General features: G+C 51.2%; 38 protein-coding genes and 1 non-coding gene across 39 annotated transcripts in view; 18 read left to right on the top strand and 21 right to left on the bottom strand.

The window, feature by feature from the left end:
• The window catches only part of BDP81DRAFT_330447 (siderophore iron transporter), a gene marked incomplete at both ends in the record, with an annotated part of 2009 nt that extends 693 nt beyond the window's left edge, over positions 1-1316 (bottom strand). The window contains 4 exons of the mRNA XM_060585400.1: positions 1-45; positions 113-761; positions 840-1057; positions 1105-1316. The exon at positions 1-45 is cut by the window's left edge and continues 78 nt beyond it. Of these exons, the coding sequence (XP_060440150.1) occupies positions 1-45; positions 113-761; positions 840-1057; positions 1105-1316 (1124 nt within the window). The remainder of the gene's footprint in view (positions 46-112; positions 762-839; positions 1058-1104) is intronic.
• A 3452-nt stretch (positions 1317-4768) lies between these two features.
• On the bottom strand, positions 4769-5632 carry BDP81DRAFT_501689 (uncharacterized protein; the record flags this gene model as incomplete). The annotated part of the gene is made up of 1 exon (XM_060595539.1): positions 4769-5632. The coding sequence occupies exon 1, from the start codon at positions 5603-5605 to the stop codon at positions 4769-4771; it is 837 nt and encodes a 278-aa protein (XP_060440149.1). The 5' UTR covers positions 5606-5632.
• A 512-nt stretch (positions 5633-6144) lies between these two features.
• BDP81DRAFT_357728 lies at positions 6145-8058 on the bottom strand. Its single transcript, XM_060586341.1, has 3 exons — positions 7706-8058; positions 7557-7655; positions 6145-7491 (listed from the first exon to the last, which is right to left on the bottom strand). Exons 1-3 carry the CDS (start codon positions 7917-7919, stop codon positions 6272-6274), a joined length of 1533 nt encoding a protein of 510 aa, XP_060440148.1. The 5' UTR covers positions 7920-8058; the 3' UTR covers positions 6145-6271.
• A 1665-nt stretch (positions 8059-9723) lies between these two features.
• BDP81DRAFT_501688 (FAD dependent oxidoreductase-domain-containing protein) lies at positions 9724-11360 on the bottom strand (the record flags this gene model as incomplete). The annotated part of the gene is made up of 3 exons (XM_060595538.1): positions 9724-10327; positions 10377-10711; positions 10764-11360. The coding sequence occupies 3 exons, from the start codon at positions 11358-11360 to the stop codon at positions 9724-9726; spliced, it is 1536 nt and encodes a 511-aa protein (XP_060440147.1).
• Positions 11361-18334: 6974 nt separating this feature from the next.
• Positions 18335-19235, top strand: BDP81DRAFT_410068 (uncharacterized protein; the record flags this gene model as incomplete). Its single annotated transcript, XM_060589101.1, has 3 exons — positions 18335-18618; positions 18712-18842; positions 18897-19235. 3 exons carry the CDS (start codon positions 18335-18337, stop codon positions 18965-18967), a joined length of 486 nt encoding a protein of 161 aa, XP_060440146.1. The 3' UTR covers positions 18968-19235.
• Positions 19236-19486: 251 nt separating this feature from the next.
• BDP81DRAFT_330672 (C6 zinc finger protein) lies at positions 19487-21518 on the bottom strand (the record flags this gene model as incomplete). The annotated part of the gene is made up of 2 exons (XM_060585434.1): positions 19487-21296; positions 21424-21518. The coding sequence occupies 2 exons, from the start codon at positions 21516-21518 to the stop codon at positions 19487-19489; spliced, it is 1905 nt and encodes a 634-aa protein (XP_060440145.1).
• Positions 21519-23705: 2187 nt separating this feature from the next.
• BDP81DRAFT_453775 (beta-lactamase) lies at positions 23706-25506 on the top strand (the record flags this gene model as incomplete). The annotated part of the gene is made up of 3 exons (XM_060592863.1): positions 23706-24216; positions 24265-24384; positions 24440-25506. 3 exons carry the CDS (start codon positions 23706-23708, stop codon positions 25504-25506), a joined length of 1698 nt encoding a protein of 565 aa, XP_060440144.1.
• Positions 25507-25926: 420 nt separating this feature from the next.
• On the bottom strand, positions 25927-33440 carry BDP81DRAFT_398678 (FAT domain-containing protein; the record flags this gene model as incomplete). The annotated part of the gene is made up of 4 exons (XM_060588492.1): positions 25927-26385; positions 26449-33152; positions 33224-33291; positions 33376-33440. The coding sequence occupies 4 exons, from the start codon at positions 33438-33440 to the stop codon at positions 25927-25929; spliced, it is 7296 nt and encodes a 2431-aa protein (XP_060440143.1).
• A 958-nt stretch (positions 33441-34398) lies between these two features.
• Positions 34399-35241, top strand: BDP81DRAFT_464724 (Rtf2 RING-finger-domain-containing protein; the record flags this gene model as incomplete). The annotated part of the gene is made up of 1 exon (XM_060594183.1): positions 34399-35241. The coding sequence occupies one exon, from the start codon at positions 34399-34401 to the stop codon at positions 35239-35241; it is 843 nt and encodes a 280-aa protein (XP_060440142.1).
• A 254-nt stretch (positions 35242-35495) lies between these two features.
• BDP81DRAFT_398676 (glucosidase II beta subunit-like protein) lies at positions 35496-37426 on the bottom strand (the record flags this gene model as incomplete). The annotated part of the gene is made up of 3 exons (XM_060588491.1): positions 35496-36145; positions 36203-37147; positions 37330-37426. The coding sequence occupies 3 exons, from the start codon at positions 37424-37426 to the stop codon at positions 35496-35498; spliced, it is 1692 nt and encodes a 563-aa protein (XP_060440141.1).
• Positions 37427-38036: 610 nt separating this feature from the next.
• Positions 38037-39173, top strand: BDP81DRAFT_330616 (uncharacterized protein; the record flags this gene model as incomplete). The annotated part of the gene is made up of 1 exon (XM_060585420.1): positions 38037-39173. The coding sequence occupies one exon, from the start codon at positions 38037-38039 to the stop codon at positions 39171-39173; it is 1137 nt and encodes a 378-aa protein (XP_060440140.1).
• Positions 39174-39641: 468 nt separating this feature from the next.
• Positions 39642-40660, top strand: BDP81DRAFT_330615 (uncharacterized protein; the record flags this gene model as incomplete). Its single annotated transcript, XM_060585419.1, has 4 exons — positions 39642-39710; positions 39771-39983; positions 40035-40511; positions 40562-40660. The coding sequence occupies 4 exons, from the start codon at positions 39642-39644 to the stop codon at positions 40658-40660; spliced, it is 858 nt and encodes a 285-aa protein (XP_060440139.1).
• Positions 40661-40817: 157 nt separating this feature from the next.
• Positions 40818-41784, top strand: BDP81DRAFT_111744 (grpb/dephospho-CoA kinase). Its single transcript, XM_060581487.1, has one exon. The coding sequence runs from the start codon at positions 40949-40951 to the stop codon at positions 41555-41557; it is 609 nt and encodes a 202-aa protein (XP_060440138.1). The 5' UTR covers positions 40818-40948; the 3' UTR covers positions 41558-41784.
• Positions 41785-46362: 4578 nt separating this feature from the next.
• On the top strand, positions 46363-48159 carry BDP81DRAFT_437993 (oxidoreductase). Its single transcript, XM_060591279.1, has one exon. It carries the CDS (start codon positions 46545-46547, stop codon positions 47847-47849), a length of 1305 nt encoding a protein of 434 aa, XP_060440137.1. The 5' UTR covers positions 46363-46544; the 3' UTR covers positions 47850-48159.
• A 372-nt stretch (positions 48160-48531) lies between these two features.
• BDP81DRAFT_t303 lies at positions 48532-48612 on the bottom strand. Its single transcript has one exon. It is a non-coding gene; the product is annotated as a tRNA-Trp (tRNA).
• A 3141-nt stretch (positions 48613-51753) lies between these two features.
• BDP81DRAFT_330474 (uncharacterized protein) lies at positions 51754-52797 on the bottom strand (the record flags this gene model as incomplete). The annotated part of the gene is made up of 3 exons (XM_060585402.1): positions 51754-52288; positions 52353-52566; positions 52623-52797. The coding sequence occupies 3 exons, from the start codon at positions 52795-52797 to the stop codon at positions 51754-51756; spliced, it is 924 nt and encodes a 307-aa protein (XP_060440136.1).
• A 5259-nt stretch (positions 52798-58056) lies between these two features.
• Positions 58057-59747, top strand: BDP81DRAFT_398670 (rhamnogalacturonase; the record flags this gene model as incomplete). Its single annotated transcript, XM_060588490.1, has 2 exons — positions 58057-59655; positions 59718-59747. 2 exons carry the CDS (start codon positions 58057-58059, stop codon positions 59745-59747), a joined length of 1629 nt encoding a protein of 542 aa, XP_060440135.1.
• A 1915-nt stretch (positions 59748-61662) lies between these two features.
• Positions 61663-64666, top strand: BDP81DRAFT_410058 (uncharacterized protein). The gene is made up of 4 exons (XM_060589100.1): positions 61663-62526; positions 62586-63212; positions 63265-63551; positions 63603-64666. Exons 1-4 carry the CDS (start codon positions 61949-61951, stop codon positions 64391-64393), a joined length of 2283 nt encoding a protein of 760 aa, XP_060440134.1. The 5' UTR covers positions 61663-61948; the 3' UTR covers positions 64394-64666.
• Positions 64667-65192: 526 nt separating this feature from the next.
• BDP81DRAFT_111658 (general substrate transporter) lies at positions 65193-67790 on the top strand. The gene is made up of 9 exons (XM_060581486.1): positions 65193-65416; positions 65568-65891; positions 65945-66028; positions 66080-66205; positions 66256-66685; positions 66744-66881; positions 66948-67106; positions 67165-67261; positions 67314-67790. The coding sequence occupies exons 1-9, from the start codon at positions 65328-65330 to the stop codon at positions 67418-67420; spliced, it is 1554 nt and encodes a 517-aa protein (XP_060440133.1). The 5' UTR covers positions 65193-65327; the 3' UTR covers positions 67421-67790.
• Positions 67765-69939, bottom strand: BDP81DRAFT_383125 (the record flags this gene model as incomplete). Its single annotated transcript, XM_060586927.1, has 4 exons — positions 67765-68478; positions 68535-68635; positions 68698-69816; positions 69869-69939. The coding sequence occupies 4 exons, from the start codon at positions 69937-69939 to the stop codon at positions 67961-67963; spliced, it is 1809 nt and encodes a 602-aa protein (XP_060440132.1). The 3' UTR covers positions 67765-67960.
• Positions 69940-72529: 2590 nt separating this feature from the next.
• Positions 72530-73705, top strand: BDP81DRAFT_330424 (L-galactose dehydrogenase; the record flags this gene model as incomplete). The annotated part of the gene is made up of 1 exon (XM_060585398.1): positions 72530-73705. One exon carries the CDS (start codon positions 72530-72532, stop codon positions 73703-73705), a length of 1176 nt encoding a protein of 391 aa, XP_060440131.1.
• A 213-nt stretch (positions 73706-73918) lies between these two features.
• On the bottom strand, positions 73919-77062 carry BDP81DRAFT_111632 (uncharacterized protein). Its single transcript, XM_060581485.1, has 2 exons — positions 76439-77062; positions 73919-76376 (listed from the first exon to the last, which is right to left on the bottom strand). The coding sequence occupies exons 1-2, from the start codon at positions 76835-76837 to the stop codon at positions 74133-74135; spliced, it is 2643 nt and encodes an 880-aa protein (XP_060440130.1). The 5' UTR covers positions 76838-77062; the 3' UTR covers positions 73919-74132.
• A 4085-nt stretch (positions 77063-81147) lies between these two features.
• BDP81DRAFT_330678 (actin-like protein arp-6) lies at positions 81148-82551 on the top strand (the record flags this gene model as incomplete). The annotated part of the gene is made up of 2 exons (XM_060585436.1): positions 81148-81583; positions 81641-82551. The coding sequence occupies 2 exons, from the start codon at positions 81148-81150 to the stop codon at positions 82549-82551; spliced, it is 1347 nt and encodes a 448-aa protein (XP_060440129.1).
• A 348-nt stretch (positions 82552-82899) lies between these two features.
• BDP81DRAFT_464711 (spherulin-1A) lies at positions 82900-83661 on the bottom strand (the record flags this gene model as incomplete). The annotated part of the gene is made up of 2 exons (XM_060594182.1): positions 82900-83132; positions 83184-83661. The coding sequence occupies 2 exons, from the start codon at positions 83659-83661 to the stop codon at positions 82900-82902; spliced, it is 711 nt and encodes a 236-aa protein (XP_060440128.1).
• Positions 83662-86178: 2517 nt separating this feature from the next.
• BDP81DRAFT_453757 (uncharacterized protein) lies at positions 86179-87663 on the bottom strand (the record flags this gene model as incomplete). Its single annotated transcript, XM_060592862.1, has 2 exons — positions 86179-87205; positions 87365-87663. The coding sequence occupies 2 exons, from the start codon at positions 87661-87663 to the stop codon at positions 86179-86181; spliced, it is 1326 nt and encodes a 441-aa protein (XP_060440127.1).
• A 2055-nt stretch (positions 87664-89718) lies between these two features.
• BDP81DRAFT_475072 (uncharacterized protein) lies at positions 89719-90932 on the bottom strand (the record flags this gene model as incomplete). The annotated part of the gene is made up of 2 exons (XM_060594721.1): positions 89719-90704; positions 90834-90932. The coding sequence occupies 2 exons, from the start codon at positions 90930-90932 to the stop codon at positions 90135-90137; spliced, it is 669 nt and encodes a 222-aa protein (XP_060440126.1). The 3' UTR covers positions 89719-90134.
• A 2819-nt stretch (positions 90933-93751) lies between these two features.
• Positions 93752-94884, bottom strand: BDP81DRAFT_111534 (uncharacterized protein). The gene is made up of 3 exons (XM_060581484.1): positions 94491-94884; positions 94004-94430; positions 93752-93953 (listed from the first exon to the last, which is right to left on the bottom strand). Exons 1-3 carry the CDS (start codon positions 94792-94794, stop codon positions 93908-93910), a joined length of 777 nt encoding a protein of 258 aa, XP_060440125.1. The 5' UTR covers positions 94795-94884; the 3' UTR covers positions 93752-93907.
• Positions 94885-95289: 405 nt separating this feature from the next.
• On the bottom strand, positions 95290-96944 carry BDP81DRAFT_453753 (uncharacterized protein; the record flags this gene model as incomplete). Its single annotated transcript, XM_060592861.1, has 6 exons — positions 95290-95715; positions 95996-96031; positions 96193-96444; positions 96498-96565; positions 96643-96765; positions 96821-96944. 6 exons carry the CDS (start codon positions 96942-96944, stop codon positions 95290-95292), a joined length of 1029 nt encoding a protein of 342 aa, XP_060440124.1.
• Positions 96945-99029: 2085 nt separating this feature from the next.
• Positions 99030-100974, bottom strand: BDP81DRAFT_437972 (histidine acid phosphatase). The gene is made up of 4 exons (XM_060591278.1): positions 100720-100974; positions 100525-100658; positions 100315-100463; positions 99030-100257 (listed from the first exon to the last, which is right to left on the bottom strand). The coding sequence occupies exons 1-4, from the start codon at positions 100874-100876 to the stop codon at positions 99153-99155; spliced, it is 1545 nt and encodes a 514-aa protein (XP_060440123.1). The 5' UTR covers positions 100877-100974; the 3' UTR covers positions 99030-99152.
• Positions 100975-101318: 344 nt separating this feature from the next.
• BDP81DRAFT_398658 (uncharacterized protein) lies at positions 101319-102367 on the top strand (the record flags this gene model as incomplete). The annotated part of the gene is made up of 3 exons (XM_060588489.1): positions 101319-101336; positions 101866-102178; positions 102261-102367. The coding sequence occupies 3 exons, from the start codon at positions 101319-101321 to the stop codon at positions 102365-102367; spliced, it is 438 nt and encodes a 145-aa protein (XP_060440122.1).
• A 752-nt stretch (positions 102368-103119) lies between these two features.
• Positions 103120-104337, bottom strand: BDP81DRAFT_484360 (uncharacterized protein; the record flags this gene model as incomplete). Its single annotated transcript, XM_060595105.1, has 3 exons — positions 103120-103990; positions 104033-104128; positions 104290-104337. The coding sequence occupies 3 exons, from the start codon at positions 104335-104337 to the stop codon at positions 103142-103144; spliced, it is 993 nt and encodes a 330-aa protein (XP_060440121.1). The 3' UTR covers positions 103120-103141.
• A 2444-nt stretch (positions 104338-106781) lies between these two features.
• Positions 106782-107847, top strand: BDP81DRAFT_453749 (uncharacterized protein; the record flags this gene model as incomplete). Its single annotated transcript, XM_060592860.1, has 2 exons — positions 106782-107083; positions 107139-107847. The coding sequence occupies 2 exons, from the start codon at positions 106782-106784 to the stop codon at positions 107845-107847; spliced, it is 1011 nt and encodes a 336-aa protein (XP_060440120.1).
• Positions 107848-108536: 689 nt separating this feature from the next.
• Positions 108537-110999, top strand: BDP81DRAFT_330602 (uncharacterized protein; the record flags this gene model as incomplete). The annotated part of the gene is made up of 6 exons (XM_060585415.1): positions 108537-108912; positions 108964-109035; positions 109110-109324; positions 109377-109828; positions 109924-110472; positions 110555-110999. The coding sequence occupies 6 exons, from the start codon at positions 108537-108539 to the stop codon at positions 110997-110999; spliced, it is 2109 nt and encodes a 702-aa protein (XP_060440119.1).
• A 536-nt stretch (positions 111000-111535) lies between these two features.
• On the bottom strand, positions 111536-112363 carry BDP81DRAFT_464703 (uncharacterized protein; the record flags this gene model as incomplete). The annotated part of the gene is made up of 2 exons (XM_060594181.1): positions 111536-111821; positions 111882-112363. 2 exons carry the CDS (start codon positions 112361-112363, stop codon positions 111536-111538), a joined length of 768 nt encoding a protein of 255 aa, XP_060440118.1.
• A 951-nt stretch (positions 112364-113314) lies between these two features.
• Positions 113315-113748, bottom strand: BDP81DRAFT_453746 (uncharacterized protein; the record flags this gene model as incomplete). Its single annotated transcript, XM_060592859.1, has 2 exons — positions 113315-113466; positions 113571-113748. The coding sequence occupies 2 exons, from the start codon at positions 113746-113748 to the stop codon at positions 113315-113317; spliced, it is 330 nt and encodes a 109-aa protein (XP_060440117.1).
• Positions 113749-115819: 2071 nt separating this feature from the next.
• BDP81DRAFT_330590 (OPT oligopeptide transporter protein-domain-containing protein) lies at positions 115820-118030 on the top strand (the record flags this gene model as incomplete). The annotated part of the gene is made up of 4 exons (XM_060585413.1): positions 115820-116548; positions 116602-117274; positions 117332-117787; positions 117840-118030. The coding sequence occupies 4 exons, from the start codon at positions 115820-115822 to the stop codon at positions 118028-118030; spliced, it is 2049 nt and encodes a 682-aa protein (XP_060440116.1).
• Positions 118031-118240: 210 nt separating this feature from the next.
• On the bottom strand, positions 118241-119838 carry BDP81DRAFT_330717 (kynureninase 2; the record flags this gene model as incomplete). The annotated part of the gene is made up of 3 exons (XM_060585440.1): positions 118241-119131; positions 119183-119586; positions 119652-119838. 3 exons carry the CDS (start codon positions 119836-119838, stop codon positions 118241-118243), a joined length of 1482 nt encoding a protein of 493 aa, XP_060440115.1.
• A 316-nt stretch (positions 119839-120154) lies between these two features.
• BDP81DRAFT_437962 (indoleamine 2,3-dioxygenase) lies at positions 120155-121872 on the top strand. Its single transcript, XM_060591277.1, has 2 exons — positions 120155-120690; positions 120747-121872. Exons 1-2 carry the CDS (start codon positions 120364-120366, stop codon positions 121752-121754), a joined length of 1335 nt encoding a protein of 444 aa, XP_060440114.1. The 5' UTR covers positions 120155-120363; the 3' UTR covers positions 121755-121872.
• Positions 121873-122795: 923 nt separating this feature from the next.
• On the top strand, positions 122796-125394 carry BDP81DRAFT_330288 (fungal-specific transcription factor domain-containing protein; the record flags this gene model as incomplete). The annotated part of the gene is made up of 8 exons (XM_060585388.1): positions 122796-122886; positions 123070-123321; positions 123383-123579; positions 123645-123939; positions 124017-124101; positions 124162-124526; positions 124574-124784; positions 124839-125394. The coding sequence occupies 8 exons, from the start codon at positions 122796-122798 to the stop codon at positions 125392-125394; spliced, it is 2052 nt and encodes a 683-aa protein (XP_060440113.1).
• Positions 125395-132810: the final 7416 nt, after the last annotated feature.

Genomic DNA, 132810 nt, shown 5'->3' with positions numbered 1-132810 from the left:
TTGTAGACGACTTGTAGATACGACAAGAACTGAACCTTGTAACAGCTAAACATACCCCAGGTCAGCTTACACAGTGTTTGTGAACCAACGGGTCTATGACTTTTGAACTTACTAAAAGCTGATCCACATGTTTCCTCCTAGCAGACAGGCGACTAGAACAGTTTTGTTCTTGAAGAGCTCAAAGGGTACAAAGGACTTCAGCGCAATGTGCTTCTCGTAAAAGGGGAAAGCGACTAAGAAGATGCCGCCCAGAACGATCATGGCGATGATTCTCGGCTCGCGCCACTGGTGAGCTTGATATCCTGCCATACTAAAAGGAAGCAACAGCAGTGAAAATCCAGCGACGACGAGCAACATGCCTGCAACATCAAGCTCAATAATCCAGTACTTGACAGAGTCCAAAAAGGTTCGATTCTCCCTTTTCTTGACATAAAGTCCTTGCTTGACGGCTCGTCTCATTTGCACAGTGAAAATGATGATCAAGGGTGCGACAACGGCCGGGATGATTATCGTGAACGCGCCGTATCCCCATCTCCAAGTGCTTGTATCGAGAAATGACTGGGCAGCGGCAGGCCCGGCGAAGGTGTTTGAGATGTAAGGCGTTGAGGTAAAACCAAACAGAATCATACGATTCTTGAGAGTGGATGTGTCGGCCATGAAAACATTGAGAACATAGCCAATGCCATTCATACCAGTCCAAAAAAAGGTTTGTGCAGCAGCGTAGGTTTCAACGTTCTGGCAGACAGCCATCAGGATTAACGCTGTATGAATTTGTTAGTTCGACATAAAGCTCGCTGAAGTATCCTGTTCCGCGATGGCTTCGTAGAATCAATACTCACAAACAACGACGAAGGATAGCATGATGCAGAGGCCCGCAGTGCGGCCGATAACATCGAGGATGCGAGCAAGAGGTAACTTGCTAACGCCACCGACGATATTCGAGATGATACCCGTCGCCGCCATTAGCCCGTGCAGGCCAAAATCACTAACCACATAAGCTAGGAGCGAGCTCGAAATCTGCTGCTGGAGGGAGTCGATGAAGAACACAACCCAAATCCTTCACCGTCAGCTTTGAATCAACAATCTATAGTAGAACGTACATACAAGATATAAGCAGCAATAAGCCATGTCTTGGTCCAGGTCTGAGCTAGTGCCTCGATCTTCTCGACACCAGCCAAGCCGCCAGTATTGGGATCGATTTCCTCGCGAAACGGCTTCTCGTCGACGATGTCGGCCTCTTTATCGTTGTGTTCTCGATTGACCTGGGCCTCCGGGACGATTTCCGGAGACACCGTGTCTTCGTTATTGGACTTCATGTTGTCGTCGGATCCAATCGTTAGTCCGGCCTCGGGGTTCATCGAAGGGAATTGAATCCAAGGCTTCGCTCCAAGACAGTGTCTCAACCAAACATGAGGCAACGGGGACCAGGAACCATTCATGCGGCATAGACAACGGAGAGCTAAAGGGTTCTTAAAAGAGCCCCGAGTGTCAGAGTCGCCAAGAGATAGCCTGCTGCCTGCATTAGAGGTGGGATCCACATGGTAGTGCGCCATTTCCTACACGCCGATTCCCTGATGCTGTAGCTTTGAGTAAGTCAACATACCCACTTCCTGGCCCCCCCTGTTTCTGGCACCCACAAAAACGCGAAAATCCACTACAACACCATGCCTGTAACGGTGTGGGCCCCACAAGGGCAAATGTGGCAGCAGACACAACAAACCATTGCGCTAAATGCGCACCCGGGCTTATTCAGCCAAAAGGCACGTAATGAACAGATCCCTCTCTGTTCATTCTGCTGCACTTAAGTACGTGTGCACGGCTCGTAAGGCTTACGGCGTAGCCTAAGCCCACACAGGGCTCCAGCCCGTGACAATAATATTATTCTACTTATAATAATCGTCAAATTCGGCTAATAAATGGCTCTTATAGCCGTCGATAATAAGCATCCAGTCAACGCCCTTAGTTCAGTTCTTAATATATTTATTAATGTATTTAAAATAATTAAGACCCGTATAATTATCCGTCTATCTATTAGTAGTAGGCTTAATAACCTAGTTGCCTAGAAAACATAATTTCGTAGTCTAACTAGTAAAGTAATATACGCCCTTAACAATCACGAATAGAGGGATACACCACCCGCCTAAATTAATATATTTAATAACTATAACTAGCTCATTTATAGTTACCTAACTAGACAGACTTTACTTTACTATATCGATCGGCGCATATTACTATTATTAACGCGGTAATCATGCCCATTATAAAGCTAGTTGTTACGGCCTAAACGATTGGTCCCGTCATGGCGTAGCTATATATGCAGAACAAGGGACAATGATGCGGAGTCATCATTATCGAAGCTTTTGCTTTGTGCCACAGTTGGTTGCCTTGACCTGCTCGTAACAATATTAGAGAAGTATTTTTTCTTCGATCGGATCGAGTTTATATCGTTAGGGTTAAGTTTATTTACATTATGGTCGGTTATTTATTCTACCGGCTAAGGTGCTCTTTAAGATACTATAGGTCTTTAGACCTATATAGCATATAAAATACTTAAATTACCACCTATAGCGCATATTGATTGGATCGCTTTAGTCGCAAGAATAACTTTATTTTCTTAAGTATAAATTGGCATTATAGTTATTGAGATTTTACGCATCAAAGGTTTAAGTGGTTTGGACATAAGTGTATTTAAGAAAAAACGTCCGGCTGACTAATGAACCACGTTATATATTTAACTTAATAATAATATTAATACTTAGCGGCTACTATTTAGGAAGGTAAAAAAAGGCTTTATAGAGCAAGCTTAGTAACTAGACCTTCTAAGGGCTTAAGTTATTAACGCTATAGTGAGGAAGTAAAAGGTTCTTAAAGTTGATCCTAATATAAAGTTCGCTAATATTAAGAATATATAGCGGGCTTAGATCGAAGTAGGTAAAAAAGAGGTTATTATAGTTAAACCCAGCGAGTCTGATTGCCCTAGTGAAGCTGGCAGCTGTATTGTAGTGGGTGAGGTTGAGGATCAATAGTTAATAGTAATGAGGAGGTTGGGCTGTGATCCCATCGTTTTTATAGTGCCAGAAACAGGAGGGGGAGGGGGGGGGGGGGGGGGGGGGGGGGGGCAGGAAGTGGGTATGTTGACTTATGGAAAGTAACGTCGTTCACATTGATCGAAGAACGGCGGGGCGGCTTCCGGGTGCGTTCGGCCAATATGATTCTGAGAGGTTGTCAAAGGGCCACACGCTAGCAACTCGAAGGATCGCGGTGTGGGGTTTAGATTGATAAGATCAAAATTTCCAACGGCTGATGGCCCCGGCTGGGGCCATTGGAGGAATGAGATCCATGGCGAGGGCGACGTTGCTTTGTCAAGGATTATTTGCTGTCAGACTTGTGGTCTCGCTTTCGGTCATGTCGTCTCACCGGCACATTCCCGTTGAAAACGGATGAACCCGACCTGTCAGATGAGGGATCGAAGAACAAGACGCTCTGTGGGACGAGAGCGTGGGCCTTGCAACGGGTGCACTGTATGCTCGTAGGGCCGCTGACGAATGTTTGGTTGAGGGTTTTGTGCGAGTGCGAGTCGCGTAAAATGGTTCGTTTCACAGGGTTCAGTGGACGAAACATATATGTTCATATAGTCATTTTGTAACCTGAAATTCCCTAGGAGGGCGGGCACCTTCAAGTGTAGGATACTTAGTACTCAATCGTGAAAATTGTGCTTCTCCCCAGATTATGTATGCAACTGTATCATCAGATGAAAACAGTGAACGTGCTCCCACAACGTCGCCCCAAAGATGGTTTTGCCAGCCCAAGACCAAAAACCGCAGGCCTCCCGCAGTGGTTATGGCACGTTGTACAGACGAGCACCTGGAGGGGCGGGCGTTGACGGACAACAATTCCGAAAGTACAACCGACTACATCACCGTCTTGGCGGTAACGCTTTTGCATCGAAACTAATCCTAGTTGACTATGTATCCATTCCGTCCCACTCAGCCCACTCCAGATATTACTTGGTATCCTTCTACATCCGATGGCAAGATGGGTTGACAAAGGTACGGAGTACAAGTCCCTGCAGGACGGCTCGAACCGGCAAAAAACACTGCTTCCTCGGACTTTGCGAGCTTTCATTGGGAGCTTAACCAGGCAGCCTGCATGAGCGCACATCTCTATGTACGAATATTTGGTGCCTTCAACTTGCAGAAGCGGGGAACCCGATAGACCGTGTCGCCCTCGGGCCCCAACACTCACACAGAGCATAGTGTAAACCGTTCGGCCTTTTGCGTCAATGAGTACAACGGCCGCTTAGTCCCGCACCACCAGAATTGCTAGACTTCATCTATGAAGATAATTACTCCAGATTCACAACAGGTAAGAGAGTAGTGCCAATGGTATACAGCAATGTTTATTGTAAGCTAAACGCAACGTTCAAAACTCAAAAGAAGCCTTCAGGATTACGCAGCAGCGAAACCAGGGTTGGAAACCTCTCAAATCTCATAGCATCCGCGGTCTGCTTGAAGCACATTCCCTGGGCTCGGAGACGACTCAAACGAGCTTAATGGCAACGGTTAACGCCGCTCCCCAAAAAGAAGTAAATCTAAAAAAAAACCCATAACTATTCATTCAATTAGGTTGTAGGTGAGATGGAAATCATTCGTACTGCTACATGCAATGCCTGGCTGACTTCCTTCCTCGTCAAAATGAACTTATTCTCAGCTCGGACAATCCAGGCACAAAGCAGCTGAAGCCATTGCGCTCAGCCAAGCTCCAAGCTTCAAACCGAGTCTCCTCTTGACACGAAATGTTGATGCCATCGCTCCACCGACTGCCTAACATTCCAAATATATCCCTGTATGTTTGCGAACGCCGTATAGTCGTCTGGGACACTTCCCCAGGCTGCTATGGACCCGGATGATTCGCAAAACGGCTCTGGAGACAATGGAAGCGTTCTGTCACATCCTTCATGAATCTCTCCCGCACAAATTGCCTCGATCTGAAGCGGAGTCTCGTCAGCTATTCTCCGAGCAATTTCTTCAGAAATCGGGTGAGCGAACCTGACAGTATGCACCGAAGGGATGTGCTCTAGAATGTCTCTCATGAACCTCAGAAGAGCAGACTGAAACTGGGCGGAAGTTGGATACTGGCTATGTCTGTTGGGACAGATCGTGATTCTCTCTACTTGATTGGCTGATGCAGCTAGTTCCGACGCCACTATTTGGCCTGGTCCGGTGCCTTTATAGAAGTTCAGATAGAGCTGCTTGATGCCGCTGAGGGAAGAGAGGTCCGACGGCTTGAATTGCGCTTCTGTAAATGTGGAGTTGAGAGAGCCATACATGGATTGGTTCCCAGCCCAACTGTGCTGTCCGAGCCAGAACCTGAAATGGTTTCGACTTTGAAACAGCTCTAGGACCTCGGCTTCTACTTGGGAACAGACTTCGAAAAGAGGTGATGGTGGGTATGCTGCAGCCCATGGTAGACTACCAACTGGCTCGCAAATATCTAGCTCACACCTCAAAGGCACGAGCTCGGATAACTCGTAGATGCGGTCGCGTATCTCTCGTGGTAATTGAAGAAAAGCACTTCGCTTGGAATGTTGCGTATATGCACCCATCTTTGTTGTCGGTGCTTTCGTTCTTTGGGCTTTACTATTGGTTTCAACCTTTTGAGAGTGATTGAAAAAAAAGTATTACTTTTCTTCTTCTTGTATCGATGAGTTGAGGAGCCGATGTAACTTGGGTCAAGTATTCGAATCAAAGCCTGTACTTGGGCCTTAGCTATATGCAATTATATGTCCTGGAGAAATATACTTTCTGATGACTGTCCATGGGAATGGTATCAATTCGACTTGTGGAAGAACAGCACATAGAACCATGCTCTTTCACGGAATAAGCAAGAACAAATGCGTTTGATCCAACTCAGCCACAATGAGCGGATTGGATGCTCCAACTACCTTGTTGATGTACTGATCAACGGAATTTCCAACATCACGTTATCATCGGCGCATGTGAGGTTGCTCCTGAAGAACAAATAAAGGCAGTACAAAACCCTCTTTGTCTATTTTCACGAGGCTCTATCCATTTCGAATGATGGGACAAGTGCCGGTAGGCAACATTTGGTCTCTGTCGTACAAAGGGCATGGTTATTACTCAAGGGCATTTCATGTGATGTATTACTATGTCTATTTGAACAATAGCCGGAGGACTGGTTCAAGATCTAGATCAGTACCTCATGATACATTCCGACTTGAATCGTTGCTCAGGATGGTCCGGCTTTTCCTTCAACTTTTGATTTCGTGAACTGCCTCCGATTGAGCGACTGTCTCTGTATCAGTTTTCTTCGCATCATTGCCGAAGTGTCTGACAACCAGCCAAGCCGGGTATATCGAGAGAAACCACAGTCCAAAGTTGATATAAGGCCCGCCGAATAAGGCGAAGATCGGGATTGCGTTGAGTCCATAACTAAGAGCTTGCCATGCTGACTCCGTTCCTCGTAGGAGTGCTGACAGACGAATGGTCTCATGGGGGCTTTCTGAAATTTGTCCAATGATGAAGAATGCAAAGTTGTAGTTCAGTTGGAAGCCAGCGACCAAGAAGATGAAGACGCCGAAGCCTCTGCCGAATCCCGGGTCACTCCAGTCGAGCGTGGGCTGAGTCCGACGGTACTCGGTGACGTTGATAGTCAGCCATAGCCACCAGGCACCCTGGAGAGTCATAATAACCGCAAAGGCCCAGCGAGCCCTCTTCTTCAGAGCGATCGGGTTCTGATCGAGCCATAACCCGAGGAGGTTACCAGCGATAACTGCAACGATGCCAGAGAGAAGTGATCCTAGGGCACGAGCTCGGACAGAGAACCAAAGAGCGATGTATGTGAAGAAGATGGATTCAGAATACACGCCCTGGCCAATCCACAAGACGAGAAGCAGGAACTTGGGAGTGAGTAACGTCTTCGTTGTAGCCTTGATTTCTTGCCATGGGTTGTCGGCAATGGTCAGCTGGACTGGCTTCCCGTCGGCTCGTTGGACCTTTTCTGGCTTGTTCAAAAGCATTGCAACAAAAGGCCCGCAAGCTTGCAGGGCAATGAAGATGAGGTAAACTTTGTACGATACCTTATCAGCTCCACTGCGATCAGCATTCAGACCAAGGTTGATAACGCCGCCGAGGATTTGCCCAACTCGAGTCCAAGTGAGCCAGTAAGCAATCATCCGCCCTCTGTTATGAGGCTCAGGATAGGCAATGGCAATAGCAGCTTCGGAGCCCCAGAAGATACCAGCAGAGACGCCGCAGAAGGCAGCACCGACGATAACGAGCCACTCGACACCGTAACGGTTATTCAGGTACAGCCCGGCGCTGTAGGGAGCAAAACCGATTGTGCCAATAACCAAGGCACCCTTGATGCCAACATATTTGACAACAGAGCTTGTAAGCCAGCATGAGATGATCATAAGGCAGAAAGTGAGCGCGTTTCCGGTATTAACAAGGTACGGCTCCTGAGCACCGCCTGCAGCATTGTCAGATACTTCATACTCTCTACACGAGGGCCATCCATCCCGAGATGTGACTTACCAGCACCCAAAGAGTTCATCGCACCCCAAAGGCCGGGAGCTGCAAAACTACACATGCCAAGAATCGTGGCATTGTAGAAGGGTGTGCGGTACCATTTTCCTGCTGGACGTCAGTGTATGAAGTTGATGAATTGTGCCGCACCACCTTACCCTCGACTCTTTCTGAATGCTCGAAGGGCTGCGCCGCATCAGATACACTGTCAGCTTTTCTCCGCCATCTTGAGCAGAGCCTGGCCTTTGCAGTGGTGACAATGCTCTGAATATGGCAACTTGGATTGCTGACTCGCTGACAGAAGTATGTTGTCAATAAGAATTGCCGAAACAAGAAGCTCCGTAGTGAAGAGTTTCGAAACTTGCAGAACATTGCCGGGAGGAATTTATGGGAAACATCACTCCCACGTGGCCGGGTGCTGCGCGACGTTGCAGGCAGAGCACGCAATTACGACCCTGATTGGAGGCATCGCTCTCCTCTCCGCGTTTGTCGCATCAAGAGGGTTCCAGACTTTTGGTAGATGGGGGTGACAGCTGAGGTAATTGCCGGTGACCTCCGCTGTCAACTCAAGATAATATGGTAGCAGCGTACGTATGCAGATAAGAAGCGACGAGGGTTGTGCAGATAGCTTCTATGATCTCAACTTGGCACCCATGGCGTGCTAGCAAATTTGGCTGACTCAGCACAATTCGGAACTCTGTTGGTCATAGTTTGGAAGAACAGCCGAGGTGCTTCACCTCACGACGGAGAATATTCCATTTTGAGTGTGGTCTTGAGAGAATTGGTCCTAGGCAAGCAGACATGCTCCCTCATTACGTATCATGTTCTGCCGATCGTGTGGAAAAAAGCAGACCGCATGTGTCCCTCGTCGATATAGTCTATGCCGTGACAAGACCCTGGTAAAGAGCAATGCATTGCACCTGGGAGAACATAGTCTACGTCTACCTGCAATATGAAATAAGAGCTAATGCTTGCCCGGCCACAAGTGATGATAAAAGTACCTTACCTGATAACCTCAACTGAGCAACCGAGCGTCGAGCCAGTAGGTCGGTAAAGTACTTATATCTTCTCTTTGCTTTCCAGCTTCAGGTCAATGCTACCTTTGTGATGTTTGGTGGATATTTGGCTAGTCAATTTCAAACTACTGACAGCGATAAGCTGCCAAGAAATGCTCCCTGGACCTTAGTTGCGTTGTGTAGGTGCATATCTTGCGAAGTTGTAGCAAAGAACTCCGATTTGGTATCATCCAAAATCTGCGCGAGATGTGTGACTGTTGGAATAGGCCTACATTAGGCAGCAGGAGGTTGCTGCCGCGGTCCGTTCCAGCCACGGTGGTCCGTGTGGCTCAGCCACACGAGGGTGGTATACCCCAGACTTCCTGCCGCCGCTGGCACCTGGTTAGACTTCCACAGAAGAACAACAAGAACAAGCAATATCACCACTACAGTCGGTGATCGTTGCTACCCACGATACTCGAGTATTTTCCTTTTCCACCTGTGAATCCAACAGTTTTGCTTGGCTCTGTGGCCGCGCGCTTAGTCGAATGATTTCGAACGCCGGCTCTGGAGCGACTGTTAACAACGACAGTGCAGTGATTCCTAAATGGTTTCCACAGTCGTTATTGGTCACTGAAGAGCGTTTAGCGAAAAGGAATGTGTCAGGCCCATCCCAGTACACTCGTTACAACGATTGTCACACCATGCCTATGAAACAATATGGTCTTACACAAGCATGACTAAGTTTGCCAAGGATATGCCAGTATAAAGGGTCTTCCACTCACTATATAGATAGTCGGGATATTCCCATAGCCACTCGTTCTTCATACTCATCAATACATCCCATTGACCCCCTACCTGATAATCGCTGCCCAACAGAATGTTACCAAGAGGCAGGTGCACCGATGGATGCACCCGCGTATGGCCAAGGTTTTGACTTGGGATTAGGTTACCTTTCACTTCAAATAGGGGTCCTCGGATACAAACCCTAGTGTATACCAATACTCTGTAAAGCCTCTATGAAGTGGATAATGATATTAGATACATTTTTGGGAGCTATAGCAGCCATTTATCTCTGGAACTCTGTCCATTTGACTTGACTATCCCCGGCCTAATCACATTGTCACTGTTGGATTCACAGGTGGAAAAGGAAAATACTCGAGTATCGTGGGTAGCAACGATCACCGACTGTAGTGGTGATATTGCTTGTTCTTGTTGTTCTTCTGTGGAAGTCTAACCAGGTGCCAGCGGCGGCAGGAAGTCTGGGGTATACCACCCTCGTGTGGCTGAGCCACACGGACCACCGTGGCTGGAACGGACCGCGGCAGCAACCTCCTGCTGCCTAATGTAGGCCTATTCCAACAAAAACACATCCCTTCCCCGTCAAACGACGCAGACACCCACTCGCCCCCAACTGAAGCGCTCTTCACGGATCGACCAGTGATAGACTGAGGGATACGACCTACAAATGGTCTAGAGTCGAATGATCCCCCTTCAATGCCGACCCACACGCGCTTCGTGCGACCATTCCAGACCCTTGTGTCCGAGGGCGGTGGAAAATCAGTTCTCTCAGAACCCCAAGTGTCGTACCCAAAGTGGTTTGGGAGAGCCCCGTTGAGATATGAGGCAGACAGGTGAAGGGGAGGACGGCTGTCGTCGTAAGTGTTGGCATTCGCGTCGTCTCCGTCAATATCGGCGCCAAACATGAGTTCTCCGTTCCGGGGCATCTGGACAATGTAATCCAAGCCATTCCGATACAGAGACCAGGCACGTCCTGTGGCTAAACTTACATTTCCAGTATACGATGGCCACTCTCCAGCTTTGGGCAAGCCACTGCCTCCAAGTTGGGCACTCACTCATGTGCAGCCGGCCTCCGCGAATGGCGCCTTGTAAGCCGGGAACAAGGTGTGGTGTCCAAGCGTTGGTCGCATAAACCACGTGCTTGGTCCGAATACTTCCTCTGGAAGTGTGCACCTCAAAGTTGAAGGGATCGGCTGCTTCGGCGGTGGTAGAAATGTTCAAGGCAGCTGTGTCAGTGTCCAGAGTAAAGCCGGGGTAGATACCCAGAAGTGATTTCAGCGCATGGGTGATGAAGCGATACGGCCAAATTGCACCAGCCATCTTCGGAGTTCCGGTAAGAATTCCGACAGTCTCAGGGAGAAGTGATATCTAATCATCTTGTAAGCAATTACCTCAAACTTGGGTGACCGTGTTAACTCACATTGCGAGCTTCTTCACTCTCAAAGATAGCCCATTCATCTCTAACGTCTGGAACCTCCTCTTTTAGGGCCTTGACCTGATCAACAGCTGTCTTCCATCTCTGCTCGTCGAAAAAGGCGTCGATACTATCCACAACACGAGCTTCTGCAGCTAATCTCCCCTCTTCTGGAAGAGAGTTGGCCGCAGAGATGAGGGCGTTCACGTGGGCAGAGCGAAGCCTAATGATCTTGGCTGCTTCCGACTGTGATACTGTCGACTTAGCGCCAGCATACTCGGCGTAAGAAGACGGTCTGATATGACCGCCGTTTCTTCCTGTGGCACCGGAGCAAGCCTGGCGAGCTTCGATCATGGCAACCCTCAGCGGCGTAGTACTGTTGTTCTCCTTCAGAAGATGCCAGGCAATGCTTGTACCTGACATGCCCGAGCCTATAATGACAACATCCACGTCCGTTGGTAGATGCTCGGACTGATGATCTGCAACTCCCTCCAACGGAGGAAGTTGCCAGTAGGATATGGTGGGATTGGCAACGGGCAAGCCAGGATCTTGTCCAAGGGATTTTGAAGCCAAAAATAGAGCAAAAGGTATGATGAGCCTCATCCTGAAATTCCGAGAGAGTCGCTATCAAGTTGAAAAATAATGTGCTAGTTTCCGAGCGAGTGTGACGTTTTGGAAAGGCGATGCCAATCGAGGAAGGAGAATCTTCATACTCTTATAGCAAAGACTCACCCATCTAATATTGCAGCTTCACAGGATGAGTCTTAAATATCTCCAAGGTTCAACCAGATAATGGTGATGTCCCATTGGCGTACTTGTCTTCGATGTTTCTCGTAACGAATACACTATACGAGGCCCTCTCGCTGTTGAGCACACGAATATGTTCGCGCTTACATGAAGTCAAGGAGCAATGCTACCATACGCTCGCTCATTTGGCCTGATCGAGTAACATTATAGGCACAATCTCTTGGCCGATCAGACTTTGGACTACTCCATCATCCATGTACCGCATCAAGTTGCCCGATTGAGCAGCCCCACACCCAATGGAGGTCTTCACGCAACCCGCGGGGAAGGCGGCGCGGTAGTTATAGAAGCACTTGTTGATGAAGAATTTATCGACCATGATGATAATACTGTAACGAAACTTGGTTGCTCTAGCGCCGCGGGTGGTTTCGGGAGCTAGCGTTGACCAGACCGCTAATCGAGTAACTCAAGCCAGCATAATTACCGCAGTCACAGGGACCCAAAGCCTGGTACTATGCATCTGACCTTTCCTTCTGAGAGCAAATCGATGAGATATCTATCTGGCTGAAGTCATGGATTGTTGCAGTAAATTCATGCATATCTTGGTATCTATGATGTTGAGTACTAAGTTACCACGCCTTTTCGCGGAGTCATGTTCCCTCGCGCAATCGCTCACTCAGTTGTCCAACTGGAGGGCAGAGTGCATTATCTTACTGAATAAATCCTGACGCAGATAGAATAAACCGAATGTTTGCGACGTTGGGTCCATGTTTGCGGTATCAAACATGCTAGTGTCAAAGGGACAAAAATTGAGATCGGTACGAAACGCAATGACAGTTTGACAGCATAGCCATTCGACCTCAAGCCGAAAACATTCAGTCTTGCGTCAGAAAACCCTACAAACGATCCCAAATCTTCAACACTTGGCCAAAACTCATCAATTTTGATGACGCTTGCGACAAGTATCAGTATTACCTTCTGTCGGAACGGCAAGGCTGATAAGGAGCAATGGGCAGGTATCGTGGGCTGGCTGGCGCCTGCCCTGGGCGAAGTGGGACAACTGGCTTAGTCACCACGGCCGGTTAAGGTGGGGCAACCACCCAGGCCGTCACCACCTACTTCGACCGACCCCTGCCCACAATGTAAATAGGAAGTAACAACAAGAACAACTACAGCAATTATCACGGACATCGACGTGATTGTTGCCGAAGATACACCATCATGAGGAAATGTATCACGCCTGTGATACCAACACCTTCTGTGGAGGCAATACTACTGTATTGGATCTGATGATGATGATAGGAAAAGCTGAGCGCTGGCTGGGCTGGATATCTGGGCAAGGTGTAGGTGGGGCAGCTCCGAGATGTGAAGGAGCTGCCTCACGTGACCCACCTGCACCTGCCACACCGCCCCTCAGGCCAGCCACAGTGAAAACTATCGTACATGTGAGAAGCAGGCTCAAATACCGACAATCCCAATTAGTCCTCCGCTGTATCCCATGCTCCGCCTATATCCTCCGTCCTGTGCCTGAGCCAAATAATCCTTTATCCCTTGTTTGTTCGGTCGGGTATAAGGATATCTATATGCTCATTTGCAAGCGATTTTCGTAAGGCCAAGCATTTTGACGAAGTTGGCGTGCTTCTCGTGATTTAACGGCTTCGTGAGTCCGTCAGCAGGCATGTCATGTGTTCGGATAAGTTTGAGGTTGAACAAGCCGTTTTTGACTTGATCGATGATCCACTTGTATCGTAGATCGATGTTCCTGGTTCGCGCCTGGTTTAGTGGATTCGTTACGTTGATCAGCGCGTTGCGGGAATCAGTAAATAGGACCGTAGGACGAGGTTGAGTGCAGCCGAGAAGTCTCAGCAGCTTATGAACCCATTGGACCGAAAGTCCCGTTGGAGTAAGGTTAATGAATTCAGCTTCCGTGGAGCTGGTTGTGACGTAAGTCTGTTTCTTCGACTTCCATATCACTGGGCCACCGGCAAGGATAACGACGTATCCTCCAGTGCTCACTCGGGTAAGGCGACAGTCGCCAAAGGCCGCGTCGCTGGCAGCATGGAGTCCGAGGTCATCAATAGGCATAGAAGCGTCAAAGGTGATGCCGAGGTCGACTGTGCCAGTGAGGTATCTCATGAGGTGCTTGATTGCTGCGAAGTGGTGCTCACCAGGGCGGCTGTTGGCTTCGCAGAGTTTGCTAGTTGCGTAAGTTATATCGGGGCGCGTACCGGTCGAGAGGAAATTAATAGAGCCTGTCATTTGCAAGTACAGCTTGCAACGGTCAGTTTCAACTGGTTCATACTCAACTGGCCACTTGGCGACGATATTGTGATCCATTGGTGTGCGGACTGGATGGAGGTCCACGTATCCGAACTTCTGAAGCATCCTGCGACAGAATTCGGCTTGTGATAGGTGGAGGGTCTTGGCTCTCTCATTGCGACAGACTTCGTAACCTAGGAATCTCTGAACGTCTCCCAGTTCTTTCATGCTGACAAATGACTTAAGGAGATCCTTGACTTTGCGAATAGTGTTCCGGTCTGGAGCAGCGATGACGTTGTCATCAACATACATCAAAACAATGCAGTTGTACTCGTCATGGATAAAAAGGCAGACTTCGCCTTCAATAGCTCGAAAACCGAGGTCAGTCATGTGACCTTTGATCTTGTTGAACCACCATACAGGTGCCATGGGGTGGCCGTAAAGGGCACGCTTGAGGAGGCAGACTTTGTCTCCTTGGCGATAGCCATGGGGCTGCTGGACGTACACCTTGGTATCGTCCGGGATAGAGGCGTGAAGAAAAGCTGTGTCGTAATCGAATAACTCTGCGATGTAGGTCTTGGTTGCAACAACAGCAAAGAAAACACGGATAGAGGTTGCATTAGCGACAGCTGCGTACAATTGTTCAGCGGACCAGTCAGATACCGCGTGGTTGCCACAGACAACCCATCGGGCACGATATCTGCCGTCAGACTTGATATCGCATATCCATTGGCCAGGAAGAATCTTTTCTCCGGTTGGAGGGTCAACGAGTTCCCAGGCTTCGGCTTGCTGTAGCGCCTTGATTTGCTTATCAAAAGCAGGTTGCCACTTGTCCCACTCAGGACCCTCTTTGGCCTGCTTGAAAGTGCGAGGTACGGTTGGACCAGCGAGTGCGGCAGCGGCGATGGCAGATAATACTGGAGGCTGGTTGTCTTCCCACACAACTGTGTCAAGGCTGACATAGGCTTGTTGATAACCATCAGACTTGGCATACGTGTTGCCTCGGAGAGAGCAACCGCTGAAACCGCCCCTCTTCTTGACCCAAGTGCCCTGTGAGTTTCTGACATGCTCACGTGTTGAGGCTCTGTTTGGTTGGCTTGGAGGAGGGCGAGATTGACGAGTTCGTCTAGTTGGTTGTGTTGTAGGTTGAAGATCGTGATCTTCTGTGGCAACTACTATAGTTGCTTCATCTATATCCTGTTGGATAGCTTCTTCGATAGCGTTATCGAAAGATGTATCAGTATCGTGCTGTTGAACAGTTATGTTAGCAGACATCTGCTGATCAATAGGGCTGTCTGGTTCAGGGGTTGGAAGAGGGTTTTGGGTAGTTGCCTCTTCGGCAGACTTGTTGTCAGTGGTTTCGTCCTGGCGGTCAGGAGTGCTGGACGACTTCTGTGCTCCTTCATACTCAACAGATGAGGTGCTGGTATCTGGATCAGCAAAAATGGCATCGTGATCAATGGTTGGGTCATTGTCTTCGTCCTGGTGCTTGCCCTGTTCATAGAAACGAACATCGCGGCAGCGGTATACCTTGTGGCTTTGAGGTACGTAGACGTAGAAGAGATGGCCGTGAAGTGAGTCGTATCCAACGAGATATCCCTTGATGGCTCTTGTCTCCATCTTGTTGGCGCGGGCTGGTTGCAATGACCCCTTGCGGTGGAGATAGGCAACGCAGCCGAAAGTGCGGATATGGTGGATATACGGTACGTGATGGGCTTCGTCAAGATTGAGATCTTTCGCGAGCATCTCGTGGGGGCTGAGATGGCCTGGATTGGTTGCTTTGGGCAACAGGTTGGCAATCGTGATGACTGTGGTGACGGCATAGTCCCAGAGATAATCAGGAAGGTTGGCGTCAATCAGCATGGTTCGGGCCGCCTCTGCAAAAGTCCGGCCAGCTCGCTCTGCCTTTCCATTCATGCTTGGGGTGTCAGCAACAGTCAATTTGACTTTAATGCCTCGTTTGGTGTACAGCTCCTGCGAAAGAGCATTGAAAAGCTCGGTGCCGTTGTCTATTTGAAACGCCTTAATCGAAAGGTTGGTCTGGTTTTCGAAGAAGTTGATGAATTCTTCGATACGATCAAGCACTTCGTCAGCACGCTTGCTCTTGAGCAAGTATCGCCACTGGAAGCCTGTACGCGCGTCGATCATGTGAATTAGATAACGTGACTTTGTATAGGACAAGGGTTCGAATTGTACCAAGTCCATGTGAATGAGATGACCGGGCTGGGCCTCTCGAATGGGGGTTTCTCTGCTGATGAGTTGTTGAGATTTGCCTAGGTGGCAAGCCTCGCAGTGAAAGGTGTCAATTTCTTGTTGAGGAAAAGTTATGCCCACACGACGGCAGGCTTCAACGACCCTGCTCTTGCCCGCGTGGCAAAGTCGCTTGTGCATAAGGTCAAATGTGACTTTGTTGTTATTCTTGCTTACCATAGCAAGGTTAAGGGCCGCGTTAATTTTCGGGCCTTCGTAGTTGTTGGTGACGATAACGGCAACATTGTTATGCCAATCGAGTTTGGCGATCGCGACGTTGTTTCCAATGTGGATAGTGTCGTCGCTGACCTTGTAGCCCTGCTGACGGAGTGTGCCTTGACTCAGCAGGTTGACTGGGCAGTCAGGGCAGTACTGTACATCCTCAATTGACCAGTCGACCACCTTGTTGCTGTCATCTGGATCAACGGCAGTGAAGTAAACCGTGCCGTAACCAGCTGGCGATGCGTACTGACCGTTGGCGACTTCCATGGGTGGCAGTATTGCCTCGGTGAAGGAGGTGAACCAACTGAGGTTGTTGAAAGTGGTTCGCGAGCACCCGGAATCCAGGATAATGTCGTCACGGTTAATTCTGCCCGTTGCCATCGAAGTTGAGCACGGCAAGACTGTATGTCCCATTGTGTTCTGGTGGAGAACGTTCGGCGTAGCCTTGACCGCGACTGCCTTACCCTCCCGGCATTCGGAGGTACAAGTATGAGCAGCAGCTTTCTTGAGCAGGTTCTCACGGTACTTATGGTTGGACGGGATGAGGTCGGGATGGGCGACCCAGCAAGAGGTAGTCGCATGTTTCTTGCCGCAGTGTTGGCAGTCAGGACCATTGTAGTTGTTGTTAGGTCGCTGATTGTTGTTTGAGGTGTTACCGGAGGCCTTGTTGTTGCCGTTGCTGTTGTTTCCAACGGCGACGTAGCCCTTCGCGGCATTGAGTGAAGCAGTCCTTTCGGCATTGGCCTTGAATGTGAGATCGCGTGTGAGATCTTCAAGGGTCTTGGTGTTGTCCTCGACGTACTTGTCGTAAAGTGCTGGATATTCTTGTTGGCATCCGTTGAGTAGGATGAACATGGCTTTCTTGTGCCAAGAGGGGACCAGCTCATCGATACGACGAATGAGATACTGGCCGCGCTGGAGATACTTATGGGTATCTGAGAAGTCCTTGCGCTTGAGGTTGCAGAGCTCTCGAACGAGCTCGGCGACGGCATCCTCTGAAATCTTGGGGATGATGGTCTTCAATTTGTTCATGAGAAGGAAGGGGTTGCGGTCAGCCGTCTTGATGTCGTATCCATCAGCGAGGAGACGATCGAGGACTTTGCTGATTGATGCGATGATGATGCCGTACGTTTCAATGCGCTGGCTCTTCCAAGTAGTGAAGGCCACAGCCTGCGCTGGAGTGATAGGATCATCGCGATGGGGTTGAGAGACGTCTTCATCGACGTACTTCTCGTAATCGAGAGTCTCAAGGGTGAGATGCAGTACTGCGTACCATTGGTCCCAATTTTCTTCTCCCTTGAGGTCGGGCACCTCCCAGCGGGCGCGGTTGCCAGCCATGATGACGATGGAGGTGAAAGATTCGTGATAGTGTGTGTATAGGTGTAGACGGCCTGTACGGTCGCGTCTGTTATTGTTTTTTTGAGGAATCTGTACCTCTGCCGTTGCCAGTCGCGACGCCGCGATCTCTGGTCGACAGATTAGTAACTGCTCAATTGAACGGGCTCTACGCAGAGCTGGGCGATCAATTCATATGGGGTAAAAAGAAAAAGAGTCAACGCTGGGCTCTCATAACCTGTGGAGGCAATACTACTGTATTGGATCTGATGATGATGATAGGAAAAGCTGAGCGCTGGCTGGGCTGGATATCTGGGCAAGGTGTAGGTGGGGCAGCTCCGAGATGTGAAGGAGCTGCCTCACGTGACCCACCTGCACCTGCCACACCTTCACATGAAGACTGCTGGTCTCCCTTGGGGGGCAGGTAGGGGTGCGTGAAAGCGGGCAAAGTGTCACTAGAGAACAGGCTCTCTTTCAGAGATGTAGTACTGTAAAGACAAAGTTTGTATCCAAACACCGTAACCAACAAACTCGTCCGATTCCGACATTGTACTTACGATATCCCTTGTATCTTGGTGCAACGGCCTGCCTGTGAAGTCCCCTGGCTTATGTGTCTGAAAAGCTGAAGGGAGCCCGAGTACCTCAATGAGACTTATAAAGAAGTCGATGGTGACTTCTCCCGGATAATCTTTTGGCATTCACTCTTTCAGTCCTAATTCCTCAGTATATACCTACGATCGAGTAAATCCTTCACAAAAACCGCCATCATGAAGTCAGCCATCATCGCCGCCCTCCTTTCCATCTGCCTCTTCGCAACCCACATTGTAGGCTCAGCCCTGGCACCCCGCGCCGCCTTGGACCGAAAATGCCCTCTCGAGTCCGATTGCATGGAAAAGCTCTGTGAAAATTTCAGCTTCATAGAAACCAAAGAAAAGGACCCGTTCTACCTCGTTGCCCAGTGCAAGAACAAGAAAGGCAGATACGTTTACACCAAGCTCGATCTCAAGAAGTGCATCGCCAATTGGGATGGCAACCTGGAATGGGCACCAAGGTATGAGTTTCTCTTGGATGATACCCCGCAACAGCTGTAGTCGGTCATCGTAAGAATAATCAAGACCTAAGCTAACGCGGGATCTTCTCATAGAGGTGGTTTCAGGTGTGGTGCATGCGACGTCTTTCAGGAATCTCCAGACTCATACGTCGGCCTGAGATGCGGGGAGTGCAAGCCACGTATCTTCTGGCTAGAGGGATACAAGTCGCCTTCCATCAATCTCTGCAAGTAAACAATTGCATGGTTTTTGATTATTGTCTTGCTGACTGGCGTTGTAGCTCAGGGGATTTGGGTCAGCCAGGAGGGCGCCCTCAGCTGCTACGACATGAATGGCGAGTGGTATGTGTAACTACAGACTTGACTGGCGAGTTTCTAGATGCGTCGAATCTGGTTGGAGCTCCTGAGACAAGAACAAGCGACACTTCGTAGAACGGAACTTTGCCTAAGGTTCCATGGATGATTAGGGCTTTACATTCTTTGTAATAATTGCGTACGACACCGTCGCAAATTCATATTTGTGTGTTGGCATCTCATCTAAAGAGGATGAGGCGTTGATCTATCATCAAAATCTAATATTAAGTAAGAACTTTCGAACCATGGCTGAGAGTGAATCAGGGGGGAAGCCAACCAGCCCCTTGCTGCTTGTGTATTCCATTTCTTTCAGGGGTCGACACGTGTTCCAATTACCTTCTGACATGCTTGCAAATACTTTCATTATTGCCGCGATTTCATTCAAGGTATATACTCTAAGCTCTTGATCATATGTACGCTATCCTCAACGCGACGCTCGATTCTCGAACCCAAAAATAAATGAACAACTATCTGGACAACCTAAGTAGACTCGTTACAACAAGCTAGAATCCAAGCTTCATCTTGAGATGAACTCTTTGGTAACTTTCCAGTTCGCCGCCCCAGCCTCTTCGGGGTCCATGAATATCGTCACCCAGCTGCCTCGTCTCTGCTCATTGTCGATCAACGCATTCTTGATCCTCGCATGCTCAGGGAGGCCAAAGGGCGGCTCGAGTTGATAGGCGCCAAAATTACCGATGCTACCGGAAGATGGCGTTGATCCCGCGGAAACGGACCCGGGCGTTAAATTGTTGTCCAGCATCAGATCGTTGACGAGAATCCTCGTCCTCTCATACTCCTCATTCTGTTGGGAATTTATGACTTTGGGAAGTCCAGGATATTGGAATCGAGGCACGGGATAGTCGCACTCCATCCCGGATTCCATCTCCGCCGGGAAGAGGCCGGTTGGCACCCCATCAGACTCCTCCCAAGACGCCGTGTCCCACCCAGCTGTGATATCAAACGCCTCCTCACGGTAACGAGCCGCCTCCTCTTCAATGTTTATGCAGCGCTTGCCGATTTCAGCCAACATCTGGGCATCCCACAGGTTCTCCCTCCGATTTGTCACGGTGTCTTGCTTGAGTAGATTTACGGCAGCTCGCCGCAGCATTGGGTGCCGACATTTGATGCTAACATAGTAGAGCGGCGGGATGACCTCAGTATCGAAAACGAATTTGGGCATTGACCTGGCGGCCTCGGAAGGGTCGCGGACCGCCTTGCGTGTGGCTTGAACAAACTCCGTAGAGTTGCTAACAATGGACGCAAAGGCCGTGGTGTGCATATCAAAAGCAATCTCCTTGGGGTCCATGGCCGTACTAATTGCAATCCTGGCTGCATGATAATACACCATGCACAACTTTCGTTTACTCAGGTTGTCGTCGGTACCGGTGGCCGAGACCACGACAAACGCAATGTGCCATCGTGATAGCCGAGCGAGAAAGTCGTCTTGTTCGTGAGCCAAGTCCAGCAGTGTCGGGTCGTTTGGCTGGCAGGAGTATACGGCCCTCTTCGCTTGTGACGTGAATCTCAAGCCGTCATCGATGAGTTCGTATAATGAAACTTCGGCCTCGTCCACGGATGCAAAGTATAGATTTGTGGCCGGGCTCGCTTGGAGGGTGGCGGGTATGGCGGCGGGGAAGCTCCCAAAGAGAAAAGATGCGAGGCCAAGTCGGCTATAGATGGGCACGAAATGCTTCTTAATCATATCCACATCAGCAGAGGGCTCAAGCTGCGAGAGAATGGTGCGGCCTTGGTTGATGTGCACCTGGGATGCGCCCTCGTCGCCAAGCATGAATTCGATGCATATGAACAGCAGGCATGCTAACAGCGGAACGGTGGCCGGTGATGATGCTGTTGGTTTCCATTCCTGAAGACACTTCAGGGCCTTGCCGTATTGTTCCGCTGCAAAAGTGTTGGTGAGTACGCGAGGGCCGTTTACTTCTCCAGTATTGGAATCCGAATTTGAGGGCAGCGCGAGTGTTTCATGGAGACTGCTGATGGCGAGAACGGCATGGCGAATGGCAGGCTCGGCATGACAAAAGTGCGGTACCAATTTCTTCCACAGAGTCGAGGCAACTCCATCGCTAAAGATGGATGGGGCGGAGAAGTTGCGGTAAAAGTCAAAGGCTCGCTGTTCTCTGGAGCCGCCGGCCCAGTCCGCAAAGGCTGAGACTGCCGGGCTCAAGCGCGAGTTGCTGTCGTCGGAGCCGGGGCTGCCATCGTTGCTACTCCCCGACCTGGGAGACGGTAGGTATCCGTCACATTTCCTGCCTGTCTTGGTGCATCGAAGACATGCGGGTTTGGTCTCGTCACATTTGACTTTGCGGATCCTAGATGTTGGGACGACGGGTTAGCAAGAAAGGTGGAGAGAGATGAGATGAAGTGAGATGAAAGCATAGGGCTGGAGATGGGATGGCAGATGTAGTGATGGGATTGATAGGGAGGCTCGGACTCAACTTGCAGGTCACACAACCAGTCCGAACTTTCTTGGTGCCCTTCCGGCCTGAGGGGACCTGCAATGACGGCGGCGGCGTGCTTGCTGGGTCTGTCATTTGCGGGTCGTCTGGCATGTTCATGATGCCGAGCTCCCGTAGGCCCGTCGGGTCAGAGGTAGGGTTGAACAAGTAGATAGCACTGTATGTTTCTGGGCTTCAGGGCTGGCACGGCTGGTGCCAGGTTGTTGGAACGGCGTTGGGACTTTGGTGTTGTTGGTCTGGAGTATTCTGTCTGGATCCGAGATGTCAAGTCCGAGTCCAGCAATCACGACCAAGGTTTCCTTTAGTGTATTGTGGTGAAACTTGCGACCTTTGTATCTCGTACTGCGAGAAGTAGTCTTTGGAATCAATTGACGACGAAGACACCATGCAAGGAGCTAGGTCTACAGCGGATGATGATGAGCGGTATCCGTATCCGTAGAAAATCCACTCTCTGGCGATTCAAGTTGATGGAAGCGAGATTCCCGCCCAAGCCGAGGTGTAACAGGGTAGTAAGTAAAGTAAGGTAGATACGGATCGGAGACGGTACTATGTCGAGCCAAGCTTCCCAATTTGTAGGGACAATCCCGTCGGATTCCCATGAATTCTCGAACGAGAGCTCAGAGAATGTCTCTGCCTAGAGGTATGGTGACGGTCGCGACATGGGGATAGCGGATACAAATCGAGGGCCGGCAAGGTGAGGTGGCTCTCTTGGTAATCTGGGTACGGAATACGAATGTTCTGGCGCTGGTTAAGGTAACGTAGTCTGTATCCGTGGGAACTCCAAGGATAGTTCGGTTAGTCTCCTTTCAAATGTCAGCCCTGTCACTGCCCCAGCTGCATGGCCGCGTCCCATCGTGGTGAGATGCGCATGAGGTGAGATGCGCATGAGGTGAGATGCGCATGAGGTGAGGTTGTCCAAGGTAGGTAAGGTAAGGTGAGGTAAGGTAAGGTATCCGTGAAATGCGCCGACTGCACTGCATTTGGCGGACCAGGGTGAGGAGCGAAATGGAAGGAAGCGGCTCAGCCCAGAATTCCAGACTGCAGCTCCCCGTAGTGTTGCGTTGCGTTGCACCTTCCATGTGAATGCGCCGTAGCTGTGCAGGGGAAGGAGCGCAGCAGGCACGGCAGGGCGCACCTGCTCATTACTGAGTTCTCAGTTCGAATGGGAAGGGGCCAAGGCTCACGGGCCACAACGGTGCATGTTCCACTAAAACGGGGCTAAGTCACGGGGCTGCGCGTCGTTGATTCGTCCCAGATCTCGGACTACGGTCCCGAGCGAACCAATCGCTGAGCTTTGGTGGGGCTCCGAGCCGGCTCCCGCAGGATCCTTTCGGTTCAGCGGTTCGCACCCGTTGATCCCGTTCCCTACGGCCTTGTTTCTCATCGGTTAATACCCATCACAACCAGCTTCAAGGTAGGTATCCGTACAGAGTATTTATGATTCCATACCTTACAGAATACCCATGAACGAACCCAGATGATTTCACGACACGAAGCCCAGGCCCTGTCATTTCATCATCCATCACCGGCAAACATCGGCCAAGCCATCGTCTGACTGGCTCAATGACCCTGTTCCTTGCTGCCTTGACGCCCTCTCCATTCTTCAGCCCAGACGGTAAGGTAGAACCCAGATGAACGGGTCTCTTCCCGGTTCCCTCCCGGTCTCTGCATTGCCCTACGGGCCTACAGCCTTTTTGCCGCGTATCAATTCCCCCGTCATCCCAGCTCTCACTCACTTGCGGCAGGGGTTCATCGATTGGGAGGCTGGAGGTTGGTGGCTGAGCACAGGCAGCACAGAACAATAGAATTAACCTTAATTTGACCAAGACCATGCCATATAACAAGCTGCCGCCTCTGCCCCTTCCCCGCTAGTATAGCGTCTGTCTAGCATGTCTGCTCATCCTTCCAGACGCTATGGCTTTGATCGTCTGTCAGACAAGCCCTGATTGGTGATGCCGGACTTTGAGAGACTCTGTCCCGAGCTTTCTGATGGCTCGACGTGTGTTGCTGGAGCTTCATGTCGCGCGTTGTCGTGGCTTAGTCTTCATCATAGTGTCAGACCCAGAAATAGCTTCCTTCCAGGTATTCGCAGGGCGAGATACTCGGAGAGTCTCAACAGGGCTCTTTGTCTTGTAGAAACGATATAATTCAGTCTGGATATGCCACTTGGAGAAAGTCTTCCACTCAACAATACAACTCAAGTTCTAGAGTCTCACTAGTGTATCATTTCACATTCATCACCGTAATTGAGCATCTATCGAGATGGTTCCCAACACCTCCCTCCTTGCCTTCACGGCAGCCTCTCTAATCACTCTCTCCCAGGCGAACCCGTGCCCACCATTAGGACCAACGTTACCCTCCACCAAAGCACCAAGCAACTCGACAATAGTACGACAAACCATTCTTAAGATCCAAGAAGGCCTCGTTAACTTCACCTCCGCCCTAAACTATACCGCAGTCTCCATTGGCGTCAAATCCATACACGAAGATACGCCCCTATTCGACTGGCACTACACTCCTCCCGTCGCAGACAACCTTAGCGTTGCAAAAGTCGACATCGACACCGTCTACCGCGGAGGAAGCATCACGAAGGTCTTCACAACTCTCACAGCTCTGAAGAATTCACAGATCAAGGGGACGGATCCCGTTACCAAGTACCTACCGCAACTCAAGACCGACGCCGTGAAGAATGAAGGCCAGCTCAGCTTCATCCCTTGGGACAACATTACCATTGAGGACCTAGCTTCCCATGTTTCCGGACTGGGTGGTGACAGTAAGCTGCTCGTCGTACATCTCACTCGACTGCACTAATATCCTCAAGTCGCCACTGACCTCGCCGTCTTCCCCGGTGCCTGGGCATCAATGGGCCTCCCCCCCGTCTCCAACGACACCAAGCCGACCTGCTCCGGCCTCCTCGGCACCAAGCCCTGCTCAGGAAAAGGTAAAGCATCTTTCCCTATCTAAATTACCCACGGCAAGTCCCTAACAACATCCAGACCTCCTCCACGGCCTCAACGAGAAACCCCTCGTCTTCCGCCCCCACACAACCCCCGTCTACTCCAACATCGGCATCGCCCTCCTCGCCCTCGCAGTCGAAGCAGCATCCAACCAAACCTACGAAACCATCCTCACCGACACAATCCTCGCGCCTCTTGGCCTAACAAGAACCTCCATCTCCACCCCAGCAAAGGGCACAGGCTTCATCCCCCTCCAGGAACCAACTTGGGGCGGCGACCTTGGCGCCTACGCCGCCGCGGGGGGGATCTACACAAACACCCGGGACATGCTCACCTTCGGAACAGCAATCCTCTCAGACAAGGTCGGCATCGACACGGGCTCCTGGCTGAAGCCGCGCGGCTTCACCTCCTCGCGCGGCTACTCCATCGGCGCCCCCTGGGAGATCTGGACCACCTCCACACTCCTCGGCTCAGGCGTCCCTATCAGCATCTACACCAAATCAGGCGACCTCGGCTTATACACCAACGTCCTCCTTCTCATCCCCGACTACGACCTCGTCATCTCCATTCTCACCGCCGGCGCCGAAGCCGCAGGCACATTCCAGTTCCCCTCCCAAGTAATCTCCCCCGTCATCCAAGCCCTCATCCCGGCCCTAGAGAAAGCAAACAAGGAACACGCCACCACGTCCTTTGCAGGACAGTACACCGACGAGGAAACCAACTCGACACTAACGCTATCCATCGACGACGGTCCAGGTCTGTCTCTGACAAACTACACCGTCCGTGGCTTCGACGTACTCTCTCACATCCCCAGCTATGGCGTTGGCTCCAAGATCCAGGCCTTCAACGTCAGCGGCAGAGTCTACCCTACCAACATCAGAGAGGGCGACCAGTGGTCATGGCGCGCCGTGTACAAGAACCATGATGAGCCGGATGTCGGTGATAAAATCATATACCCCGACGGCGACTGTCAGACATGGGGCTTGATTGACCGCAAGACCTACAACTACCTTGCCTTGGACGACTTCACCATCACTATCGCAGAGGATGGGTCGGCCAAGAGTATTTCGCCGCGACCGTTTGGCGTCACCCTGAGAAAGGCGTAGTCGTGGCCATGAAGAAGGCGAGAATGGTGACCGGCGTTGACGTAACTTCACATGTACACACCTCAGACATCACTTAGATTCCACTTGTTACTTTGAATTACCCATTGATTGATTTTCTGTCTACCACGACGCCATGCCATGATACCTCGAGAAACAAAAGAGGCCCTCTGCAAAGTCCAGAATGTACTGCTAAAAGCCCTTAACCCTTGACCTGGTATACACTAACAAGACCAAAAAACGGAAACGCCTGGCAACATGCCAGGAAAGTTAAACACACATTGAAGAGAAATACCGCCCAACGCCGCCGCGGCCGCTCATATAAGCGAAACCCTTCCCACGAACCTAACGAGTTCGTTTCCTCATGAAAGCCCTTTGAATATCATCGGAGCTCAGTCGCCCGAAACCTGAACAACGTCAGGATTACCAGAAGCTGCACCATCCTATGTAGTGCTGGCAGAGGTTCTCCAACTTTGTCGCCTCCGTGATGAGCTTGTTGACCTGGTTGATCACATCAAGCTCCTCGTTCGGCTTGAAATCCTTGCCAGTCAACTTCTGAGAGACGCGATCCAGCACCTCGACGGCCCGAGCATTCTGGATTTCGGTGGGGTCTGGTCCGTTGTTGCCATTAACAACGCTGCCCTCATGAGCCATTGATGAGTTCGTTCTCGACCGGGAGCGCGCGACGGGTCCTCCGGGCATACCGGGATCTCCAGTGGCAAGCAACTCCGAAGGCGCCACGTCTGCGTCGAGGACAGAGGGGCGGCGGGCCCTGGCAGCTTGCGGACCAGCAAGCGAGGTTTCGCGTTCGGATCGGAAGTTCGGTCCCGCCGGACTGGCAGCATTAGTAAGGCGCCAGGTCAGGAGAGGATCGTGGATGAACTGCGAGGGCGATTAGCAAAAAGAATTATAAAAAAACCCCCCAGACTTGGAGAAGACACATACCGCTTCCAAGACAGCCATCACACTGTCCTTGTTGTCTCGCAAGACTCTCATGACATGCTCGCAGGTGATACGGAAGCTTCCCTCGATGTTGCTGACTTCCATGGCGTAAGTGAGCATGCGGGTCAGTCGGAACGGCACACGCTCTGGGTACTTCTCGCGTTTCATAGCCACTTCGAAGCAGTCGCCAAAGTCGATGTGAATAATCTTGCCCGTCACGCGATCGAGCATGAGGTTAGACGGATGACGGTCACCAAGACCGAGAATGTATCCAACCATCGACATGACGCCCAAAGAACGTGTGTAGTTGGTGCGGCGCTCCAGCCAAGCCTCTGAGCTCTTGCTCTTGAGCCACAGCACACGATAGAGATCCTGACCCGTCGTGTTGTCAAGGGCATACCCAAAGACTTCAACCTTCTGCATGAGAGTGAGGTTGTCGTAGTCTGGAGCCATCTGAAGCATGATGCGATGCTCGATATTAAGGAGAATCTTCCTGCTTTCACGATATTCCCTAATCAGAACGTGAAGGGTGTCGCTGTTGGGCACCCATCCCAGCAGACCCGAGTTTTGTGACAACGGGATGGCCGGGTAGCGTTGGATGTTCAAGTGACGCTTGTAACATTCAGAGTCGTTTGCCAACAAGGTATTGCACAGACCGAACAACTGCATAACTCGCTCGTCTTGGCGGATATCCTCGTGGCCCTTGAGCAAGAAGGCGTATGACACACCGTCGCTGCCGCTGATGTTGAGCTTGCGAGGCCTCTGCTTACTATTAATAACAGTGAAGGTGCCCTCAAACTCCATGATGCGGACAATTGGTTGACCACTGCGGTAGGTTCCGGGCACAGCGAGATCAAGATCCTTGGCGGCCAATAGCTTGGGCGAGCAGTATGGCAGCTCGAGAGTTGTAAGCTGGGGCAGTTGTCGTGAGATGCGCCGGAATACTTGATAGTAGAGATCCCAAGCCTGGTTGAGATCGTTGACGTCTCTGCTGGCCTCGTACTGGCGGCACCATTCGCGGGCCTCGGTGAGGTCTCTGCCAAAGGCTTGTGTGAAGGAGATCTCGCGAAGAGTCTCTGGGCCACGCTCGAGTTGATCATGGAGAGGCTCGAGGGTGGCGAACATGCCTTCAATGTTGTGGTCACCAAAGTACAGTCGCGATGCCTCCTCAAGACCCTCATGCCACTGTTCATGCCAAAGAACCGCGACCCTGATAAGCTCGTGGCTGACAATGTCGGCTTGGGAAACGAGGTTGGCGCTGTGTTGACGCATACTATCCATAATCTGAGCAGCGGACCTCGAACGGCGGGTGTTTTGCGAAGATTTCATCGCTACCGTCAGCGGGTAGACCAGAGCCTGCGGATGGGCCCTACCAACATCCGCGAGGAGGCTATGAATCGACTGCTGAACTCGGCGTGTCGGCTGGTTGATTCGAGCGATGAGTTGGGGAATGACTTCCAGCCAGGTGTCGACGCTGACATTTGTAAATCCTTCAGTGACGGCAGCATTAACGTCGGCACTGGCACCATGCGTGAACCACAATGTCAGAAGGCGAAGCGTGTCTTGCAGAGAGCTTCCCGCAGACAGCGCGATTGACTTGAAGAAGCCTCTGACAGCCGGAACCACATGCTCGACAACCATGTGATCAGTTCTCTCGCCTCGGGTAGACAGGGCCTGGACAATCTCAAAGTTGGCCAGAGCCCAAGCGTGCCAAGCCTTGTACCAGCGCGGGTTGTACTTAGTAGCCTGCGAGTATGAAGTCAAGATATCCTGGACGTGCTCGTACTGCCAATTCTCCTTGTTCAGGTCGATGAGCCATTCACCTTGGCGCAGGTAGCACTTGGCCAACAGGACAGTCTGGTCGTAGAGCGCCTTCTGGGTCTGAGGGTTCATCAGACTAGGGTCGATCTGGTGAGGGAATCCGTAATCACTCGACAAGTCCATGCCGTTGGGAGCCTGGGCCGTAAGATGCGCCTTGGTCGCCTCGTATCGGTGGGCCGAGTCGTTTGTAAACTTGCGCAGACAGTAAAGAGTGCGCTCGGCAATGCCAGAAGTGCGGAACGCGGGCTGCTGACCGACTTCCCACTCGTACTTGAGCATGGCATAGATAACCTGCGACGGGATGTTTCGCGGCATGGTGGCATTCGGCTGCTGTCTCTCGTTCCAGTAAGGGATCAAGGTCTCCAGAGGAGCCTCGACACCAATGATCGACTTGAGAGACTTTTCAGCGAGGCCCATGCGACCAGATTTGCGGCAAAGGTTGGCAAACTTGATCCACATGTGCATGTTCTCGGTCGGCGTAATGACCAGGTTGCGAAGACGGAGCATCCTCTGCCATACCTCCACGTTGCGCTGACATCCCTTGAGTCTCGTCTCCCAGGTGCGCCGCATTGTCGCCTTCTTTTTATCGTCCGTCTGCTTGTAGACGATGAGCTCTTCCAGCTCGGCCAGCATCTGGACTCTGACCACGACCTGATACGCTCGATTGTACGACTCACTAACCAACGCACTAAGTTCGGTATCAAGTCCTTCTCGAGCTTGCTGCACGCAGTTGACAGCTTCCCTAAACTGGTTCCGGTGCAGAGCGAGAATAGCGCCAAAAAAGGAACGATCGGTGGAGTATCGCTTCATGGACTGCAAGTAGTTATCCATAGAATCCCACTTGCTGAGGCCCCATGCAGCGGCTGTTGCGAGAGGCGCGATGAGGCGCTGTACGTCTGGCGACGAGTTGGCCCAAGTTGTGCCTGCTATGCCAGCAAGAGCTTCCCACTCGCCGAGAGCGTGTAAACAACGCATTTTACCCATAATAATCTCGACGGGGACAGCCTTGTCTTCCGGGACTTCGGACTCGCGCTTCGAATAAAAGGCAAGGGCCTCCTCCCATCTCTCCAGCTTTTCGAACCACGTCTCTCTAAGTTGAATTCCCTCTTTGTAAAGCTGTGCTTTACGGAGAATACCGATGGCTGCGTCAGACTGCTGAAGTTGGTTGTTGATCACGATAAGAGCTTCAACCGCACCACTGCTCTGGTCCTGCAAGAACTCCAACTCCTTGTAGTGAAGGGCCTTGGCGTAGGCGTGGCAACGAGCGGCCTCCCGACCGAGAACTCTAATATCGATGGGCAGGGCCTTGTCGTCGTGTTCCATAAACTCGGCGAGGTTGAGCAGGAGGCCGAGCAGATCAGGGGGTACGTTCTCGGACTTGATGGCGCTCTCGATATTCTGAATCAACTCGTCTTGGAACTGTTCGTAAAGCTCGCTCCAGCAGGACACGAAGGCAGAGTTGAACAGCTCGCGGGCCAGCGGAAGGTAAGAGCTGGCGAGTGCGGCACACGCACGAAGCGCGTGGTTGGGTGATTCGGTGAGCAAGGTCGTGGAGAACCTACGAAGCCATTCCTGCCAATCCTCCTTGGTTGACTTACCCTTCGTATCCCACGCCTGCTTGAGATGAATGGCATTCATCTCCAACTTCTTTGCACCCAGATCCGCAAACGCTGCCTGGTCATCGACCCGGTCGACAAAACGGTCTCCGCCGCCGAGATCTTGCGGGAGCACCTCGCCCTTTTGGAGCTTGTTGACGAGCAAGTCATAGTTCTGGTGCTGAATCTGGTGCAGCGCGAGAACCTTGTTGACAGTGCCCATGAAATGAAGATAGTCTTTGCCGAGCTGTTGAATCAAAGCGCACAACGTGTCGAGAGCGGCGACCCTCAAGGCGATATCCCCGCTGCCAAGAATTCGGGTGAGGGGATGGATAATCTTCGCGGCGTAGTCGTTTAGGTTGACCTGATACGTAATCTTGCCAATCGTCTCGATCGCTTGCTTCCTCAACGGAGGGGGCTGCCCTTGCTTCTCGAATGTCCTAACAATAACGGGAATGATCAAGTGCATGTACTCCTCGGCGCTTGACCCGAATACCAGAAAGGCGTGAAGGACCTTTTCAGAAGGCGTGCGCCGCGTGGTGGTATCCTTCTCCAGTACGCCAAGCATGAGAGGCAGTAAGCCGGCGAGGTAAATCTTGAACTCGCCCTCCAAAGAACGAGAGATGGCCTCCACCAGGCTCATGATGGTCGACTGCAGGTTGGTTGTGGTGTTCCAGAACTCCTGGCAAATCTCGACGATCTCAGGCAAGAAGTTGCGGATGTGTTGTCGGACGATGGACACCAGAGTAGCCAGCTGGCTGAAGTACGAATCCAGACGAGTCTTGTCTGCAGCCCGAATCACACCGAGGAAGGCCGGAATGATTCGGTCGAGGAAGGATACACACTCCAAGCCAAGGGTGCGGAAGATGTTCATGATTGCCTCAATGACGGATGCATGATGATTCGAGAGGGAGTTGTCCTTGAGGATCTGCAGGAGAGCGTTGATGACAACTGTCGGGAAGTACTCCTTGCTGGATGGGGTGAGGCCAGTCATCATGAGAGAAATGTCCGTCATTTGCGTGGTCTCGACACGTCTCTGGGCATCCGGCCGACGCTGTTCCACTTGCTGGTACTTGTAGGGGTCCAAAGCTCCCAGGATACCCATCAGCTTGATGGTCTCCTGTCGAAGAGGTCCGCGTTGGCCTTCGGTACGAATGATGCCTTGGAGAAGCTCCAGAAGCTGCGGGTATTCCAGATAAGGCTCAATGACATATCCAGAGTTGCTAGCCAGCTGGCCGAGGGCGTGCAATGCAGCCTCGCGCTTGTTGTTTGAGCTCTGGTCTTGCAAGGCTTCAATGATGAGGGGCATGAGCTTGTCCTTGTATGGCAACACTTCCTCTCCTCCGACAGTGGCAAGCTCGCCAATGGCCCTGAGAATTGTTGCAGCCACAGCAGCACTGGGGTCGTTGGCCTTGGGCAAGAGGACGGACATCATTGGGTCAACGTATGGCTTGACCAATCCTTGAGCGTTTTGGACTAATAAGCTAAGTAGCTTGGCACTTTCCTCCTTGTTCCTCGCAACATCAGAGAACTCAAGCTCAGTGAGAAGCTGGATAAGAGTCTTGCGCAAAGAGGGGATGACGTATGCCGGATTGTATCGGGCAAGACGACCAATAATCGAGATTGCAACCTCTCTGATGGCAAAGACTTCATCGTTCAGGGCAAAGAACAAGGTGCGGATGTTCTCTGCCTTGGCCAGATGCCTATCGAAGCGCTCATCGAGGGCTGCAAGAACTGTCCGTCTGATATTCGGCTCAGGATCCGACACGCCCACAGTAAGCAGTCTCTCTATAACATCGCCAACAACTTGGAGCGCGTGATAACTAGTCTGGTTGACAATGGGGTCGCGCACGTAAAGCTGGCAACAAGTGAGAGCGGCGGCCTCTCTTGTCTCTGGATCTTCATCCTCAACGTACTTCACAGCAACATCACGGACGAACTCATTGAGGACGTGTCCCGTGAAGTCAAAGCTGCCAAGGGTGTTGAGTGCAAGCTTGACCTCTGCTTTGCGATGCTCATAGGCCAGAGGATCCTTTGAATCCTTGGGAACAGCGGGCACAGCTGTAAGAGTGTTTGGGTGAGGGGCTCCCAGGGGCTTGAAGGGTTCTCCACAAAGGACCATGCTGAGCATATCGAGCAATCGGTTCTGGATGGTATCCTTGGCCGGCGGGATGTAGAAAGCCATATCGACGAGGGCCTGTGTCAGTTTTGGTGTCAGGTCGCATTCGAAGATTGGGTCGAGGAGAGCCTCCATGTATTTGCTGAGGGTCTGGCCAACGGCAACGGCGAGGCGACTTATGCACTCAAACACTGCGTCTACCGAGCCTCTCTTGCGAGCTGCCAGGCTGAGCCCTTCTCTGACGTGGGTCATAACACCGTCGAGATACGGGGCGATGGCGCTCTTGACCGAATTCGCGATGTTGCCAATAGCAAGGAACGCGTCGTTCCTCTCCTTGTCCTTTTTCAGCATACCAGAGAGGTACACCATGAACTTGTGGAGGTAACTCCGGTCAAACTCTGCAGGAGAGTAGCTCGCGAGATCGGGAATGAGGAGGACGACGGTCTTCCGAATGGTGACGTCGCGGTGGTCCTTGTAGCGCAGGACGATTTCGCAGGCTTCGGGGTAGTGATCCTGCATGAACATGCCGCCTTGTTCCAGAAGCTCCTTCAACATAAGAAGAGAGGCGTGGATGTACTCGACGGTGCCGTGCTGAAGCCCGCGCATAAGTTCGGCGTAAGCCTTCTCCATCCACGTCTGCTTGAGTTCCTGGTCTCGCTCTCTAATGATCCGGAAACATGCGGCGACGGTTTCTGCAGAGGTGGCGCGGATGAGGTGGCGGTTGTCTCTCAAGCTGTTCCAGATGAGGTCCAACACCAGGCCGACGTAGTTGTACATGAGTGTGGGTGCCTGTCTGGCAAGCTCGCGCAAGACAAGAGCGGCACTGTATCGGCGTTCCTCGACTCTTTCGCTCTGCAGCCATTCGAGGGCCATCTGGGTTTCGGACTCGACCAGCTCGCTTATCATAGAACCGCCTGGTCGGCACATTTTGCCCAGAGCGATCGCGGCGGCCTGCATGGGGTTGATATCCTTCCCGCGCAAGATGGTTTTGAGGTTCTGGTTGAAGCGAGCAAACATTTTTGTCGATTGCTCGGAGACTTCAATGTCGACGAGGGCATCGAGGGCGTAGACGCCGCCCAGACGTTCGGAGGAGTCATTTCCATGGGAAATGAGCTGGGTGATCTTGTTGTTGACCTGACCGTAGATGGTGTTGAATTGGTCGAGGGGGAGGTCTGCAAAGGTGGGCTGTCAGCTTGCTGTCGCGCAAATGGCATGGTGCCCGAGAGGGCGATGGATGGCTTACCTCGATGACAGACTAGCACCAGCTCTCTAAGCTGCAGCGCTGCACGCTTCCTAACGTCGTCTGAAGACCTTGAAGCTGGTTAGTAGCTGCGCAAACGGAAATCGATGTTGACCTTGACTCGGCCTTCGAGGTGGCAGGGGGAGGGAAAATACCGAGACCTCAAGTCCCTGACAAGATTGTCAAGTCGCTCGAGGGCGATCTGCTGTTGGGTCGCCATGGCTCACTGGCTGGCGGACCCGAGCGTTCGAGTATCAGAATGGGAGAACCATCGACTAGGTATAGGAGGAATCGGATCGGGTCGAGGGTTTTGGGCAGGTCGTAGTGCTCGGCGCTCGTTGTTTGGTACTTGTTCGTAGTAGGTGATTGTCAACTGAGGAGTCGCGCAATGGAATGGTGCACAAAGAGGGGATTGCCAATGTGACAGCTGCATCAAAGCCCACCGTTTGTCGCGATGCGAAGTGGTGGAGGTGAAGGAGAAAGGGAAAGAAAGTGCTTTGGTTGCACAAATAAAGCGTGTGATGAAGGAGGTCTTTTGGGATGGAAGTGACGACTGGAGGTTCAAAAGATGAAGTGACCAGGCCAGGGCAGTCAGTCTGCAGTGACGGAAAGTGCGACACGGGAATGGAGGGTCAACCATGGGGGGAGCAACGGCGCAAGAACGGAAGGTACCTTGATGCACAGTTCCCACACTGTACTTCACTGCTTACTTCAGCTGCCCTAATTGGGCTTCGCCCCGCTATATTCCGCACTGTTCAGCGAGTCTCAGCCCCACCGTAACACACCCATTCCTAAACAAATGCCCCGAAGCTTCAGCGGCAGCAGCCTGCCATGGCCCAATTGGTGATGGCCATGGTGGGTTGCTGGCGACTCTCGGCTGACCTTCCCTCGGTTGCTACCCCTGTAGCTCCCCCATTCCTAATTCAATACCTGTAGCCTTATCTTATCGGTCCAGCGAGTGAAGTGCGCTTCCAGGCGTTTTCTGTCGCGACTTCTTGGATCAAGACACCACCTCGAGATTCAACATCACGACTCGCGCAACATCTACAGGAAGAAGCCGACCGCAAGACATTAGGCAGCGGAACCAATTTTTTTTAGGATCGCGATAACTACGGTATTCGATACTTTGACTTTCGCAGCCTTGTAATTCCATCATCCCACCTCGCTCGTTCTTCGCCATGGGTAACGATGGAGGATCCATTCCCAAACGCCGCGAGCTGGTCAAGGAATCCGCCCGCGCCCTCACCGTCAGCGAGCTAAAGGCAAATGCCCTCGAGTCCCTCGGTCACGCTTGGAGCAACGATCCGTTGTCAAATCAGCCCCTCGATAAAGAGAACATTGTGTCGGACTGGCGCGGCCGCCTCTACAATTACGAATCCATCCTCCAAGGCCTCATGCCATCCGACGACAGCGCCGAGTCGCCACCATCCAATCCCGAATCCCAAGAACTCACCTTTGCCTCCGTCGGCATCAAGTCGTTGCGCGATATTGTCAAACTCAAGTTTCACAAGCATACGTCACCAGGCACCAAGAAGGATATCTGGGTCTGCCCTATTTCTCTCAAGGAGCTCGGCCCTCAAGTCAAGTCCGTCTATCTGGTACCATGCGGGCATGTATTTGCCGAGGTGGCTATCAAGGAGATTCAAGAGTCAGCATGTCCCGAGTGCAGTGAGGAGTTCAAGAGCGAGAACGTGATACCCATTCTGCCAACAGAGGAGCGCGATCTCAAGAAAATGGTGCAAAGAATGGATGATTTGACCGCTGCAGGGCTTACACACGGCTTGAAGAAAGACAAGAAAGCTGGCGGCAAGAAGAAGCGCAAAGCAGAGGACGATGCCAAGGAAAATGGTAACGGCGACAAGCCCGAGAAGAAGAGGGCTACGGTTGATGCCAAGGCTGCAAAGAAGGAGAGCAAGACGAGCAATATCAACAACCCAATGGCTGCATCATTAACGGCCAAGGTCTTGGCTGAGCAAGAGGAGCTCAGCAGGCGGAGGAAGATGGCTTCGTCAAGAGGTTGATGTTGTCCCAGCCGGCAAATGTCAAGCTGTACTTTGAATGAAAAAAATGAAGATACCCCCTGCCCGGTTCCCATTCCTACCTTAGTTGCACACTCTACGCGAATCTGAGGCCACCAGTTGCAAGTACCGAAAAATGTGTTGGCCTTTCCTAATGCATCCTTTCTACTCGGTCTAAGGCAGACGAACCTGACGCCAAGCTAAGCAGACCCAGTGCTGAATTCTTCATAGACACCCGTTGCGTGCTGCCGCTGTCTTTACAGCTCATCCTTGCCCTTGGGCGCGGGAGGCTCAAGAAGCTCGTCGCAGGCGGCAGGAGTGCCCACCTCCATCTTGTAGACGCACTTCTCCGACTCCGTGACCTTCCACAGCTCCTCCGTCTCACTGCAGGCCAGCCAGACGTCGGTACGTCTCTGAGGGCCATTCCAGCAACCCTGACCGTTCTCGTACCGCATAACCATGCGCAGGCCCTTGCCGAGGCTCTTGCCATCGAGACGCTCCTCATCATCAGCCCTCTCCTTGTCGATGCGGACAAAGTTACCCATGTTAGTGTGACCGCCACCCTTCTTCGACTTCTGGTTGGTCTTGTCCATCCAGCAGAGTTCGTACTCGTACTCGCCAATCTCGGTGCTGACGCACTTGTCCCTCAAGATCCGGAAAATGTCATCGGTGCCGTAGTCCTTCTCCAGATCCTTCTGCTCAGTCTCCAGCTGGCGCTTCTTGTCCGACAGATCATTGTTGGCGGAGTTGAATGCCTCGCGGGCAGCCTTGACCAGGCGAGACTCGGCGCCGCCGTTGTTGTTATCAGCAATCAGGCCGTTCTCAATCATCCAGACTCTGAAAGACAAGAGCTTGCCGTGGATGAACTCGCGGATGCCCTCGGGGAGGTAGGCCTCGAAGTTGTAGACTGGGCAGGATTAGCCATGTTTCTTTACCATGAATGATGGTCAGGGGCTCCGCTTACGGATATCAGTGTCAGAGACGTCGTCCTCCTCAAACTCCTTCCAGTTGATGCCTGACGACTCGTCGTCCTCAACAAGGACCTCCTTGATGTCGGCCTCGAGGCCATCGGGCAGGGGATCGTTGGCAAGGTTGGCAGCGTAGTCCTCCCAGCCCTTGACGGCTCGCTTGACACCCTCATCGTTGAAGTTAGGGTTGTGCTCCTCCTTGAAGCGGCTGAGAATGCCCTCGAGCTCCTTGACCTTGCTCTGAAGCTCATCGCGGTGGGCAACGACATCCTCAAGGGTCTCGCGGAGCTCAGTGACACGGGTCTTGGCCAGGTTGAGCAGGGTGCCGAGCTTTCCGCCGGATCCCTCGCCCTTGACAATCTTGCCCTTCTCAGAACGCTCAATCTCGTGCAGCTTCTGCTCCAGCTCCTCCTTGCGGGTCTCGAGACCCGTGACCTCGTCCTTCAGGCTGGTCACCTTGGCCTCGACGCGGCGGCGGAGCTCTCTAGATTCCTTGGCCATCGTCTTGCGTCTCTTAGCAGCCTTATCGATGGCATCCTTGCGCGCGGACTCAACGCGACGGTACTCCTTTCCGATCTCGGCACACTTGTTGGCGCACTTGAGGCCTCCTACCTTGCTGTACTCCTCGCTTCCATCGCAGCAGATATCGTAGTCACAGTGGCCGTCGTTGACGAACATGAACGGCACATAGGCGCCAATATGACCTTCATTGGCGCACCAGAAGCCGGGGAGGGCATTGGAGGTATTGGTCGTGCCAGTCAAGGAGCCGGCGAAGGGCTGCTGAGGGGAGAGGGGGTCGAGGTGCGCGCAGGCAGCGGTGCCAGGCTCATCGGAACCGTCAGGACAGTCGCAGCTGTTGTCGTTGACCTGGCTGAAGCGGATTCTGATCTCGGGGTGGCCTATGCATTTGAAGGAGGGCTTGAGCTCGAAGAACTTGGCGACTGCAAGGAATCATGTTAGTGACAGATCGTGTCAAGACAAAGCTTTGGGCCAATTGATCAGGCAACAGAGGCGGAGAATCCAGACAAAGAGATGCAATGCCTTTGTTCTCGTGTGTAGTTGAAGCGGTTCAAATGCTCCGATTTTGTAAGACTTGGATGGCCTGCTGCCGACTGATACTCACATTCAGGACTAACACCTCTGGGCAAGCTAGCTGCAGCGACGGGGGCGGCAGCAGACACGAAGGTGCCCAAAAGCACCACGCCGTAGCTTTGACGCATCTTGATGGTGTTCAGGATATCGAAACGGTCATCAACCCGTATGCCTCGATTGTTGTTTTGGGATCTGTTGTAGTCTTGAAGCTATCCAGATTCAGTCCAAAGTGACAGACTGGAGGGTTGGAAAGGTGAGGTATTGTACCTTACGGAGAGGAAGGTACGGGGCTACGTCGTGGAACTTCCAGCTCACCCAAAACGCTTTAGGTGGGTTTTGGCTGACAGGGGTGTCGGAGCTGGCGACGGGCAGCTGCAGGGGCGGTCACGTGCAAGAGTCTTTTATCTTATCTTAGCATCTGTCCCACCAACTTTCATCACAGTGGACTTTGATTGGAGGTTGCTGTCAGATGGACCGGCGGAAGGTCACAGCTTTGAGGGAGGAGCACTGGGCACTGACAACCGGGAAAGAGCGGTACGTATCTATCCGCCAAAGAAAGGTACGTATCTACATACCCCTCCATCGCGGGGCACAACGACTTTGCTGCATTTTTGGGCACCTCGAATTTTCGCAGCAGTCCGGGTCCGTCTTGAAGATCGAAGCAAACGATTCTCGAAAGTTGGTCTCGACCACTACACAATCCTGCAACGTGTTTTCGATTCGAGCACACCCACCGACATGGCTTCTCCAAGCTCCTCCACCACGCCAGCAGCTCTGAATGCTCTGTCAGACACAGCTGTCGCCTTGATGCGGCAGTTGGAGGCTGTCCTCCAGAACATCAACAGTGGCAAAGACACCCCCCAGCGGTCTGATACCTCCTCCGTCGATGCCTTCGCCCTCGCCCGTGATTCAGCCTCGCTGATCAAGGCGCACTCGACCAAGATCTCCGTCCTCATTATCAACGAACCCTTCACACCCTCGGCCATCATCAAAGTCCTCCGAGAACTCGTTAGCGGCCCGATTCCCGGCATCGCCACTGCGGGCCAGGCTTGTGATGCAGACCGATACACCACCACTGTGCGGAAGGACTTGGCTTGGAAATGCTACACGGTATTAAAGGAGCTTCGGGGCCTGGTTGAAAAGATACCCAGGGATGGCAAGATTCTGTCAACAGCGCAAAAGTCAGGCTCCACGGGTACAGCTGGCAAGGGCAGCATGGCCGCCACCGGTGTCATTTGGTCGGCCTGCGACGATTTGGTGCAATTCTCCACCGGCGGTATCGGTGGCTGCTTCATCAAAAAGGTTGAAGAGTTCAGGGCGACACTAAAGGATGTCATGGAGGAGCTGAAGGAGTGGGGCGATGAGGAGCCGGAAGACGACGAAGACGACGACGACGACGACGATGATGCCGTGAACGAGGTGGACCACGACTCGGCCCTGGGCTCCATGATGCCCTCAACGCAGGAGATGATCGACGACATGATGTCGAACCAGGGGACGATTCCTCGCGACGACCCCGACAAGATCCGCGAGCGTCTTGAGTCTTGTCTGAAGCGCGTCCGGCTGACAACGCTACTCTACCAAGCCATCATCAAGCGACGGCTCAAGACACTACCCTCCCTTCCGGCCGAGACTTCTGATATCCCCAAGCGCCTTGACGAGTCGATGCGGGTCCTCAAGAAACTTCCGCACATGTTCGACGAGCTTGCCGGCGCATTCTACGAACTCTCACCTGACGAAATAGATCGAGTAATGAACCTGTGCTTCGATGAGATTGTTGGGCTTTCGGAGCTTTTGAAGACACCCTGGACTGGCGAAAGCGACGAGTTTTCTCAGTGGGTTGGCAAGTTCCAGGCTGAAATCAAGAAGGGCTGAGCCGCCTCGAATCAGCCTGCACACACCCAAACATGGGTCGTATTCAGATACATACGGGAGCTAGCGCGGCCTCGCTCTCCATCCGCCACATCCACGCGGGTGCAAACCTCCGTTGCATCCTACGATGGCCTGGTCAACGAGCATGAAACATGTTCACTTCGCCTTACTTTATAGCTGCGACAAGACTACGATTGGCCAGTTGACGCCAAGCTGACCGTCGGTCGCTGGTCGCGAGGGTGCTAACCTAAGACATGGTGACTTGGAGTCTTTGAGGGGAAACATCACCTGTTGGTGTGGGGGAACAGCGCGGTCACGAGAAGACGGCCAGTCATCCGTTGCTTTGTGTAAATATCGCACATGGCCTGCCAGCCAGCTGCCTGGTTACTGCACACCGTAGATACCACCTTTATAAAGTCGCTCGGTCCCTATAGCAGAGATGAATATCATAACCCAGATACGTACACAGAGATGGATTCGGAAAGGGGACCGGGCAATGCGCCAGGCGTGCCCAAGAGCGACCGTGGTCTCAGAATTGCAGTACGGTTCACTTCACTCCTGTTTCGTGCAAGGTGATTCTTTCGGACTGACGCCGTCTAGATTATTGCTGTGACTCTGAGCAGCAAGATTGCACACATTGCCACCGATATTTTGACCCTTCCATACAACCGATTTTATCAGCAAAACACCTTACTGCCAATATTAGCCATCGCTAGGGCCGTCGAAGATCGTGAATCCGATGAGGAGATATCGGCACAATTGAGGCGATGGCGGGATAGAAAGTTGAGTGAGTTTCAACTCGTCCAGGTTGCTGTACGTCTCCGATACCTTCACTTTGCTCGATTCTATACTCACCCCTTGCAGAGCACCTTGATCTCAGCCGCCGTCATCGGCTGCTTTTCCTGGCCGCCTCCCGACTCACTGCACTGGCTTAGCCCAGCCTTTTGGCACGCGAGCATTTCCTTCTCGCTCTTCGCTATCCTCCTCGCTGCTTCGGAGCAGTTCATCTTTCAGACGCTTCACCGATCTCCAACACCGCGCAACGTCGATAAGGACCTCGCCATGATCCTCTACATCCGTCGCAGCAGGGCCGTCGAGCCCATGCACTCACCCCTCGAGGAGGTGCCGCCCATCCCGCAGATCCGTGCCATCAAGATCAAGAAGAAGGGAGGATGGATCCCAAAAGAAATGCCGTTTGTAGAGGTTCGGTGGAACATGATATTCACGTGGCAGGCGCCAATGATGTTGATGGCCTACTCGGCCATTTGCTTCCTCGGCGGGTTGACGGTTTATGTTTGCGCGCCGTTGTATGACGGCCAGGGATGGGTTGGGGCAAGCAAGGTTTGCTCTCTCTGTCCGCTCTTGATCATGAACATCACTGACCGAACCAGGCTGCCGTGTTCTACCTCGTCAGCTTCTTTTTGTGCGGCATCACCTTTATCTGGTGCGCTTTATGGGCGTACCGGTTTGTCGACCTGGAGGATCCTTAGATACTTCGGCCCTCATGGCAGGTAACATCATGTAAGTTGAAAGGACTTGGGGTCAGATGCTGCAGGTACATCCGATGCAAGCCACGCCATCGCCGAATGACTCACGCCGTCCCTGAAACACACATTGGTTGGCGACGATTTAGACTATATTAAAGTACTTCATATCAGCACTTGGGACACATCCCCAGATAGATTCAATCTAGAAATCAGATTCTACAGCATACATGCGCCATTTTAATCCAGCGCGCTATCTTACATCTGTCACCAATAATTCAATCAGACATTACAATGTCTTGCCCAATTGAAGAAATTGTCAAACACTATGAATTTGATCCCTCAATCATCCAACGCATCGCAAAGCGAACATCCGAGCCTCCGCTCTCCGTCGAGCCCCCAAACCCCGAGTGGCCACAGCAGTTCCAAGAGATCAAGTCTCTCATAGAAAACGCTATCGGCCCTGTAGCCGTCAGCATAAGCCATGTCGGCTCAACATCGGTGCCCAATCTCCCCGCCAAGGACGTCATCGACGTTGACCTCGCCGTTGAGAATCCGACGGATGAGGCCGCCTACGCGCCAGCACTTGAGAAGGCGGGGTTCCAGTTCCTGATACGCGAGCCTGAGTGGAACGAACATCGCTTCTTCGCCATGCACAAGCCGTACTCCTGCAACTTGCATGTCTTCAAGGTCGGCACCGCGGAGTTGGCAAGGCATCTCATCATGAAGGATTGGTTGATTGAACATGACGATGACCGGGATCTGTATGCGAAGACCAAGATGGAGGCCGCGGGCGTGAGTAACTCGCTGGGTGAGACTGTGATGGAGTATAACTTTAGGAAAGAGATTGTCATTCGTGCCATCCTTGAACGGGCATTCAAGGCGAGAGGATATCTCCAGTAGGTGGATGGGGTTTTCTCTTGAAATGAGTTAGTGTAGCTCCGTTGCCAAAAAGCATCCACGAAGCGTGAGAAATCTTCAAGAACACAACGATTCGAAAGTGTATACCACGTCGTAGGTGCAATATGAATACACAACAAACGGAGGTAATACATATCGCTTCTGCCACGGAAGGTGCTCATATTGACTATTTGAGTCCTTCTTACCTGCCGTCTTTGCCTGTTAGCTCCTCGGTTACCAGTCTCCCCATCTTCCATCACAATTTTTCCCTTCGTTTCGCCTTGACCTCCTCCCCTCTCTTCCATCTCTCAAAACAACTTCTCGCGGAAGCAGCATTCGGGCTGGGGTCATCCCCGGTGAGTAAAATACGATCTTATCCAATTCTTCTCGTCTAACAGTTCTTCGGATCACATCAACCAAACATGGATGCCGCCCCAGGACGACGCTGAGAGAGAGGCGAAAGCCAGGCAGCCTGGATCAAGCGCCTGCGCACCACAGTCTCAGATACAGACGGTGTGAACGAGTTCGACCGGCTGATGCAGGACGCGAGAGAAGCCGGCATTTCTTCAATAGGCTTCAGTCAAGCGAGCGTCTTAACCCAGAAGCGACAAGACCGAATCCTTGAGGACTACCGCGCGTTTGTTCGCGTGTTCAAAAAAGTGCCAGATGGTATCGGCCAGAAGGAATTAGATGAGCTCTGCTTCCCATCGCCATTGGAAGACGAGCAGCCTGACAGCTTCGATGCCCTATGGCGACTCTTTCGCCATTATCTCTCCTTTGTTGCCGAATCCAAGATTCCCAGCTACAATACGCACAGTCTGGTTTCTTACTCGACACTCATTCAGTACCGTGAGGCCTTTCAATTTTGGGTCACCCCGAAGTATGGCGGGCGTGACATCGGGCCGCCTTCGGTACGCCATGTTTTCAACCAAATGACGGAGGTGCTACACACACTGGCAATCGAGAAGAAGCCCGTCCGGCTCAACTCTGGACCAAGCGACCAGATCCACATCGGTCTAGATGACATCCGTCAGCTCATCGACATGGACATCCGAGAGACAGTGAGCATCGAGCTTTCAGAACAACATCATTTCGCCATCTGCCTTGGAAGGGCTTGCGCTCTACCCCCAGACTCCTTAGGCCCCTCAGCTGACGAAATGGTCAAGACTGGCAAGGCCATCGATGAATTGCCCTTCTTGGCCTGGGAAGATTGCCATCTCTCCCGCGGGCAACAGAAGGGGATGTGGACTTTTCGTGTGACCATCCGCAACCTCAAGGACAACGGGGACAAAGACACCGAAAGTGAAGATCAGAAGCAGATAATGAACTTCCGCATCAGCTCCCCCCAGCAGCAGGCCAATTTGGCACTCTCAGCTCCGCACCTTCTGCTAGTAATTGGCCTTCGACGGGGAGTGTTTAACGGGCTTTCGACAATCGACGAGCTTTTCGATTCTGAGCTGGACCGAATCCCTATCAAGGCCGAATTCCTCCATAAGCCTGTTCTTCTTGTGGGGAGTGCGGATGGCTCGGGGTTCAATGACGACCATAGTCCCATGCCGGCCGCTTCTCTGACCAAGTGGATTGAACTTCACGGAGAGCGGATGGGATGGCCAGGACAGCTGACGTTCTACAATATCCGTTGCCTCACCGCAGCGACATATGTCAAAGCTCTTGGGGATGATCACGCTCAAATGCTCATGTCGCATGAACCAGATTCGCTGATCCTCGAGCGCTTCTTCATCGACCGTACTCCCTTGACCGATGCGTCCGACATCGCCCTTGGTGAAGAGGCCAGGAGCAGCAAGGCTAAGGAGTTCTCGCAACTTGAGAACACGTCTGGGGTCCCGCTAGACAAACTTCCTGCTAGGAGAATCCTCGAGACGTATGGACCAGAGTTGAATGCCCTCTTCCGGCAATACATACGCACCAATTCCCGATATGCTCTGTTGACCAGAGAAGAAAAGAAGAACCGCGATCGTGTGCTTCGTCGCAAGGCGTTCCTCGTCCTGCGCACAGAGATAATATCGCTCTATCAAAAGCAGCAGACACAAGCTGGACGTGTCATACAAAAGGTGGAACTTCTAGGTCAAGCAACTATGTTCAAAAGAGGTCTTGTCGAGTCTCACGCTGATAATAACCTCAACGACAATGTCGTGGACTTGGATACCGCTGACTTTGACCGGGAATTCGAACTTGACGATGCTGATGCTGAGCAAACCTTCGCAGCCCTTCTTGATGTTGAAGGGGATGCCGATGACCGCGCTGATCGCAGCAAGGACATCATTGTCCCTGAAGAGGTTCAATTCACCGACTCAGCCGTCAACTACGTCGAGTCTGCCGCCGAAACGCCATACGAAATCGCTGCTAAGCTGGCCATGGAGCTCATGCTATGGTTATAACTTGCCCTCAATGTTCACGCGGGCCTTACATTCGCTCAGTATATGCGCTTATCCCTTTGACCGTTCACTTGATAGTTAATAAAAGCACCTTGAATCCACTCCACCATTGTCGTGTGCCGTGATTTGTGACAAAAGACATCACTTGCCGAGCCAGTGTCACATGCATGCATGCTTACCTTATGTGGAAAGTCGAGCTGAGAAGCTTCCCGCTTCGATCCGTCTCGCTGGGCATGCGGAATTGCTATTGGAAGATGACTGGAAACATCGGTCGTGGCGTTATTTCTGATCCGTATCTGAAGTCAGAAGAGTCTAAGCTGTCGTTATCAAAGTTCCACATTCCTTACCACAGCATCTCATTACTCTCGCCTTGGCTTTCCGCCTTCCACATCTCTCTTCCTCAAATTACACCGGCATCACCTACGTTGTTTTCGGCTTTTCTCGATGCTCAATAGAGGAAACATATCATGAGATGGTTATTCGATATTGGAATGTTTCGAGGGCGTGAGCCTGTCTCCTTCAGTAACTGATCAGTGATCATCCTGCGCTCTGAGGTTTTGTCCATATACTTCCATCTACCCATTCCTTGGGCGAAGAAACTGCGTTCTTTAGAGTTATGAGGATATTTCATGGTTGAACGGAATACCTAGCATAGATACTGGGTTACGTTTCGGAAGCAACATGAGTTCAGACAACTTTACTATACTGACAGCGAGTATATCATTAACTATTATTAACAATAAGTCAAGCCAAGCGCTGACTTTGGACTCTTCACCGGCTATTATCTACAAGCATTCACTACACTGATACTTCTCACTTTCTTCGGAATCTCCACGACAACAAAACTACCAAAAGAAAGCCAAACAAATGTTCGTTAGGGGAAAAGGCTGACCCTCGCCTGCTTCGAAGAAGCGTGGCGTCAAGCACCTGGCTCTGCATCCCGGCTATGTTGACTGTGTACCATTGCCAGCCAGCTCTACAACTTGCTGAACCTCTTCTTATCCCTAGAAACTAATTGACCTACTGTTTATCACAAGATCTTAGGTAATTGACGATCTAGCCGTGGCCGTAAGAATTGTGCGTCCATAGGTGAGAGAGGTAACAGGTTGACACAACAGACAACTCATATGGTCGCAGAATGTACTCATAGGTCATGAATAAAGTGTAAGCGTCACTGCAACCTTCCGGCCTTGTCTGCTTATTTTCTGTCAGGCCCATCCCAGTACACTCGTTACAACGATTGTCACACTATGCCTATGAAACAATATGGTCTTACACAAGCATGACTAAGTTTGCCAAGGATATGCCAGTATAAAGAGTCTTCCACTCACTATATAGATAGTCGGGATATTCCCATAGCCACTCGTTCTTCATACTCATCAATACATCCCATTGACCCCCTACCTGATAATCGCTGCCCAACATTTTCTTCATGCCTCATCATAAACATGGTAGTAGTGATGGTTGTTGTGGTCTTAATAGTGCGGTAGTACTGCCAACGCCCCCTGCTAAGACTGAGTAGTATCCCCCAGACGGCGTAGCCAGGACATCTTTCGATGAAGTTTTTGAGTATTTTCAGCGAGACTCAAACGCTCTATTGTTGCGCTGCGGGACCTTCTAAAGAGCTGCAACAAGAATCGGTGCCGTCTGTTTAGAATTTCGGGAATCCAGGCACATCATCTTCCCACTGAGACGAGACTTATGGCCTGTGTCGTAGATTACGCCTATGGCATGAATTGAAAGCACAAAATCAAGTTTGCCTTCATGGGCCAATCTCCTACCAAGACTTCACAAGCTTTTTCTTTACTTTGATTATGCAAAAATCTTGTAACGCAATACTTTCATGTTGTTGGTGTGACCCACGAGAAGGTCATCGTCGGCTTTGGTTGTTCATCACCATCTAATGACTATTTTGTGGGCCAATGACAAACTTCAGCAAGCCCCCCTGCTTCTACAGATCTTGTCGGCCTGCCCAAGACCGACAGGGTATTATGTCTTGTCATGTTCACAGGTACGGAGCGTGGGAGCGGTCGTACAATACTGTATTAGGCCGAATGAGACAACTATAGCCCGCCCTTGATCACTAGCATCAGAGAATACGCAGCAGTACGGTAGGACCGTTGCGGTTAGTGAGCCTTTCAGCTGTCCGAAGGCCGAAGGGCTTAAGAGGACCGAACCGGTGATTTCTTGAATAGTCCGAAGTGTTTCATAGCTAATTCTCCTCATGCTCATAAGCGGTTCGCTTGACTCGGAGCAACCAATGGAAGCCAAAGGCTGGCTGGTGCGACCACCGCCACACGGGAATCGGCTCTTAGTCTTGACGTCACAAATGCCACAGCGCTCTCGTAAAGCCCGAAATGGATGTCGGCTTGCGAGCCACACCCATCGCCGAATTGTCGCGCCCATCGAGATGGCAAGGCCGTGTACATCGCGACGCGTATCGATCACAACGTTTCAATTCATTTGCTACGCTATAGATACCCTTCATCACCCAGCAGGCCTGGCTAATGGAATAACGCTTTACCAAGCAACATAGTTTCCAATTGCTCTTACCAATACGCCAACTTATTGTTCAACGCATCATTCCCAATCACATGTCTTCCCTCAAAGTTCTCATCTCAGGTGGAGGCATTGGGGGGCCGGCCCTTGCGTTTTGGTTGGCGAAGCTCGGCCACGATGTAACCATCCTCGAGCGATCCCCTTCTCTTCGCGTTCAGGGCCAACAAATCGACCTTCGAGGCCAAGGAGTTACTGTTGTGCGTCGCATGGGACTCGAAGGTCTCGTTCGCGAAAAAGTTGTCAATGAAGCTGGCGTCAGATTCGTCAACGGCAAAGGGAAGACGCAGGCAACATTTGAAGCAAACAAGTCCGGTGTTGGCAAGCAGGGCTTCACATCGGAATTTGAGATCATGCGCGGCGATCTGGTCCGGCTCCTCTTCGACAAGACGACAGCACTTGGGGTCAAGTACATTTTTGGTGTCAAGATTGAGTCGTTCGAACAGGATGCAGACTCGGTGACGGTCCACCTGTCAGACGGAACCACGGACACATTCGACCTACTTGTCGGAGCCGATGGTCAGGGATCCAAGACGAGACGACTCATGCTTAGCCCCGGCGAGAAGGACCCGTTCTATCCTCTTGGCGTGCATATGGCCTTTTACACTGTCCCGAAGTGGAAGACGGATGACAACTACGCCACGGTCTGTGTGTGTCCCAAGAAGCGGGTGCTTTTTTCCAGAAACGACAACCCTGAAACGACTCAGGCATATCTCGCCGTGTGTCCGCCAGACAAGGAGATGGAGAAGCTTCTTATCGAAACGGAGAGGAGCCGCGATCTTGTGCGACAGAAGCAGGTTTGGTCAGAGCTCTTCAAGGACGCAAGATGGCAAGCAGACCGCTTTTGCGATGCGCTCAACGAAGATGGTGTCTCCAACGACTTTTACTGTGTCGAAATTGGCCAGATACGCATGGGCAAGTGCTACAAGAACCGCGTGGCCCTTCTTGGAGATGCGGGATACGCACCCAGTGTCTTGACCGGCCGTGGCACAACATGCGCGTTCATCGGTGCCTATGTGCTCGCTGGAGAGATTTCAAAACACTGCTCGGGGTCTTCAGGAAAGGCGGCCGACGGTATTCCTGCCGCCCTCGAGTCATACAACAAGGAGATTTTAGAGCTCATGAAGGAAGTTCAAGACATTGGGTTCAAGCCGTCCTGGATCTATCCCAACAAGGCGTGGGTTATTTCCATTCTCTACACGATCTTGTGGTTGGTGTCAACTTTGAGAATCGACAAGATTCTCCAGCGACTCCAATCAGATGATGTGCCGGGCTGGCAGCTTCCTGATTATTCCGGGCTTGCGTATGACGACGAGAAGGAAGCTAAGAAGCTCACTCATTGATTTAGGCAGAGGGTAGGAGAGGAATGAGGATGAGTTATGACATTGTAATTTCTTGGGTTGCCAGGGTTGGCGTTTATCAGGGCTGAGCGGAAGGAGGGTTTGTACCATTGAGTTTGGGATCATCACAACTTAGCTCCAATCATTCTGACCACTCTATTTATTTATTGATCACCCTATACATCTTGATGTTTAATGATTAGAGAAATGCGTCGCGTTGAAAAAGGGAAGCAAGAGTTTCTGGGGCCCATCTTGTAAGCGACAATGGCATGGTATGCTCATCGCTGGAGCCTCCACGTCATGGCAAATAATGCCACCACTTTGTGTCGTATGAAACCTACACAACTTCAGAGCGCATAATAAATCGCCTGAGCTGCATTCCATACCGTTTTGACAAGTGGGGCGTGTTGCTAGTTGAGCCTCAGCAACCCAAACACCTCTAGGAAAATGTTGGGCTTCTAAGGTTGATTTTTTGCGATTTCCCGGAAAACTAGGGGGGCTGCCGGCTGCCAGGTGTGACAGGCTGTTATTCTAGACCCACCTTTAATTTCCAATGGCAAGAGCGCACGCGTTTGTGCTCTTTGCCGTCCCAAGACAAAAATCGTCCTAACACCACCCAAACACAAAAATATCATGCCAGGACGTTGCGAATAGCTTCACAATTGTCCAGGAAGGCCTATGGCATTGAACCACACCCGATTTGAACGGATAACCTTTCGATGAGCCTGAGCTGGAGTCGAACGCGCTACCGTTGCGCCAGCGGTCCTTATTGTTCAGCTTCGTGAGAAGTCAACCTAGGAAGCGCCCCACGGGCGAAAGCGGGGACGACAAGCGGGGATCTTAGGTTCAATCGAACTAATAGGCATCTGTGTGTGTCACAAACATGTGGGTTTGGCCAGGGAACGTTGCTTCATTTTTTTCTTGAATTATCTTGCCGAGGTGGCCATGAACGGTATTTTTTTCTGTGAGGAACTGGGAAGCACCAGAATACTGACCAACTTGTAGCTTTTTAGACTTCAACCAAAAGGCAGGTGGGCCAATCAAATGCGGAGTTGTCATCTCTCTTCCTGCTTTATTGTCTCACACAAGGAGCCAGACCAACCCATCTTTCACCAAGCAACGTAACTCACAAAGATGGGATAAGATTACTTGTCCTGAACGCCGACTTTGTCACTGTAGTCAGGGTTATGAAACTCAGTGCAAAGTAATTATGTGGCAGTGACTAATAAGTGATATTTCGTCATTTACCCCAGCCGATGTAGAACGATTACCCACGCTTGTTGAAATGGGCACATGTCCCTTTCGCATATACTGATGAGGAGGATGCTACCAAGATAACTCCAGAGCTTGAGCCAATTCTCGTCAATTATTCACAGCAGACTCAGTGCATTGCGTTAGTTGCCAGTTTTATTTGTTAGCGACAACTAAACTTTAGTCTCTCTATGCCATGACGCGACTCTCAGTACTTGACAACCCGTCTACAAAAGGGGCCATCAAAATGTATTGATGCAATAGACGTTCTTGTTGGCACTTTGGCCCTTTGAGAAAGGGTTTGTTTACGCCACCATTCTACCCAGTGCTGCTCTTCTCACTGAGACTGAGACGAGGCAGAGGGAGATCACTTGCCGCCTGCTTTGTCCGCCCCGTTCTTGGCCAAAGTACCGAGGCTTCTCTTATTGCCTGCTTTGTCTGGTTCGTCCTTGCGGTCTTTGGTAGAAGGGGAAGAGCCTTTCTCGGTTCCGCTTGCATCATCGCTTCCGACATCTCTGCTTAGGGGAGGCCGCTTGGAATCAAAAGTGTAGCCCAAGTCCAGCGGCTGGTCGTCTTTATCCTGCAACCATTTGGTTGTTTTTCGTTTGCCTCTTGTTCTTCCTCCATTCGCTGCGGCGCAATTTTGAAACCAGCCAGAAAGTCAGGAGCATCAGCAGGTAGCTTTGTATTGTTGTCAGGGCGTTTTGGGTCTTTGCCATCGTCGCCACCACCGCCACCCTGGGTGCTGTCTTGTCTTGGGCCTTTAGCGGACATGATGGAAATCGTATTTGCGAGTTGAAACTAAAGCTCTTGTGATGATAGATCAGAATGTACTTTGATTTGGCTCTGAGGGTGAATTGTATTACAAAATTCTCCATGTTGGGATGCCGAACCATCCCTTTTATACTAATATTTCATCTCTCATCCCGAAGCGAAACACCAACACCTACAAGATAGGCCAGCAGTTGACAACCATACCGAGATCACCATCCACCACCGCATGAACGGTTCTTCTGTCTACCCGATTTTCTTTTGTTCAGACAGCATCGTTGTGGCTGGCGCCATGCGACATTGACATGGAATGAACCCGTTCTACCAAATGGGTGCAACCTCAAGTTGGTGACTTTTGGTATCATGACCTTTGTGTGAAGAACATTGCATTTGATCCATTAATACCTTATGCAGGTTGCCCAATTTTGCCTATGCTGATGAATAGATTTGTCACAACCGTGGCTTTAGGCAATGTTTGCGTCATTCTCAGGTGCCTGCGGTAGCATTTCTTTCTGTCTGTTTCAAGGATGTGACTGCAGCCACACGAATGACTGGAATGCTTCCTGAATATGTACCTTTCAACACGCATTCAATTAAACAGGGTAAGATGACTGCTTTGTACACAGGCGGAGATTGATTACATGTGTGCCTCTGTCTGCTGCTGGCTGTTGGAAACCAGCGGGTATACCACATGCCGCGTGAGGAGATTTTTTTCTTAACTCGTTGACTAATCCTGGTCGATTCCTTCGGGAAAAGCAACACGGCATAAGTTGGGTGGTACATGTAATGTTTGCCATGTCAAAGGAGAGTGTTCAAATATGGACAGGCCTAGACAAGTCCAAGGTACATCACGTGGCTGAAATCGTACTTTATCCTTGCCTTCACTCAAAGCCGAGTCTCGATTGTTCAGAGGGGAAGTGTTCTACAGGCTTTTTTGCACCCCTGGCCTCCATGCGCTTGAAACGGTAGCAATGAGAATCAATGATTCTATCTTTGAAGTGCGATTATCAGCAGGCGATCTCCGGCCACTGAAATATAAACTGAAGTGACAGTCCTTTGCTGTTGTCTTACGGCTGCAGGTCAAGCTGGGGAATGCTGGGTGTCGTGGTATGTCTCTAGAATCATATACTGGTTCTATTTTGGCGGGCATTCCTGCAACCATGCTTCCACTGAATCACGAAACATCATTCACGACCTTCGGAATGTTGCGCACTCGCCATGATCAATCATCAGTGGAACTCTTCGCGTCATACGTTGGACTGCGTGGCCCCTGCCATCATTTGTTGCAGCATGATTGGGACAGTACACAATAGGAGGAGATTATGCACTGTAAGGATGCCTTTTGGGCATATAAGTACCCATAATGTCGGCTACCTTACTAACAAGATGATCAGAGAACCTTCGGTGATGCGCTCCTCTGCAGCCTCCATATCAACACCTTAAAGTATTCACAGCCATCTCATGAATTCCTACTGGTACACTAATATGGCCCTTCCACTTCACCACTACTGATGCAGGGAAAAGTCACTCATTGCCTATGTTGACAAACTTCGGATGTCTGTGAGAGTGGGACAGATCATTAAGATATGGCATAGGCGTGAATACAAGTGCTGGTATGGAGGTAATAGAATCTGGGGCTGACATACGCAAGCATAGCCACACGACGTCAATGTCGCATTCGCAAATCAAGGCCGTACTATAACGCCTACAGGATATCCTGATCGAGGGTAGTTTTCAGCCTGAGATGTGCAAGTTTCAAAATTAGATCAATTAGATAAGCGAAGACAAAATCCTGTCGTATTCTCTCATTGGTATCTACTGGTCTCCTCATTTCCCACTACATTCATCCTTTCCTGAGGTTTGATCCTCCCTGTGGTTATTTACCTCAAATGAGGCAGGCCAGCAGCCCGGCGATGAGAGCCAAGCTGACGCCCTGAACATCGGCACCTGCCGTTGGAACCGTGCTTGGAGTCATTGTTGAGGTCATAGTGGCTCCCGTCATGGTTGCAGTCATGGTGGCATTCATGCCTCCCGTCGCAGTTGCATTCTTCGGGGCCATGGCGGGCTGGTAGCTGGCGCAGGTAGAGTTGGTAGAGATGGGGCAGCTATCTTCGATGCAGATGGCCTGCAGCTGAGGGCCCTGCTCCGGTATGGCGGTGGCAGGCTGGCTGCAGCGCATGCCGAAGAGTTGGTTCAAAGCCATACCGACTGCCTTGAGGTCGTCCTGAGCGACACCAAAAGAGGCAGCAGCCATGGCAACCTGGGTGATGAAGTAACCCAGCTCGTTCTCGTCCAAGTCCATGAACTTGTGTACCTCGTACATGGAAGCAAAGCCGCTGTACTTGGGGAAGCCTGTCATGCCGTATTCAGAACAGCCAAGGAGGGCACCGAAGAATTGGTACAGGTGAGTCAAGAGGAAGCTGGGTGAATAGTAATGTTAGCTTTGGTTGTGTTCATTACTAGACTTGAGTGGGATGAACTCACTATTGCTTGGATGTATCATCGTTGGCGGGCATGTTCTTCATCAGAGGCGCAGCACCGCCGCCATCCAGGAAGTTGACTGACACGCCGGAACTGCCACCTCGGTTTGATGAAGCCAAGTCCCCGTTGAAGTAAGGGAGTAGGTTGACCTCGTTACCGTTGTACATGCCAGGTGCCAGGATACCATCGACCTTGATACCGACGTTCGGCATTGTGTCTAGTTGAACTGTGTCAGTGGTGGTTGCCTTCGGGAAGCAATACGGCGTGTCTTACAGTTTCCAATAACAACAGTATTAACCAAGAGCGTGAGCAGCGTGTATTGGTTTGCGCCAGTGTTGTTCTTCAACAGCGCCGTTGTGTAGTAGTCGCAGATAGGAGTGTCGGTAGGGCGCTGGGCAATGACGCCTGTGGCCACAGCCAGAGCGAGTGCGATGTTTTTGCAGTACATGGTGACTGGATGATACGGCCTGATTATTGACTGGCTGGTGTGAAATATCGGAAACAACTTGGCGAATGAATCGAGGTTGTAACAATGAAGAGCGATGCTCAGCTTATAAGTGCGAAGTGAGCAAAGTTGAAGGACAGCCGACTTCCCTCATCGTCATCCATCGGTAGCATAGCTGCCGTTCCTATCAATTGCCTCTGAAAGAATGTCAGTCAAATGACACCAGAAATGATGGTCTCATCAAGCCTTGGCACTAGCTGCGACCAAAAGTTTAGAGCTAGTAGACTGCCAGGCACTAGCGCCGGGCCAGCCCAGATCCGGGGGAAACAATGTCCACGTCGGGATAGCAGCTTACATCCACGGAATTAGGTCTTTTCTCATTGGATGGCTGAAGCCGCTAAAGCTCCGGATTCTAGGTGTCCGGATAGTCTAAGCCAACGATCCGGATTCCGAGGGCCGGGAGCGTCAAGGAAGCCGCCAGACCGTTGTCTTACCCAGTGTTCCACGTTACTAGGATCCCTACGTGGCATGTCAACAAAGGCAATGATCTGACGAACACGTCCCATCAGAGTTTACATGTTCTCCATCAGGGTTGAGCTGACCTTTGGATCAGTTCGTTGCCGGTACCTGTTCCCTCAGTTGATCAGCAAAATGCTATCTAGCCAGGCGGGAGGCGGAGGAACATTCAACTTGGGCGGACAAATTGCGTCCCGACTTGTGCAAGATAGGTCTTGACTCCAGGGGCAGTGGTTAAATCCCTTGAATTGCACAACATCTCTGTTGGAATAGGCCTACATTAGGCAGCAGGAGGTTGCTGCCGCGGTCCGTTCCAGCCACGGTGGTCCGTGTGGCTCAGCCACACGAGGGTGGTATACCCCAGACTTCCTGCCGCCGCTGGCACCTGGTTAGACTTCCACTCAAGAACAACAAGAACAAGCAATATCACCACTACAGTCGGTGATCGTTGCTACCCACGATACTCGAGTATTTTCCTTTTCCACCTGTGAATCCAACAATCTCCTTTCTATCAGTAATGTCACGGCAACCTAATCTTGCATTCCTTGACCCGCTTTCGTTAGGCCACCCTCCAAACTCATCCATTTGCAAGACATCACCCAATTCTACATTCCGGAGGCGTTCGTACTGCATGCTGTTGGTACTAGGCATTCAAATCACTCGACCAGACGTCATTGCCTGACCGGCAGAGCGGCATTGAAGTTCAGCAAAACCTGGGATTCGAGCCAACTGGGAGAGGAACAAACTTCCACAGCCATGCTAGCTCCCGCAAGTCCATTTCAACCCCTCAATTACAGGCCACTAGCACAATAGTCCAATAGGCCTATGCCTAGCCCTAGGTTCCAGGACCCCGAAGAGTCAATAAGTGAGATTAGCTTGTGTTTGGGTCTTCGACATGGGTAGGTCGGCACTTCTGTGGATTTGTCACAATCATGGCTAGCTTCCATTTCGTCGTATTTCATTGCGGACTAGTTCCATTATATATGATTCAGGCATGCTCTCAAGATCATTGTATTAGAGAGTAGAGACAGTCAGGTCACGCATACTCGTTGGAGGAATTCGCGACGTGTTGGTCCATGGACCTGTGAATTAATGAACACGGAATGATGCGCCGGGGATGCCTTTTGTCTACTTTGAACGCCGCTCACCATTCAACAGAATTTACGTCCCTTTCCGCGGGGAAGAGTTTGAATAAGTCAACGAAAGCATCTAGACATGCAACATCGTGTTCAGGACCGGTCTCACTGCGTTCGCTTGGCACAACATTACGCAGTCTTACTCCTGTCGATCGACTGGCATGACGCATCAATTCCTGAAACTACTTGTTATAGGCGGTTTACGGTGGGGGACGAGCAGTAGAGTTGATCTTTGCTACCTGGCGAGATGCCAATCGAGAAATACTGCGATGTTTTTGCCGAGGACGTTGAGGGCAGTTAACTGTGCTTGTTGTACGGAAACCAAAGGTCAAAACGGCCAAAAACAGATGAGATCCGGGCGAGGAGGCTAGATGTATTTGCCCGAGGAACAATTACACTGGTTTTCACCACACGACTTGTGTGAGGCTATCCTCTTGGCGTTAGAGGTGGCGACAGGAATGTGCGGACGCTCTGCATCCTGAAGCCGTGTCAGACCTCGAACCAAATGGGCTTTGGCATAATATCCGGGATGTGTAGAACGATAGACGCTGAGTCGGAGCCGGTAGCTTCGCGCAAGGCTAATCACAATCTCAAAAATGATCCCAAAGACAGGAGAGGCCGCAATAACACGTGTAGGTTACTCTTGGTATCACAGGCGTGATACATTTCCTCATGAGGGTGTATCTTCGGCAACAATCACGTCGATGTCCGTGATAATTGCTGTTGTTGTTCTTCTTCCTATTTACATTGTGGGCAGGGGCCGATCGAAGTAGGTGGGGACGGCCTGGGTGGTTGCCCCACCTTAACCGGCCGTGATGACTAAGCCGGTTGTCCCACTTCGCCCAGGGCAGGCGCCAGCCAGCCCACGATACCTGCCCATTGTTCCTTATCAGCCTTGCCCGTTCCGACAGTTACCAAGCTGTCCAATACTCACACCTTGTGCAATGTTGATGCGCGGCTTCACTCTTTGATAATAAGGATGCAACGCATGATACTGACCAATTCCCAAGACGTTCCCACTTATTGGGCAGACGAAGCCAGTGCACCCAAGTCAACAAGAAAGATCCACGGAAGTGTTATTTGGTGGGGAAAAAAGATAACGTGCTCACGCAGTCTAGATAGCTCCAAGTAGACATTTCTTAGTCCTCACATTACAATTTTCCAATATTTGAAGGGGCCATCAACCACGATTTCGGACCGAGGCACTAAGTGTAATGACAAGCTTTTGTCGAGAGGGAAGGTGGTGTGGGTTTGGAAGAGTGGGTGACCGAGACTACCTACGGAGTACAATTTCCGAATAGAAAAAGAAGGAAGGCTCACTAACCCTACTATGGAGCGAATCTATCCATACGAATACGAAAATTGTCGCTAGACCGGGGATTAATATCTGATAAAGTTTCTGAGGAGCCCCGACCCAGCCGAAGCACCTTGGTCTCACCGTCTCACCGAGCAGGCCCGGCTTGAGTCAGGATCATCAGGTGGTAAAGGCTGGCATCTTTGATGCTTATGAATGTCGCGATGCAAGTGAGATTGCAAAGGGTTGGTGGATGAGTTTGTGGGTTGTCTTCCTGTCGGGAAAAAGCCGATGAGCGGAACGTTGAGTCCTTGGCTGAAGACAGTCAGGTAAGGTACGTACTCGGCTAAGTGAAGAGGCTAGTCCCAAAGAAGCGAAGGGCTGTTGAATAAAGTGGCTCAGATGATGCGATATGCGATTTGGTGGATCTGATAGGAGCTCCACAAACATTTAGACGAATTAAGCTTAGCGGAAACCCTAGTTCGCCAAGGGTACGTATCTCCCCATCAACCCTTGTCTCCACGTGATGTCAGATGAGCACGGAGGCTCGGCAGTGGGCCCTTGGCTCCCCTGCAGGCGTACTGGAACTCTTGGAGCAACTCCCCTTTTCCCCTTTTCAGCCGTGTTCCTCGTCCGTTCATCTCATTTCTGCCCTCCTTTTGTCTGCCCACCCTGTGAAGATGACGATGGCTGGACCGGGGAGTTTGTCAACTTCGTTGAGCCCCCCAAATACTCCGACTTCCATGCCCGATTCATCTTGAACTCCATGGGACCACTGCTGCCCACCTTCCGAACAGAGCCAAGAGGTCCTTGCGTCGACACGGCGATTTTCAACCCACGATGTCCACTTTGTCGATTAGCTCTCTCCTGAGAACCCCGGACGAAAAAGCGGATATTGGACTTCGCTCTACCGAGTATTCGTACGGAGGAAGGATACCGACTCTGTTGAACGTTGACTAATAGGAAACAACGTTTACTACGGATCCAGGGCATTGTACCCGAGACTGAGGAAGAAGGAGTCCCCGTCTAGTTTCATATGGCTCACTGTGTAATTCTGCTCACTGTCGCCGTCGGAACCTTGCGAAGGCGAGATGGGTGCAGAGTATCCATATCCGTACGTTGAAAAATCTTAAAATCAACAAACTCATGAACCAAGCATGGATTGCGCTTCTTTGCACCTCAAATACGAGCTTCCATGCCGGTCTGTCGCCTCGTCAATCTTTTAAGCTTCATGCGACTATGTACATGTCTACAAAACTCAAAATTGCTCAAACCTGAGCAGCAATCATAACCCGAGGTCAAGTCTCCGCATTTCATCTATCGTCTCTGCAGCACCGAGTCAACAGTCTAGCTGCACGTTGTGCCGGTGCAAATCTGGGGTAGACCGTAGAATGCCCCGAGATTCCGGGACTTGCAGCGCCTCGCCCGCTGCTGGTTCGTCTGGTCTTTTGTTCTCATGTCAATGGCAACAGGGCTGCTGTTCGTCTGAACATTCTTCCTCGTCCCCGGCTTACTCGGGCATCTTGCAGCGGACGGCCCCCGGCAATATCTCCTTTTGTCCAGCGGACCAATTTCATCGTCGACCCTTCATCTCCTCAACTGGTCATCCCCTCATCTTGACAATAAATATGACTGAGATTATTGCGAGGGCGAGCAGCTATTACTTCATAGTTGCAAATGCCACTGCAACCTCGAATGCTTATTTCCAGATCCGCCATCCAATCGAGCAAAGATCAGAGACAACGTTCTTATGTAAATCCTACGGCACACGGCTGCAGCGGGTTCCTGCCAAGTCGTCCCGAATTCCCATCAATCATGCCCTTTCCCTGCTGTTCCTCCACCCGTCCGGAGCGGGACTTGGGCAATCCCTGGTACCTCGAGCCCTGTTCCACACCCTTTCCGCCTCACCCTTCGTGATCTATCTCGCGCAGCCATGGCGAGGAAGCCCTTGTCGCCGGCCCGTGAAACAATCATTCCGCCAATCAACAAGCTGTTGCAATTTATCACGGTCCCATGCAAGAGGTAACCTCTCCGGCGGATGCCCGCCCTTGGAAGTTGGAATCCCGCGAAAGAGGTCAAGGGGCCTTCAGCGCTGAGTATGGCGAGGAATTGTCCTGGCCTCCCAAGATGTGCGCTGGTCGGGTGCCAAGTGCCAAGTCCCGACGAGATGCTCTTGACTTTATAACAAAGTCGATCACCCTGATTCTAGAAACTTACGAAGAGGCTCTCTTGTTCTGTTGCCGTTTGACCTCGTTCCAACTTCGTCCTCTCACTCTCTCTAGTTCGCCAGGCAAGGGCAGCCCCTTTACAGCCAAAATGGCGTTCAACACTCTTCAGGTTTTCTTCTTCACCATCCTTTCCTTCGCCTCCTCTGCTTTGGCCGCCTTCGGCGTCACCACCTCGGGCAGCAACTTCGTTGTCGATGCCGGCTCATCCAACACCCTCGTCTTCCAAGTTTCAAAGTCCAGCTGCGATATCAACTCTATCAAGTACCGCGGCAATGAGCTCCAGTATGCCAGCAAGGGCAGCCACATCAGCTCTGGTCTCGGAACTGCCACCGTCGAGGCCACCACTATCACGGCCAGCACCGGCAAGGTCATCAAGGTGACCTGCACCACCTCGACTCTTACGCACTACCTCATTGTCAAGGAGGGCGAGGCCAACATCTACATGGCCACCTACATCACCGCCGAGCCCGACATTGGCGAGCTCCGCTGGATCTCGCGTCTGAACAAGGACACCCTCCCCAGCGAATACCCCTTCGGCGTCGTTTCCACCACCGCCGGCTCCAGCTCCACCGTCGAGGGCTCCGATGTTTTCGTTGTCAGCGGCCAGACCCGATCCAAGTTCTACTCCAGCGAGCGCTTCATCGATGACAAGGTCCGCTGTGTCTACGGCACCAGCCCCGAGGAGATCCACGTCTGCGTTTCCGTCGAGCCCAAAACCGGCTTCGAGCTGTCCTCCGGCGGCCCCTTCTTCCGCGACATCAACACCAACAACGCCGGTGACTCCACCAACCTGTACAACTACATGAACAGCAACCACGCCCAGACCGAGGCCTACCGCATGGGTCTGCACGGTCCTTACGTCCAGTCCTTCTCCCGCTCCGGCATCCCCAAGAACACCGACTTCAACTACGACTTCTTCAGCGAGCTCAGCCTCAAGGGTTACGTTGCTGCCTCCGGCCGTGGCACCGTCTCCGGCACTGCTTCCGGCATCACCGGCAGCAGCTTCCAGCGTGTCGTTCACTGGTACAACGCCAACGCCCAGTACTGGACCTACGCCTCGTCCACCGGCGCCTTCACCTCCCCCCTGATGAAGCCCGGCACCTACACCATGGTCCTCTACCAGACTGAGTTCAAGGTTGCTACCAGCTCCGTCACCGTCTCCGCCGGCAAGACCACCACTGCCAACATCGCCAGCACCCTTGCCGCCCGCACTACCCTCTGGAAGATTGGCGAGTACGACGGCCAGCCTACCGGCTTCCGCAACGCCGACAAGCAGCTCCGCATGCACCCCTCTGACAGCCGCATGAGCAGCTGGGGTCCCCTCACCTACACTGTCGGAACTTCTGCCGTCGGCGACTTCCCCATGGCCATCTTCACCGCCGTCAACAACCCCGTCACCATCAAGTTCAACCTCGCCTCCGCCCCTGGCGCTGCTACCCTCCGCATCGCCACCACCCTTGCCTTTGCCAGTGGCCGTCCCCAGGCCAAGGTGAACAGCTGGACAGGCCCGGCCCCTGCTGCGCCCACCAAGATCGACTCCCGTGGCGTTACTCGTGGTGCTTACCGCGGTCTCGGCGAGGTCTACGACGTCAGCATCCCTGCCGGCACCCTCGTTTCTGGAGCCAACACCATCACCATCAATGTCATCTCTGGCAGCAGTGGTGACACTTACCTGAGCCCCAGCGTCGTAAGTTCTTACTGGACACCGTTCTTTTGAATTATGACTATTTGTGCTAACTCATGTAACAGATCTTCGACACCGTCGAGCTCTTCCAGTAAATGAATGTATGCTGTCTCACTTCAGATGCCAGTGCCCTCTTGTTCTTGATCGAGGCACAGCAGAGTGCGCATTGCATCATGGATGGGGTTGAGATGCGTGAACCATAACTTCCTTTGAGTCTTCATCGTATATATTTGACCTTTGGTCAACAGCACATATGCTTTCATCGTATATAATTCTGCAAATGGCAGTCTACATACCCGGGTGAGGTGGCCAGCCATCTCACCAGTCAAGACAATTCTATCGTCTTGCCATGTATCAAGATTTCCCGTTGCGATCCCGTACCGTTGTGACACTCAATCTGTAGAGCGTAGTCCACACTACGTCCAACGTCTAAATGTCTTCATTATGTACCATTTGCGCCAGCGCTGAAATGGTTGTCCTCGGATCCTCCATGCCATTATGTGCATCATGATTAAGATGCTCACCGGGGCGACCATGTGAGCAAATAGTAATACAGTATAGTACAATCAATTAAGTTCCTTGACTCATTCCTCAATTCGAGGTTGTTCGTGACCGTTGCTTAGCTTGTTGTAATAGGTTGTCGAGGTCTGATTGCATGAGGTCGTTGTAAGTCGTGCGGGGAGTACCGGTTCTTTGGCTCAATTGTGTCCAGGAAGATGACTCGACCATGTAGCGATCGACACTATAGGGAGCGGCACGGGAAGATCTGTCGATATTGTATCGTCAGTGCGGCTACTCAAAGGCAGAAAATTGATCTCTATCATACCCGGTGGGATACTCTGCTAGGCTCTGGCTTGAGCTGGCTTTAGAGTGTGACATATTCGGTAGACTGTTTTCCTCGAGAGTTTTAAGATTTGCGCTCGGTTCGGATCGAGTCTGGGGTAGCAGTCGCCCAATTTTCGAAACAAGAGTGCGGGCCCTGTTTTGGTCACGATGCAGTTGGCTTTGGTGGTTGAGAGGTTGAGACTTGTCGAAAGTTGGCTGGGGTGAGGCTTCCTATTGCTTGCAGTTTCATTGACCAAAGTTGACTCAATTGCTTCCCCATGACCTTCACTTGAACATTCCACTCTTATACATAACACAATAAGGGATTTTTGAGGCTCATTTGCCTCCAGGAAATCCTACACTCGAACACCAGTGAGGCTCGAAGGAGGCCAAGTTAGCATCTTGTCGACGTGAGCTCCGCTTCCCACATTGAGTAGACGATGCGCTCCGCATGTGCAATTGACCAACTGTTGCCATTATCCAATGGTAGGGCAAATCCGAACGACCGGCGGCCGGCCTGCGACGGGGCAACCATAGAGCCCTGGTCGATCTAATCTCAACTGAAGCTGGAACGCCTCAGGTCCAGACGAGTGTCGACATCCACCAGGTCGCGATGGCGTGCATTAATGGAATCGCAATGTTGGACAGACGCGATCCTCGTAGGGCTGATTGCCAGTTCTGGCAGTCAGACAGGCGCACTGACGGTGCCAGTGCTGGGATATATCGGACGCCTGGGTCGCGCCCTGAGACGAAGCATGCTGATCTCGCTCGTAGCTGTTAAGGGAGTACCATGACTCGTGAGACTCTCAACCCAAAACTGGACTTATCACGAGTCCATCCCTAACAGGCCACACTGGCAGAAACATTGTTTCTGCCTGCCCGCCGCTGTCAGAGAAGCAGAACGGCACCGGCCACGAGCAAACCAGAAGTCCAGTTCTTCTAAAGGGGGTATGCTGGCCTGCTGCAAGCTGCGCGCCAGAAATAGGGGAGGCATCCTCGTCCGTCACGGCCGCATTGTCCAATGATAGAAACTTGTTTCTTACGCCAACGACGGTCGTCGTCATGATCCAATCACAGCCTCCAGCTGAGCCCACCCTTGTTATGCTGAGATGGTTCGCATTCTAAGTACTCCGCATAGTTTGGGGGGCTGAGTCTGGAGGCAACAGCATGACCGAGGGGGAATTACCCTTCTTCGAGTGTCGCATTCCAAGACTCGATTCGATTCGCCTCTCTGTCTTCTTTCATCACTCTCGTTAATCATTTTCAGTACCTTATTCTCATCGCGATAATAACGACAAGTGACGGACGGGTTTCGAGAAGGGATTCTTGAGCAAGGGCAACCGAAAACTGAATGCCAAGACCAACCCAGCAAACCAGGTACAAGTGTCATTCTGGGCTCAGCTTTCCCTCAAGACGCGTCAGCAATTCAGAATCAGCGAACATCCCGACCAGATAAAGAGTAGCAGTCACGATGAGTGACGAGCAGTCGTTCACAGTCGAGATCCCGATCCGACCTCGGGAGCCACGTCACCGCGATTCGACCTTTGCCTCGCATGCCAAAATCGAGGAAGTGGTTCACTCACCACCATTTGAACACCACTTCCGCCTGTCGCAACCTCTTCACCAACAGCAAAAATGTCCAGAGGGTCTGAAGATCATCTCAGGTGTCTATGGGAAGACGTTTCGTGACCGGTCGCCGACCTCATCGACTATGAGCTCGACTCATGTCCCAGACTCAGCGACGACATGTTCAATGCCCATGTCCCCCACCTCATCGACCTTCACGAGGGCCACGACTCCGGACATTGATGGCCCTGAGCGCTTACCAACACCATTGCTCGCGTCGCGGTCCGGCACGAGCGGCCATCGTTACAGAGAATCATGCGACTCGGGATCGACTTTCGTGGACTCTATCATGGGCGAGAGGTTTCCGGCGTATCCGGATTCCATCGGCGCAGGGCACAAGGAGGATCCACTGCCGCGGATGGACATTATTGAGCCGGAAGATGACGGGCAGAATGACATGCCTCACACGGCGGGCACCCCCAGGTAAATCTTGATCTGCGAGAGCGGCGCCATTCCACATGCGATGCTTATGCCAATGATAGGCCACCGTCGCCGGACGAAATGCCCGAGTCACCCCGCGGAGAGCGGGTGCCGCCCCGGCCCCTCAATGAAAGAATGAGCTTCGACTCCGGCTCCGATCGTCTATCACGTGCATGGGAGCCGACCACACCAACACCCATTGACTTCTCTAATGAAGAAGCTGATGCAGTCCTCGACTATGTCTTGCAAGTGACTTACGGTGTGGAGTTGGAAGAGGTCACCATGCCGCCGGCCTTCCTCCGCCATTTCGTCTTCAGATTCATCCAGAACATTGGAAGATTTGCATTCAACGGATTCCCCGCCGGAACACAACTGACTCACACTCAATCCACATCGTCTAACGGCTCTCTGCCCCTAGCCCGGAGACCAGGATCAGGTCGAGGGTCCCAAAACGGGAAGCGCAAGAAGGGCAACACCGGCCGTGCAGATGGTGATGATGATGGCGATGACTTGACGGATGATGATGGAGACTCAAGCGTGCCGTTTAAGAGAGCGAGGCAAACGCCAAGAGAGGCAGAGGGAGACCTTCGACTGAGTTGTCCCTTTCGTAAGAGGAATCCGCACAGGTTCAACGTAAGGGAACATCACTCGTGTGCAATGACTTACTTCCCCAAATTCGCCGAGCTGAGGTTAGTAGTCACCCTCTGGAAAGCTCATGAACTGTTCTCTAACGCTCGATAGGCAACACATCGTCAAGCAACACAAGCGCAACGATCCTTCGTCCTTCATGTGCGATCGCTGCAACCGAGACTTCCCCAGCAAGAAGGAGCTCAGGGACCACCAACGTCTACCAAAGGAGCAAATGTGTGACGTTGCCGACCATGACCCAGAGTCCGGCATCGATGGCCCTACGATGACGAAGCTTCTCAGTAGGAAGCGAGCCAGTGGTATGAGCACCGAGGTGCAATGGAAAGAGATTTGGAATCTGTTGTTCCCCGACGACGATGGCTACAGGGTTCAGCCTTTCGGTATGTCCTTTCATCCAAAGTAGTCTCTCTACCCCTGCTAACGCCGGCTAGACTTCTGCCCCGTCATCGAGCATTTTGAGCTGCAAAACCAATTCATGAACAGCCTGAAAGATGTTGAGGAGAGCCTGCGAAACAAGGGCATGACCCCACAAGCGTTGGAGACCATCGGGAACATCTATCGCAATCAGTTCATCCAGGTCATTGAGCAATGCATCGCCAACGCGCAGAACATGCCCTACTCGAACCGAAGCAACCGAAAGAACGAGCCATCACCGTCCCGGCTCCTGGCTCCACGTCACTTGACCCGCACTGTCCCTCGCCCAGACTCAGGTGTAGATGTTGACGAGGGTTCGGAAGATAGCCAGTCTGTCGCCATCTTCCCTGGAGGCGTATTCGATGGGCAGGGTATGCTCGCTCACTCCGACAGTGTCCGGACAGTCAGAAGGGCGTCATCGACCCCGGAGGAGTTTAGAGGCTCTGTTCCGCCAAGGACGCTGCAGCCCCTGATGGAACAGCTGCCCGCATCCGACTTCGGTCATGGAGGCTCTCCCCCAGTGCAGAAGCAGTCACCTTCGCAGCAGCAATTGCTTCAGCAACCGCCAATGTTTGACCAGCAGGCTGAACTCATGCCAATGGCAAATGGAATGACGCCGGAGATGGCCGCCCAACTTTGGGGCTACCATGATGGCAACATGGTGCCGGCATCAGGGCCATCACCCAGCCATATGAGCATGTACGCTCCAGTGATTGACGCCGATGGGCAGCCCCAGTTTCTCGACTGGAACTCGGGACTGCAGGACCACACTGGGATGTACGACTTTTCGGGGTACGTGCCTCGATAGAGTGTGTGATAATGAGGAGAAAAAGCGACGTTGTGTAATTAATGTATGAATGATGGGATACGCTGCTAGTGGCCACGCGTCGCTATGACTTCAGATGAGGACCGCTGTTGAGGGAACAACAGCTGGCTGTAACATCGCTGGCGGTGCACGATTTTGAGGCATTAGCCCTTGGGTGGTATTACACCTGTTTCAAGGAGTTGGGGGTATGACAACGTCAATACTCTCGAGTCAGAGAGACTTAATAATGTAGTAAAATTTCAGGTTCCAAGATCATGACTTAGAGTATGTGACCTACTCGATCCACGAGAGTAGCGGCAACTGCCTGATTAGTTCTTTGGTTACTGTTGCATCAGTGACGCAAAAATCTCGTGGAAGCGATTTGCCTTCAAACCTTTTGCCTTTCCTCGCTCTGCCTGCTCTACCTTGGTTGGAGGCGGATATCTCAGCATTGAAGAGGGGCAGCCTCCGCGCGGGGCATTGGTTAATAGTAGTCTCAACCAGCCCCGACTTGTTAGTTGATAGCACGCATGCCTTCTTCGCCAAATGGCATTACAACATCCGGGCTTTCCATGAGCGTGATTTCTGAGAATTCGCCAAGTATCTAAGCAGGACGAAGCATTGTCTCTTTGCACGGCAAAACGAAGCTAGCGGGCGGTGCTTGAAGGGATCTTACATAATCGAGAAATGCTCCAACCTGTCTCGGCCAAGCGACCCCGCGCCTCACCTTGGGATCTCTTCCGGACTGGAAGACCCGTCGAGTCCCTTTTTACCTCCTTCAATTGTGTTGTCATCACATGGAAACTTTCCAATACAGGGCTTGCAAAATTTGATAAGCAATTGAGATTTCCTCTCTGCCGCAAGGCGCCCTCCAGCCTGCCGTGGCCCCCCGTTAATTACCCCTCTAGCCGCGTCCCCAACGTTTACGCTCATCAATATGGCCTGGCTTGGTGCTTCATTGCCTACTGGCGAGTCGCGCCTCTACTTTCTTTGCATCTTCTTCGGCATCGGCGCATCCGTCTGGGGGTAAGTTCGCCCTTTACTCCATCCAGTAAAGTGAAAGTGGCGAGTCATCGAAGTCACGACATGTCGTTGGACATTGTTGGGAGCATCATGGAACTATGCCGTCAAGTAGTTCGAAGAGCTCAGTTTATTCTGACTGTTTTACTCTATATAGATACAACATTGGTATACTGTCTTCAGTGATAGTCAGTTCCGGCTGGCGCGATGCACTGCAACAGCCAACACGCGCTATGATCGGAACTGTAGTCAGCATCTACTACACCGGAACCTTCATCAGTTATCTCTGCATTTCTCATCCGATCACGGACTGGCTCGGTCGCCGTTATGCCGCCTTGTCGGGAACAGCTTTCGTTTGCCTCGGCGCCATGCTACAAGCCACAAGTGGTGGCAGTACAGCTCGCGGCACTATGCTTGCCGGAAGACTCATAAGCGGCGTTGGAGTAGCCGTCGTGTCTACTTCGGTGCCTCTGTACCAAGCGTAAGATCTTTGAAGCAAACTCTTGGATGTGTAGAGGCTGATTGCTGTGCTAGTGAGATATCGCCGGCGCATAAGCGCGGCCATTTTGTAACGCTGAACCACGTCGGTTTCATCGCTGGCATAGCGCTAGGTTTCTGGTAAACTACCTCAGCTGATTATATTTTCGGAGAAGTCTCTAATGTCAACAGGGTTGGCTACTTCATGAGATTCTGGTCCTCCGATGCAGGCCTTTTCTATGGATGGAGATTGACCATTCTTTTGGAGATAATCCCCGCAATGATCTTTGGGATCGGGTTGCCCTGGGTTCCGGAAACGTTAGTCCTTCGATCTATCCCAAGGAGACTGTTCATACTAATTCGAGAAGGCCCCGTTGGCTAGTTGAACATGGCAGGAAAGACCAGGCACGTTCGACACTTCGCTGGCTTCGCGAGGGTAGCTTTGATGATGACGAGATCGAGCACGAATTCTCCGCCATCATCAAGAGCGTCGACGAGTATCATCAATCCGGCAGTAACTGGCTTTCTTTGTTCCGACAAAAGCCATTGTTCAATCGCCTCTGGCGTGCTACTCTGCTTCAATTCATGTCTTCAAGTTGTGGTGCTACTGCCATCAAATACTTTCTCCCATGGCTGTTGGAGCAACATGGCATATTCTCCCATACCGCATTGCTAATTAGCGCTACCGAGTCAACGGTTAAAATAGGCTTTACTGTTCTCGAGATGTTTATCATTGATCGATTCGGACGGAGGAAATGCCTCGTCGCTGGTTGTATCATCATGGCTTTTTCACTGCTGGTAAGGGACGAGAGGAACCCGTGCGCAGGACCCGGAAATGCTAACACACTTATCCTAGATCAATGGGGCTGTGCCTCTTTTAGATCCTCAGCGTAAAAGCCCAGCGACCGATATCATCTGCGTGGTCTTTATCTTTGTATATGTCATTGGCTTCTCTTTGGGATTTGGGCCAACTGCGTGGGTCTATAACACAGAGGTACCGCTTGATCATGATAACCCCTTTCGTCTTTTGAGACAACTGCTTATGCAGATGTGGCTATAGATCTTTCCCACCTCGGTGCGAGCCCGAGGCTTAAACTTCGCCTCCGCTGGCGCCTCTGTCGGTTCTTCTATCGTTACCATGGTGTGGTCTGCCGGTATCGGGTATATGGGTAGCAACATCTACTTCATATTCATGGTCGTAAACATCATCTGCATTCCGGTACGGACACCGTGGATTTACTACATATGAGAATCTCAAAAACTCACAAATGCTCTAGGCCATATATGCCTTCTTTCCCGAAACCAAGGGTCGGGAGTTGGAGGACATGGACGCGCTATTCGGCGCCATTGAAACACGACGGAGTGATGTCGATAGTAGGTTGAATACTCCTTTCTTTTATGAACTGATTTTCTGACCTATTGGTAGACCTTTCTGAACATCTCCTGCAACATGATGCTCCTTTCCGGGACTCTTCAAAATCGGTAGCGGGTGCGAACAGAGAGCAGGAGTGTGATCGAAGTCTCATCCAGTAGTTTGATCTCCAAATGAGTGGGAGACTCCTCCATATTTCCAATTGTTTTTCGAACCTGCATCGAGAAAGATCTACAGTTCGACCCTTACATCCGGAATTCAGGTTCACTAAGCATAAAGCGATCTCAGATGCAAAATAAAATAGATTACAGCCTTGCCAGCTTGGATTTTGATAGCATTATCGCAACCTCATCTCTTCTTTCGGACAGGTCTGGCTGTGAAGATGGGCAGGAGCGTGACAGCCACATGATTTGCTTTCACTAGAGCGGCAATGCAAACATTCAAATGAGCAGCCCACCATGGCGTTTCAGGCTATTCGTAATAGCAATGCATATCAACTTGGCGTCTATTGCTCTCATTGTAACACTTCTTCGGCTGCGTATGGTTGATGGTACAATGCTCACAGCCTGAATTCACTTTGTCTATGGATAAAACGGAAGGAAGGACTTCGCCATGTCATAAATTGACTTCAATAATCGGAGTGATTATCTCGAAATGGTTCTACACCACTTTCTTTCTGTAAGAAACGACATGTATCTGGCTCAAGACTTGACAAGCATGAAAAGTTCTCCCTCCGCGGTGTTGTCACTGGCTACAAACAATCTCGAGAACCCCTTGTCAAAGACGATGCCGGAAGGTCTAAAGCAGGTCGAACCAGTGCAGCTTCCGACGTTTGTGCTCCAGAAAACGTCCGTATAACCAGTCTTAGAGTCTGCAGCAGCAACCGGATCATATCCACCACTGGCAACATTGGTGAACGGCACCACGGACACCTTGAAGCCCGTAGCAGGTGACCTGTTCCATGAGCCATGCAGCGTGACGTACAGGTTTTGGAATGCGCTGTCGAATACGGCGCCGATGGGTGCGCTATGTGCTTGGATCGAAAGTCTGGGTGCCACGGAGCGTTGAGTGCATGTATCGTCGTTGTAGGTGCTGTTGGGGGCGACGACGAATTGTTGGCCGACCTTGAAGCTCTTGTCCTTGATGACGGAGGGATCCCAGACAGAGAAGCAGGTCGGGTACCCGTACCACTGGTCGTTTGCCTGGGAAGGATCACCAACTTGGAGTGATTGTCAGTTGTCTTAGATTACTTGCCCGACAGACGTGGCGACTTACGGAAGTTCAGCTCTTCTGCTGGGTTGTCGTTATGGATGTCGTAGCTTTGGCCGTTGACTGTGCGAGCGAAATCGTCACCGCTGTTCTCCACTCCCCAAATGCTTTGAGATCACTGTCAGCCTATTTGTCTTTGAAAAAGGCAAGATGTTAGTGTTGGACGTACGCATTGTTTCCGTCCGCTGCGAGAGCCACTTCGTTACGCAGACCCCAGCCGAGAAACCATCCCTGGGAGGCGTAGGTGTAACCTCCGGATGGCACACTGCGCATGTCAAACACTTTGACTACAGCACGCGCCACTGCCTTGTTGAGCGATTCATAGTCAAAATTGCTGTAAGAGCCTTGCTGGATGACGAGGAGATGCGGTGTTGCCGGCGGGATGATGAGGTTGCGTGTCGGGTGACCTCCCTGATGCATTCCCTTGACGACGACAGTCTGCGCGCTCACACTTTGAGCTTTTGCGTCGTAGGCGTACAACCATGCGGTAGTCATGGAGCTGACGTATAACGTCTTACCATCGGGCGTCAAGCCGATGCCATGGTTTAGCAAAGGGTTACTGATTAGGGTCTTTGTGGAAGAGATACAGCCGTCGGCCCCAAAGGTGTGAGCCGTGACACCTTTTCCGGACTGCACGAGGAGTAGATTGCCTTCAGAGTCAACGACCAATCCGCGGGGACCTGTCAGAGATCCAGCCAGCTTAACGGCCTTCCAGCCACTAGCAGTCTGGTATCCGAATCTGAAGGCACTGACGCCGGAGCACGAGTTGGGGACTGGAGGCACAGGGGCGCTAGATACGATGGAGGACGATGTCGAAGTAGAACGCGAAGATGAGACAGTTGCGGTTGCGCTGCTGGGTAAAACACCTGTCCTCGTGACAGTAGTCTTGAGGGTTGTGGTACTATGCAAAGTGGATGTCGAGAAGGTGGTCAGTAGAGTCGTTTTGGTGACGGTGCTGGTAGAACTTTCGCCATCATCATTGCCTTCTGACCAAGAATCGAAGTCGACTGCCTGAGCCGGCTGGAAGTTGTGCATCCAGTGTCCTACGCGCTCGTGGATACCGAAAGTTGTGTCGTTGGCTGCCGGGTCATCAACTGGCACGCCAGAGGAAGCAAACGCCAAGTAGTTTTCTCCGTTGGGATCTAAGGATGTTGGATCGTTTCCGTATGGCGCCCAGTATGTGCAGCCTCGGCATAATGCCGTGACGGAGTAGTGTGTATCATTGACGACAGTGCCGGGGAGAATGGTGTACTCTGCGTCTTCATAAGGTGGAGGAGTGAAGTAGCCGCTAGTAACTGTCAGTTATTATGCTATTTGGACGGATCGAATTGGGTCCTCACAATGCCATTCGAGAAGAGACAACTACATCATTCCCATTGGCCCATACGATGGTCAAGGGATTATATGTCATGGAGCCTCCCCAGGCTAAGGCAGCCCAGCCTACCTCGATGGGTGCGGTGATCTGTACAATGGCTTCATATGGCTGACCCGTTGCAGGTCCTTCAGGGATAGCAATGCCGTAAGTGATGCCGCCTGCGTTGGTATAAGAAGCGAAGCAACGACCTAGACTGTCGCAGTATGTTGACTGATCTTGGGCGATAGCTACTGTCCTCTGGGTTAGCACGAGTCTCTAAGGTACGAGTGCGCACAAGACTTACCGGAGCTAATGAGCGCTACGGCGCTAAGGATCGTGGTGAGCCAACACATGATCTTCGCCGGCTGTCCACTCTTGCGTCTTCAAATAGGCTTTGGTATTGCAGGAATATCCATTCACGAGGGGAACGCATCTTCAGACGTGGTTGTCTAAGCTTTTAAGTGAAGCATTGCTGACGGCGGAAACCAGCACTTGCCATGACCAGCGGTGGTTCGGAGCAATCCTTCATGTAGACTTCCGCAGTGACGAAAGAGGAAGTCATCTCGTATGGATGTACTGGGTAGAAATGAGACAAGACACGCGGGTCGCAACCAACTACAAGACATGGTACGAGTTGGGAGGGAAGGATGGGTGCCAATATGAAGATTCAAAAGCTGGATACCTGCCAAGGCGGATGAATGCCATCGAGATATTGGTTCTGTATGATTGCCATAGAGAAAGGCCGGTCCAAATGAACTTGGCTGTTTGGCGCAGTTTGAACATTGGAACACGAGCGCCGTCAATAGCGACGATCTAGAGAATCACGGGTGATCATTCGGGAGACGACAGGTGCCTCCCGATAGATGGAATGACACCTAGGAACCAAAGCAAGTGACGGCAAGCACTTGCTTGAAGAGAATACTTTGTAGAGGGGATAGCAGACATCGAGCTTTCAAAGAGTCTCAAGTGACTAGTGGAGGTTGCAGAGTTCTCATGGCATAGGCCCAAAGCAGACACCTATCTGAGAGGTCGAAATGGACAGGCCGTAGAATGAACGGTGGAACTACCAGACGACCGCCTGACCGGCCGCACAAAGCGCCGAACGAGGGATGTTCGGCGGCCAAGTTGAGTCAATCTAGTAGGGTATTATTGATTGCATTATTTGTTGGGTTGGAACGAGACAACGGATTGATGCGGACTCAATGGAGCCTGAAGGTGCCGAGGCTGCGAAGGGCTAAGTCGGAGGTTGCTAGGGATAAATCATGAGGAGAGCGGGACACATGGCAGGATCCTCAGGCTAATTGCTGTCCAATGCGAGCAGTCCGGTTTGCAATGAATTGCAGATACTACCTGAGGCGGTATTAGCCAGACTATACAGTGGTATAGGCAGTCCCACGATGCCACCGTTTGTTTGCCTGAAGATGGGCAGACTCGTCACTCGACGACGGGATTCGGGCAGAACTTGGAGATACATCAGCGTTGCGATAGGCACGTCATTGGGCAAGGGAACCATGAGGTTGAAAGAAATGTTTCAGTCAATTGAAAAGAATTGATGCATAGTAATGTCTGCGAGATGTTGAGAATGGGAGATGAGGGAGAGCTCTTTGTGTTGTGGTTTATCGTGGGCTAAGCCAAGCTGCCCTCCTGGGTTCTGTCAGCTGCTGGTAATCGATAAGATGGTGGGAGATAAAGTAAGATAAGATACGTTAGTGATATTCGATTTGATCTTACCTAAGCAGGCGGGGTCCCATCCATCACCAAATGTCCCGGAAGAATGAGCGACCCATCTTGGCCTGCAGCTACCTTATGAGAGGTAGCAGGCGCGGTAGGCGCTGGTGGCCTGTTTGACGAGATCTCATACGCCCATCTCTTTACTCCTGCAACACATATCAGTGCTTGTCTTCTTCCAAGAACACCTCTACATATTCAATTCATGTAACATTTCGGCCGTCACAACGGAACTGTTCCAGATTCAGCAACTCTTTTCACTAGGTTGCCTTGGGTTTCCTTGACCCTCACCGCAAACATGGTAGTCCCAGAAGCCTCGACACCCCAGCTCCCCCTCCAGAACCCCGCGTCTCGCTGAGCCCCCGCATTGTCGGCGGAATGGGCAGTCGTCACGAAACTTGTCGCATCTTTATTCAAGTGAGTGAAGATGTATCGGATTCTACTGAACGCTATATCTCTTCACCTAGCATGCTCGCTATTTGGAGTTCACTAGCTTGGTCACAGCACGAACCTAGCCATCAACTTTTAGAGTTGCGCTCCGCGTCAGTCTATTCGGTCCTATGCGGAGGAACTAGAACAAGACCAGTCCGATTCCAGAAAGTCCCCAAAAAGAAGAAAAAGACTCCCCCACCTTTCCGGCGGGGCAAATCGCATTCGGAGATTCAGACACGCGTGGGGACCCTGACTATCAATCATTGACGTACTCGACTCGATATCTTTTTGAGCCGCTGGACCTTGAGCTGTGTCCATTGTGTACCACTCACAACAGCCAGCAACAAATACCTAGCTCCTGCAGAAGGTATCTACTAGGGAGTAGGTACGGTATCGAATCGAAGCTACAGTTCATCACTTCTCTATCTGATTCGAAGCTTAATCTCGGATTCTATCTACCTTGTAGAGCACAGAAAATACACCCGAAATGGCGGCCCCGCGCACAACCAAAACCCGGCCGCTCTCCGCCGTCCTCCCACCTCTGGTCCTCGGCACCGCAACCTTCAACTACCAATACGTCTCGGACCCCTCGCGCATGCCCTCCGTCGACATCGTCTCCCGCGCCCTCTCCCTCGGCGTAAACGCCTTCGACACCTCCCCCTACTACGGCCCCTCCGAGACCATCCTCGGCGCCGCCCTGCGCACCCTCTCCCCGCCCCGCGACTCCTACTTCCTCGTCACAAAGGCCGGCCGCATCGCCCCGACCGAGTTCGACTACTCCCCAGCCTGGATCCGCGCTTCCGTCCTCCGCAGCCTCGAGCGTCTGAATACCACTTACCTAGACCTAGTCTATACCCACGACGCAGAATTCGTTTCCCCCGATCAGGTCGTCGCCGCCGTACGCGAGCTACGCCATCTCCGCGACGAGGGCCTCGTTCGTTATGTCGGTATCTGCGGCTACCCTGTCCCGGTGCTCTGCGAGCTAGCCGAAAAGATCCTCCGCGAAACGGGCGAACCCATCGACGCCGTCCAGTCCTTTTCGCACTTTTGCATCCAGAATGATACCCTCGGCAGCGACGCGATCCTTACACGACTGAAAGATGCCGGCGTCGGTGTCGTGACCAACGCGAGCATGCTGAGCATGGGTCTGCTCACCACCCGCGGCGTCGACGACGGCCCCATGGCGAGCTGGCACCCGGCCCCAAGCCCGTTGCGCAAGCTATGCAACAGTCTTGTAGCAATCGCCGAGGGAGCGGGAGAGAAAATGGAAGAGCTCGCTCTGTACTGGGCCATGGCGAACTGGGCGCGCGTAGGAGGTGCCTTTGGCAGTGAGCTGCTGCCGCCCACGTACAACGGCCCTGCCAAGGTCGGTGTCAGCGTCATGGGCGTAACATCCGTGTCTGAACTGGAAGAGACGTTCCTTGCCTGGCAGAGCATGATGCGCGAGCTCGCCGCCGAGAGCGACAAGTCAAATCCTGCCGACGTCCCGGCCAGTCGGCTTGACAAGATTCAGCGGTTGGTCACGGAAAACATGTGGCCTGCCTTGGGCGAATGGCGGAATTACAGCTGGGTCAGCCCTGGCGAGGATTTCGTCAACCAACCTTCCGTCGCCGCTATCGATGCTGCCCTTCCTGCCGTCGCTGCCGCCGAGCCGCACTTGTAAGCCTGGCAGAGAACCCAGAGCAAAGTCGGTAGGTGAGGCCAAATATCCAAACATAATAAAGAACAATTGGGATTGTCTCCCATGAGTAGATGGTAATGAGTAGATGGTATTGTCAAGCCACTTTGGACTATTGACATCTCGGTCACTTTTTTCCATATACCTGTGTAAGGTAGGTTGGGTAGAATACAGTGAGCGCTAGCCATTCACATGGCAAACAGCAGAAAAAAAAAAAGAAAGAATCACGTCTAATGGCCACCTCCCCCAAAAAGTTCACGCTGAACGCCTTGAGTGTCTTGGGAGTTCCCAATCCCCAGAGTGTATGCAAAATTCTGCCCCCCATGTATTCACGCTCAGCCGTTGCCATCAAATTTGGCATAATCATATCCCTCCATCATCCCGTCATCATCCTCGTCGTTCCGCACTCTGATCACTGCGTAACTCCAGTCGAACTCTCAACAATGTTTCCGTGACCTAGCCTCTTCGACTCAGCATCTTCATCCGAGATGGGAGCCGGAGTCTCAGGTGTGATCATGACCTCTGGCGTTAGTGCCCCACTGCCGGGGCCAGGGGACACGTCTCCTTTGCTGGCGCCATCGACAGGCTCTTCGGGAATCGTTGGCGGTGGCTTCAATGTACCGGCGTTGGTCTGCACAGGCTCCTCACTGTGGACATCTTCCATGTGCTCAGCCTCGGGTTCATCTTCCGCTTCGGCCTTCTTGCTCGTAGTGGCAGTCCGGACCTCGCCTGAGGCGTTATCCTGGTCCTGATTGGCCTCGCCATTTTCAATGTCAACGCCCACCATTTCCGCCAGGCTTCGGAAGTTGAACATTGGCTCCGTGTTGTCCCGATCGCCTTCTTCGCTTCTGTTGCCAACGCTCAGCTCACTGGCTCGAGGATCGAGATAGGCCTGATTGCTATAGCTTCCAGCTGCACTATCAGCTAGAGACGATGAGATGGAAGATGCATTGCTCATCTGTCTCAAGTGGGAGGGCCCGCGGCTGGTCGTCGGGATCGGCAATGAGGGTGTAGAAGATGTGCTTTGGAAGCTGCTCTCGGATGACTGCGTCTCGACAGCCGGACGTTCAACAGCTTTGCCTTTCGAACTTGGTGCCGAGCCAGGTGCCGAGGTGGGAGATAGGGTGTTGCCCATCGGTGTTGCTGAAGCTACTGGAGAAGTCTCGGCGCTGGGCCCTGCCGAGGTCGTCTGCGCCCCCTGGAGTGTGGCCTCTACACGCAAGTTGCTGGTTGTACTATTCCCTCTGCGTCGTCCAAGGCCAAGGGAGAGGCTGCTTCCGCTAGCAGAGCTCTGGCCAGGCCCATAGACACTCTGGCGGTCCTGCTTCTTGAGGGCCTTGCGCTCTTCCTTGTCCCTCTTCTTGGCCTCCTTTCGCTCCGCCTTTTCTTGTTTACGTTTTCGCTCTTCCTCGGCGGCGAGAGAAAGACGGACGGCTTCCATAAACATCATATCTTCGAGCTCCTCCATCCGACTTCTCCTATTGTTCAGCGCTCCGCGCCCGGAGGAGCTTCGTGGTCCAGGCTCAGGTCCAGCTGGAGCAGCTTCGCCTTCTGGGTTGCGGTGCGGGCTCTCCTCTGGCTGTTGGTTGGAAGGTCCAGAGGGGGTGCGACTGCCAGTGTTTCTCCGACTAAAACGGCCGGGCCTTGTGAAGGCAAAGCCGCGCTGCTGCTCGTTGTTTCCCATGAGGAAGGCCGCTGTGTGCAGAGCAGTTGCTGCTGCAGCCCTGCGTGCTTGGTGGGCTCGCTGCGCTGCGAGTTTGGTTGACCAATCCGGGCGGACCCGATCAGTAGTAACAACATTCGGGGCATTGGCGGACAAGCTTTGAGCGCGCCGCCTGCCGGAAGTCGGGGAGGTAGGCGACAAGGTTGAGTTCAAAGAGCTCTGGGATGACATTGCGGTGCTTTGTGACGGGTAGCCAATGGCATATGATAGACCTCGTCGGAAAGGGGGAGCATCGTAGGTTACGCCGAATTCGGTCTGCTGGCAGTAAGGGCACTGCGCGGGCTCGGATATCAGCATTTCTGGGGCTTCTTCCGGGTTGGTCGGGTTCGCAGGCTGCTCGGTCGGTTCGCCGTGATGCTCCGGATGGTGTGGGTCGGCTCGCTTGATCTGCACGAAACATTCGCTACAGATGGGCTGATCGCAGCAACGGGTGCGATTCAGGTAAGGAGGATAGGTTAGGAAACAGATGGGACACTCGGTAGCATCTTTGTACAGGAAAACCTCTAACGGCTGTCCGTTGACCAAGGGATCGTTGGGCAACTTAATCTCACGGGGCGCAACGTCGTTTGATGAGTTGCTGCGGGACCCCCCGCTCAGGGCTGCTGCGAGGGCTTTCGCCCGAGGCTTGAAAGGCGAGCTACTCCGCTGCTGGGCTGCGTTGGGTGACGATATCCCAGAGCCTGGCATTGAGCTACTACGATCCGATCCTACTGACAGAGACCTCGGACCCATTGGAACAGTGAGGTTGGCAAGGTTCTGAGAAGATTCGGTAGGAGAGGCGGGCGTGTTGGACTGGGGAATGAACTCGGGCGGAGGTTGCTCATCGGCAGCCGGGATATCAAGGCCGCGGCCGGCGCAGATGAGCTGGTATTCGGTCCAGTTGTCGGAGTAGTCGTTAAGACCCCTCCAGAATGGTGCAAGTCGTCTCTCAATCTGGAGGGCCACAACTGTCAACCTTTGCAACCAAGCATCGAAACATTTGGAAAGCCACTTACCTGCAATTGCCGCACAATGGGCTTGCTGAAGTCTTCGGGTCCAGTGTATGTACCAAGAGTTACAAGGTACCCGCCGTCAATATGCTCCTCCTTCAGACTCCGCTCACGCTCCTTTTCTCTGGCGACGCGTTCCCTTTCAAGTCGCCGGGCTTCCCGCTCCTGTCTTGTCTCTCTACGCTCGTAAGGTGCATCTTCTCTGCCCGCAGCACTGGAAGATCCGGCGGCTCCGAGGCCAAGGAGATTTAGGTCGGCTCGACTAAAGCGGCTTTGCCTCCGTGAGCTGGCATGATCGTTTGCGGCTTCTCTGGAGGTGGAGTGGTTGAGGTAGGCGGCCTGGCTTTGCCTATAGTCGGTCGCCGGGTCGATCGGACGAGATTCTTTGGTGCTACTGTTACCCATGTTGGCTATCGATGGTATGGCCTGGCGGTATTGCTTGGGGTTTCGTCGAGTGTATGCTTTCTCGAAGTGGACAGCGCAACGGCAGGTAGTCGGAGGCCCGGTTCAATCAGAACAATGATTGCAAGGACAAAAGCAGCGGACCAAAGTCAATCACAGCAGTGCACTATGCAATGACAGGTAGTCCGGCCAAGGTTGATCCGGTAGAGAGTGTTGGCGTCGTAGTCGGCGTATGGTCGCAGTGTTGTCGGTGCTGGTGCTGGGTGAAGTACCGCCGCAATATGGTTGGGGATGAACCGAGTGTAATCAACAACGCATCCTTCAGACGAAGTGGCAGAGAGCTGCAAGCATTGTCGAGGAGGGTGAGGGAAGGCAGGTGATGTTATTGATCGTCGGAGGCGGATAAGAGGTAGTACACCGTAGGATGTATGCGAATGGGCGCGATGGGTTGAGATGGCGGGCGGTGATATCGGGGATGGTGATGATGGACGGATGGTGTTGGCAGTGCAGTGCAGGGTGACGGTCCAGGGGTCGCAGTCAGCGGATGTTGTTTTTGGGTGGTTAGGTAGTGCTGGGTTGGAGACCTGGGACCGGACGGGCGTGTCGGGTTGGGGAAGCTTGTGACGACGTGGATGTCGTACGTGCGTGGCTGGGCGCTGGGCACTGGATGGTGGGCGGGCCAAGATGGATGTGAAGGTTTCCAGGCGTGTGGAGAGACGATGTTCCCAAGAGGACGGAGAGCGAGTCTACCTTGGTTCAGGCAGGTAGATGGAAGGATAAAAGAATGAGTGAATGTAGAGCCAAGATGGCAGATGGGGAGATGCAAAGGAGATGAGAGTGTGAGGTGGTCGTTGGAGGAGGGACGAGCAACAAATGCCTTAGGGAAGGTGCGAAAGGTGTCGGGCGCGGAGGACCGGGGGGCGCGGTTACGGTTGTCGGGTGCAGTGGAGAGCAAGGTTCCCAACGATCCAGGTAAGGTACCTTAAGATAGTTGGGTAAGGTACGTAGTAGTCTGCTGCCTTGGTTGCGACGGGAGACAATGGGTGTCAAGGGACCTCTCTACCGGTACTGTAGAGTTGCTGCTGACAATGTTTGGTTAATATCAAGGTAAAACACCTCGAGTTGAATGACAGATGAAGAAGAAAAGAGCTCATTCTAAGGTACTTCAATGTGCTAGAATAGGTACCTACTTTGACGGTTGGCTAAGGGAAGGTACCTAGGTAGGTATGTAGGCACGTAGGTACCTTAAGCGTGGTAAGGTACGGAGTAGGTAGCTGTCACTGGTGTCGCCAAGGGAGATGTGACGTCTGACGTTGTATCCGTCCTCGAGCTGTCAGAACGGAAAGAAAAAGAGGGAGAACTGGAGAAAGTGGACAGCAAAATTGTGCAAGTGAGGTAATGTACGTGAAAGAGGCCGAGAATCAAGGCAGACAGGGTCCCAGAGGAAATCCGGATCCCAGTGGAGAGAGAGTCTTTGAGGCCGGTAAAGACCGTAAGGTACGAAGTATTACAGTAGGCGGGTGTGCGGCGCGAGGTTACCTACCTTACCTTACCTTACCTTCCATGGTTCAATGTTTCCAATGGATAGAGGCGTCGGGCGGTTAAGTTACGAGAAGCAGGGGAGGTCCCTCGTGTGGCTGGTTATTTGGGTATTTGGGATTGTACCTTTCCCAAGGCACCTACCTCTCCGTTGGGTACCTTACCTCACCTCGCCTTTGGGGGCGGTTTGCTGGGTCACCGTGGGTGAGGTGGATGAAGTCTGGACCGAAATCGCTGGCTGCACCGGCCCGGCTTGGTTCTTGGCCTCAGATCTACACTCTTGGGGCTTGGAAGGCACCCGACTCCCACCTCCCAACCTGCATGGAAGGCAGGAGAGGAATGGAAGTGGACTCTTCTTACCTTGGGTAGAGTGTAATACGGGAAGGAGACTACGGATGTTGTGAGGTGGGTTCTTTCCGCTAGAGTCATTATACTGTAGGTACGCAGTCCATATCCATAACTCATGGACCTGGAAAGTACGGAGTACCTTAGTCCGGCTATACACTATGCCTTGGGTCTTTCCTGCGCAACAAAGGCTCCACGGCACCTTCCCATGCATACCTATGTACTTCCTCGACGCCAATGGAGGAAGGAGACTTCGAAACCATGGAGGGGCAAGAGGCTGGCGTGGAAGGTGGAGCCCGTCTGCGGCCTGCGTGCCTGCCCACCTACCTTACGAGGTTACACCATCGGCGGGACCCCTCCTTTCCCCGACATTCAACATCCAACCTACGGATATGCGCCTGAGGTCTGCTACTGTTAGCAGTACATCTCATTCTCACTCTTATTCTAGGACACGCGCAGTACTAGAGGGTATCAATCATTTCACTCACCTTCATGCCTCTCATCGACATGACATTCCCTTACTTCTCACGCAGATAAGACCTCAAAAAAGCTTGCCCTGACCCATTAGCTCCAAGCGCCTTGGAGGACATCCACCCCTCCTCACTCGTATTAGCTAAGCAAGCCTGTCCATCATGAGGGGTTGATGAGAGATTGATGAGGTGAGAGCTGAAAACCCTGCTTCCGGTCTTTCCGCAACCAGTCACTGCCGCTTACTGACTGTCACTGAGGTTGGGTGTCATTCGATAATGTCGATAATGTCCCTTCCATTTGACGTCCATCAACACCATCGATGGTATTGGTGACGATACAACTTCTTTACCCCCTATTCTGTCCTCCGCCCGGCACTTGAACAACTAACTCATCGCCCGTCTGTCTCATCCAATCCACCATGACCCCCGCGGCACCCCTTGCCGTCTAATGCTTCCCGATCCCGACCCAGTGCGGCAAGTGCCTCTGAAAGCTCCCGACGGACATCTCCCGCCTGTATCCATGAATCTTGCGCCTAGAGCTTCATGCGCACGACATCTCGCAACACCCCGTCCTGCAGAGCTATGATGCCTCACGGGCTTGAGCGCCTGTTGCGCCCAAAGTATTCGTACCGCTCTCCACTAGTCTGTCTACTCTACCAAAGATCGAGCCCACTAGGTACCCTCGCATCTACGCTCCTCCACGTGTCAACCGCCATGTACCGCCATGCAATGCACCTCAACAACGGATCCTCCCCAAACAACTGCCTTTCGTCATTCATGCCCCGGAGCCTTCGACCATGTCAACTACCTAGGAGTGCTAGGTTGTTTGGATTACACGCAGGTCTTCAGCCTGGGTTTGTCGCCCTGCATACACTCCAACTGAGGAAATCAAGGCGGTTAGCATGTGCAAAGCATACAAACTGCAACACCCACGCGATATCCGAATAATCTGTTCTTCATAGGCTCGCCTGTGGCGTTGTCCAGCGGATTGGCTCGACGCAAGAGTCCAAGACAGGCACACGCGCTGGATATAACGGCTTCGTTTCGTGGGGTGCCTCATGAGCTCCTGCCAGGCACCCTCTACCTACATCTCAAAAGCCCCGACCGCCTGTCGCCTTATCTCTGTAACCAATGCCATGACACTGTCGCGTGATTCTCTGAGACACTCATCCCACCATGTTCGCGGCGGTGAGGACATCAAAACGCCATCTGCACCCCACGTCGCACAATGGCGCTTCAACCGCCAACTTCGTCTCATTGATGCCATTCTCGTCCTTGCAATAGCCTACCTACCGCCAAAGTGTCGTAGTCTAGTAATCTCGAGATGTTGACTAGCTCAGACGCGCCTGGCGCGAGATAGGCTCTGCTAAGGCAGCTAAGCTAAGTATTGGGAGAAAGTTGAATCCAAAGATGAAGCCAGATACGATGGTTCTCAAAAAACGAGAATACCTCATTTTAGAGCGATACCAAACGGAAGGTCGATAGTTGTATTGTTGGAACGTCAACTGATCTTTTTCGCTAATGCCCGGGGTTTCTTGCGTCTAAGTCGGTATTGTAAGATTTACTCATGTCGCGAGTCTGTCGAGCAGATGTTCCTAGGACCAGTAAGGCATGGAAAGTGGATATAATGCGGAACCTAGGAGATAACCCAAAAGCGCACATTGAAGGAAAATTCTCCCCAGCTCGAGCTAGATTTATGATATAAGGTAATTAGCTTAGATCATCAGAAGTTTACCAAAATACTTTTAACGGTTGCAAGCTCTTGGCAGACTGAGAGTCGCATCATGTCCAGGTCACTGGTCTCGCTGTATTATGTCAGCAGTATCGGCGATGGAATGGCCGACCACCGACAAACACGCCCAAGCTCCAATGTCGAGAACTCCCAGCGCAAAAGTTCACGCTTTCGTCAGTCTTCCCAGTCATCGTTGCGCCGCACTCGCAACAGTGCAAATCGTGTCCATGACTGGTGGCCGCAATACCAAGTCTTCAGGCCCCGTGCCTCCGTCGCGGACGCTCGTACTCGACAATGGCGCGTCTACCATCAAAGCCGGCTTCGTTTCCGACGAACACACCGATGAGCCCCGAGTAATCCCAAACTGCATCGCCAGAGATAGGGCGAGGAAGGTCTACGTCGCATCTGACCTCGACAAGTGCCGCGACTTTGGCGAAATTCAATTCCGGAGGCCAGTTGAAAAGGGGTACATTGTCAACTGGGAAGCCCAGAAGGAGATTTGGGACCACGAGTTCTTCGACGACAAGGCGGCGCAAAAGTGCGACCCCTCCGAAACCAGACTGCTCCTGGCAGAACAGCCCAACTCGCTGCCCACTTTACAGGCCAATTGTGACCAGATCATCTTTGAGGAATATCAGTTTGCCAGTTATTCTCGTGGCATTGGTACGTGACTTCGCCGATTTTACGTCTCACCAACCCGGCTAACTTTTGCCTTCCCAGGGGCCTCATTCAATGCGTACCACGACATTCAAGGTATTCTCCAGACCCCTCGAGACCCGAATTCAGTGCCCCAGATTCCGGCCGAGGCTGTGCTGCTCATCGACTCTGGATACTCCAATACTATCGTCATGCCTCTCCTCAATGGCAAGCCTCTGCATTCCGCTGTTCGCAGGCTTGACGTCGGTGGGAAGCTCATGACGAACTACCTGACGCGCTTACTTTCCCTACGATACTACGACATGCGAAACGACACATATATCGTCAACGAGATCAAGGAACAGGCTAGCTATGTTTCACTCGACTTCAATGGGGATCTCGAGAAGACTTGGAAGGGCACGAGGGGCGAGAAGAGGGAACCGTATGTGACGGGAGCCGGCATTGCCAAGGACTACGTCCTGCCCGACTTCCACACCAAGACAAAGGGCGTCGTTCGAGACTACGACCCTGCTATGCATACAAAAGCAAGGAAGATGGCAGCGCGCGCCGCTGACAACGACGAAGACATACTCACGCTCCGAAACGAACGCTTTTCAGTTCCCGAACTGCTCTTCCAGCCTTCTGACATTGGGCTCCGACAACCTGGGCTCGCGGATGTCATTATGCAGTCTCTTTCCGAGTTGCCAATTGGTCTTTGGCCCGGGCTCTTGGCTAATATCGTGGTCGTTGGCGGCAACGCCCTGTTTCCCGGCTTTATCCAGCGACTGGAGAAGGAGCTTGTCAAGAGGGTTCCCGACGCCTGTATCGTGAGAGTAGCTCATCCCGTCGACCCTATCACGAGTACCTGGCACGGCGGTGCCAAACTGGCCAAACATTGCGACATTCACAAGTTGTCTGCAACCAAAGAAGAGTATGAAGAGTACGGCGCTGCATGGGTTGCCCGCAAGTTCAGTTCTGGAAACACTGGTGTCTGAATGACTACTACTCCTCTAAAGACCTACCAGAGCGGTCAGTCACTATCGAACAGCCCTGGAATCGTCCCACCTCCCACCCGCATATGCCCTGTAGGTGTACATCGCAATTCTATGGAAGCAAAAGCAGCCGCCATCTCAGCCTCTAAACAGTCGAATATTACTTGAATGTATCAGACAAACCGCTCCACGATGCCATCTGCCACGGGTATCTATGATGCAAGCCTCCGTCGATACGTTTCGGCCAACCAAGGATTCTCGTTCCCGACGATATAGAATGCCTTTGCAGCTATTAGCATCGACCATGCTTTTCATCCATGTCGATATGGCTGTGAGCATACTCTAGGCTACCTACTTGGAGCCAATAGCTTCGCACCGCTTCAGGCATTCTGCAGTGCCAACCGCGGCACCAGTTCCGACGGCCGGGATATCGCGTCGGAGTTGTGCAAACTTTGCTGATAGCGGGTTTCCTCCGAATGCTGCTGCCACTACACCCGGAGGAAGGTCGAAGAGTCCATTGGCTACATTATGGGTGCCGGCATCTTCTGAGCTCAGAGCAGAGATCAGAGTAGCATTATCGCACCCTGGAGTGGTGAGCATGAGAAAGAAATATGGAAGCAGGCAAGGAAGCTCACCTGTGTTTTGCATCGTGTGCAAACTACCTTGCGGGAAGAGCGTCATCATCCCGGGCGCCAAAGTTGTCTTGACCACTCGAGCTCCGTTCTCTAGCGTCATGTAGGTCTCGGTAGTCCCCTCGATCGAAACCACATAGTTGGAAGCACGAGCGTGGTAATGCGGCGGCAGCATAGCGCAGGGACCGAGACTGATCCAAGCCATGGTCATGCCATTGCCAACAGTTGCTGGGAATGTCGCGGCATTGGCGTTGACAACGCCTCCGGGATTATTGGTGTGGAATGCATGAGCGAAGTAGTCGAACGTCCAGTCTTTATCGTCGGGGAGGATAACAAGCTTATCGAGCTCTGTCGGACTTGTCCTCAGCGATCGAACAAGATCTGGGTACACGGTGTCATCTGTGGCGTTGATGAAGGCTGCAAAAAGACACAGTAGCAAGAGGGAGGAAAGTCTGGTCGGCGACGGGGCGAACATGACCATGTTGGACGAGGTGAATAAGGTTAAGGCGTCCAGAAGGCGTCCAAGTCAGTGTTGAAGATGCCGTTTCTAGATCGATTGTCCTCCCTCCGACGAACCAGGACAAGGCGAACTTATAGTAGCTCGTGAGGCTCAAACCGGTTGCCAAGAAGGACGCCTCGTCCCAGGGAAGTCACCACGAGACCTCGGGGGATACCATGGCACCGGAGCAGTCTCCGCTTGAAGTGTAGACCAATAGAATAGAGCGGAAAGGGGCAGAAGGCCTTTTCCTGGGATCTCTCCATCCAGCTGTCTCGAGGCCAAAGCCGTTATTTTGGGTATACGATCAAGATTCTTCCCCGGTGCAGCGCACGATCGACAATGACCTACATGTTGTTTGACCTGAGAATGATGGAAGACGAAGGAGGAAGAGGAGGACCCTGAGAAAGCACAGAAACCTTGAACGTCCTGTGCTAGGGGACGGTGCGACTTGCCACGTCCTCCAACAGCTGGTAGGTGAGCACACCAGTGACAGTCAGGGCAACGCTGTTCAACCGGTCAGGACGGAGGAGGTGACTCTGGGTACACAGGGCACTCGTATGAAGCATTTCCTCGGGCTTGGCATATCAACACAAAGAACAATCATGGTCTCATCTGTAGAGAAGGCTCACAACCATCACTGAGAATTATCTTACCAACTTGTTCATGCCCTCGACCAAGGTATGTCTTGAACGAACGCTTTCCACTTGACGTGTGACTAGAAGTGTCCACAAGATCGTTGCATATGACAAAGTTGCGCCCGAGAAAGAGCAGAGGGGAGGCAAGGCATTGTTGTATCTGTCCAAGTAAGCTCGTGATACCGTCACTCCCAGCTTTGCCATGTTGTAGGTCTAGCTTTTTCCTACGTAACCATAGGCTTTCTCGACAAGGCCCTGCTTCCGCAGTGTTGTATAGCTTCTTCCATTCACATGGCCAGGCAACCATGTCAGCTCACTGGGTCATACGGACGGAAGGGTCATATCTCTTGGGCGTAGTCATCATGTGCCGCTCCTTGAGAGCCTCGTGGTCGAGATGACGGCCGAGGTTAGAACCTACCTTGAGGCTGTCAATTTGGACAAATGATAGATACTATTCAGCAGGTGAGTGAGATAAATACCTTTATTAAGCTAAACAGGAAACAGTCACGGATTGCCCGAGATTTGTGGCTCGTGACGGCGATTGCATTTCGAGGCAAACTCCCATGCCAAATACCTGTGTCACAAAATGTCTACACTCGGAAGTGACGAAATTGATCAGCTGGGTGACAGAGCCATGAGTTGGAAGCATCTCCGGCATCTCCCTACCGAACGATGTCTTTCTTCCTGAAGCTATATTTGTTGACGGTGACGGAACTTGATCTTACTTGGGCCATCAAGCGAATGAATCTAGGGGGTGACATGCGAGACTGACGATCGTCCGAGGGAAATGTGCAAAATGGTGAAGAAACGGTCATTCCCACAGTCTTAGCTTAGAATATAGTAATCAGTCAGGTCCATACAGCCATCTGTAGATGTCCCTTGTCAAAGATTTCGCCAAGAGAATACAATCTGGCTGAATACGATACACAAACAGTGGGTGTAAAAGAGTTGGGATTGAGGTCAAGGTTGTCTAATACCGCTAAATCATTGGCAATCAACGCCTCAAACGCTTTGCTTTAAGGGTATCTCACAAACAATGAAAGCGCTTGGTGACGCGACGAGAGCTCGCCGGCTCTGTCAATGTTGCCCACGCAAAAAAACAACAACCAAACAGTACAGGAGTTCGCCGTGTGAGACAGGCTGCAAATCGTCCTCCAAAGCTGACAAGAAGGCCATGGAAGTCTCGCTCTGCACCGCCCGACAATACGATGGTGAGGAACGTCCTGGGATATTTCAATCCCGATAGTGCCACCAGGAACTTTCAGCTCCTCCAGTTGGTCTCAAACCCCGCGACTTGCGGTGACTGACCGGCGATCGGCGTCTGTCGTTTCGCCCGGATGACACTTCCCTAAAGGTGTCGCAGGAAGCGACCACGGCTCGAGCACCCTACCGAGAAATGTTAGCGATCTGAACGCGTCAACGAGGTTGCGGGGATCGGACAGTCACACTGCGAATGTTAGCCAAGCCACAGGAGATACCGTTGGTGAGAGGCGGTCTTACGAAAGTTGAGGTTGACCCCTCGTTGTGAACCAAGCAGTAGCCACCGCAGCAGCCTCTACAGAGCCTCTGTGTACGATCAATGCAGTCGTGACACTATTTCCTTGCTGTCAGCTCGGGTCTTTTGGACAATGACCTTGGGTCCAGTATCGCCACTTACATTGCTACCGCATTCCCAGCAGCTCTTCGTGATACGAGCCTATGCAAGGTTGTCTCTGTCAGCATCGTCGGGTCCTCGCTAGCCACGCATACTCTCGCTGGATGCCAGAAGCTCAAGGGAAACGAAGAAGGGGGGGGGGGGGGGCATGAATAGCATTGTGGCATACACTTTGGAACAGGCCGGGCCAGACGGCAAAGGATGTCCGACTCAGCCCAGCAACACCCTCTGCGCATCAATGACCTCGACCATGGTGCAGTTCGGGAAGCAGGCGCCATTTCGTACCTTGATCTTGGGCTGGCTCTCGTGCTCCTGGTGCTGGACCCAAGCACCGCCCTCGGCGTCGACGACTATCACATCGGTGTCGGCCAGCTCGGTCACGGCGCTGGGTGTCTGGTAGCATTCCTCGCACCACCACTTATTGCAGCCTGCGCAGTATCTCTCTCGCAGGCAGTCGATGCATCGAGCAACGAAGGAGGATTCCGATCCGGTACAGAGCTGCGGTGCCGTTGCGGCCTTGGCTGACGAAGCCAAAAGAGGCGGAGGTGTTAGGAGAGGGCGTTGGATCGCCGGAGTCCCGTTGTGGACTGACATGCCTCCGGGTGCAGCACCGCACCCGGCGCAGCCGCCCAAGGCGACTGTCGCCACGGCCCAGTGCCGGGCTGTGGCAGGAATTCTTACCTTGCCGTACGCAGGCGAGTTCATGTGGTAAGGTCCGGTGCAAGCAATAGCATCGAATGCAATGATGCCGTGGCAGTCAACCAGGGTGTTGGCCCATTCCTCTACCAGCGGACGTGCAATGATGCGACCTTTCCTATGGTACCAGTCCTCTTCCTCGCTGCGTAGCGAGGATGTCAACGCCTGTTGTGACTTGGCATTCCACCCTGCGCTAATCTGCGCTGCGTGCGAAGCGGTGCCAGACGGTACACCGGATGCTGCCAACGAGGGCAGCGGAGTATCCTTGGCACCGAAAACGTAGAGACCTTTCAACCGGGGCATGCCCTCTGGTCGCGACGGTCTGCAGGCATATTGGAGAGATGCGCACAGCTTACGCTCGTTTAGGTTCTTGACGCCTCGGATGGACAGGAGTCGCACGCTGTAGGCCGGGTCGAGAATGATTTCGTGGCAGAGCTCGGCCGTCACGGACAAGCCGTCTAGGACCAGCGTCTGCACATCTTGGAGGATATTCTGTCGGCGGATGCTGGAGAAGATGCCTCTCAGCGGACCGGAGTAGAAGCTGTTGAGGGTGGCGCGTTAGTCGAGCTGTCTGTAGCACCGCCATCGGCCCTCTCTGGCATCCCCACAGCGACTAGCTCGCCGCGACTGGGGGCAGAGAGCAGAATGTCACCGGCGGCGGTGGAGTGGAGTAGAGTAGAGTAGAGTAGATTGGACGCACTCATCTTCGGTCAGATTCTCATCAAGTTGGACATTGCGCCAGACTTCACCACCGCGATCAATGCCGTCGATTTCAAACTGCGCCGCGCGTACGTGGGTGAGATCAAGATGGCGGAATACACCAGAAGTGTGTTTGATGAGTTCTCGGAATGCTCGGCTCGTGGAGGCAAGACTCAGGCGATCATAAGCGGAGAGGTGAGGAGCTGTGTGGGCGAGGATGAGAGGATTGGAGAGGAAATGGAGGAGATTGGTAACCGGATTCTGGTAAAGCGTGTAGGCGTCCTCGACGTCCTGGAGCATGTTACGGCGAACGCGCGCGAAGGGTGGAAACGTGGGAGTAGAGACGAGGTATTACGCGACGGCCGTAAACCTCGAGGGTTCGCGGCGATCAGTCTGGAGGTTAAGAGGTGGTGATGATGTTGTTGTTGTAAGACGGGAAGAGAGAGGCCGAGAGCAAGGAAGCCGAGTAGTAGGTGAAAGAATGGCCGTCGAGGGAGGACGGGCAGAGCTCAGGCGCAGGCGCGATCGCAATTGGGTTTGGGTGTCAGACTGATGATGCTCACTGTTTACATGGGAAGATAAGAGCTTTTGGCTTGGTACTTAGTGATCCAGACCAAAGCCGTCTTGGGGTGGACGACGTGTCGGTCTAAATATCTACGGCATCGAACCCTGCCAGGTACAAGAGAGAGGACGGTGGGCTACGTAGTGTCCGGGCAAGACAAGAAACGTAAGAGTGTCTATCCTTAGCTTTGCGGTGAAGAGGTACCCCGTCAAGCAAGGCGAGACAGGGAACTTTGGAAGCATTAGATGTACATCGAGCAAGGGACCTTGGGGGTCAACCGCTGCGTACGTAGAGTCGACAAGATGCGCCGAGAAATGCAGCACGGGCAGGCTAGAGCTGTGCAGGCTAGATCGGTCCAAGGTCCAAGTGGACGGTCGTCCATATTGCCCACACACCCACCCCGTGCTATCATCCAAGTCCCATACCTACCCACGTACCCCCCCCCCCCATCCGGGCCTTCGCACCGTAGTGTACGTAGAGGCTGGCGCAGAGCGAAGAGCGGAGGGCAAGTAGAGACGCAAGAGTCACAAGTGTTCCTACCATCCACTTGTCGCTCGCCTTTTGCTTCCCCAGCATCTTGCAGGGCAGGTATTATCGGCAGAAGGTGGTAGCGTGGGTGGTAGTGTAACTGTGTAGCATCCATCTGGGGTTGGCCCGGTTGGGTCGACCGTCGGACCCTGAAAGAGAGGATCGGCCGTGTCCAGTCAATGGAACCATTTGTGGCAGACGGGGGGGGGGGGGGCAAAGAATAGTGCGGTTGAAACGGAAGAGCTTCAACCCGCCGCCTAGTGCGGTCTTGGCAACTGCAGAGCAACAGAGAAGGTCCGCTGCGCTGGCACCTCGACGTCGATGTTGAGAATCTCTCAAAAGTATCCGTATCCTGCGTACTGCTACTCGGTACCTTACTCCGTGCCAAGCATGCAGGCGTTTATGCGCCCTAGCTGACTTGCGCGGTAGCTTGGGAAGAGTGTAGGTAGAGTCAGGAAGGCCAATAAGGTAGGGACCGAAATGTGAGGCACTGGACGGGGGGGATGTGTATGGAAACTGCTTGAACCTTGAATGAAGGCCCGAAAGGTTGTGGAAAGGGGGTGGGGGAGGATTGGGGACGATGATCCGAGTTAAGGTAGGAGGTGTGTTGTTGAGGTCTGGCGCGATGAAATGAGATGAGATGAGACATATTGCAGTATACTCCTCCATTAAGGTAGGTCAGGTGTATTGAAGTCCTCCTCATCAAAGGAACATACCGAAAACCGAGATTGCAGATCTGAGAATGTTTGTATGTCGAGATTCAATGGGGGTTGAGAAGTTGAGTGAGCCCAGATGCGCATAACCGGGCAGTCTTGTCCGAGATAATCGGGAGGGTCTGTCATGATTGCGCGACATTCGTACGGTTATAGAGACAAGAACAGGCTTCCCCGGTCATGCTGGGCATCAGTTAACAAGCGCATGTTTCTCAAGTCCCTCAACTCCCTCATCCGGATGGCGCTCTCATCTCATCCCGCCCCGTCAAGCTCCATCCCGCGCAAGAAAGACGTCTACGGGACCCAAGCTCCAATGAAGGTTGTTGAGCTGGGCATGTCTTGAAAGTGTTACATGACCAAATTAGCCGCTCCAACCGCTTAAACCTGCCATGCTGAGACTGGGGATCGCCGGGCTAGCTGGTTAGATTGTTCGCAAGCCGTGAAAGCCCACCACCAACTGCACAACAGCACGACTGCCGCAGCGCAAGCTTATTGCTGGTTCGCTGTTCGGTGTTTCTGGCCGAATCAAATGCGGAACCTCAAGGTCACCGAGCCAGATGTGCTTTTCCAAGTTCCAACCTCCCACAGGCTGCATACTCCGTACAGCAGCTTCGCTTCGCAGGGTTGCACTATCCAATACCAACGAAAGCTTTTCGTGGGGTAACCAGATGGACTGTTTCCGCTCCGCTGCCCTGCGCTGCCGCTGTGGCAGTCTCACGGAGTGACCACACACACTCCTCCGCGATGGTGCTGCGGCCTGCCTTTGACTTTTGGCTTTCACCCACCGAAAAGATACCGCCCTAGCACAGTGGGATGGATGTTCCTTGGCCGGCGCTCGACTCGAACTGCTCATTTTTTTGTCTCCGCTTTGCGTACCTCGGGTCATGCTGCCTCATCCTGAAGCTGCAACTCGCAGCGGAGCGACCGTGCTCATCTGTCCGTGCCTCTCGAGAGGTGCCATACCTTACTTACCTTATCCGCCTCATTGCTCGGTGCGGAGTTGAAAGTTGCTGCAAAGACGTTGGATACCTAGTGTCGAGCAAGCTGGGGAAGCACAGGAGCGAGCTGCGTGTAGGAGCTAGAGGGGGTTTCCCATGCCTATTTTGGGTATTGTTTCGGCGCGCTGATCCGCTAGCTAGCCCTGCTCCGGGGGGCACGGAGTGACAGTCCGGAGTCGCGGAGTCGGGAGTTTTGGCCACATTTGTTTCTGCTGTTTTTGGTGAATGGAGACCAGCATGAGGTGTCAGGTTGCGTTGCAGTGGTTGAGTGCTAGTGATTCGGGATATGAGGCTTCTTGGCAGCTGCACATCATGATTCAGCTTTATTTGGTATTGGTTAGGTGGTATTGGTTCTGTTTTGGTTTTCTGGATGAGCGCAAAGGGTTGGTCAAGGGCGCGTGTGCATAAGATTGTTGAACCAGCAATGTGCCAATGCCCTGCGTGCCAGCGTGGACTGTAGTGTAGGCAATTGGTAATTGAGAAGGTCTGAGAATCTTCCTGTTTGGACTCTTGGAGTCTTGGTGGCTGGAGCACCCAGCACTGTGTAATGTGTTTAGTAAGCGTCTATCCCGTCCAGGTCTCTCATCCAGCCATCGTCGGCCTCGGCGCCCGGCCCGACCTGTACCCGGATCCGACTGTTTTGTCTCCACTATGGTCCACTTTACTCACCTGGGCGGTGAGAGAGATGTGATTGTGGCGCGAGCTGACCAGAATGGGAATAGAGGTGTGTGGCGCGCGCTTAGGAGTCCGGTACTCGGCAATCTTCATGAGGCGTAAGGGCGGCCCACATCATGTCGTCAGCGAGGCAACCTGGAACTTGTTGATTTACAGTGGAATCTCGAAGAATCCCATCAGCCTGCTGATTCATCGCGATGGTCGCCATGACACTTTCCACATAACATAACGCAAATCCAGCCTTGGAAATCACCTTGCCACAACCTGATGCCTCTCTACGGCTTAGTTCACCTCGACTTTTACCCACCGGCCATGCACAGGTACAGCAGTTCGATCAACACTTCTTGGTGCACATAACGTGGTCGTTACCCCTCCACCCCACCTTACCCTGACCGACGGGCGACGCGTCGAGCAACCGAGAACTACGAGAACTACGGTATTCAAGACTACCACCCGACTCCGACTCGGACGGCACTCCGATACGCCAATATGGAGAACGAACAACCGGAATTGAAGTGGTCTGCACCATTTGCCGTCGTCCCTCCCATCAAATCCGCCTCTAGAGACTTGCGCGGTGACAAGATCCTGCTTCCCCAGTCTGCCCTCGAACAACTGCTTGCAGCGTCCCCGAGGCCACCCGCGCCCTCCAACTCGACCTTCACTTCCTACGATCCCTTCAATCCCTACGCGCGACAGCAGCAGAGTCTCTACCATGAAACTTCCCAGCAACTGCCGAATCCCTTAATGTTTCGGTTGGTGAACCAAAAGAACGGAAATATGGTGTACGCCGGCATCCGCGAGTTTTCCGCCGAGGAAGGGGAAATTGCGCTGGGCCCCTATCTCATGGATGCTCTAGGACTACTTCCTACCGACTTTTCTGACAAGCCTTCCACCAAAGAACCATCTGATGTGACCTCTGACATGGTCATGGATACTCAACCACGGTTGACGGTGCACGCCAAGCAACTACCCAAGGGCACCTACGTCCGCCTCAGACCCCTCGAAGCCGGCTACGACCCCGACGACTGGAAGTCGCTTCTCGAACGCCAACTGCGCGAAAGCTACACAACCCTCACAAAAGAAACAGTCCTGTCCGTTCGCGGTGTCAAGGGCGAAGATTTCAAGTTTTTGGTCGACAAATTCTTGCCAGAAGGCGACGGTATTTGCGTGGTTGATACAGATTTGGAGGTGGATATCGAGGCTTTGAATGAGGAGCAGGCCCGTGAAACTATGCGCCAGATCATGGCCAAAGCTCAACCTGATACTGCCAATGGAAGCTCAAAAGGAGGCGAGATCGACGTGTGGAAGCCTGTCAGCGGCCAGGTCTTGCAAGGGGAATACGTCGATTACGAACTACCCTCCTGGGACCGCACCCGGCCCTTGACTATCCAGCTTTCCGAGCTCCCTCACCCCGATCAAATCGACCTATTTGTCAGTCCGAGATCATCACGACAGCGAGCACGGCCACGGAAGTCCGAGTACGTCTTTGGCAACTTCAATCCTGCCGAAGACGGCACCAAGTCCATCACTATACAGCCCACCAATGTCGAAATTGAGGCTGCTGAGGAGCTTCTCATTTCGATATATTGCTACCCGCTGGTAGGCGATGATCATGCTCCAAACCCGGCGCCTTTTCAACTCAGGGCCAGAGCTGAGGTTGGGGGAGGATCAAGAGATATGGCCCACTCGGAACACGCGGAGTTTAAGTCTCCCGACGAAGAGCAGTGTAAGAACTGTCTGCAATGGATTCCTAAGCGGACAATGGTCTTGCATCAGAACTTCTGTCTCCGGAATAATGTTTCCTGCCTGAAGTGCCAACGTGTCTTCAAGAAAGCGTCGGACGAGTGGGAGGCTCACTGGCATTGCGAGCATGACGATGCTTTTGGAGATTCGCCGGCGAGCAAAGCCAAGCATGATGCCCTGCGTCATACTGAAGAGAAGTGTCCTGGCTGTGATTACACTGCCCCGTCTCTCGTGGAATTGGCACTGCACCGCACAAGTGTCTGCCCTGGTAAACTCATTCTTTGCCAGTTCTGTCACCTCGAGGTACCGCAAGAGGGAGACCCTTTCAATCCATCGGCAGAAACAATTTTGTCAGGCTTGACTGCACATGAGCTAGCAGATGGTGCGAGAACCACCGACTGCCACTTGTGTGGTAAGATCGTGCGGATGCGAGATATGTCAGCTCATATGAAGCACCACGAGTTAGACAAAGTCTCTCGAAGGAAGCCCGACACTTGCCGCAACATCAACTGTGGTCGAACTCTACATGGTGTTGGATCAGCTGGAGCTGTCGGTGCCGGAACAGCGATGGGCCAGGGACCTGGTAATGATCTTGGTCTCTGCTCCTTGTGCTTCGGCCCCCTGTACGTCAGCATGCACGACCCGGAAGGCAAAGCCCTCCGGCGACGCATCGAGAGAAGATACCTCAGCCAGCTGATGACGGGTTGTGGCAAAAAGTGGTGTGGAAACGAGTGGTGCAAGTCAGGGAGGACAAATCTTGGACTTGAAGCGAAGGGTGGCAGCGCGCAGGCCGCTCTCCCGCTTGTGAAGCCACTCGTGCAAAGTATTCCCGAGTTGAAAGACCCCATGCACTTTTGTGTGGACGAGGCTTCACAACGACGGAGAAAACTGGCGGAAATGCTGGCGGGTGAGGGTGTATGGGATTTTGAATGGTGCATTGCCGCATGCGAGGCAAGCTCGGGAGATTTGGATAAATCGCGAGAATGGCTGATCAATTGGGCGCCTACTAGATAATGGGGAAGGCATCCAGCATTTTGGGCACACATCGAGAGAAGTCCACGGGCGTTAGCAGGTATAGAGCATTGTTGATACCACATAGACATGAAAAGGCGTATTTGAGACCGGGTTCTCGACGTTGAATAAGATAATGGCAACTACCTCTAAATGAGACTATAAGTACAATGGGTCACCGGCAAGAGTATGCCGCAAACAGGAAAACCATGCTATCCACGAATTCCGAGCGCCATGACCCTAACTCCACATCTGATTCGGATATCCTGTGAGGTAGGGCGTAGAGGCAGGCGGGAGACCAGTAGCTTGACGTTCTAAAGAGGCTGGTATCCGGCTGTAGACTGGCTGACATATGGCGGTCTTTCAAAAGTCAGCAAATTGTCTGTCTCTGGCTCTAGTTAAGATCTCACCTCATGAGGTTACGCGCGCCAACGATGGCTGCCGCTCCGCCGGCGTAAATGCCGAGGAGCCTACTCCAGCCAGCGTTGCCATAGGCAGATTGACCAACGGACAGCGCGATCAGGTCATAGACTAGACAACCTCCAAAGATCCAGTCACTGACGCTGGACAACAGCCCGAAGCCAACGCCGGTGAGAACCTTAATAGTGGTAGAAGGCTGCTGGTGGACGAAGTACGCCACCGAGCCGTTGTGCAGAAGGTCCAAGACGCCGATGCCAGCGAATGTTTTGGCAACGACGTGGGTGAGAACTGAGTTGACAGACTTGGTGTTCATGGGCGGAAGGCGATTGAAGATGAAGTACAACTGGGCAAGACTGTTGATGATGACAAAAATATTGGCAACCTTCAGGTCAGATTTGTTCCAGAAGATCATCCATGCTGTTGGAGATAGTTAGCGCCGCTAGAATGACACAACATGTAATAGGGAGTGCTACTTACTGGCAATACACAAATTTCCTATGGCATAGAAAGGCGCAAAGTCAACCATTGTGCCCACGTCGGGGGCCATGGGCTCTACTTTGGGGTCTGCTTTGTACAAGCGATAAAGCCAAGCAAGCTGAAACAGTTGTTGGGGGAAGAAAAACCCAGCAATGAAGAAAGGCTGAGGTGACCAGAACGATAGGTTGGCATCGTGAACATCCTTCATGTTGGGACTGCTAAGCATGCCATAGTTTTGAGCTGCAAAGTCGACAGCGAAGGATAGCGGGGCCAGCCATTTGGCGGTAGACAGTGAGACGCCCATATTGATGATGTTAGTTTTGCTAGCAATATCGCACACGGAGACTTCTGGCAGCTTTGATGGAGAATACAAGTCCTACTGCGTTGTGATGGTCAAATCGCGGTCTTGAAGGCGGTCTTATTGGTTTGAGGAAGGTGATTTCCCAATGACGCTTGCAATTGGTGTAATGCGTCAGTGGTGTTGATGAACGGCACAAAGCCTCGAACTCGGACACTTCATAAGCCGACCTCCGACGATCCGGTGATTTCGCAAAGGTTACAAGCTCATGACGCGGACTCCCTGGGAATTCTCCGTGCAGCTGGCTGCCTTTACCATTGAGTATTTCTCTACGTCATTGATTTTCGGTGGCCTGGAGAAGGCCGCCGACAGAGACCCCATATTTCCCGACTTGTTCTGCCGCACGGTCCGCTCACGAGCTACTACCGGGTCTCCACCTGACACCCGCTGAAATTCGGATCCGACACGGTGATGGTACGTTTCTTGGTATGATTTCTATGTCTATTTGCCCTCACTCCTGACTTTCTCATTAAAATTTCCTGTAGGGAAGAAAATCTCTTCGGGTATGCCAACTATATTACCCGCATCGCGTTCCACGTCGTAGTCCAGCTCTAGCTCAAGCTCAAGTTTCTGCAGATTGCCAATGCTGTTGCCGTCTCTAGTAGCATCGGTGCGTAGCGTTTCGTGCGGACCCTCGCTTGCCGTGACCGAAGCTCTGATAGGCCGGCTCAATACACTGAGAGGATACGTTAGGGTCCTGACAGTAGAACCTGACCCGATAGTGCAGTATCTCTCCTGGCCACTGCCATACTTTGATGGGAATCGTGGTTTCTGTCTCGTTTGACCAATCGTTTTGATGGCTCGTGGTGGTGTATCGATGCTAGCTATACCAAATGGCTGAGACGAGCATGGCAGTTTTTGGACAACCTTTCGTAAGGAGGGCACACATGAACAGACAATCAAGGTGCTGATCTCTGCTTCAGACCACAACATTGGGGTTGCAAGATCATCTTTGGCGATTTTGTCAGCTACTCAGGATAAGTCTCTGAATTGGTATTGGCTCACGTGTATCATCGATGCCCATCTCGGTAACGGAGTGCATACGGATAACAGAAATAGCGACAACCGTAAAGATTCGTCAGAATATTCTTTTGCGTTCGATTCTCTTCAAGCAAATAGGGAAGCCTAATAGTGGATATGAACTCACAGTAGACCCAGTGACAACATGGCGATAAGTCCAAGTCTTTTCACAAGTGGCAGCTGTAACTTCCACAACGTAGGAATAGGCTGTATGAATAAGATCAGGTCGGTGCAGAGATTGAAGCCAAACTAAGATGTTCAACGGTCAGTCCGACGTCCTCTTTCACCCATATGATGTGACCAGGATTGGGACTATTCACTCACGCCGCTCCACCAGAGAACAGGAAGGTCAAGACAACTCCCTTCCATGCCGACCGTCCAGGCTTTCGCGATCGGTTTACATTGGAATATTGGAATGAGGCTCTCTTCGATGGCCTGACAGCAGAGGAAGAGGATGATGGCCTTGTTCATCATCACCAGTCTTCTATCTGGTAGCATTCGTAGGTAAAGAACGGCGAAAGACATCTTGGCAAGAGCCAGACCATAGCTGTACGTTGCCGAAGTCGCGATAGTCAACTTTTCCTCAAGTCAGCCACTGTAACCTGTCGGCCATAGAAGTGATTACTCACTTTGAGAAACTGCTCGTAGTCGGAAATACTGACATCTTGGTGATGTCTGCCGAATCCTGAATGGGCCGCTGTGCATGTTGGTTATCAGTGTTCGAAAGCCGCAACTATCAGGTAATTGGAATGCTGTGGCCGAGGCTTAACTTACAGATCATAGTTACAGTAAACATGGCCATCGCAAAAACCTGCAGATCACTACATGTTAAATCCTCTTTGCGCACAGTATGGGAAGCCAAGTTGACTTTGCGCACCCAGCTAGCAGTGATAAGAACTGTACTATGCGTTAGTAGTCTTGATTCAATTCCACTGCCACAAACCTCACATACCATCATCGAGGCCGCAAGTTCTGAGACTTTTCCTTACGGCCATCCGTATCGAAATAACCAACGTGGTGACACATATCATGGCTACTGTCGAACCGATAAGCGCTTCTACCATACTATCCGCCATGGTACGCGCTCCTGTGGCCACCGGCAAGGCTATGATATTTGCGACATGTGCCGCAACCAAATCAAATCCGCAAGATTTCGAAGGCTCCTCAACGGTGGTCGGCACTTTACAGTTGAGAGAATGACACTTCACGCCTGCAGAATCAAAAGTGTCTTCGCCTCAGCCCATGATTCTAGGCGCGTGGGGTGACCATGAGATGGAATCTCAGGCGGATCGAATGAATGCAGGTGAGAGGGCTCAGAAATTTGGCATCAGTGTTCCGGGCATCATATGACAAACGAATGACATAAGAAGGCGCTGTCGACTTTACTTATGAATGGTAGTGGGCTGGTCGAGCTGCAACAAGCGATGCTCGGTCCACGCAGCATCGCGAATTAAGTTTTCCCAAGCCGGGCTTGAACTAGTCAGTTGCTCGCCATGTTTAAGACCCTATTCCGGGGTGGGTGGGCTATCACACGTGGACGGGTTGAGTCGAATAGCTTCTCTGCGTCAATGCGTTGGCCGCCGGAATTGTGCAAAAGCCAAAGGATGGCCGAGAAGGTTGCTGCCAGAATCAGGTGATTTAGCAATGATAGTAGCAGCCTATGCAGGTGTTGCTTGATCGCGGTCTTTGATCTCCGGAATATGAACTAGGTCCGAGCAACCTTTCTCTAGGAACATGGATGCAAATGAGACCAATCCATCTTGTGAACTTGGAGGGGGAATCAGACGCGAACTTAAAGGACCCCATTAGCGCGTGGTGAGAGTTCCATTCAAGCAACCCATCGCAAGCTTTTGCCTTTCATCATAAAGGCAAACTGTGAACGTGGTTGATCAAGTTTACAGCAAGCATCATTACTTTGACACCCCCATCAACGTGGAATCTCTTGGCACCCACGTGCAAGTGACAACGGTCCCCGGTCCAAACGTATCGGAGTCCCGCGTCTTCAGGCAGAAGCTCGCAATCAAACATGAGGCAGCAAAGCAATGAAATTTCATCACGATGAATATTTCTGCATGGATCAATGTGCGTCTACGTGACTCAAACACCATTTTCAAGTTCACCCATGGCCCCAGTGCCCCAAAAACTTTCGCGTACGAAGGCGACTGAGGTCTGTACTTCACTGGGTGAGCACAGGACCGATGTATGGACTGACGGAGGATACTAGATGGAACGTTTCGCTGCATTAGCACAGCAGTACAAATGATCGCAGAGCTGTAGCAACAGAACCATCTCTATAATATGCACGCTGTATAAATACCAGCCACAATTGCCATATGGATTCCATAAGGTAGTTCACAAACACCAATCTGGTCTCGCTATCTCACGGCGATTATGATGTTAAAGTTCAAGAGGTGCGGGGAATGACGTTGGGATCATCGTCCGCGTTACGCTCTTTATCTGCTGAGACCGACTTCAAACGAGTAAGGGACTAAGCCTGACAGATAATGGATATGAGGGTGACGTAAAGAGGTTTCCCCATAGCTTCAATGTAGCATAATACCTATGCTTGAATCGTGCTTGCAGAGAGCGTTACGTGTGTGAGGTCATATATAAGCAGAACTTCTGTCCTCAAGTTGCGTAGGCTCTAGAAGTCTGTCCCAATGCTTTGTTGGGGCGGTTCGGCAACGAGAGTATGGTATGGTCTGAAGGAGAGAAGAGTGGGAAAGAAGTCAAACAATCGGGAATAATGAAATCCACGGCTTGTTGATTTATTGATGCATGGCACCAATTTGTGGCTCAAGTACCTGCGTCTTCGGGTTGTGGCTGATGTGCTCTTTCGAATAAAATGCTGCCCCGTCGAGGGCAGGAGAGCTCGAGTTCATATGGACAGTGCTTACATCAAAGGAGTGCTACAAGATACCAACGCAGTGAGACCAGTCGAAGTGTCATGAGCTATGGGGTTGAACTCAATCGGCGGAAAACCTGTCGACGCATTGCTATCCATGCCGACAACAGTCTATAGTTGACATGTTGTTATTAATGCACAGAAAAGCTCCAAAGTCGCCTTGCCAACAGCAGTGAGAATGTTTTCCGGTTTTTGTCGGTCACAGAAACTTGTCAAGGACAAGAGGATGGAGTTTGTACTCCGAGAGCACGCCGCGTTTGAACAATAGTATTTAATTGCGAGGAGTTTAATAAATAATACAAGAACTAAAGCTATTCTCCTTTCGTCGGAAAAAAAAAAGACGAGCCTGTCTGGGCTTTGATCCTAACTATCTTGGCCTTCAAGGAGCGACACGGCTTAACCAAGGACTGCTAAGATCGGTGTAGAAACTTGCACCTTTAACCTTTGTCGGTGCTCCAGGTGTGGTAACATTGCAGTTCTGGATCCAGCTACCCTGATTCTCAAGCTTCGTGGCGATATATTGCTTGTAATCCTCCAGCTGACATGAAGAACCAGGGCCGCTGTTGCAAGTGGGTATCGGGTAGACAGCATCATTGAGACGAATGCGGATATAAGTCGCATTCTGGTTGTCTTGAATCGGAGGTGAGGGCTGTGTGCAGTTTGATCTTCTGATCGGTGGGGTCCGTTGGGCAAAACGGGTAGCGTTGCCATTTGTACTGTTCCCAGCACCGACACAGTTCAATCTCTCAAATGCAATAGTCCCTCGCATTGTTGTGAAGCGAGAACTGACGAATGGACGGCTATCATCCTTATACGTAGTTGATAGAGGTTGTTGCTCGTCAAACACCCCAGAAGCGGCTACCAATTGATTAAGCTGTCCATCGTTGAGGAATGAGACGAGAAGCTTTGGCAAACTGAAGGTGCTCCCGTCTTCACGCTTACCGGTTACCGAAGGCCCCTGAACAAAAATGTCCATCAAGGCGTTCAGATAAGGCGTCATCATGGTCTTGGGCACATCGGTACCGAGGCCAACTCCGTAGTAGTAGCGCAGGTCCTGGAAGTACTCATACTGGAGGAATTCTTTATCGGAAAAGATATCACACCAAGGTGAGAGACGGCCAGTGATCTGACTTTCGAACCCGCAAAGGTAGGGTATTTGCGACACGTCACTTTGCGTGAGTGTGAGGTTTCCATCGATGAGTGCTTGCAGGCGGGCCAGAATTGGAGGGATGTAGACGTTGTTCCATGCGGTCACGTACTCACCTCCCTCGGTATCTTTGAAAGTTGGGCACATGTCAGAGGGCGCCAATGAGTCGCCAATGCCAGCGGTAAAACCTCGAGATGTCACGGAAACAATGTCACCGAGCAAGGTGGCATTGGTTCCTAAGAAACCACGGACAAACAACTTGGCAGTCTGTAGGACCCGAGAATAGTTGTTGGCCCAGACCATGAAGTCTTCTCCTTCAGTGTATAGGTCCGGATACCTGACACAATTAGCATAGCCCTCTCGTGGTACTTGGATGTCATCGAGCAGAACTTACCTCGTTCGCAAGGTATATCCAAGATCGTGGGCCTCTTTGTAACCCGTTGGACTCAAATTTGCAATTTGAGATGATGGGTTGGTTAGAGCTGTTTGCCATCGCGGTAGAAAGCTTAAGCTGCCAGAAGCAGTGTAGTTTCCGGCTTGGAACTGCACGCAAAGTATTTAGCTATGAGCGAACGTGCCTCAGATGCTAGTCAAAGGAACTGACCCGTTCCTGCATCGAAACCCAGCCATTGTAAGCGCCAGTGTCTGGGTATCTCGATCCATGCCGGGACACATATGCTGCTTGGTCGACATAACAGTTTTCCGGAATTTCGGGTGAGATCCCGTTGACATTGGGCCCTGACGAGTCACTGAATGTAAGCGGAGCTGCACAGCCAAAACGAAGGCTGAGTCGTTGTACCTGCAAACCAGGGCCCGTTTGCGCCTAGGTGTTCAAGAGGGTGCTCAGCAGTTTCACTGGCCGGCAAATTGATGTCTTGAACTGGCGCAAGAAGTCTTGAATTCCCCTCAACCAGCATTGCCGCGAGGCATACCAGACCGAGCTTGATGGGTGCCATTATGATTTCTTTTTCTGTGATGCGCGACAGGAGATATTTTGATTCGACGTAGGCTGTCAATTCCTCATTATATGCAATCTCATTTAGCCATCGGCCCGGTCATTGCCGGCCACGTGCTCTTATCATGTTGTTTACATTCAATCGTCTTGCGTGGGCCATTGCGCCCATTCGGGCAGGGTGTCATTGGCATCGCCAGACACGTGATGAATGCATTAATGTGATTCGACAGCTAGGACGAGGTTGTGGGGAGCAAACGGGCATGGAATCCCAGAAAAGACGTTTTCTCCGTACGTACTTCCACTAGCGTTGCCGATGACCCTTACCCCAGCCTCAGGGCCTGTTTCTGGAGACACCACGACAAACAATGAACAGAAGTGGGTTTTTTTAAACCTAGTCTCTTGAAGGAAGTCCTATTGACATTCACGTCTCGGTATGTTAGAATATGTCTCTATCAGAGCACGTAGAGCCATTCCGCTGTTCACTTAGTAATATGAAAGAGCGAACAAGTCACACGTGAACATCTCTAGAAGTTCGAATTCATACCTAGTAATCACAGTGACTTTCGAAAAGTTAAACAACAATCTAGATGGCAGTTGAATAGTAATTTGCTACAATATCGGGGGGCGATTACTTCAGATAGTTGAGATAGAGAAAGAGAAGTGGAAGGCCAAGAGCAATTCTAACTAACATAAGAGCGATTTAAATAACTATGCCGTTGAAATTGGGAAGGCGTTGACGCTCTGATGGAAATCAAATTTCAAGTTGAAAGTTAACCAGGAACATCCGTAAGTAGCACATAACTAAGTTCTTTAAGTGAAATCGCTTCACTCCGCTACTCACATTCGCCTAGCCATTCTATATATTCTTATATATAAAACAGATCGACAGAAGCGACAGGAATCGAGCCTGGTCTATCTTCACAAATAGTAAGAACGATGATAAGTTAGACGCACCGGCGGACGAGGCTAACGCGACTAGGAAGACTTTAGGCCGAGGACTCGTGCTTCAGCATCGCGGCCGCAAACGGCATCTCGGAGGCTCAATTCCTGTCGTGGAACCCCTCCGTCGGCGCAAACTGCGGCGGCATGTGGGCGGCCGCCTACGTCTGTGTGCGCACCCTCGACTTTGTGTCCCCGACCACCGCCACGCCTACAACCACGACCTCCCCGACGACGACAAAGACGCCCGGCAACGGCATCGAGACTCCCCAGCCGACCCAGCCAGGCATGATCTCCAACTGCGATAAGTTCTACTTTGTCAAGACGGACGAGTCCTGTGTTACGCCCGCCGCAACTTGTCACTGTGGGCGCGTAGCTATATAATGCAGAACAAGGGACAATGATGCCGGAGTCATCATTATCGAAGCTTTTGCTTTGTGCCACAGTTGGTTGCCTTGTCCTGCTCGTAACATCCTGCGCTAGCATCGCGGCCTCGCAGGGCATCTCCGTAGCGCAGTTCCTCGCCTGGAACCCCATGGCTGTATCTGTTTAAGTATTTAAATAGTTATAACAAGATAATAGATTGGGAACTAAGGTATTTCGATTAAAAGTTAATATAGTTAAGTTTGATTATTAGAACCTGGTATATAAGGGGACTATCTTAGGACTAAAATCAATGATGAGATATCTTAACTAATATAAAAGCGAAAATAATATTTATTAGTTATAACTAATAACTTGATTATATATTTAAAGCGTTCTAAATCCTTTATTATTAATATATTTCCTAGGGCTATTATCTATTCGTTACTTAGCCTTCATACTTACTATTTACTTACCTCACTTACCCCTTACTGCGATCGCCCGTCCTTACGGCGGCGGGTGATCCGGCCGCACCTGAGCCACATAGTGGCGGTCTAGTATACTGATACCGGTCATAGTAGAGAGCAAATTCACTTAGCAAACAGTCATATATAGCCTTCTACTAAAACCCTTGCCCAGTCAATTAGATAGCGTCGACTTGGCGAGTTTCAGTTGATTTGAGCAAGTCTCAAGCTTTTCTGAGCAATGACTTTCGTCTTGGACGAGCTCGGAGAAATGCTTCTTGTTATATCGCATTGCATTGGTGAGTGATTCATGAGATATTATGGTAAAGTAATGAGCAATTGTTGGATAAGTTTAAATTGTGGCGATGCCTTTAAATACTGACTCCAGTTTCTCAGAGCTACAACTAGAACTCGTGGTAGAGCTTGTAAGAGAAAGATTATGATCTTATCTATCAATTGATAAATTGCGAACAAGACTCCTTGCTTCAGCTCGCTACTTTCTACGTATAGTATGTGGGTATATCCACCACACCATTGGCAACGTAGTTGTAGCAATCCCCAGAGCAGCCAATATTCCCCCCATTAGTGAGGAGAAGTTTAGGGCTTCCATTTGAGGCGTCAGACTTAGGCCTCGTAATAATCCGGAGTTCTCGGGAGTAAGCTGACCACTGCCCGATGTCGACTACCTTCCAACCGCTTGGATCGACAGCATCGCTATTCACAAAAACCTCTTCCCGACTGTTTCCATTAGCGATGAAAACACCACTCGTGCCATTCGTTCCAGGCTCTGCAATCCAGATGACGAAAGGGTTCCCATTGGGGTTGAGCCTGCCGTCGCCAGGAATAATGGGCTGTAGGTCGGCATCGCTAAAGGTCAGGGGAGAGTCGGAGACTTTGTAGTAGACCGGGCACCCGCTAGCGATAGGGCCGCCACAGAATTCAAAAGTCATCACAAACTTCTGTGAGATGGGGCTATGTGCCACCGTAGCCATACCGGGCCGCAATCCAGCATCCGCCTGGGCAACGTCATCGACTTCATTGCTCCATTGGCGCAGGTCCGTGGTTGTCTTGTGAGAGAGCTTTTGGTTGTGACCGGGATCGACTTGAGTGAAATAATAACACACAAGCTCCCCTTCATGCATCAGCAAGAAAGGCTCCCAGACTGCCTTGTCCCCCCGAGCGACTGTTTCCGGGCCAGGGCCGTAAACTATATGGCTGACGAATGTCCATGCTTTTCCCTGGTCGATGCCGGCATACAAATCAATGTAAACCTGTGAGAGGTTGCGTGGTGTAGAGACACCGGCCAGGAGAATAGTGCCTTGTGGAAACCCCCCAAATGGCCGCGGAAGCTCGTAGAGGAATGGCTGGTACTAAATTCCCCAGCCATTGACCTGATCTTCGACCCTGGAGAAGGAACTGAACGAGGCCCCGCCATCTTCAGACTTGTAGATAGGAGAGTAAGTCAAAGCTGCCGCAGGGTCATAGTCCTCCAAGAGAGAAGGATGGAATGATCAGGCAGTTGAAGAGTTCGGCCGTAAAGAGTTCTCCAGCTGGTTGCAGTCTGCTCGGGATAGAACACGCCATTGTTGTTGAAATTACTCCATGGCTGAGGGCCGGAATTCTTCGATATATGGGCCGCCAAGCTCACAGTGGCCGAGATGGCAACAGTAAATGCCTGGCTGGTAAAAAACCCCATCATTGGATAGAAAAGAGTTTTCCAACGATGTGATGAATAAAGAGGTTTGGGTTGCGATAGATGTTGGTCAGAAGACTTGTGAGATTTGTGCTGAACAAAGAGGCCAACCTTTCGAGAAAAGCATAGGATATTATATATCCGAGCTCATAATGGTCGTATAACTGTGATACGACATTATTACCAAGGCTACTGTTGTGGAGGATATAGAACCGTGTCTTCTCAAAGAGGAAACTGGGCACGTTAGAATCAGAGGCTTCCCCCAATTCCAAGAAATTTGAACGGGGGAAAATAGCTTGCAGTTGGAGAACCAAGCCTATTTTCCAGAGCTTGCTGTGTAAGCACCAATCAGCGTCATTGTTTTCCGATGCTTGGGTCTCATCACTCGTATCTACTTGTGTTAACCAAAGACTTAGTCCCGGTAGATGGAGCTACTTTTGATCGACAGCGGGAAAACTAAGTCCCCCATCGTCTGCATTAGCTTCTCGGCCACTATAGTGAACACATCGACATGGCAGTCAATGAGAAAAGCGCATTCCCCATACCGGTGTCGCTAGGATGTTTCGCTTGTCACAATTCAATCACAGAGCATGTGCCCTTGAATCGACGCCCGGTGCTATTTTGTGAGTTCATTCTTCGTCAATCATAATCATGCGAGGCATTGAAGCATCCCAAACGAGTAATACCTCTCATGGTCACAAACTGCAACGGAATGGTGTAAGCTCTCTTGCCACCTACATCGCGCCGAGCGACATGTACTCACTCCCAACCCCAAAGGGTTCCTCTTGGAATCATACTAAATGAGTTTGAGAGCTATCACGACCTCGTAAACTTGTGAGTCTCTTTCTTCGAGGGACAAGCTCAATGAGAAAAGCCCTTGCCTTAGATGTTCAAATGCTTCGGTGCCAACGTGAGCGTGTAGAACGCAGATTTTTCTGCAGAAACGGCACATCAGCTACGGTAAAACTGTCTTCCTATACCTCAACGGGTATTGTCAATACACCTAAGTGCTCTCAAACTGCAAATTCATTGTTTTCAACACCGAGGTATGACTAGACTTAGTTGATTACTGATGACTTCATTATTCACAGAAATCGATGTTTTTGAGTGAGACGAGAAAAGCAAAAAGTTTCTTCCATTGCATTAAGGGGTCTTTTCGCCGGCTTATATAAAGTAGCGAGATCCTAGAAGCAAGAGTTGGGAACTTCTGTTATGTGCGACATACGAGCTTCTAGGGCGGAATGGAAAAAGGGGTGTAACCAAAAGTATGACCGCCTCTCCAATGTCTAATAAGCTAAGTGACAACTTACGTTACATATATGTACCTCTGGCTGGGTTAGATCTTTTGAAATGGTGATACTTTCGGAATATTAAAATCCACCGAGCAAGAAATGAATGCCCTGCTGATTTCATAAAGGCAATCACCTAAGGGCATTCGCTTCTTCAGCTGATGGTAAAGTGTGAAGAGCGCAGGCCTGATGTTAGTGATTACACCATTGCTATCTCACCAAGTAGTCGGTAGAATATATGGGATCATGGGTAACCACGTGAACAAATCAAAAACGATTGGTGTGGTAGAAGGTGACAGAGAGCATGCGGAAGTGCACTACCCGTCGTCGTCGGGAAACCGGAAGGCTGGGGCTAGCTCAGTCATAATAGTACTTCCGAGCGGCTAGATACGGAGATGCTGCACATGTTAAATCTGTCGGCTACGGACTAATATTAGGGAAGCGTTTCGTTTCGGCTAGGAGGGGTCAGCATCGCCCATGGCCACCATCGGCTAAGGTACACTACCTGAGAGGGCTTAGGTATGCGAAGGTGCGGGAGTCGTATCCGCTTTAAGCCCGCACTGTGTAGATTACACCTTGGCTGTAGTGGGCAGAATCCCCCAAACGTACATATCCGCTACACACGTAAGGTAGCAATAGTGAAAGGACATTAGCCTTTCCGTATTAATGTTACAGACTGAGTGCAGTGGTGCACTCTGTTCCGATGCATGTGGTGGGATGAAATTCAGCGGCCCGGTACGCGACAGTGCGCTTTGCTCGAGTCTGAATCTCACGGATCAAGATGGCCATTGATTGGTGATAGACACGACTCTCTGTGGGCAGTACACACTGCTCATCTGGATTAACGAGGCAAGCAATGAGGCAATACGACTGGTATTGTGGGTTGGTTGGTGATGTTGTGGTGAAGGTGAAAGGTGGCTGCGGTGGGCTGGATCAACCAGGAAGTGGATCGGGCAGCTGCTGCCTCAGGTATCCACAGTCCCACACTCTCTCTGTGTCTACGAAGTATATCGACTTGAGATATAAACTCTCATCGAGCCCCAAGAATCCCTTAGTTGCGGAACATTTTTCACTCTTTCGCTCCCCCAAGCTTCTTAATCTGCCACACAAGCAGCCAAATCCCCTTCACCTTATTTGTAACCCCGCAAATCCTCCATCATGCTCGGGAAAATTGCGCTCGAGGAAGCTTTTGCTCTCCCGCGGTTTCAAGAGAAGACACGCTGGTGGGCAGGACTTTTTGCTATCGACCCTGAAAAGCACGCGGCTGAAATCTCCGATGTTGCGGACATTCGGCTGAACTACATGGATAAACACGGAGTTGGGTTCACCATCCTATCGTACACAGCACCTGGGATTCAGGACATCTGGGACCCCAAGGAAGCACAGCTATTGGCCAAAGAGATCAATGATTACATTGCTCCCGAAGTTAAGAAGCACCCTGAACGTTTCGGCGCGTTTGCGTGAGTCACTCTCCCTTGAATAGCAAGTAATCAGTCTGTGGCTAACCTACGCTAGAACCCTTTCCATGCATGACCCCAAGGCAGCTGCAGAAGAGCTTAGACGATGTGTGACTGAGTACGGCTTTTTGGGCGCCCTTGTCAACGATACTCAGCGGGCAGGCGTTGATGGTGACGACATGATCTTCTATGACGGCCCAGAGTGGGACGTTTTCTGGTCTACAGTGACCGAACTCGATGTGCCTTTCTACCTGCACCCGAGAAATCCCACCGGAACTATTCACGAAAAGCTGTGGGCAAAGCGCTCGTGGCTCATTGGACCTCCGCTGAGCTTTTCGCAAGGAGTCAGTCTGCACGTCCTTGGAATGGTCACGAACGGTGTTTTCGATCGCCATCCCAAGCTCCAGATTATCTTGGGTCACCTAGGAGAGAAAATCCCATTCGACATGTGGCGCATCAATCACTGGTTCGAGGATGTCAAGAAGCCACTGGGGCTGTCTTGCAAGCGAACGATCCGCGAGTACTTTGCAAGCAACTTGTGGATCACGACCAGTGGACATTTCTCCACCACAACTCTTCAGTTCTGCATGGCTGAGGTAGGTGCGGACCGCATTTTGTTCTCGATTGATTACCCTTTCGAGTCTTTCTCGGATGGGTGCGATTGGTATGATGCCCTTCCCATCAATGATAACGACAAGAAGAAGATTGGGCGGGACAATGCCAAGCAGCTCTTCAAGCTGCCGGGGTTCAAGGACAGCGAGGCGTAGAATCAGTTTGGCATGTGTGTTTGTAGGTCGAGATAAATATGGAGGCTTTTGCGAGTTAGAAATATCGTGATGCTTGTCAAGCGGCCAATTGAGCGCAAACAATATTCTAAGAATATTAAATTCGCAATGTTCTATGACTCTGTGAAAAATAGCAAGTAGCTGGAAAGCAATCTCAGACTCGTGACTTCATTACTGATGTGGTGTTTGTTGGCCTCTCCCATACGGATGTTGCAGGATATATCACTTCTCGCTCACTAGAACATCAAGTTTACTCGATATTGACAATGGCATATGAATGGAATCAGTTTCCGAAAAAGCTACTACTAATATGTAATATATAATTCTTCCCGTTGGTGAGGATTCACATGACGAGCTCGAAGTCATGGCGTGTCAAGTGCGGTTTCTGGGGCAGCTGACCAGTAATTACTAACTCTTTCGTGTCGCACTTAATACATCGGAAGCCATTTAGGAGCTTCCGAAAGGGGCATTGTGAGCGGGGTTCGGGGTGCAGGGTCCGGGAGCCGGCAACCGATGTGCCTACTGCAGTCAGAAACTCTCTCTTATCAGGTGCTCCACACAACGGGCGGCAATGTTGACTTGGACTGACTGATCTCTGAACACTTGAGAGAAGGCTTACGCATCTTCATCTCTCGACGATAACCTTTCACCTTCGTGCGCTTCGTACAATCATGCCTCGCCCCAAAGTTCCTGAGAGCCAACGTCAGCGTGCTGCTGAGGCCTGTAGGTTCTGCCGCGAAGCCAAGAAGAAGTGCAGCGGCACTGCACCCTGCAACCAATGTGTTCGTCGTGGTCTCGAACCAGACTGTCGCATGACGTACCTACCCCGGGGTTCAAGAACGAAGAAACCCTCAACTACGAGGGCGAGTAATGCTGGTGGGCGAAGATCACGCGCATCCTTGGAGCATGGTTCCATTACAGTGTCAACAAACCCTCTCGGATTATCGAAGACTCGGTCGCGACGTCACGATGACATTGAGATTGAACAATCTCCAAACCCATTCCCAATGTCTCCTTCACTCTCACAGCAAGAATCCGAAGAAACTAGTAATGATGCGCGTCAAAGTCCCATGTCACCCCGCGAAATTCACACCGTAGAGGATTCTCGGGCGGAATCCTCTTTACTGGCCAATCCAAGTAGATTACTACGGAGTGTACATGGTGAACAAGGTAGGCAGTTGCCGGGTGGCTTGCTTGACCTACTAGTGCACTATCGAGATTGCTGACCTTCAACGCACACATAGTATTTGTTGGAGGCGCTGCAGCAATCTCGTTTCTTCAAACCGTTCGCCAGGTTGTAGTTAGGCAGATTGGCCCCTCACCTTTTTCTCACAATGATGGAATGGAGACGATGCTTGAGGCCGAGTCTCCGGAGGCAAGACGGTCGATCTCATCAGAGGAAGCAGTGGACTTGGGCGATCAGCGACGAATTGATTACTTGAACTGTTACTATACAATTGTAAGAGGCTCACCTTACTCAAACTTGATCATGACTAAGTATAATTCCACAGACAGAAGGTCTCATTAATATCCTGGACTCTGATGACCAAAAGGAACTATTGTGCCCAACTGACAGCATCTCTGCCGGAGTTGCATCACCTGTTGAAGCCGATCACTCCACTGGCAAGGTAGCTTGGCCATCTGAACATTCACCGCACCTCTCAGATGCCATCAGAGACATGGTAATGGCTATAGGCGCACAGTGCAGCAGCGCGCTAGAAGCTCAAGATCACAGCTTTACATTTTTTCGCAAAGCACAACGACAAGCTTTTTCCGGACTGCTAGAAGACCCAGACTTGGACATGGTCAGACTCTTCCTGCTCATGGCCTTCTATATGCTGGGAAATTGCCGCAGAAACACTGCGTACATGTACACATCTATCGCTGTAAGGGCTGCTATCGCACTTGGCCTTCACAGTCAGACAATGTATACATGTGAGCCCAAGTCCCATCAGTGTGGGCTGTTGAAGTAAGTCGTTCCGAGAGCAGCAAATCTCACACCACATCAATGAGTTCTTGTGCATGTTGAATCTCGCTTACATTCACATCACTGTATAGATCGAGAGTCTGGGTAAGTGTTAGAATCCTAGACAAGCTTGTTAGCTCTCTCTTAGGCCGGCCAGCCGCCACGGCAGGAACGGAGGCTAGGCGGCTAGTTGGAGATCTGGCACCCGATTGCAACTACGGATCAAAGTATCTTGTTGCAACATGTGAAATTGTCGAAATCATCAACGATATCAATAACACCCTATATCATGGCAAAGATATTACGGTTCCCGTCGTGGAACAGCTTCTGGTCAACATTGATGGCTGGAAAAGGGATCTCCTCATGCCTTTAGAATGTGCGGAACAGCCTGAAGTTTTGCGGGGATCCGTCGAGGCCAACCGAGTGGCCGTTGCCAAGATCCACGTATCTTGTCTATATTACTTCTCTGTCACACTGGCAACACGGCCGATATTTATTTCTTCCCTCAACAGTCAAGCAGGAAACAAGATCCACCATCCACCGCTGGCTGCGGCTTGTATCGAAGCCGCCGTGTATCTGGCACAGACTTGTGCTGATGCTCTGAAGGCTGGATTACTCGAGAGAAGCATGTGCATCCTGAAGTATGATTCAAGTTTCTTGGTCTCAGCATTCGCTTTCTTCCGGCAAGAGTCGTCCTGAAATAGTGCTAATACTCCCTCCCAGAGCTTTAGTATTTTCTGCGGGACTGATCCTCGGCGTGGAGTGCTTCGCAAAGGTCAGCACCGACCTCGAGACTGATAAAGCATTCCAAGGAGCCATGAATGTTTTGAATTTTCTTGCTGGCCAAAGCCCACAAGCCGCGCATTATTTAGAGATATTGACGTCGTTGGCAACCGCCATTGCAGAGCGTCGCTCGAAGTCCCACAACGTTGGGAGCAGTCGATATGTTTCAAGGCTTTTCAACATTGAAAGTCTAGGCAGCGTAAGCGGTAACAACCAGGAGGGATGTGCAGAGGTTGAGCCGTCCTGGGCTCCGAATCGAGCAGTGATTGAACAAGGACCCTTTGACGTTTGGCCTGGGGCTGACGGGGGCTTGTTGAACTGGAGTGAACTCCAGTTTGACGATAGCGATCTACATATTGACTGGCAAAGCTTGAGCGTATTTTAAAACAACAGAGGGAGTTTTACAGTTGCTTTCTCAGAAAGGGAATGTGGAGGAGAGGTAATTGTCAAATGCTATGGGCACTTAAACCATCAGAACATCAACCCGATCATACCAAAAACTCAAATCTTCACAATCATGGGAAGTTACTTCATACAAGAACATGATTTGATTGAGATTTCTCACAAACGGTACAGCGTAGAAAGTACAGTTCTTTCTGAGTGCGACTTCGTAAAAGAGCGAGCACCTCGGTAACACATATTACGATTACGGTGATGACACTCACCACGGCAAGAATTGCACAATATTGCAATAGCTCATAATCTTGTAACTAAAGATCCTGGGGCTTGATGGACCGACGGTCCTCCAACAAAGCGTTCTCTGCGTCAGAGTCGAACCAGTGTAATTTTCATACCACGTTGCTTTTTTGTTGTTTTGCTGATTATGATAACTCGCCAAAGCTAAGATCAGTAAGGCAACCTTTGTATTTACATTTGTATGTAGGTATACGACCTATGAGTCTCCTTCTTGCCTTTGTTCTGTTATACCTCATTGCTATTACTTCGGACCCAGCACCCTGAGAATCCAACCCTGACGAGCGTCGCTTCGGTTCGATTTGATCCGTAGATATCTTTGAGAAAGTCGGCACAATGCTCCGTATGGAACGAGTTGACAATTATCGCATCAAATACGGTTCGTTCCTCGAAAAGAGTCCAGAATTGTTTTTTCCATAGCATTGAACAGTGATTGAGATGGTCCCGAATCGAAGTATAGTAGACTTCTTGGTCACCCATTGCTTCCGCAGCTATGGGCTGTGTTAAGTTTTGGCTGTAGCATGATCGTTAGTCTGAATACAATTCCCAATGAGTTGATCATTCATTAACATACTCCGCGAAAGCATTCCAGCTATCGTCATCCTTGTATTCCGTTTCGAACTCCCGGTCGTAGCATTGTGACGGAACCCAATAGTTTAACAAGGTATCGTACTTGCAACCCATCTTCTTCGCCTCAACTGTGGAATTTCCGCAAGAGATGAATTCGGCATTGGTAGTGACATTGTGAAAAGCAGCGATGTAATCACTGGACGTTGGAGTTCGGTTTCCCCCGCCTTCTCCGTCGGTAACGTTGCCGCCCGTGTGTCTGTTCAGAGAATTGGGTACCAGAAGGTAGAACGCTGCGACCCATAAGAGGGATGTTGCGAGGCAAACGAGCACGTCTCGAAGAAGTCGGCCAGGGCGTGATGTTCTTAGAGCTTGTTGTTGTCGGCGGGAGCTGTCATTGTCCATCTCTTCGTGTTCGTTGGAGATTCGCTTGTTGGGGTCGTCTCGAAAGCCGAGAAAAGGCTCATGGTCCTCCTGTTTTGACTCCATCGTGCCTAATCCCGAGAGCTCGTAGACGGTAGGGCACGTATGTAGTTCTCGATGGTTACCACGTCGTCGTTCGAGTGATCGCTGGTGATTTGCGAGGTTGGAAAAAACGCGGTTCTGGCGAGATTTTGAGCCTACCCTAGACGGGCAAAACAGCCTCGGGGTTCTCACATTATCGCGCGTTTCATGAGTCCGAAACAACAGATAACATAGCCACTTCCGTTTCAGGCCGATCAGGACATTGGTAAATTTGGCGCTCGTCCCATGTTTAAGCAGTGTTTTCGGCGACGAGTTCTGAGCTCGACCATGTTCGAAACAAAAATGAGACGCGAATGTCGAGGTGTAGAGAAGCTCTAGTAAGCGGTCTGGGGAACTTGGTGAGGTAGTTTAACTATGATCCCTCCTGCTGAACACTTTGGGTATACCCGACATTTATGGTGGACCCTCGCGGCAGATGCAGTCCCCACTCACCCCACCACCCCAATGAATATTCATGGGTGACCGAGTTTTCAGCTTTCTGACTGAACATGAACGTTCCTAGTTACCTGATGGAGAAGAGGAGAATTACTTGGGAACAGGAGTGTTCCTCATCTAGTTTCGTACCTTCTTTTCTTGTTGGAACATCAGACTTAATTCTGCCATTTCACAGATTCACAGATTCTGACAGATAGCGCTTTGTATACGCCGCGAGTCAGCAAGCACTCGCTACTTGCATACAAAACATATTGACGGCTATCTGGAGCCATTCATGGTCCTTTCAACTATGCTCAAGGGATGACATCATCGGCCAGCAGAATATCCGCTACCCCAGTCGGCCGGAAGTGATCGACACGGGCATGTTAACATGCACTGACGTGACCAACGCAAGCAATCCTCACGGTGGCGATTTTGCAGTTGTCTTGTCCCGGTCTCATGAACAGTAACCCCTGGGAAAAGTATTAATCAAAACGTCCTCTATGCGACGGCCTCGTATCCAGAGCGAGAGTTGTGAGCGGCGCGGTTCGAGAAAAGCCAGTAGATGACCATGCCGACGATCGGGAAAAGAAAGACGACTAGGCACCAGAGAACCTTGTGGCTGACGGGTCGATCAGATTTGAGAACCTCAACTAAGCAGAAAGCATTGTTAGCATATACAACGTAATTGAATACGGGCAAACGAGGACCTAGATGTCTGGGAGAACTTGAGAAATTGCTTTGGAGGTGGACTCACGGAACACGATGATATCCAATACGAGGACTATGAAACCAAGGATGCCACCACCAGTGCCATACTGCCAGGTGTTGCCGTGAGCTGCGGCGCCGACAGTAGGATCGGATGCGGGAGCGGCGATGGCCAGAAGCGCGAAGCACAGCTGCAGAAGGAACTTGGCGAACACGGCGTTTTGCATCGTGGTTTCGTTTGTTATCGGGAGGGTTGTATGTGGTCAGATTGGACTGAGGTTTGGTGGGTTGGGACGTGATTTGAATGGATGAGTGTTGTGGTGAACAAGTGGCGGGGCTGAAAGATGTCACAGCGGTCTATTCACGAGGGAGAGCAGTTGCATTTTTATTCGCAACGTAGCCATCTAGGTGACGTCACATGTTCGTGTCGTCTGACCAAGACGCGCTTTGCGCTATGCCCTGACAGGTCCATCGAGATACTGCGGAACTTTGGCGGGGTCGATGATAGGTGGGAAATGCTCTGCTGACCCTCCAACGGCGGGCAAAGACAGCAAGCCACAACAGTCTATGGCATTCTGTCTGGAGGCTCTCAAAGCGGATTGTGTTCTTGAATGCAGCTGGAGCTCGCCGATTGGCTCTGCTCTGCTCCGAGCGGCACGCCATGCAGTGTTAGACGCGGCCCAACCCCCGCTAGGTCGGGGGAACCCGCAAGGTGTGCACGCAGTTCGGGGATTAATATGTATTGCTGTCGACGAAAGTTTCACATTCAGGCTTCTGGGGGGCTTAACTATGCGGATTAAGCCATGGGCCTTTGACATGTCACCTGTTTGACGTGCAGGCAGCTACGGGATTTTAAAAAGTATTAAGTACTTTAAGGTAGCAAATGCCAAATGGGGATCGACGCCTTTGTTCAACGTCGCTGCTAGGTAGTCAGAAAGTGGGAAGATGTGTTAAAAAGTACAACACACAACCCGTTTAAACAAAAGTTTCAATACACCAATGACCATGTTGGGAATAACATGATGCCGGGGTTGAGGGTGACAATCTGGTAACTGCAAGCAAGATCCTCTTCAGATGTCACCTCTTCCTCTGAAGCTGATTTGAGAACATCATGTTGATAATGGGCAAGCTGGTTATCCCATCGAGTGCTGCAAGGCGACAGTACATTGGCTCCACATAAGGGGCCCTCTTTTACCCCGCACCGCATCTGGTACATCCACTGCTTGAGTTGCCCCTATGATTTCTACTACGGTACATCCACCAAACTGCCTCGAGTGCGATGTAGCTCTCTGTAACTCAGAAGATTGCTGGTACCGATTTCATACGCAGAATCTCTAATAATTGGAAGTATCTATTATCAATTACGTTGGTTGGTTGGAAAAAGGGGCCCGAAGTGGCCCGATTGGCTGCTCCCCCGCATCTCAATGTACTGTCGCCTTGCAGCACTCGATGGGATACAATGCCGCAGACAATGATCAGGAAGAAAAAATTGAAGTATGAAGGAAACGGGTGGTACAATCGAGTCGGAGGCTACTAATATCGAGCCAGAGGTTGATCCTGCTACTCAAGTTACACATTTTAGCTGGCATCGTCAAGTTTCCCACGAAGGATGTAAGTTTCTGGAGGGGCTTCGAGGGGCAAGTGTCGGCTTTGTGGGCTCGAAAGCAGTGATCAAGGGATCCGTACTGAGGGGCAGACGGACGAGATACGATATGTCTATACTTTTGGTCTCACCTACCTACTATACTGTAGATGAGTGAGCTCGTAAATGTAAACGAAATACAATATGCCTGCAATTTTTCTTGAGCTTCCCACCTCAATTAGCCATCCGATGCTGTTGCTGACGGCAAGGCTAGTCACCCAGTGTGATGTAGTGAGTTCTGCACACCATTTCAGCGTTACAACTTACGTGCCAGCAAACCATGCACTCTCTGTTGGGTACTTCCGCTCTACTTTCCTCCAGAAACACAACTTTTTAAAATTGTTCCGCTTGGCCGTTCAAAGTTGAATGTCGCAAAACACGAGTAGGTAACGTGGGGTGGCCATGCCGGATGATGTGAGGGTATCGATGACGTAGGCTCAGTGTCACCACATACAACCCCCAGTTCACTGCCGATGCATCAGTGGGAATTGGGAATGGATTTTGTGCATGTGATCATGTTTTCATAGAGCTTGAAATGAGAGGCTTCTACATACTTCTCTCATATTCACGGTCGATAACCACTCGAGCTTCTTACACTTTTCGTCAATTCGAAAGCTCGCCTGGGTTTCCGTTGTTGACAGTTTGGGAAATTGACAATGTCTGGACCTCGAGACATCGAAGCGGTCAGCCCACGACACCGCAGAGCTTCTACCCCGAGGCCAAGGCAACAGGAAGTGGTACATTCCGCTTCTTCTCTTACTCTCAGGTCCACGGTCGTCGGCATCATAGTTGGCATTTTAATATGCCTCTCCAACACGTATTTCGGTCTTCGCACTGGTTTCCTGGCCATCATGAGCCTGCCTTCAACCATATTGGGCTTTGCCTTCTTCAAAACGATCCAAGACCATTTGGCATTTCCATTTACTCCCCAAGAACATGCGACAATGGTTGTTATTGCGAGCTCATTGGGCTTGATGCCTTTCACAATCGGATCTGTCGGAATTTTACCAGCCATGGAGTTTCTCACAAACGAATCAGAAAATGGCCCTTTCCACCTTGATTGGGCTCAACTCTGTGTTTGGTCCATTGGTGTCAGCATCCTGGGTGTTGCTGTGACTCTACCATTGCGGAAACGGTTTCTTGTCCAAGAGCCTTTGCCATTCCCATTTGGAACATCGTCGGCAGCCATGATTGGATCGCTGCACCGGGATGCTGACATTGCACATCGAATTCTCCGCGCTCAGAATGATTTGGAAAGTGTCAACGACAAGCAAAAGCAATCAATTGTAGAAGACTCAGTTGACACTGACGATAGCCTCCTACAACATGGTTGGAGTCAGAATAACAAACTCATTCTCATCACTTTCTTGTTCGCGGCACTTTACGTGAGCGTTGATTTTCTTGGACCGCCCTTCCGCCTTGCTGACCTCTAACGCAGTCTCTCACTGCATATTTTGTTCCACAAATACGAACCATGAATATCTTCGGCAATTATCTTGCTCAAGAATGGCTCTTTTCTCTTTCAACATCCCCTGGCTATGTCTCTATCGGCTTGATTGTACCTCCAATCACTACCCTTTGGATCGTCGTTGGATGCTTGATTGGATGGGGAATACTTTCACCTCTATCCAGACTCAACGGATGGGCCCCGGGCTCTGTCTCCGACTGGGAAACAGGTTCAAGAGGTTGGATCATGTGGATTGCAGTTGCACTGATTTTAGGCGATACGGCCGTCACTCTTTCGACAATGCTTCTACGTTCCTTCAATGTCTACGCTATATCAAATCTAGTGGAACTTTCGACATATTGGAAAGGAAATCACCACCTTGATGACGAAGAGGATACACAGCCTCTTATCAGAGGCCCATTACGGCCTGAAATATCGCCTCAAGTTGGGTCTCTAGATTATCGGGACGACAAATTAACGACCAAAGTCTATCTGGTCTGGATACTAACCGGCCTGCTTTTATGCTTCGCTTCTATGGTCGTACTTTTTGGTTCTTCAGTCCCCATACTAGCCTTACTACTGGCGGTATTCACAATTTTACCGCTAAGTCATGTTAACATTCGCTGTTACGGAGAAACGGGAACTGGCGGGGCGGCCTATATTGGTATGTGGTATCTGTTCCTGCTGTAGAACTGGGTTTAACGCTTCGGGCATATCATAGCCAAAATCCCGCAATTTCTGTTCGCCTTCCTGATACCTTCAGCAAACCCAAACGCCATTTTACTCAGCTTAGCCGTTGCTGGTGTTGTTGAAGCTAGTGTATGGCAAGCGGCAGAGATGATGGACGAGTTCAAAATGGGACATCTTGTCAATGCGCCACCGATGTCTCTTTTTTATGGCCAACTGATCGGGTCACTGGTGGGATCCGCTATATCGATGCTGGTTTACCGACTTTACACCAACATACTCAGCTTTCCGTCTAAAGACTTTCCTATGCCATCGGCGCACATCTTAATATCAACAGCTCGGCTCGTATATGGCCGAGGCATGCCGCCTGGGCTACTTGAATTTGGCGTAGTTGCGTCAGCTTTGGGTGCCATATTTAAGATTTTGAAAGATTGCAAGCGTCTCAGTCGCTGGTCCACTTGCATACCGTCTAGTGTTGCATTAGCTGCAGGTATGTCGAGCTGCGGAAATTACGTGGCATTCGAGACTAACTGATAATACAGGCATGTACATTATGCCTGAAATGATATTGGCACAAGGGATTGGCGGTTTGATTCACTATCATATTCTTCGTCACTGGGGTCGAGAGAAGGAATCACGCCTTATTTCCACGGCTACGGGCTTCATACTCGGCGAAGGCTTGTTCAGCTTAGTGACAATGCTCCTGCAGAGCATCGACGTACCACATTTATGATATCAAATACCCGAGTCCCAGTTCGGATGGTTAGTCACAACGAGCCGGGTCTACGAACTCGTAATAGTAACTTCAGGAGTGCGTGGGGACAACTGGAGATGTCACAGACCAGCATCCTCTTATGCGTAATTTACTCAATGCATACAATGAACATTTTATATTGATTAACATAGAGACTCATCATCGTCCCAGAGCGTTTAATAGAGAACTTTAAGCAATGGCTTTTCTCAGGGTGTCCATGAACTTCCATACATCTTGGAAGGTGCAATACAATGGCACTGGCGCAACACGGATAACCCCTGGTTTGCGCTTATCGCAGACGATTCCTTCCTCAACAAAAGCTTCCACGACATGTTCCAGTAGGCCGTCCTTGAGCAAAACACTCAGCTGAGCGCCTCTCTCGTGAGCATTCCTTGGCGTAAGAACTCTGAATGAGGGTTCGCTATCAGTGTCGTCTGCCAAGATGCCATCAAGAAGATGCTCTGCATACGCAGTAAGCACCAAGGACTTCGTTCGTAAGTCAGCCATGGAGGTCTTGCTGAAAACCGAAAGTGCACCCGAGAGTGAGGCCAGATCAATGGCTGAAGGATTTGAGACCTGGAAACCACCAGCGCCAACGGTAGGGAGGAAGTTGTTATCCATGTTGAAGCGAACCGACTTGTCACCACCGTACCAGCCGGTAAGTCTGTGGCGGAACTTGGGCTTGCCCTCGCTGGTGTCGACTTTCCCGTGTCTTTCGTGCACAAACGCGCCGCCCATTGACCCGGGTCCAGCATTCTGGTACTTGTATGTACACCAGGCCGCAAAGTCAACATTCCAATCGTGTAGCTGTAACTCGACGTTTCCAGCAGCATGAGCCAAGTCCCACCCGACAACAATGTCCTTGGATTGCGCATATTCGGTGATCCGAGGCATATCGAAGAGTTGGCCACTGTAGTATTGTATACCAGGAAGCAGGATGAGGGCTGTCTCCTCAGCATGCTCGTCAATGGTCTTCAGAATGAGATCAGTGGAGATGTAGAAGTTTTCATCGGGCTGAATCTGGACCATCGACTTGGACGGATCCAATCCGTGCCACTGGATCTGCGATTCGATCACATACTGTCTTCGTCAGTTCAGCATACGAGTAGTTTGTATTTACATCTGACTTACGTGATCACTTGGAAATGGCCTCCATTCAAGGATAATCTTGTGCTTCTTCTCCGTCGGTCGGTAAAAGCTGGCCATCAAAAAGTGCAAGTTCGCGGTCAAGGTGTTCATCATGACAACCTCTTCGGGTAAGGCGCCGACAATGGCGGCGCTTTTCTTCGCGACATCCTCAGCCATGTCTTGCCAGCAAACAAGGGGTGAGTTCTCGAGTCCCTGAAAGTGGCCATTCACCCCAATTGATGCCCAGGTCTCCAACTGAGCAAGGATGTAATCTTTGACCGCTTTGGGCGGAACTCCCAGTGAATTACCACAAAAATAGACCGATGGGGTCAAATCATCTTCGGCTGATGAATGCGCTCCGTTGGTGCCATTGACCCCGTTTGCATGGCCGTTGAGAAGTTGATTGTCTTTTGGCGCGATCAGTATTGGACCTGTAACAAATATTGTGACATCATGTCTTGGCAGGACCTACTAGGGAGCGTTCCGGTCAAAGACTTCTTCTTAAGAGATGCTTTGGTCGGAATGATAAAATCATTGCGCAAATACGCAAGTTTGTCTTGAGCGTCGAGCTGCTGCGCAAACGAGACGGTGTTTGCGTTGGCAGGAAACTTGGCCTGGCGCCCAGAACGAATCTGTTCAGCAAAAGCGTTAAACTCCATCTTAGATCGTACGACAAACTGTGTCAATTTTCCTGGATGGTTCGGATACTGTCAGATATGGCACGATTCGCCGTAGAACCAGGGCGCCTTGGTCGTCTTTGTACCCGTCGCCTCCTCATCTGACACGAGATAGCACATCGTCATTCCGAAAACTTCGCGAGCGGCCCCACCAACATCCGGCATCCGTTTCCGTCAAAGCTATAGCGCTTCCGCATATAAGCGACGGGTTTCGGCTTGGTCCACTTATACCATCGGATGACAGGCGTGTCTTTGCAAGATGCGTACGGAGTACAGAGTACGTACGGATACAGACTGGCAAGCAGCACGGAGACAAGGGTCTTGGGAGAGCCAATTCGAGAGTTATTTCTTCATCTTAACTCGCCCTGACTCGTACTGAAATGTTTCCTATTCCATACACATATCAACTCAATCGATCTCTTCCAAACCTCTTCAACGGTTCACGTATATCAACTTCATCAAAGCACACCTCCTTCTTTGTGTCCTAGACATACGATTTTGGTCAAAATGTCCCCTCACGCGCTACCCATAGTCGCAGAACAGGCACAGACAGATGTTTTTGCGTTGATGAAGAAGTACGCCATCACAAAGAACGGATTCCTCCCGGCCGACGCACCGGTCAAAGTTCTTCCGGATCCTTACTACTCGCCATGGGAAGCAATTGTTCAACACCTCCCGGAGCTTCTCAAGACCGGCAAGCTGCGACGAGATGTCAACAGTCTTCCTCTTCTGTCGACGAGCAAGTTACGTAGTCAGCCTGAGTGGAGACGAGCTTATGTGATCTTGATCTTTCTGGCGCATGCCTACATTTGGGGGGGAGAACAGGCGGAAGAGGTTAGTGCAGTGTCTCGTATCTGACTCTGGCGAGAATGTTCTAACAGTGATTCAAGATCTTGCCTCCGGCTGTAGCTGTCCCCCTCTTACGTATCTCCGAGCATCTAGAGGTTCCGCCTGTCGCGACCTACGCAGGCCTGAACTTGTGGAATTTCTTATCGACGACTAACGACTTCACTGATCTGGACTCTTTGGAGTCTCTGCACACTTTCACCGGCACAAAGGACGAAGCTTGGTTTTATCTGGTCTCAGTGGCTATGGAGGCCCAAGGTGCTCGGATTATGACCGACATGCTGAATGCTCTGGAATCCATCAAGACGAGAAACTACGATACAATTACGCAAGCACTAGAAGCACTGTCTGGCAATATCAGACAGATCGGTGCTTTGTTAGAACGGATGTATGAAAACTGCGACCCAATGGTTTTCTTCTACGAAATTCGCCCGTTTTTAGCTGGAAGCAAGAACATGGCAGCAGCGGGCCTGCCGAAAGGTGTCTTCTACGACGAAGGCAATGGTCGGGGTACGTGGCAACAGCTCCGTGGAGGAAGCAACGGGCAAAGCTCTCTCATCCAATTTCTCGACATTGTTTTGGGGGTTGAGCACACATCAGAGGGCAATAGCAATCCACATGCAAGCAGAGCCAACACCAGCCAAACACGAATGCCCGCATTTCACGAGGAAGTCCGGAGTTACATGCCAGGGCCGCACAAACGATTCCTCGAGCACGTTGCCCGCATGGGCAGCATCCGAGAGCTTGCAAAGCTACCGGTTTCCACTGTCGAGCAGCAAGACTTCTGCAATGCATACCAAGCAGCAATTCGAACGATGACTGAGTTTCGGAACAAGCATTTGCAGATTGTTACCCGCTACATTGTGCTTCCTTCGAAGAAGATGCACAACGGCGCGAAAGTTGATTTGGCAAGCGCATCTTCAGTGAAGGACGAGCAGCTCACTGGGACAGGCGGAACAGCATTAATGCCTTTTTTGAAGCAAACACGGGACGAGACCCTGCAGGCAGGGCACCTGCAGGCAGGGCAATTAGAGAGCGGAGAGTGGAGGTGATCAAAAGAGGGTACGAACCATGATATCCAAAACAGTAGAGCCATCGAGGAGGAGGAAAATTACATAATTCAGTGCTAAACTAATGCAAGAAGAATGAAGAGTCAACTTCCGCGTGTAACCTCGATGCTCCATTCACATAAAGCCGGGTCCACAAATTGGGAAAGTCACATCCGTGTGACGGCCGTGGCACAATTCCTGGCAGAGCGGAAGGGTGACTTCGGATCTCGGATCTCAACGTGGCTGAGCAAGGACATAATAATGCCAGCACCCGTCGCAGCGGCCACGGATGTCCTAAGGCTGACGTGCACGCTCGTCTGATTGAAAGAAAAAACTTCGGTCCAAATATTCCTTGATGATTGATCTGATGACCAACCAGTTGGCAAGATATTTATTCTACCTAGATCCTACGCTATGCGCCTATCGATCGCAATTGAACGAAGCCATGCCGCCATACTCGATGCAAACATTGCAGATGAAGAGCAGAAGAAATGGCCAATCCCGGAATTTTTCTCATCATCAATCGTGACTTTATGGAGAAAGATCCAAGTAATATCGGATCTGAATTCTGTGTTTCAAAAGGATATGTATGGGGGCCAAGTGACAAGCAGGTAGAACACCGTGCTGGCAGGCTTGTACGTCATCGTTTCTGGTGATACGCTGATCTACTGCAGAGATTGAAGCGACGTTGGTAGTCTTCATGCACGAGATTCTCCTAAGCTCGGATCTATGATGACGAGGCACGGGGGCCAAAAAGACTGAGGCTCCTGGAAGTGGCTCCGGGTGAATGTGGCAGAGCGGATACGACGGATCGTGACCACACCGTGCATCCGTCAACGTGTCTAAGCTCGGAAGTACTGTATCAGGTGCCTTGATGAAAGATGCCAAGCAGATTACCCAACCGTGGCTAGCGTCGAGCAAGTTCCGCACTCGGGAAACTTCCATCTGGGCACTGGCTAGTTTCCTCCCTCCGTGTCCCGATCTTCGCTCTTCCGCATGTGTGTCTGCACAGCAACGTAACGAGGTAATAACGGCTGAGGCACCATGGAAGATGTTTCGGGGCGAGAGCCATCGCCGCACGTCTATGTCCGCACAAGAGTCGCCAACGCTTGCGACAGTTGTAAGGCCCGGAAAGGTACAATTTCCATTCTCCCCGATTGTCTCTCGCGAGCCGGTTTGCTATTGTACTTTGAGCATCGTCTTGGTTTGCAGCCACCTGAACGTGCGTTCCCTGCACGCATGCAATCTCACCGCGCACTCGCATTCTATGGTTCGTGGGACGCTATCTGAGTTCCCTTTTAACCCCTCGATGTAATAGTCAAATGCGACGGCAAGTTGCCATGCAGCTACTGCTTGAGACGTCAACGCCCTTCCACGTGCCGATACTCTCCGCAGCAGAGGCGACGAGCGCCGGCCCCCCTTCTGAGAACGCCGTCTCCGTCTGTGCATAACGGCCCGGATATTCAGACCGAGCCCCGGCAATCAGTCCCGGCACACGAGGCCTTGGCCGAAGAAGAGACGGAGGTCCCCCGGGAGGCACGTCTTTTGTGTGATGCTCAAGGGAAAATAAGTACGTCCTTTCCAAAATACACATGTTTGATTCTCCAACTGATGTGTTGCATGTCATCAAGTTTTCATTGGAGATTGTGCACCTCTGTCATTCTTCCAAACTGTCCGGCAATTGGTAAACACACGCGTCGATCCGCAAGTCTTTGCACACCAGACTGAAAACCCGCCTTTCCGACCACCGGCTCATTATTCCGGAAACGACGAGCCCGCTCTACAACTGACAACAGTACCAAGTGCCGTTGTAAAGTATCATGAAGTGGTGAGGCTTGCCTGTCTTTCTACAGAGTGTCCCAGTTTGATAACCATTCACACATGGTCTTACAGACCAGTGGTGTCGTCGATCTGTTTGGCCATGCACAGCTCGTCAACGAGATCGAGTCCTGGGCTCGCCAGAATCATAAATCACAAGACGCAGTATCCGCCACTTTTTACCTCGTTCTTGCCATAGGTTACCAGTCTTCCGAGGAAGACCTTGCATCCTCCTACTTTGAATATGCACGCAACATCGCCCTGGCAAATCTCAGCGGCAACATCAATGTTCCAACAATCCAGACATTTATCCTAGTTACTGTCTATATGCTCGCTTCATGCCAAATGAATGGGGCATTTCTATTCTTTGGTATGTGCCCAAGAAAACTATCACTAATTATAATAGACTGTCTCGTGAGCCATACTAAGCAGAATGCAAACTCGCAGGTATCGCAGTCAGAGCAGCCTACTCGATTGGGATTCACCGCACTGAGATTAACTCTCGATTTGGTGCCGACGTCCAGAGGCAGCGGTACAAGCCCCCTTCGTTTCTCTGTTGCCAAATCCAACGGCTAACACTCATACCTGGTAGGGATCGCCTGTGGAAGAGCCTGCGTGTCTTGGATCTCTTCTTGAGTACATCGATGGGCCGGCCACCTGCAACATCTGATGTGGACTGCACTGTACCTTACAGGGAGCTGGACGATGAGGGACAAGAGATATTCGATATACTCAATGCTTCTGCGCAGATATTCCTGATCACTGAAGGTATCGTCGTAGAAGTGTACTCGAGAAGGAAGGTTTCGTATCAATTGACCGAAGGTATCTCACGACAGCTAAGAGACTGGTCAATTCGTTGGTTACAGAGGCTCAAGGACACTGTGTCTGATACCATATCCGGCCAAGAAGCAAGCAGGGTGACGGGAGCTTGCCAGGTCCTTTGTTCCTACTACTATGGTCTGTTCAACACTTCGCCTCAGAGGATTAGTACTGATGCTGCATAGCGGTGATATTGGTCTCACGGCCTTTTCTAATGTATGAATTGCACAAGCGACTAGCCGACGGAGTTGCCGAGACGCCAACGACGACTTCGGGTCTCATCTCCGGCAAGTCAAAACTTGCCGATGCGTGTATCGATGCAGCAAGCTTCATGGTTGACATACTAGTTGGCCTGGCGGAGAGAGGGGTTTTAACAGGGCACATGCCTCTGGTTGTGTAAGTGAAGGCCCCGGTGCATTCCCGTTGAACTTGTCTGATTCTTTTGCCAAGGTCCTGGTTATTTGCCTCATCCCTCATTTTGGGCGTGGGTCTTCTCGGATCCTTTGGCCGCATATTGGAAAAGTACACGCGAAACTCTATAATGGTCCTAGAACATTTTGCAAAGATCGACGCTCACGCCTCTCAATACTCGCTCATTACAAAGTCATTACTCAACGCCGCTCTCGAGTACTTGGAAAAGAAGGAACTCAGAGAACGTGTGCAGCGTACTGAAAGTTCCTCGCAGCTTTTTGGACTTGTCCCGCGAGAAAGCACCGAAAGTGTCCACAACATCCAAGCTTCAGCTACTGATGCAAATTCAAGTTCAAGTACGGATCGAAGCCTCGTTTCGAAGACAAATAATTCCGTCTCTGCTTTTCTTGGACTCGGTTCGCCATCTTTTGCGGACGTAGACGCATCCTTTTTAAGCCTTTCGTCATCATTACCCAGGACGCCGGATTTGTCCATACTTGACGGAAGGAATGAGATGGATCATGGTTTCGGGGATCTGAACTTATTCCAACTCCTCGATGGCGACGGACACATTGATCTTGGCACTTACATCTGAGTGGGGGTCCCTAGAAGGGGTACATCCAGAGATAGCTCGAGATTTCGTTACGCATTTGAAGTCCCGGGTCCAATTTGGAGACCAATCAGATGATTTAAACTTTTACTAAAGACGCTCTACGGAGTAGTTCACCATGGCTCAAGCTGCTGTGTGGGCCAGCTTGACGTAAGCGAAGTGTTCGACACACTCAGGGCCCCGGTGGCTGTAGCGTACTTGTGTACAATGTGAATATCGTACGCACCAATGTAAATATGGCACGCATTTCTGGAAGTTATTTTGAATCTCGCAAAGGTGGCGTAAAGCTTTCCGAAGAAAGAAGGAGCCGTCATAGTCATCGGTTTGGTTGGCCAGAACAAAGCTCTTTACATGGGAACTACCTATCTTTGGAACCCGAAGAACTTAACCCTACTGGCTCGGCATCTTCTAGCGGCGATTTTTGACCTCGCTCCACCCTCTACTGGCCAACGAGCGGATACCCTATTCAGTGTACACAGCCGACAGGAGTTAAATACGGAATAGTAGTACAGATACATGTAGAGAATCCGTACATTAGCTTAGCTGACACTTCCTAAATTGACACACGGTTTGGTTCGATATTTTTCCCAAGCTACCTCCAAGCTTTAGAAGGTGTGGAGGCAATACTACTGTATTGGATCTGATGATGATCATGGGAAAAGCTGAGCGCTGGCTGGGCTGGATATCTGATGATGATGATGATGATGATGTATTTAACGTCTAGTAACAAAAGAACGTGCCGGGCGCTATACCGACATAGTCTATGCTAATCTAAACTATATTATAGGCTACCGTCTTTACCTAACATTCCTACTTAATGACTCGGGCAAATTTCGGAAAAGAAATTAATCTCCTCTATCTATTTATATAAAAGAGAGGCTCCCTTAATAGAACCTAATAAGAAATTAATATTTACTTTGGCTATATATTGGCGGAGGTAGCGCGGTATAGCCTTATTTTCTATGCTTATAGAAGTAGAAATGGACTAGTATCTTGGGTTTCCCATAGCTATAGTTGAGTAACGTATTTTAATAAGCGAATCTCTCGTGGTATACTATAAAGTCTCTATAATGGGATCTTACTATGTATAGCCTTCCTAGTAAGTGCCAAGGGAGGCGGAGTTCGGGCGGCTTAGGATAAAGAATTATCTTGAGGTCGGTGTATTACCAAGGGTAGTTATTAGGATAGCTATTTTCTAGTAAAGGCTTAGAAGGCAGCTGCTTTAGTTTGCCTTTCTAGGTGCGCTAATAAGGGCTATATGTTACGGCCAGCTAGTCGTAGGGGTATGTTTGCAGAAGTTGAGGCTGCGGAACTGGTAACAGTAATCGTAGTCGAGGATAGCTTCAGGGAAGCTATGTCTGTCAATCGTAAGGTAAGGTAAGGCTTCGGTGATCAATCGTAGTCTTGTCAAGGTGATAGCTGAAAGCGGATGTTAATCCTGATACGAAGTTAATTGCTGAAGAGCTATGGAAGTCTGTCCTAGAGTCCAGCTCAAGTCCATCCTTATACAAGTCCGATCCTAACTGAACAGTGCTGAACAGTCCCCTTTGTCTGGATATGTTGGATATGCCGAATATCCAACATATCCTTGACTCGGTTGGATATGATGATGATGATGATGATGATGATGATGTATTTAACGTCTGGTAACAAAAGGACGTGCCGGGCGCTATGCCGACATGGTCTATGCTAATCTAAACTATGTTACAGGCTACCGTCTTCACCTAACGTTCCTGTTCAATGACTCGGGCAAATTTCGGAAAAGAAATTGGTCTCCTCTATCCATTTGCATAGAAGAGAGGCTCCCTTAGTAGAACCTAGCAAGAAATCAATGCTTGCTTTGGCCATACGTTGGCGGAGGTAGCGCGGTATAGCCTTGCGTCCACGCTTGTAGAAGTAGAAATAGACTGGTGTCTTAGGTTTCCCACAGCTGCAGTTAAGCAACGCATCTTAATAAGCGAATCTCTCGTGGTATGCTACAAAGTCTCTATGATAGGATCTTGTTGCGTATAGCCTTCCTAGTAAGTACCGAGGGAGGCGGAGTTCGGGCGGCTTGGGGTGAAGAATTATCTCGAGGTCGGCATATTACCGAGGGCATTGGGACAGCCATTTTCTGGCAAAGGCTTGGAAGGTAGCTACTTTAGCTTGCCTTTCTAGGTGCGCTAATAAGGGCTGTGGTTATGATTTTGGGATTAGTTTGCAGGCTTCCTTGGCTAGAGCATCCGCTTCTTCATTTCCTGGTACTCCCGTGTGCCCAGGGCACCACCAAACATAAACCCTGCCGGGGGTTGTCCAGCTCTCTCTTTGTCTCCGAGTCCAGGAGGAAGAGAGCCTATTGAAGGCCCTAAATCTAGCCTGGTTACTTCCTATACTCTGGGAGTATAGTCTAGCCGCGACTACGAGGTTATCGAGGCAGATATAGACGTTATCTACTATACGAGCCGTAGGAGCCCGGGTAGCTTCTATTAGGCCGTGATACGCAGTATGTGCCTCCGCGTCATATACCTTAGTTTAGGAGCCGAGTGGTTCGGATCTGCGGAAGATCTGCCGTGTAGCTTAGTACCCTACCTAGCCTGCTCCGGCGGAGGTACTACTACCGTCCGATATCTGGGACCCGTTAGTATAGATAATAATGTCCCGCTTAGAGAAAGTTGCTATCCTGCCTACAAAGGAGAGGGCCTGTTCTTCTTTGGTCTTATTAGGTTCGTAGCCGACCCTGGCGAGGGCTATCTGCCAGTCCGCTAGTTACTCCTAAGGGGGGAGTTCTAACGGATCGATGTATTCGATATTTTTATTTACGAGGCTTATTATTCGTCGTAGCCGTGAGTCTGGTCCTGATTTGTCCCTGAGTCTCGTTCGGAGAGGGTGTCGCTCGGCCAGACGATAGATTCTAGTGGACGCTGTGTAGAGCTTTGCGTCCAGTATCACCTCTGCTGGGGGTAGAGCCGCCTCGCGCTATAGGATCGGTATAGGCGTAGTTCTATATACGGGGACCATCGCTCTAATGGCTTTGGTTTGCATCGCGTCTAGTTAGTATAGCAGACTACTAACCCCGTTTAAGATAGTACGTCCATTCTTTATCCGGCTCTTGCCGGGCCACCATACTTTAGATATATAGTACTAAGTGGGTAATATATAAGAGGTGATCGCTCGACGAAGTAAGTATATAGGCGCGCCCTAGATAGTGTTTCCTAGTCCCCGTAGTCTATTAATTACTTAATATGCTTTTATAAAGAGGTTTCTTACGTAACTCTTGAATATGAGTTTACGGTCAAAGTGAACGCCGAGCCAGCGTAGAGAAGAGCCTTCTTTAATAGCCTGAACTATATGATGCTTCTTATCCGGTAAACCTACTATAATTAATAAGTTTCCGTCTTTTCGTCTCTTAGTAAAGTAGATTAGTTCGGACTTATCGAGGTTAAAAGTAATTCCTTCCGTCGCGCCCCATCCTAAGGTTTCTTTCTCTTCCTTAGTTAGGATATCATAGTTATTCTCTAGTAATGTTAAGCTTATTAAGATAGCGACGTTATCGGTATAGCCGAAACGAGATCGCTTCCTTCCTAGGCGAGCTATGCCTAGCTTAAAAAGAGGTTCAATATAGAGCATGAACAGAATGGGAGACACGGGTAAGCCTTATAATAGTCCATATTCGAGACCGAAGACGTCTCTTACCTCCCCATCAAGCCTTATTCTTGCTCTCCTTCCGGTAATAAAACTTAAGACCCAGCGTACGAGGTTCTCCGGCCATCCTTGTTCGTAGAGGCGTCGGACTAGTTATCCTGGGAGTACGGCGTCGAAAGCCTCTTTTATATCGAGCGTAAGTATAGAGGTAACTAGGCCTCTTTACTAGGCGCACTCGATATCGTGGATAGCCGCTACGATAAGGTCGCTATAAGAGCGAAGAGGGAGTGCTCCAAACTGTTGATCGTACAGAATACGATATTTAACTACGATCCAGGCAAGTCGTCTAGCGATAAGTCTCTCCAAGCCTTTTCCGAGGACAGCCAAGAGCGTAATTGGCCTATAGGAGCGCGGGAGTGTCTTATCTCTTTTTCCCGGTTTTGCTAGGATCACGAGAGTTGCTTCTTTAAAACAAGTAGGATACTAACCCTCGCATATACACCCGCTATAAAATAAGAGGACAATATCCTCGATAACTAACCATATTATTTTCAAAACAGTTAACTATAGTAATTTCGTCGGTCCCAGGAGTCGTATTTCCCGCGGTGAGAACCGAAGACCGTACCTCGTCCTTCGTAACCTACAGGAAAGGAAGCGTAGCTTGCCTTTATAAGACTAGGCTTTCTATTAGTATATCCTCGGAGATTGCAGCGTTTCTAAGGAGGACGTAGATAAATAAGTCGCGCTTCTCTTCTGGTTATAAAACAAGCGTATCTTAGTTATCTACATCTCGGAGTGGCGGGGTCTAAAAGGATCCTGTGGCTTTATACCAACCGACCATTTCAAATATATCTTTACTTAAGGAGGCTAAGGAGATCTTATCTTTCCAAAAGGCATCCTTAGAGCGTTTAAACTCGTAGAGGAAGTCCTATTTTAGAGCTTCGACCTCCTCTTCTTCCCATTAGCAGTTCACTCCGGCTACGCGGAGTCTTACTAATATCGCTTGCTTACTCGCATAGGCTTAGTGTTTACGTATGCAGCTTTCGCTCCAATATAGTCTCCCTATACCTTTCCCGAGCGTACGCTTTATAGAAGCCGTAAGTACTTTAATAAGATAGTCCGTAAGCTGTTGTACTAGGAGATCTAAAGACTGTGGGTCTTAGATGTTGCTTGTAGTACGGCGCATAGGTTATAAGTTACGTTTAATGATGCCGAGGAAAAGCTCCTCGTCCATCGTGTCGAGCCGAAACCTTCCCGGGGTCTGGCTGGTGGAAGCCCCATGGAGGTTACTGGACGCCCAGCATAAATCTAGGGTGTTACCGCCTTTGTGCGTAGGTTTACCTATAGGTGACATTAGGACAAGGCTGGCGGCTTCTGCCCATTCTACTAGGTTTTCAGCGTCCGGGGAACTCGTGGCCTCGGGCTGCTACGTCTAATAGTGTAAGTTAAAATCCCCCGCAATTAGTACTCGATCCTTAGGTTTGGGTTACTAGGCCGCTAGGATGTTCCTAAGAGCCTGGCCAGATCGTAGAGAGCTACGAGGGGCGTTATATACGTTAATGACTGTAAGGACCTCCTTCGTTCCTAAGAGGAGTCGTAAGAAGAGCAGGTCTGTAGATGGATCGGGTAGAGGCCGTATTTATACGCCTCGTACCCTAGTTCCTCTACGGAGGTAATTAAGTACCCTAGGATGGTCTTCGGTCTAGTTATCCACTAGGGTAAAAGTCTTAAAACCTAGGTAGTGTCTTGTGAGCCTCCTCTCCTCCGAACGGATAGACGGCTCTTATATTAGGAGTATATCGATTTAGGCTATATAAGCTAGGTCTAGTACTGTTTCGTGGGCGGATGCCCGCTTACCTACATTCGCTTATATAATTTACAGGGTTTTAGAGGGCTGTATTCTTCTTTTATATCTTATTCGCCGGGGTATAGTCCATCGCTTGTTCTTCTTTACGGGAATATCGATATGATTACTAGGTCGTATTTCTCTACAATCTTTCTCCCTCAGCTCGGATGGCCCGTAGCTGAGCCTTATCCCTCCTCTAGACTACCCCCTTTACTACTTTGGGTTGGATAGGGTAAGTCGCATCGAAGGCGGCGTGAGGCCCGTTACACGACGGGCATTTAAAGGGGCAGTCGCAGCCATCGTGACCCTTAGTGCCGCCGAAGGGTGCCCGGTGTTGATCAGTTATATAGGAAGGAGAGCTGCACTTGAGGTATCTCTTCCTTCTGGTGCACGTTCGTTCGCTATAAAAACCGCCGCAGCGGAGACATTAAGGAGGCCTCTTCTCCTTCGGGAACTATAGGTTTATAAAAACGCTGGCCCCTATCAAACGGAGGCGTCTTAGTAGTTACCTTACGGCTTCCGCCTTAAACCAGGTTATCACCGTGCCTAGCCTTTCGACTTCGTCCTTCCTAGAGAAGTGTGCTTTTTTAGGCTTGAGTTTCGTCGAGACCTGGATCTCTTTAAGGAGCTCCTCGGTCGTGATTTCCAGCTTAGTGTTGGTTACCAGACAATACCTGGTATAAGCGACGTTTACGATATAGGCTCGGATCTAGGTATCGCGTTACTCGATCGCTTACGCTTAGAGAAGGGCAGCGATCTATTCTCTATTCTCTAGCAGGACTTTTGCACTATCCATTAACAAAGGTAGGAGTGCTAATCCTATCTTAATATGGTCGATCCCCTTAAGGGCTTCTCGGGCTTGGGGACTTAGCCTTTCCCGAACGAAGATATATATGTCGTAGGCTTTCTCGTTCCGAAGCGGGCTTTCAGGCGATAGACGCGCGAAGACGCGTAGATCCTTTAAGGCCGCCTGGTTTGTAGCTTGTTTTGCGGCTTATTTAGCTAGCGTTGGTTCATCCTATCTTCTGGATAATAGCTGGCTCGCCGCCGCCGCAACGGACTGGGGGCGGCTGGTTCTGGGTTGTGTGCGAGGGATGCCCCTGGGAACTTAGGTCAGTCTCGCTAGGCCCTGTGTGTTACGACCCAACATGAAGACCAGGGCGTGCCCCGCTGACGCCTAGCGGCTACGGCGCATCATATATGCAGGACGGGACGGAACATTGGGGAAACCCCAGGAACGGAAGAACTATGGTACAAGTCACGTGATGATAAGAGATATGATAAGGGATAAGGATATGTTGGATATGCGACATATCCAACCGAGTCAAGGATATGTTGGATATGCGACATATCCAACCGAGCCAAGGATATGTTGGATATTCGACATATCCAACCGAGTCAAGGATATGTTGGATATTCGGCATATCCAACATATCCAGACAAAGTGGACTGTACAGCACTGTTCAGTTAGGATCGGACTTGTATATAAGGATGGACTCGAGCTGGGCTCTAGGTCAGACTTTCCATAGCTCTTCAGCAATTAACTTCGTATCAGGATTAACATCCGCTTTCAGCTACTACCTTGACAAGACTACGATTGATCACCGAAGCCTTACCTACCCTTACGATTGACAGACATAGCTTCCCTGAAGCTATCCCCGACTACGATTACTGTTACCAGTTCCGCAGCCTCAACTTCTGCAAACTACCCCTACGACTAGCTGGCCGTAACACTGTGCTAATAGCGTGCATAGACCTTGCTAGACTACGTTAATACCGGTTTAAACGCTGTTTCTCCTCCTAAAGCTCTCTCTCCAAGAATTCGATCTTTATTAAACAGTCTTTCAAAAACTATTCCCTCTCGGTGTCCCGATATAAGAGGTCCTGGACAAGATTCGAAAGCTTATTGATCTCGTCTTTGAGCTTAGAATTGT

The sequence above is a fragment of the Colletotrichum phormii genome (genome assembly GCF_030913505.1).
Source record: "Colletotrichum phormii strain CBS 102054 chromosome Unknown BDP81scaffold_25, whole genome shotgun sequence".
NCBI classification, from domain to species: domain Eukaryota; kingdom Fungi; phylum Ascomycota; class Sordariomycetes; order Glomerellales; family Glomerellaceae; genus Colletotrichum; species Colletotrichum phormii.
Note: the sequence above shows the minus strand (reverse complement) of the source record. Positions and strands in the feature narration are given on the sequence as shown.

What these genes read in the sequence shown, in the direction of transcription:
- BDP81DRAFT_357728 (XM_060586341.1), bottom strand. Translation starts at nt 7,919, where the DNA reads ATGTTCTGCAAGTTTCGAAACTCTTCACTACGGAGCTTCTTGTTTCGG. An exon ending in GCATTCAGAAAGAGTCGAGG is followed by an intron (nt 7,656 to 7,705) that starts GTAAGGTGGTGC and finishes GACGTCCAGCAG; the next exon opens with GAAAATGGTACCGCACACCC. An exon ending in GATGAACTCTTTGGGTGCTG is followed by an intron (nt 7,492 to 7,556) that starts GTAAGTCACATC and finishes ACAATGCTGCAG; the next exon opens with GCGGTGCTCAGGAGCCGTAC.
- BDP81DRAFT_111744 (XM_060581487.1), top strand. Translation starts at nt 40,949, where the DNA reads ATGTCTTGCCCAATTGAAGAAATTGTCAAACACTATGAATTTGATCCC.
- BDP81DRAFT_437993 (XM_060591279.1), top strand. Translation starts at nt 46,545, where the DNA reads ATGTCTTCCCTCAAAGTTCTCATCTCAGGTGGAGGCATTGGGGGGCCG.
- BDP81DRAFT_410058 (XM_060589100.1), top strand. Translation starts at nt 61,949, where the DNA reads ATGAGTGACGAGCAGTCGTTCACAGTCGAGATCCCGATCCGACCTCGG. An exon ending in CACACGGCGGGCACCCCCAG is followed by an intron (nt 62,527 to 62,585) that starts GTAAATCTTGAT and finishes TGCCAATGATAG; the next exon opens with GCCACCGTCGCCGGACGAAA. An exon ending in CTACAGGGTTCAGCCTTTCG is followed by an intron (nt 63,552 to 63,602) that starts GTATGTCCTTTC and finishes AACGCCGGCTAG; the next exon opens with ACTTCTGCCCCGTCATCGAG.
- BDP81DRAFT_111658 (XM_060581486.1), top strand. Translation starts at nt 65,328, where the DNA reads ATGGCCTGGCTTGGTGCTTCATTGCCTACTGGCGAGTCGCGCCTCTAC. An exon ending in GGCATAGCGCTAGGTTTCTG is followed by an intron (nt 66,029 to 66,079) that starts GTAAACTACCTC and finishes TAATGTCAACAG; the next exon opens with GGTTGGCTACTTCATGAGAT. An exon ending in TCATGGCTTTTTCACTGCTG is followed by an intron (nt 66,686 to 66,743) that starts GTAAGGGACGAG and finishes CACTTATCCTAG; the next exon opens with ATCAATGGGGCTGTGCCTCT.
- BDP81DRAFT_111632 (XM_060581485.1), bottom strand. Translation starts at nt 76,837, where the DNA reads ATGGGTAACAGTAGCACCAAAGAATCTCGTCCGATCGACCCGGCGACC. An exon ending in CCATTGTGCGGCAATTGCAG is followed by an intron (nt 76,377 to 76,438) that starts GTAAGTGGCTTT and finishes GTGGCCCTCCAG; the next exon opens with ATTGAGAGACGACTTGCACC.
- BDP81DRAFT_111534 (XM_060581484.1), bottom strand. Translation starts at nt 94,794, where the DNA reads ATGGGCGTCTCACTGTCTACCGCCAAATGGCTGGCCCCGCTATCCTTC. An exon ending in AGGAAATTTGTGTATTGCCA is followed by an intron (nt 94,431 to 94,490) that starts GTAAGTAGCACT and finishes TATCTCCAACAG; the next exon opens with CATGGATGATCTTCTGGAAC. An exon ending in GGCGCGCGTAACCTCATGAG is followed by an intron (nt 93,954 to 94,003) that starts GTGAGATCTTAA and finishes GACTTTTGAAAG; the next exon opens with ACCGCCATATGTCAGCCAGT.
- BDP81DRAFT_437972 (XM_060591278.1), bottom strand. Translation starts at nt 100,876, where the DNA reads ATGGCACCCATCAAGCTCGGTCTGGTATGCCTCGCGGCAATGCTGGTT. An exon ending in AAACGGGCCCTGGTTTGCAG is followed by an intron (nt 100,659 to 100,719) that starts GTACAACGACTC and finishes GTGACTCGTCAG; the next exon opens with GGCCCAATGTCAACGGGATC. An exon ending in GGGTTTCGATGCAGGAACGG is followed by an intron (nt 100,464 to 100,524) that starts GTCAGTTCCTTT and finishes CTTTGCGTGCAG; the next exon opens with TTCCAAGCCGGAAACTACAC.
- BDP81DRAFT_437962 (XM_060591277.1), top strand. Translation starts at nt 120,364, where the DNA reads ATGTCCCCTCACGCGCTACCCATAGTCGCAGAACAGGCACAGACAGAT. An exon ending in GGGGAGAACAGGCGGAAGAG is followed by an intron (nt 120,691 to 120,746) that starts GTTAGTGCAGTG and finishes CAGTGATTCAAG; the next exon opens with ATCTTGCCTCCGGCTGTAGC.